Here is a 144,179-nt window from a genome sequence, read left to right as displayed (position 1 = left end):
TTGCACAAAAAAACATTATTACTACCTCAACTGAAATGAAGCCATTAATTGATCGATTTTAAAGAAACACATGTCTGTTATTGAACAACCCCCTGCCATGATTAGATAGAGAGAAAACACAACCATTTATTTGATAATTTCTTTAAACAATAAAAGCTAATTTACTAACATTTCTGAAAATGGATATATAGCGTTTTGGAATGAAACTCTTCTTATGTTTCCCCATCTGAGCTCAGAGTAGATGAGAGATGTAATGTTTGTCTCTGTTGTGTTGAAGCCCAATCAAGCAGGAGAGACCAGCCTCCCCTGTACCCAGCTGTGTGTCCATGAAGAGTGACCGGTCTATGGAACCTCCTATAGTGTTTAGAGAGGGAGACTTTTCTACTGAACAAAGGTAAGAAGAACTCATGGGTCATGGTCAGTGAGTTAAACAACACTGTCTCTAGTCATTTCTCCTCTCCCATTTTCCCATTTATTTTTGTTAATTTCATAATCCATAGGCTAATCCTTTTTTCCATTTTCATAGTCCTGAAACAATATTAAACTAAGACAACATTCCCTCCCTGTGTGTGTGTGTGTCTGTCAGTGAGTGTGTGTGTGTGTGTGTGTGTGTGTGTGTGTGTGTGTGTGTGTGTGTGTGTGTGTGTGTGTGTGTGTGTGTGTGTGTGTGTGTGTGTGTGTGCACTCCCTGGATGAGGAGATGTCATCTCTATCCTGATTGCCTAGTCACTTTTATCCCTACCTACATGTACATATTACCTCAACTACCTGGCACCCCTGCACGTTGACTCAGTACTGGTACTCCTTGTATATAGTCTAGTTATTACCTCAACTACCTGGTACCCCTGCACATTGACTCAGTACTGGTACTCCTTATAGCCTCATTATTATTATTTTATTATGTTACTATTTTCTTTGTTTATTTAGCTACTTTTTGTTTCTTTTTAACTAAATTGTTGGGAAAGGGCTCGTAAGTAAGCATTTCACGGTAAAGTGTACCACTGTTGTATTCGGCGCATGTGACATACAATTTCATGTAATTTTATTTGAAGGTCATGTGTAAAAACATGTCATCAGGTCGAGCAGTCGTCTCACGCCGAACGGTCGTCTCACGCCGAACTGCGCATGTGCAGGCCGTCAAATCAAAGGCACTACTTCCATATAAAGTTGTTTTTGACTAACATGAAAACGTGTCAGTTTGTCACTTTCACAAGGTTGAAGTAATAATGTGTTCAACTACTAAAGACAGAACATTTATAAAATGAACAAATCAATCAATCCAAATTAGATTTGTCACATGCTCCTAATACAACAGGTGTAGACCTTAATGTGAAATGCTTACTTACGAGCCCTTAACCAACAATGCTGAGTTAAAAAATGTTTTACTAACAACTAAGGAAGTCATTTTTACTTCTTTGACTTCTCAAACCCTAAACCCTGGCCTGGTCTGCTTCATATGCGTACCACATTTGTAAATTTTTTTACATCAGCAGATGTCACAAAGTGCTTATATAGAAACCCAGTCTAAAACCCCAAAGAACAAGCAATGCAGATGTAGAAGCACGGTGGCTAGGAAAAACTCCCTAGAAAGGCAGGAACCTAGGAACAAACCTAGAGAGGAACCAGGCTCTGAGGGGTGGCCAGTCCTCTTCTGGCTGTGCTGGGGGGAGATTATAAGAGTACATGGCCATTAAGGCCAAATTGTTCTTCAAGATTTTCAAATGTTCATGACCAGCAGCGTCAAATAATAATCACTGTGGTTATAGAGGGTGCAACACGTCAGCACCTCAGGAGTAAATGTCTTTTGGCTTTTCATAGCCGAGCATTCAGAGGTCGAGACAGCAGGTGTTGTAGAGAGAGATAAGGAGAGGGGGAGAGAGAGAGAGAGGGGCGAAACAGCAGGTTCGGGACAAGGTTTATTTTATTCTAATGCTTACATAATAAAAATGCACTAAATCACATATTCGGCACATCATTGGGCACATGTTAGGCTACACATCATGAAATATATTGAGACAAATTACAGACAGTAGCCTACAAGTAGCAAAATAGAACTCAATATATTGAACATTGAATATATTCCAATTTGATTGAAATAGGCCTATAGCCTACTGTTTATATTGTAATGCAGTCATCTCGGTTTTCATTTGAAGCATAATGTGTGTACTTCCCTTGTTTGAATCAATTGCAAAGACATTGGCAACTTTGTATTTGTATTCAACTTTATTCTGAATTTATCGGCATAACAAAGAGACGGATAAACCATGTGATTCTATGTTTAGTGGAGATCTTCTGTGTATAAAGTGACGGGGAGGGCAAAAAGTATCTAACGACGCACTTGGCTGTTCTACAAGTTGTCTGAGGCAGGAGTTAGAATATGAGCGTTTTCAAGTGCAACGTTAATAACGATGGTTTTCGGAAACAGCTCAGAGATTTAACAATGCTCCTACGAAGGTTCTAACGATGAACTTGGCCTTAAAATGCTTTTTTGGGAACCGGACCCTGAATGAAAAACATTTGCTAAATGTTAAATGACTAAAAGACAAAAAAATTAAATGTAAACGTTTTACATACAGATCTCATATTACTGTATTTATGATTATTTTTTAAATATATTTAAATATTTATGTCACAAGTGTATCATTTGTACAGTTCTTTATTAAAAATGTAGTTATTTGTTACATTTAACTTTGTAAAATCTATTAGTACTACTTATTTCTCTGAGAGTGAGGCAGATATATAGCATTTTGCACAAAAAAACATTATTACTACCTCAACTGAAATGAGGCCATTAATTGATCGATTTTAAAGAAACACATGTCTGTTATTGAACAACCCCCTGCCATGATTAGATAGAGAGAAAACACAACCATTTATTTGATAATTTCTTTAAACAATAAAAGCTAATTTACTAACATTTCTGAAAATGGATATATAGCGTTTTGGAATGAAACTCTTCTTATGTTTCCCCATCTGAGCTCAGAGTAGATGAGAGATGTAATGTTTGTCTCTGTTGTGTTGAAGCCCAATCAAGCAGGAGAGACCAGCCTCCCCTGTACCCAGCTGTGTGTCCATGAAGAGTGACCGGTCTATGGAACAACCTATAACGTTTAGAGAGGGAGACTTTTCTACTGAACAAAGGTAAGAAGAACTCATGGTCATGGTCAGTGAGTTAAACAACACTGTCTCTAGTCATTTCTCCTCTCCCATTTTCCCATTTATTTTTGTTAATTTCGTAATCCATAGGCTAATCCTTTTTTCCATTTTCATAGTCCTGAAACAATATTAAACTAACACAACATTCCCTCCCTGTGTGTGTGTGTGTCTGTCAGTGAGTGTGTGTGTGTGTGTGTGTCTGTCAGTGAGTGTGTGTGCACTCCCTGGATGAGGAGATGTCATCTCTATCCTGATTGCCTAGTCACTTTTACCCCTACCTACATGTACATATTACCTCAATTACCTCAAATACCTGGTACCCTGCACATTGAATCAGTACTCCTTATAGCCTCATTATTACCTCAACTACCTGGTACCCCTGCACATTGACTCAGTACTCGTACTCCTTATAGTCTCATTACTACCTCAACTTCCTGGTACCCTGCACATTGACTCAGTACTCCTTATAGTCTCATTAATACTTCAATTATTATTATTTATTTTTTTTCCCACCTTTATTTAACCAGGTAAGCCAGTTGAGAACAGGTTGTCATTTACAACTGCGACCTGGCCAAGATAAAGCAAAGCAGTGCAATAAAAACAACACAGAGTTACATATGGGGTAAAAAACATAAAGTCAAAAATACAACAGAAAATATATATACAGTGTGTGCAAATGTAGCAAGTTATGGAGGTAAGGCAATAAATAGGCTATAGTGCAAAATAATTACAATAGTATTAACACTGGAATGCTAGATGTGCAAGAGATTATGTGCAAATAGAGATACTGGGGGTGCAAAAAGAGCAAAATAAATAACAATATAGGGATGAGGTAGTTGGGTGGGCTAATTTCAGATGGGCTGTGTACAGGTGCAGTGATCGGTAAGGTGCTCTGACAACTGATGCTTAAAGTTATTGAGGGAGATAAGAGTCTCCAGCTTCAGAGATTTTTGCAATTCGTTCCAGTCATTGGCAGCAGAGAACTGGAAGGAACTGGAATTTAGTCTGCCAATAAGAATGCGGTGGTTGACAGAGTTGAAAGCCTTGGCCAGGTCGATGAAGACGGCTGCACAGTACTGTCTATTATCAATCGCGGTTATAATATCGTTTTAGGACCTTGAGCGTGGCTGAAGTGCACCCATGACCAGCTCGGAAACCGGATTGCATAGCGGAGAAGGTACGGTGGTATTCGAAATGGTCGGTGATCTGTTTGTTAACTTGGCTTTCAAATACTTTCGAAGGCAGGGCAGGATGGATATAGGTCTGTAGCAGTTTGGATCTAGAGTGTCACCCCCTTTGAAGAGGGGGGATGACCGCGGCAGCTTTCCAATCTCTGGGGATCTCAGACGTTATGAAAGAGAGGTTGAACAGACTAGTAATAGGGGTTGCGACAATTTCGCGGCTAGTTTTAGAAAGAAAGGGTCCAGATTGTCTAGCCCAGCTGATTTGTAGGGGTCCAGATTTTGCAGCGCTTTCAAAACATCAGCTGTCTGAATTTGTGTGAAGGAGAAGCGGGGGGATGGGCAAGTTGCAGCAGAGGGTGCAGAGTTGGTGGCCGGGGTAGTGGTAGCCAGATGGAAAGCATGGCCAGCTGTAGCAAAATGCTTGTTGAAATTCTCGATTATTGTAGATTTATCGGTGGTGATAGTGTTTCCTAGCCTCAGTGCAGTGGGCAGCTGGGAGGAAGTGCTCTTATTCTCCATGGACTTTACAGTGTCCCAAAACTTTTTGGAGTTAGTGCTACAGGATGCAAATTTCTGTTTGAAAAAGTTAGCCTTTGCTTTCCTGACTGCTTGTGTATATTGGTTCCTAACTTCCCTGAAAAGTTGCATATCACGGGGGCTATTTGATGCTAATGCTGTACGCCACAGGATGTTTTTGTGCTGGTCAAGGGCAGTCAAGTCTGAGGAGAACCAGGGGCTATATCGGTTCTTAGTTCTGTATTTTTTGAATGGGGCATGTTTATTTAAGATTGAGAGGAAATTACTTTTAAGGATCAACCGGGCATCCTCTACTGACGGAATGAGATCTATATCCATCCAGGATACCTGTGCCAGGTCAATTAGGAAGGCCTGCTCGCTAAAGTGTTTTAGGGAGCGTTTGACAGTGATGAGGGGGTGGTCGTTTGACCGCGGACCCGCTACGGACGCAGGCAATAAGGCAGTGATCGCTGAGATCCTGGTTGAAGACAGCTGAGGTGTATTTAGAGGGTATGTTAGTCAGGATGATATCTATGAGGGTACCCATGTTTACGGATTTAGGGTTGTACCTGGTAGGTTCGTTGATAATTTGCGTGAGGTTGAGGGCATCTAGCTTGGATTGTAGGATGGCTGGGGTATTAAGCATATCCCAATTTAGGTCACCAAGCAGTACAAACTCTGAGGATAAATGGGGGGCAATCAATTCACATATGGTGTCCAGGGCACAGCTGGGGGCTGAGGGGGTCTGTAGCAAGCGGCAACAGTGAGAGACTTATTTCTGGAAAGGTGGATTTTTAGAAGTAGAAGCTCAAACTGTTTGGGCACAGACCTGGATAGTATGATAGAGCTCTGCAGGCTATCTCTACAGTAGATTGCAACTCCACCCCCTTTGGCAGTTCTATCTAGACGGAAAATGTTATAGTTGGGGATGGAAATTTCAGAATTTTTGGTGGCCTTCCTGAGCCAGGATTCAGACACTGCTAGAACATCAGGGTTGGCAGAGTGTGCTAACGCAGTGAATAACTCAAACTTAGGAAGTAGACTTCTGATATTTATGTGCAAGAAACCAAGACTTTTGCGATTACAGAAGTCAGCAAATGATAGCGCCTGGGGAGTAGGAGTGATACTGAGGGCTGCAGGGCCTGGGTTAGCCTCTACATCACCAGAGGAACAGAGGAGGACTAGAATAAGGATACGGCTAAAGGCTTTAAGAACTGGTCTTCTAGTGTGTTGGGTACATAGAATAAAGGGGGCAGATTTCCGGGTGTTAGAGAAAAGATTCAGGGCATTATGTACAGACGAGGATATGGAAGGATATGAGTAAAGTGGAGGTAAACCTAAGCGTTGGGTAACAATGAAAGAGATAGCATCGCTGGAGGCATCAATTGAGTCGGTCTCCGCGTGTATAGGGGAAGGGACAAAGGAGCTACCTAAGGCAGGTTTAGCTAGGCTGGGGGGTCTACAGTGAAATAGTACAATTAGAAATAACCGAAACAACAATAAACTAACCATGTTTGGGCTGAGGCTAAACATAAACAGGATGTAGTACCGTAAAAGGAACAGTCCAGCAGACATCAGCTGTATAGCTCAGTTATCATAAGGTCCGGTGGTAAAGCACTAGTGAGTAAGAGGCCACGGCTAGCGTGTGCTAGCGGGCCGGGGCTAGCAGATGGAATCTTCGCGGTTAACGCCGTAACCACATCAGACGATTTCGTCGGCAGACCAGTCGTGTAGGATCGGCGGGGCTCCGTGTCAACACTAGGTGGTCCCGTCCGGTTGACAGAGAGGTAGATAGCCGGGAGAGGGGCCTAGCTCAGGATGATTAGCCAGACCACAGCGTCCGTTTTGTTGTAGCTAGCTGGTAGCGATGAATCCGGAGTTAAAGGTCCAGTGATTCAGTGATTCCAGTGAAAAACTGATATGTTCTGGGTCGATAACGCGCTGTGCAGACTGGCCGAATATCCGGTGATTAATGTCCAGTGATTAAAATTAATCCCGCAGAAAAAAAATCAAATGTTCTGGGTGAAATACCGCTAGCTGTGGCTAATAGCAAGTAGCTAGTTAGCTGGCTAGCTAGTTTCAACTGGAGATTCTAGATTCTAGATAAAGGTAAGTCAATAATAGAATCCGTTCCACATTGAGTGAGGCGGGTTGCAGGAAAGTATATTTTGTAGAAGGATGAAAAGTCTGATGGGGAAATATGTACGAAAAATACAGAAAAATAGGGTATTTACAGGCTATTTACAGACATGCGACAAAAACACAACTGCACTACTATGCTACCTGGTACCCCTGCACATTGACTCAGTACTGGTACTCCTTGTATATAGTCTAGTTATTACCTCAACTACCTGGTACACTGCACATTCACTCAGTACTGGTACTCCTTATATATAGTCTAGTTACTACCTTAACTACCTGGTACCCCTGCACATTGACTCAGTACTCCTTATAGCCTCATTACTACCTCAACTACCTGGTACCCCTGCACATTGACTCAGTACTCCTTATAGCCTCATTACTACCTTAACTTCCTGATACCCCTGCACATTGACTCAGTACTGGTACTCCTTATAGTCTCATTACTACCTCAACTTCCTGGTACCCCTGCACATTGACTCAGTACTCCTTATAGCCTCATTACTACCTCAACTACCTGGTACCCCTGCACATTGACTCAGTACTCCTTATAGCCTCATTACTACCTCAACTTCCTGGTACCCCTGCACATTGACTCAGTACTGGTACTCCTTATAGCCTCATTACTACCTCAACTTCCTGGTACCCCTGCACATTGACTCAGTACTGGTACTCCTTATAGCCTCATTACTACCTCAACTTCCTGGTACCCCTGCACATTGACTCAGTACTCCTTATAGCCTCATTACTACCTCAACTTCCTGGTACCCTGCACATTGAGTCAGTACTCCTTATAGTCTCATTACAACCTCAACTTCCTGGTATCCCTGCACATTGACTCAGTACTCCTTATAGCCTCATTACTACCTCAACTTCCCGATACCCCTGCACATTGACTCAGTACTGGTACTCTTTATAGCCTCATTACTACCTCAACTAACTGGTACCCCTGCACATTGACTCAATACTCCTTATAGTCTCATTACTAGCTCAACTTCCTGGTACCCCTGCACATTGACTCAGTACTCCTTATAGCCTCATTACTACCTCAACTTCCTGGTACCCCTGCACATTGACTCAGTACTGGTACTCCTTATAGCCTCATTACTACCTCAACTACCTGGTACCCCTGCACATTGACTCAGTACTCCTTATAGCCTCATTACTACCTCAACTTCCTGGTACCCTGCACATTGACTCAGTACTCCTTATAGTCTCATTACTACCTCAACTTCCTGGTATCCCTGCACATTGACTCAGTACTCCTTATAGCCTCATTACTACCTCAACTTCCTGGTACCCCTGCACATTGACTCAGTACTGGTACTCCTTATAGCCTCATTATTGTTATTTTATTATGTTACTATTTCCTTTTTTATTTAGCTAATTTTTGTGACTTTTTAACTCTGCATTGTTGGGAATGGGCTCGTAAGTTTGCTCACGGTAAAGTTTACCACTGTTGTATTCGCGCATGTGAGAAATACAATTTGATTTGATTTGAAGCTCATGCGCAGAAATACGTCATTGGGTCTAATGGTCGTCTTGTGCCGAACTGCACATGTGCAGGCCGTCAAATCAAAGTCACTCCTTCGATATAAAGTTGTTTTTGACTAACATGAAAATGTGTCAGTTTGTTAAACTACTTAAGACAGAACATTTTCCAAATTAACAACTAAGGAAGTCATTTTTACCTCTCATTGACTTCTCAAACCTCAAACCCTGGCCTGGTCTGCATATGTATTCTCAGAAGACATTTTTTACATCAGCAGTTGTCACAAAGTGCTTATATAGAAACCCAGTCTAAAACCACAAAGAGCAAGCAATGCAGATGTAGAAGCACGGTGGCTAGGAAAAACTCCCTAGAAAGGCAGGAACCTATGAAGAAACCTAGAGAGGAACCAGGCTCTGAGGGGAGGCAAGTCCTCTTCTGGCTGTGCTGGGGGGAGATTATAAGAGTACATGGCCATTAAGGCCAAATTGTTCTTCAAGATTTTCAAATGTTCATGACCAGCAGCGTCAAATAATAATCACTGTGGTTATAGAGGGTGCAACACGTCAGCACCTCAGGAGTAAATGTCATTTGGCTTTTCATAGCCGAGCATTCAGAGGTCGAGACAGCAGGTGTTGGAGAGAGATAAGAGAGGGGGAGAGAGAGAGAGAGGGGCGAAACAGCAGGTTCGGGACAAGGTCGCACGTCCTGTGAACAGGTCAGAGTTCCATATCCGCAGGCAGACCAGCAGAAACTGGATCAGGAGCATGACAAGGTATCACGTCCGGTGGAGCATGTGTCGATACTGATAGGATCAAAAGAAAGGGACCGCTGCTCTCGGATCAGTTTTGTCCATTCAAATCTTTCCATAACATTATAATTATTTCACAATACTGACCACGGATCAGCTTCTAGAAAGATATTACTACCTACGGCTGCAAAATTGAGGTAGTTTATTCTAATGCTTACACAATAAAAATGCACTAAATCACAGATTCGGCACATCATTGGGCACATGTTAGGCTACACATCATGAAATATATTGAGACAATTTACAAACAGTAGCCTACAAGTAGCAAAATAAAACTAAATATATTGATCATGGAATATATTTCAATATGATTGAAATAGGCCTGTAGCCTACTGTTTATATTTTAATGCAGTCATCTTGGTTTTCATTTGAACCAAATGTGTGTACTTCCCTTGTTTGAATCAATTGCAAAGACATTGGCAACTTTGTATTTGTACCAAACTTTGTTCTGAATTTATCGGTGGTCAAAAAGAGACGGATAAACCATGTGATCTACAAGTGGTCTGAGGCAGGTGTTAGAATATGAGCGTTTTCAAGTGCAACGTTAATAACGATGTTTTTGGGAAACAGCTCAGAGATTTAACAATGCTCCTACGAAGGTTCTAATGATGAACTTGGCCTTAAAATGCTTTTGGGAATCCGGACCCTGAATAAAAAACATCTGCTAAATGTTTAATGACTAAATGACTAAAAAATTTAATGTAAATGTTTTACATACAGATCTCATATTACTGTATTTATTATTATTTTTTAAATATATTTAAATATTGATGTCACAAGTGTATCATTTGTACAGTTCTTTATTAAAAATGTAGTTATTTGTTACATTTAACTGTGTAAAATCTATTAGTACTACTTATTTCTCTGAGAGTGAGGCAGATATATAGCATTTTACAAAATAAACACATTATTTGTCTCTGAAATGAAACCATCAAGTGATGGATTTTAAACAAATACATGTCTGTCATCGAACAACCCCATGCCATGATTAGATATTGAAAAAACACACCAATCTCTTGAATAATGTCTTTAAACAATAAAAGCTAATTTACCAACATTTCTGAAAATAGCGTTTTAGAATGAAACTCTTGTTTCCCCATCTGAGCTCAGAGTAGATGAGAGACGTAATGTTTGTCTCTGTTGTGTTGAAGTTCAATCAAGCAGGAGAGACCAGCCTCCCCTGTACCCAGCTGTGTGTCCATGAAGAGTGACCGGTCTATGGTTCTACCTATAGAGTTCAGAGAGGGAGACTTTTCTCGTGAACAAAGGTAAGAAGAACTCATGGGTCATGGTCAGTGAGTTAAACAACACTGTCTCTAGTAATTTCTCCTCTCCCATTTCACCATTTATTTTGGTTGTTTTCATAATCCATAGGCTAAACCTTTTTTCCATTTTCATAGCCCTGAAACAATATTAAACAAACACTACATTCCCTCCGTGTGTGTGTGTGTGTGTGTGTGTGTGTGTGTGTGTGTGTGTGTGTGTGTGTGTGTGTGTGTGTGTGTGTGTGTGTGTGTGTGTGTGTGTGTGGTGTGTGCACTCCCTGGATGAGGAAATGTAATCCATGTTTTGTCCACAGAAACCAACAGGAGAGATCAGAGTCAGAGATTCTCAGTGGTCAGTCTTCCCAGAGTCATCAAACAGACCTGGCCTCCATATTCAGTGTATGTGGTCCTGTTATGTACATTTGTTTTTGTTTACCTCAAGTAAAGTTGATCTGTCAATCATTCATTAATATGTTAATGAGAAAGCATTTAGTCTCTTGCTTAACTTATTTACTTATAAAACTTGATTTATTTCAGTTGCTTGAAGAGAATATTATGACATTTGTGAAGAACGAGCTGAAGATGTTCAAGAGGATTCTTTGTCCAGAACTCCCAGAAGGCTTCGAGAGTCAGAAGCAGGATAAGGAAGTGGTGCATGCTGAAGATGAGAAGCAGGAGAGCAGTGCCAGAGAGGGGCTCTGAAGATCACACTGCACGTCCTGAGGAAAATGAACCAGAAGGAGCTTGCTGACACACTGGAGAAAAGTAAGAGCTGTCTGCCTCATGTTGAATGCTGTTTTATATCAAACATTTAAAAGCTGTAGCTAAAGTACAGCTAAAGTAGCTGTGTAACTCGATGATATTGTAGCAGCCTTAACACAACACCTAGTGACCTCATCAAGTAGCAGAAGAATGTGTTGTGAGAGAGAGAGAGAGAGAGAGAGAGAGAGAGAGAGAGAGAGAGAATACCAATAATAATATAATCAGTCACACCAGTCTGTAATGCATTATGAAAACATTTACACATTTATACAGTCAGTTAAGCGAAAAAATTATTATAATTTAAAATGTCATAACAGTCCTAGAATACTGTAGGCTTTAAAACATACATAATATTAATATCCTCTGTGTTATTTCTAGATTCAGATGAGCTTGCTGTGATTTGCCAACGTGAACTCAAATCTAATCTAAAGAAGAAGTTTCAATGTGTATTTGAGGGGATCGCTAAACAAGGAAACCCAACACTTCTCAATAAGATCTACACAGAGCTCTACATCACAGAGGGTGGAACAGGAGAGGTCAATAATGAACATGAGCTGAGACAGATTGAGACAACAACCAGGAAACAAGCAAGACCAGAGACTGCAGTCAAATGTAACGACATCTTCAAACCCTTAACTGGACAAGACAAACTTATCAGAACTGTGCTGACAAAGGAGTCGCTGGCATTGGAAAAACAGTCTCTGTGCAGAAGTTCATTCTCGACTGGGCTGAAGGAAAAGCAAATCAGGATGTCCAATTTGTATTTTCATTCCCTTTTCGGGAGCTGAATTTGATGAACAAGGAAAAACACACTTTGATTGAACTTCTCAATCACTTCTCAAAGGAAACCACTGAATCAAGAATCTCCAACTACGACAAGTACAAAGTTCTGTTCATCTTTGATGGTCTGGATGAGTGCAGACTGCCCTAGACTTCCAGAAGAACAAGATCTGTTGTGAAGTCACAAAGTCAACCTCAGTGGATGTTCTGCTGACAAATCTCATCAAGGGAAATCTGCTTCCCTCTGCTCTCCTCTGGATAACCACCCGACCTGCAGCAGCCAATAAGATCCCTTCAGGGTGTGTTGACCAGGTGACAGAGGTACGAGGGTTCAATGACCCACAGAAGGAGGAGTACTTCAGGAAGAGATTCAGTGATGAGGACCTGGCCAACAGAATCATCTCACACATAAAGACATCAAGGAGCCTCTACATCATGTGCCACATTCCAGTCTTCTGTTGGATTTCTGCAATAGTCCTTGAACACATGCTGAAACATAAGAGAAAAGAGATGCCCAAGACTCTGACTGAGATGTACTCACACCTTGTGGAGTTTCATACCAAACAGAAGAATGAAAAGTATCTTGGGAAAGAAGAGACAGGTCCACACTGGAATAAAGAGAGCATTCTGTCACTGGGAAAACTGGCTTTTCAACAGCTTGTGAAGGGCAATCTGATTTTCTATGAAGAAGACCTGAAAGAGGCTGGCATTGATGTCGAAAGCATCAGTGTACTCAGGATTGTGCACACAGCTCTTTAAAGAGGAATGTGGGCTGTACCAGGACAAGGTGTACTGCTTCGTGCATCTGAGCATTCAGGAGTTTCTGGCTGCTGTATATGTGTTCCTCTCATTCATCAACAACAATGAGAATCTAATGGCCAAACCTCAATCAACGTCCAGCAACTTTTCTGTGAGGATCAGACACAAGCATAAAGTTACTTTCTACAAGAGTGCTGTGGATAAAGCCTTACAAAGTGAGACGGGAAACCTGGACCTTTTCCTCTGCTTCCTTCTGGGCCTCTCACTGGAGTCCAATCAGAAGCACTTACGAGGTCTACTGACAAAGACAAGAAGCAGCTCACAGAGCCATGAAGAAACAGTCAAGTACATCAAGGGGAAGATCAGGAGAATCCCTCTCCAGAGAGGTGCATCAATCTGTTCCACTGTCTGAATGAACTGAATGACCATTCTCTAGTGGAGGAGATCCAAAGCTACCTGAGATCAGGAAGTCTCTCAGAAGAAGAACTGTCACCTGCACAGTGGTCAGCTCTGGTCTTTGTATTGCTGACTTCAGAAAAGGAGCTGGATGTGTTTGACCTGAAGAAATACTCCAGATCAGAGGAAGGTCTTTTGAGGCTGCTGCCAGTGGTCAAAGCCTCCAGAGCTGCTCTGTGAGTACATTTATTTTTATTTTATTTCACCTTTATTTAACCAGGTAAACCAGTTGAGAACAATTTCTCATTTACAACTGCGAACCTGGCCAAGATAAAGCAAAGCAGTGCGATAAAAACAACAACACAGAGATACATATGGGGTAAAACAAAACAAAGTCAAAAATACAACAGAAATACATATATATACAGTGTGTGCAAATGTAGCAAGTTATGGAGGTAAGGCAATAAATAGGCTATAGTGCAAAATAATTACAATTAGTATTAACACTGGAATGATAGATGTGCAAGAGATGATGTGCAAATAGAGATACTGGGGTACAAATGAGCAAAATAAATAACAATATAGGGATGAGGTAGTTGAGGGCTAATTTCAGTACATAAAATGACTTTTAAGTACTAATCATCAGGAAGAAATATTCAGTTTAGAGAAATATATGTATTATTGAAAAACATATTGAATCAGTGCATTGATGTTCACATTAGTATAACAATATGACCATACAATTCCAGGAGACGGAGGATGAATCTATATGTTGTTTGAGAGAATAAACCAAATGCATCTGCCATTGTCCTTCTACACTACTGGTGTTATAGTAACAGTGTGTTTGTGAAATCATGATGATCTCTTTGCAGGCTGTCAGGCTGTGGAGTCACCGAGAAAGGCTGTGCTTCTCTGGTCTCAGCTCTGAAGTCAAACCCCTCACACCTGAGAGAGCTTGATCTGAGTAACAATGACCTGAAGGATTCAGGAGTGAAGCTGCTCTCTGCTGTCCTGGGCAATCCCCACTGTAAACTGGAGACTCTGAGGTCAGTATTCCTGTAGTTGGTCAACAAGTGATAACTGTTCACCAGATCCACATGTGTTTACCAGGCACACATAGTCCACACCATATGTGTTTGGACAGTGAAGCTTTCAGTTTTAAATTTGGTGCTCTGCTCCAGCAATTTGGATTTGAGATAACATGTTTCATATTAGGTGACAGTATATAATGTCACCTTTTATTTGAGGATATTTTCATACATATCTGTGTTACTGTTTAAAAATGAAATCACTTCATGTTCTATTTCTCCCATTTGTTTATGTCGTAATAATTTGGACATATTCACTTATATTGTATTAAAGTTGTCATAAGTTTAGTATTTGGTCCCATATTCCTTACCTGCAGTGATTACATCAAGCTTGTGATTCTACAAACTTGTTGAATACATTTGCAGTTTGTCTTAGTTGTGTTTTGGATGACGTTTTTCCCAATAGAAACTGAATGGTGAATAATGTCCTGTCATTTTGGAGTCACTTCACTTGTATTGTCAGTAAGAATAGAAGATGTTTCTGAACACTTCTACGTTCATGTGGATGCTACCATGATTATGAATAATCATGAATGAATTGTGAATGATGATGAATGAGAAAGTTACAGAGGAACAAGGATCATACCCCCTCTGTTATTGGTAATGGTGAGAGGTTAGCATGTTTTGTTGTGGCTTCTGTAACTTTCTCACTCATTATTATTCATGATTCATTCATGATTTTTCTTAATCATGTCATCATCAGGATTAATTTAGTAGTGTTTAGAAACATGTTATCTACTCACTTAGACAGAAAATTACTCCAGTCATCATCCACCATTCAGTTACTATCGGGCAAAACATAACCCAAAACACAACCAAAACAAACTGCAAATGCAACCAACGAGTTTGGGACCAAATACTAAACTTTGACTACTTTAATACACTGTAAGTGAATTGGTCAAAATACGCATGACTTCTTCAAATGGGGGGACTAGATACATAAAGTACTTTCATTTATAAATGGTGAAACAGATATGTATTAAAAATACCCTAAAATAAAAGGTGACATTATATACTGTCACCTCATGAAACATTTGATTTCAAATCCACAATGCTGGAGTATAGAGCCACATTTAAAATGTTATCTTCACTGTCAAAATAGATATGGTGTGGACTGTATACTCAATACAATCTAAATTTGATACCTCACTGTCTGTCTTTTGACTGATACTGCTTTTTAAACTGCTCTGGTCAGTCTACTCAAATATTTGTACTATACATGTTTCTCTTTACAAGCAATATTATGATAATTTCTAATAATGATACATTCATTTATGAATAGATATGGCAGGTTTCAGGACACTGATGTATCTTAATATGTAGAAAAAATATACTGCCACTATTTTCACCACCAAAGAACAGCAGTGTGGTTTTAATATGATTTGACTCTTTGCAGGCTGTCAGGCTGTCTAGTCACAGAGGAAGGCTGTGCTTCTCTGATCTCAGCTCTGAAGTCAAACCCCTCACACCTGAGAGAGCTGGACCTGAGCTACAATCACCCAGGAGACTCAGGAGTCCAACTGCTCTCTGCTGGACTGGAGGATCCACACTGCAGACTGGAGAAACTCAAGTATGTAGAGGGTTTATGTCAATGTTCATATCAGACATGTTGGAGTTATCAGGCTAGTTAAGACAAACATTCTGACCACCACTTGGACTAAGTTATATGCTGACCTTGTGTGTGTGTGTGTGTCCAGTGTGTGTCTGTGTGTGTCCACTGTGTGTGTGTGTGTCGTGTGTGTGTGTGTTTGTCCAGTGTGTGTGTGTGTGTCCAGTGTGTGTGTGTGTGTGCACGTGTATCAGTACACACACTGGACACACACACACACTGGACACACATACACACTGGACACACACACAAACACTGGACACACACACACACACACACACACACACACACACACACTGTAAACACACACATACACACAAAGGACACACACACACTGGACAAACACACACACTGGACACACACACACACTGGACACACACACACTCACACTGGACACACACACACACACACACACTAGACATACACACACACACTGGACACACACACACAATGGACACACACACATACACACTGGACACACATGCACACACACACACACTGGACACACACGCACACACACACACTGGACACACACACACACACTGGACACACACACAAACACATAAACACACAGGACACACACAAACACACAGACTTACTCACACTGGACACACACACACACACACACACACCGTAAACACACACACTGGACACATACACACAAAGGACACAAACACACAGACTTACTCACACTGGACACACAGACACACACACACACACACACACACACACTGGACACACAAACACAAACACTGGACACACACATACACTGGACACACACACAAACACGACACACACACACACACACACGTGTATAGACTGACTGTGTGTGTGTGTGTGTGTGTGTGTGTGTGTGTGTGTGTGTGTGTGTGTGTGTAGTTCAGGTGTATCCTCAATGACTGTCTGTTCTTCTGCTTACCGCTACAGTGTGGAACATGGTGGAGAGAACACAATGAAACCTGGACTTAGAAAATGTGAGTGTTGACTGCTGTGAAGAATATGACTAAGAATAAGTCTTAATTCAAGTGAAGTCAAAGTCAAAGACCACCATCATTACTTACTTGGTCATATTAAATATCAGCTGTAGTTCTACAGAAGCAGAAATCAGGGACACCAAAGTTTACTAAGAGTTGCTATGACTGTGTGTGTGTGTGTATGTGTGTGTGATCAGTGTAAGTGTGTGTGTGTGTGTGTTCAGGATGTGTGTGTGTGTGTGTGTAATTAATGGGAATAAGTGTGTTTTATATTACCATACAGTATAACATATGATCATTCAACAAGTCTCAAGTTACCTTAACTTCACCTTTTGATACCTAGAAACATCTACATTAAATGAATTAGTGAAAAGTGAGTTAACATTCTAATGTGAATGATGATGATTTCTAATATTGTGTCTGGTTTTATCCATCAGATGTCTGTGATCTCACACTGGACCCAAACACAGTAAACAGATTCCTCTCTCTGTCTGAGGAGAACAGAAAGGTGACATGTAGGAGAGAGGAGCAGCCGTATCCTGATCACCCAGAGAGATTTGAGGTCTGGCCTCAGGTGCTGTGTAGAGAGGGTCTGACTGGGCGCTGTTACTGGGAGGTAGAGTGGAGTGGGAGTTGGGCTGGTATAGGAGTGACATATAAAGGAATCAGCAGGAGAGGAGGGGGTAGTGACTGTATGATTGGATGTAATGACAAGTCCTGGAGTCTGTTCTGCTCTGACAACCGTTACTCTGCCTGTCACAATAATAAGTCCACTATCATAGACGTCCCCTCCTCCAGCTCCCACAGAGTAGGAGTGTATCTGGACTGGCCAGCCGGCACTCTGTCCTTCTACAGAGTCTCCTCTGACACACTGACCCACCTGAACACATTCCACTCCACATTCACTGAGCCCCTCTATCCAGGGTTTTGGGTTTATGATGTTGACTCCTCAGTGTCCCTGTAAATAATAACCATGGTAACACTGACACACACACACACACACTGGACACACACTGGACACACACACACGCTGGACACAAACACTGGATACACACACACACACTGGACACAAACAAACACACAAACACACACACACACTGGACAAACACAAACACTGGACACACTCACACTGGACATACATACACACACACTGGACACACACACACACTGTACACACACACACACACTGAACACTCACACTGACACACACACACACACACTGGACACACACACACACACTGGACACACACACACACTGGACACACACACACACTGGACACACACACCCACACACATTGGACAAACAAACACACACACACACACTGGACACACACACACTGGACACACTCACACTGGACACACACACACACTGGACACACACACACATACACACACACACACACACCAGACAAACACACATACACACACTGGACACACACATACACACACTAGACATACACACACACACACACACACACACACACACACACTGGACACACACACACACACTGACACACACACACACACACACACACACACACACACACACACACTGGACACACACACACACACACACACACTGGACACACACACACACACACTGAACACACATACACACACACACACTGGACACACACACACACTGGACACACACACACACTGGACACACACACACACACACTGGACACACACACACACACACACACACACACACACACACACACACACACACACACACACACACACACACACACACTGGACACACACACACACACACACACCAGACACACACACACACACATACACTGGACACACACACACACTGGACACACACACACACTGGACACACACAAACACACACAAACACACACACACACTGGACACACACACACACACACACACTCACACACACACACACACACTGGACACACACAAACACACACAAACACTGGACAAACACACACACTGGACACACTCACACTGGACATACACACACACACACACTGGACACATACACACTGTACACACCTACAAACACTGAACACACACACTGGACACACACACACACTGGACACACACACACTGTACAAATACACACACAAACACACACACACTGGACACACAAACACACACCGGACACGCACACACACACATACACTGGACACACACACACTGGACAAACACACACACTGGACACACTCACACTGGACATACACACACACACTGGACACACTCACACTGTACACACACACACACACTGGACACACACACATTGAACAGACACACACACACTGGACACACACACACTGGACACACACACACACTGGACACACTCACACACTGGACACACACACACACTGGACACACACACACACTGGACACACACACACACACACACTGGACACACACACACTGGACACACTCACACTGGACAAACTCACACTGGACACACACACACACACCGGACACACACACACATACACTGGACACACACAAACACACACACACATACACACACACACACTGGACACACACTGGACACACACACACACACTGGACATACCCACACACACACTGGACACACACACACACATACTGGACACACACACACTGAACACACACACACACTGGACACACACACTGGACACACACACACAAACACACTTGATACACACTCACACACACTGGACACACACATACACACTGGACACACACACACTGGACACATTTCCATGTGTTGGATTTTGATGAAAGGAAATCCCATATAGCCTACTGGACAGGACTTTGCTATGGCATCTTCTGTTTGGGTGTCTCAGGTCAGGTCTGAGCCATGATCAGAATGTGTCTCTGTGTCTATTTCCAGCCCTGCCATTTCTACCTGTCCTGATCTAGTGTTTCACCCCTGACCTCCTCACACCGTCTCACTGTCCATGTCTGATTTTAGCTCCCACCTCTACTTCACTGTGTTATAATGGACCTTATGCTTGTTATGTCACCTCTGGAACCAGTTATCAAACATACTGACCTTTCTGACCCTATCCCATGGCCCTACTTTCTAGAAATGAACATTTAAATTCCTCTATGAGTTTTTTGTGTCCATTTACTTATCTATGTATTTGTTGTGTATTGGGGTTGTGCCGCAGAGCATCATGGGGGTTTGTATGTGTTGAGATGATCACGTTCCAGATAAATGGTTGAACTGATTCCTGTCTCCTGTCTCATCATTATTGAATTGTTATACAGACGTGGTTATGAAACCCACGAGACATAACAAAAGATTGGCGATGAGTAAGTCTGAATCTACAGGAACTACTCTGTCTGGAAGAAGTGGGTTTTTACAACTGTTTAAAACTGTTATTTTCTGTGGTCCAGTCTAGGCTAATGTTAGCACAGTGTATTGCTAGCAGAGGCAAGTGCATAGTGTAGCTAGCTAAGAAAGAGAGTTAACCAGTGGTGTAAAGTACTTTAGTAAAAATACTTTAAAGTACAACTTAAGTAGTTTTTTTGGGGGTATCTGTATTTGACTTTACTATTTATATTTTTGACTACTTTTACTTTTACTTCACTACATTCCTAAAGAAAATAATGTACTTTTACTCCATACATTTTCCTGACACCCAAAAGTACTTGTTACATTTTGAATGCTTAGCAGGACAGAAAATGGTCCAATTCACACACTTATCAAGAGAACATCCCTACTGCCTCTGATCTGAGCAGACTCACTAAACACAAATGCTTTGTTTGTAAATTGTCTGAGTGTTGGAGTGTACCTCTGGCTGAACGTACATTTTAAAAAAAACAAGAAAATCGTCTGGTTTGCTTTATGTAAGGAATTTGAAATGATTTATATTTGTACTTTTACTTTTGATACTTAAGTATATTTTAGCAATTACATTTACTTTTGATACTTAAGTATATTTAAAACCAAATACTTTTAGACTTTTATTCAAGTAGTATTTTACTGAGTGACTTTCACTTTTAGTTGAGTCATTTTCTATTAAGGGATCTTTACTTTTACTCAAGTATGACAATTGGGTACTTTTTCCACCACTGAGTTAACATCGTCATGGACGGCAGAAAAGGACTGGAGACGGACATCGGATTGGGAAAACAACGTGATTAAAAAGGAGGAATATACAGTGATTAAAGGAAAGGACATTTATTCAACTGTGAAGACAAACCTTTTAATTAAATCTGCTAAATGAGCGAACTTAGGAGGAAACGTCAGTGAGTGAAGTGAATGAAGATCACGTGACTGAGGAAAATATTGCTTTGGTTGAGGACAATATTGAAGTGAGTGACAATCAGGAGCTTATTGGGAAACGAACAATTATTGGAATTGTTGGAAACATTGGACAGTTTGATAAAAGTTTTGAGCAGTGGAGCTCATATACGGAACGGTTTGAATATTTTGTTCTTGTAAATGACATGGATGAGGACAACATTGTGCCTCCATGTTTTAGTGTAATGGGGCCAAAGACATTTAATTTACTAGGCAGCCTGCTACAGCCAGACAGAACAGGTAATAAGACGTATGGGGATATTGTGGAGATACTTAAAGGACATTTTTCACCAGAACCACTAGTTACTAAGACTTTCCTAGCTCGTTTGTGAGAACCAGTTATAGCCTTAGTCCTAGTTTTGATTCACCTGCCTGTTTGCCTACCTGTGTATGACCATTGCCTGCCTGTGACCACGATTCCTGTCTTCTGTAAAGGCGTAATACACACCTGCCGCTCTGCGCGTGAATCTACACCTTTTTCTCCTGAGTATTCATTACAGTACCCTAATGTTAAGTGGCATAAATGTATAGTTATTAGGAGCAGACATCTTTAAAGATAATAAGAAAGAGGGAAAAGATAGAAACTAAATGAAATGATGAAAGTATAAAATAGTAACCATCTGGTGAGCTAATACCCTGACCCTACCACAAACCCACCAACCCCTCCCCATCTGAGGGAGTTAATAAACCATACCCTTAGACGCTAGTCTTAAGCTAGATGTACCTGCTATCAGCATCGCCCCAAAGAGGTTAATTCTAAATTATATGTATATGGCATTAGAAGTGCATTGACTGTTCCCTGTAACATAAATATATTGTTAGTCGAGTCACAAAATACAATTTGAATCAAAGCGACAAACATCGGCAACAATAATGACTGGACTATTTAGCCTCACTTGAGCATGTCTCAACAACAACAACAACAACAACAACAACAGAGGATGCGTTCATAGTCACCAACAGCGCCTATCCGCACACACAAACGTCAACCAATCTGCATTTTTATTTATTTTATTTTTATTTCACCTTTATTTAACCAGGTAAGCCAGTTGAGAACAAGTTCTCATTTACAACTGCGACCTGGCCAAGATAAAGCACCAAGGCGCCCTGAAACCTGCGCTGCGAAACACACGTTAGGTTTGGGGGAGGGGAAGCTGATCCTAGATCTGTATCTAGGGGAAACTTCACCCCAGCAAAGAGAGATGGGGGAAGAGGAGGAGAGAGAGCGTTGCTCTCAGGATTGACAGATCATCTACAACATCTACCAGTAGGAAATTGGTGGACGTTAGAGAAATACTCCAGTAACTGAAAGGTCACTGGTTTGAGTCCTGAGCCAGGCAACAAAACATGGGGATTTGATCTGAACTGGCAGATCTGTGACCAACCCTTCAGAAAGACAAATTCCTTTGTTCCTGTAACATGGACCAATAAAGTTGTACTGTGCTGTGCCGTTCTTTGTTGCACTATTTAACCAACGTTAGCTAAGCTTGTGATGAAATTGTGTGATGTTACTAATTGCTGCTTTTGAAATTCATTGTTGTTTTCTTACCAGGACACTGTCCCTCGACAGACACCAGGTTATATTGAAATTCTACTTGATTAGCACCTACTAGGCGTAAGGACGATGTTAGCCCCCAGGCTCACATGTCAACAAGAGCAGGGAAGGACAGGGGACAGCAGAGAAGGATAATACCAGATGGAGAAAGTGCCGTGTCAGTGACACACAAATTACCATCCAATAAAAACATCTGCTTTTCTCCATACCGTCATGACTGTAGCAGATATTTCAAAACGTTAAAAACGAGTCATTTAAATGACTCTTAATACACATTTCCATCAGAACCATCAGAACTCATAGCTATAAAGCAGTTGGATACAAAGCTTACCTCATGCTTCAGATCGATAGTGAAGTCAGTCTTGAGTGGGTCCTCTTTCCCTTTGTTTGAAGCTTACCTCATGCTTCAGATCGATAGTGAAGTCAGTCTTGAGTGGGTCCTCTTTCCCTTTGTTTGAAGCTTACCTCATGCTTCAGATCGATAGTGAGGTCAGTCTTGAGTGGGTCCTCTTTCCCTTTGTTTGAAGCTTACCTCATGCTTCAGATCGATAGTGAAGTCAGTCTTGAGGGGTCCTCTTTCCCTTTGTTTGAAGCTTACCTCATGCTTCAGATCGATAGTGAAGTCGGTCTTGAGTGGGTCCTCTTTCCCCCTTTGTTTGAAGCTTACCTCTATGCTTCAGATCGATAGTGAAGTCAGTCTTGAGTGGGTCCTCTTTCCTTTGTTTGAAGCTTACCTCATGCTTCAGATCGATAGTGAAGTCAGTCTTGAGTGGGTCCTCTTTCCCTTTGTTTGAAGCTTTACCTCATGCTTCAGATCGAAGTGAGGTCGGTCTTGAGTGGGTCCTCTTTCCCTTTGTTTGAAGCTTACCTCATGCTTCAGATCGATAGTGAAGTCAGTCTTGAGTGGGTCCTCTTTCCCTTTGTTTGAAGCTTACCTCATGCTTCAGATCGATAGTGAAGTCAGTCTTGAGTGGGTCCTCTTTCCCTTTGTTTGAAGCTACCTCATGCTTCAGATCGATAGTGAAGTCAGTCTTGAGTGGGTCCTCTTTCCCTTTGTTTGAAGCTTACCTCATGCTTCAGATCGATAGTGAAGTCGTCTTGAGTGGGTCCTCTTTCCCTTTGTTTGAAGCTTACCTCATGCTTCAGATCGATAGTGAAGTCAGTCTTGAGTGGGTCCTCTTTCCCTTTGTTTGAAGCTACCTCATGCTTCAGATCGATAGTTAAGTCAGTCTTGAGTGGGTCCTCTTTCCCTTTGTTTGAAGCTTACCTCATGCTTCAGATCGATAGTGAAGTCAGTCTTGAGTGGGTCCTCTTTCCCCATTGTTTGAGAGCCTGGAACATCAAATCACTGTCTATTGAATTCATAGTTGGAACTGAATATAATGAGTATTACTTTCCCCACCACTCAGGGAATGTTGATGATAGACTGAAAACAAACAGTGTAACAAAGGTTTTGTCCAGCAGAACACATTACTGCTGAGATGTGGTTGCTAGGCAGGTTTCTAAAGACCACTAGGGGAAAAACAAGGTCTCTGTTAGAAGGGATAGAATAGGCTTAAAGGACGACAGATGGAGACCAGGGTTAAAGGAGGATTGAAGAAGACTCGTTTTAACGGAAGGTAGATGGAGAGTAGTGTTAAAGGAGGGTAGAAGGAGACTAGTTTTAACGGAAGGTAGATGGAGAGTAGTGTTAAAGGAGGGTAGAAGGAGACTAGTTTTAACGGAAGGTAGATGGAGACCAGGGTTAAAGGAGGGTAGAAGGAGACTAGTTTTAACGGAAGGTAGATGGAGACCAGGGTTAACGGAGGGTTGATGGAGTCTAGTTTTAACGGAAGGTAGATGGAGACCAGGGTTAAAGGAGGGTAGAAGGAGACTAGTTTTAACGGAAGGTAGATGGAGAGTAGTGTTAAAGGAGGGTAGAAGGAGACTAGTTTTAACGGAAGGTAGATGGAGACCAGGGTTAAAGGAGGGTAGAAGGAGACTAGTTTTAACGGAAGGTAGATGGAGACCAGAGGTTAAAGGAGGGTAGAAGGAGACTAGTTTTAACGGAAGGTAGATGGAGAGTAGGGTTAAAGGAGGGTAGAAGGAGACTAGTTTTAACGGAAGGTAGATGGAGACCAGGGTTAAAGGAGGCTAGAAGGAGACTAGTTTTAACGGAAGGTAGATGGAGAGTAGGGTTAAAGGAGGGTTGAAGGAGACTAGTTTTAACGGAAGGTAGATGGAGACCAGGGTTAAAGGAGGGTAGAAGGAGACTAGTTTTAACGAAGGTAGATGGAGAGTAGGGTTAAAGGAGGGTTGAAGGAGACTAGTTTTAACGGAAGGTAGATGGAGACCAGGGTTGAAAGGAGGGTAGAAGGAGACTAGTTTTAACGGAAGGTAGATGGAGAGTAGGGTTAAAGGAGGGTAGAAGGAGACTAGTTTTAACGGAAGGTAGATGGAGACCAGGGTTACAGGAGGGTAGAAGGAGACTAGTTTTAACGGAAGGTAGATGGAGACCAGGGTTACAGGAGGTTTGAAGGAGACTAGATTTAACGGAAGATAGATGGAGACCAGGGGTTAAAGGAGGTAGAAGGAGACTAGTTTTAACTGGAAGGTAGATGGAGACCAGGGTTAAAGGAGGGTAGAAGGAGACTAGTTTTAACGGAAGGTAGATGGAGAGTAGGGTTAAAGGAGGGTAGAAGGAGACTAGTTTTAACGGAAGGTAGATGGAGAGTAGGTTAAAGGAGGGTTGAAGGAGACTAGTTTTAACGGAAGGTAGATGGAGAGTAGGGGTTAAAGGAGGGTAGAAGGAGACTAGTTTTAACGGAAGGTAGATGGAGACCAGGGATAAAGGAGGGTAGAAGGAGACTAGTTTTTAACGGAGTAGATGGAGAGTAGGGTTAAAGGAGGGTAGAAGGAGACTAGTTTTAACGGAAGGTAGATGGAGAATAGGGTTACAGGAGGGTAGAAGGAGACTAGTTTTAATGGAAGGTAGATGGAGACCAGGGTTAAAGGAGGGTTGATGGAGACTAGTTTTAACGGAAGATAGATGGAGAGTAGGGTTAAAGGAGGGTAGAAGGAGACTAGTTTTAACAGAAGGTAGATGGAGACCAGGGTTACAGGAGGGTTAAAGAAGGGTAGAAGGAGATTATTTTTAACGGAAGGTAGATGGAGACCAGGGTTAAAGGAGGGTTGATGGAGACTAGTTTTAACAGAAGGTAGATGGAAACCAGGGTTAAAGGAGGGTAGAAGGAGACTAGTTTTAACAGAAGGTAGATGGAGACCAGGGTTAAAGGAGGGTTGAAGGAGACTAGTTTTAACGGAAGGTAGATGGAGACCAGGGTTAAAGGAGGGTAGGAAGGAGACTAGTTTTAACGGAAGGTAAAATGGAGACCAGAGTTAAAGGAGGGTTGAAGGGAGCTCAGTTTAAACGGAAGGTAGATGGAGACCAGGGTTAAAGGAGGGTTGGAAGGAGACTAGTTTTAATGGAAGGTAGATGGAGAGTAGTTAAAGGAGGGTAGAAGGAGACTAGTTTTGAACGGAAGGTAGATGGAGACCAGGGTTAAAGGAGGGGTTGAAGGAGACTAGTTTTAACAGAAGGTAGATGGAGAGTAGGGTTACAGGAGGGTTGAAGGAGACTAGTTTTAACGGAAGGTAGATGGAGAGTAGGGGTTAAAGGAGGGTTGAAGGAGACTAGTTTTAACGGAAGGTAGATGGAGAGTAGGGGTTAAAGGAGGGTAGAAGGAGACTAGTTTTAACGGAAGGTAGATGGAGACCAGGGTTAAAGGAGGGTTGAAGGAGACTAGTTTTTATCGGAAGGTAGATGGAGAGTAGGGTTAAAGGAGGTTGAAGGAGACTCGTTTTACGGAAGGTAGATGGAGAGTAGGGTTAAAGGAGGGTCTGAAGGAGACTAGTTTTAACGGAAGGTAGATGGAGAGTAGGGTTAAAGGAGGGTAGAAGGAGACTAGTTTTAACGGAAGGTAGATGGAGACCAGGGTTAAAGGAGGGTTGAAGGAGACTAGTTTTATCGGAAGGTAGATGGAGAGTAGGGTTAAAGGAGGGTTGAAGGAGACTCGTTTTAACGGAAGGTAGATGGAGAGTAGGGTTAAAGGAGGGTAGAAGGAGACTAGTTTTAACGGAAGGTAGATGGAGACCAGGGTTAAAGGAGGGTTGAAGGAGGCTAGTTTTAACGGAAGGTAGATGGAGACCAGGGTTAAAGGAGGGTTGAAGGAGACTAGTTTTAACAGAAGGTAGATGGAGACCAGGGTTAAAGGAGGGTAGAAGGAGACTAGTTTTAACGGAAGGTAGATGGAGACCAGGGTACTGGAGGGTTGATGGAGTCTAGTTTTACGGAAGGTAGATGGAGACCAGGGTTAAAGGAGGGTTGATGGAGACTAGTTTTAACAGAAGGTAGATGGAGACCAGGGTTAAAGGAGGGTAGAAGGAGACTAGTTTTAACAGAAGGTAGATGGAGAGTAGGGTTAAAGGAGGGTAGAAGGAGACTAGTTTTAACGGAAGGTAGATGGAGACCAGGGTTAAAGGAGGGTAGAAGGAGACTAGTTTTAACAGAAGGTAGATGGAGAGTAGGGTTAAAGGAGGGTAGAAGAGACTAGTTTTAACGGAAGGTAGATGGAGACCAGGGTTACAGGAGGTTTGAAGGAGACTAGATTTAACGGAAGATAGATGGAGACCAGGGTTAAAGGAGGGTAGAAGGAGACTAGTTTTAACTGGAAGGTAGATGGAGAGTAGGGTTAAAGGAGGGTTGAAGGAGAGCTTTTAACGGAAGGTAGATGGAGAGTAGTGTTAAAGGAGGGTAGAAGGAGACTAGTTTTAACGGAAGGTAGATGGAGACCAGGGTTAAAGGAGGGTAGAAGGAGACTAGTTTTAACGGAAGGTAGATGGAGACCAGGGTTAAAGGAGGGTAGAAGGAGACTAGTTTTAACGGAAGGTAGATGGAGAGTAGGGTTAAAGGAGGGTAGAAGGAGACTAGTTTTAACGGAAGGTAGATGGAGACCAGGGTTAAAGGAGGGTAGAAGGAGACTAGTTTTAACGGAAGGTAGATGGAGAGTAGGGTTAAAGGAGGGTTGAAGGAGACCGTTTGCGGAAGGTAGATGGAGACCAGGGTTAAAGGAGGGTAGAAGGAGACCGTTTAACGGAAGGTAGATGGAGAGTAGGGGTTAAAGGAGGGTTGAAGGAGACTAGTTTTAACGGGAAGGTAGATGGAGACCAGGGTTAAAGGAGGGTAGAAGGAGACTAGTTTTAACGGAAGGTAGATGGAGAGTAGGGTTAAAGGAGGGTAGAAGGAGACTAGTTTTAACGAAGGTAGATGGAGACCAGGGTTACAGGAGGGTAGAAGGAGACTAGTTTTAACGGAAAGATGGAGACCAGGGTTACAGGAGGTTTGAAGGAGACTAGATTTAACGTGAAGATAGATGAGACCAGGGTTAAAGGAGGGTAGAAGGAGACTAGTTTTAACGGAAGGTAGATGGAGACCAGGGTTAAAGGAGGGTAGAAGGAGACTAGTTTTAACGGAAGGTAGATGGAGAGTAGGGTTAAAGGAGGGTAGAAGGAGACTAGTTTTCTAACGAAGGTAGATGGAGAGTAGGGTTAAAGGAGGGTTGAAGGAGACTAGTTTTAACGAGAAGGTAGATGGAGAGTAGATTAAAGGAGGGTAGAAGGAGACTAGTTTTAACGGAAGGTAGATGGAGAACAGGGATAAAGGAGGGTAGAAGGAGACTAGTTTTAACGAAAGTAGATGGAGAGTAGGGTTAAAGGAGGGTAGAAGGAGACTAGTTTTAACGGAAGGTAGATGGAGAATAGGGTTACAGGAGGGTAGAAGGGAGACTAGTTTTAATGGAAGGTAGATGGAGACCAGGGTTAAAGGAGGGTTGATGGAGACTAGTTTTAACGGAAGATAGATGGAGAGTAGGGTTAAAGGAGGGTAGAAGGAGACTAGTTTTAACAGAAGGTAGATGGAGACCAGGGTTGCAGGAGGGTTAAAAGAAGGGTAGAAGGAGATTATTTTAACGGAAGGTAGATGGAGACCAGGTGTTAAAGGAGGGTTGATGGAGACTAGTTTTAACAGAAGGTAGATGGAAACCAGGGTTAAAGGAGGGTAGAAGGAGACTAGTTTTGATAGAAGGTAGATGGAGACCAGGGTTAAAGGAGGTTGAAGGAGACTAGTTTTAACGGAAGGTAGATGGAGACCAGGGTTAAAGGAGGGTAGAAGGAGACTAGTTTTAACGGAAGGTAAATGGAGACCAGGGTTAAAGGAGGGTTGAAGGAGCCTAGTTTAAACGGAAGGTAGATGGAGACCAGGGTTAAAGGAGGGTTGAAGGAGACTAGTTTTAATGGAAGGTAGATGGAGAGTAGGGTTAAAGGAGGGTAGAAGGGAGACTAGTTTTAACGTGAAGGTAGATGGAGACCAGGTTAAAGGAGGGTTGAAGGAGACTAGTTTTAACAGAAGGTAGATGGAGAGTAGGTTATAGGAGGGTTGAAGGAGACTGTTTTAACGGAAGGTAGATGGAGAGTAGGGGTTAAAGGAGGGTTGAAGGAGACTAGTTTTAACGGAAGGTAGATGGAGAGTAGGGTTAAAGGAGGGTAGAAGGAGACTAGTTTTAACGGAAGGTAGATGGAGACCAGGGTTAAAGGAGGGTTGAAGGAGACTAGTTTTATCGGAAGGTAGATGGAGAGTAGGGTTAAAGGAGGGTTGAAGGAGACTCGTTTTAACGGAAGGTAGATGGAGAGTAGGGTTAAAGGAGGGTTGAAGGAGACTAGTTTTAACGGAAGGTAGATGGAGAGTAGGGTTAAAGGAGGGTAGAAGGAGACTAGTTTTAACTGGAAGGTAGATGGAGACCAGAGTTAAAGGAGTTTGAAGGAGACTAGTTTTATCGGAAGGTAGATGGAGAGTAGGGTTAAAGGAGGGTTGAAGGAGACTCGCTTTTAACGGAAGGTAGATGGAGAGTAGGGTTAAAGGAGGGTAGAAGGGAGACTAGTTTTAACGGAAGGTAGATGGAGACCAGGGTTAAAGGAGGGTTGAAGGAGGCTAGTTTGACGGAAGGTAGATGGAGACCAGGGTTAAAGGAGGGTTGAAGGAGACTAAGTTTTAACAGAAGGTAGATGGAGACCAGGGTTAAAGGAGGGTAGAAGGAGACTGTTTTAACGGAAGGTAGATGGAGACCAGGGTTCGGAGGGTTGATGGAGTCTAGTTTTAACGGAAGGTAGATGGAGACCAGGGTTAAAGGAGGGGTTGATGGAGACTAGTTTTAACAGAAGGTAGATGGAGACCAGGGTTAAAGGAGGGTAGAAGGAGACTAGTTTTAACAGAAGGTAGATGGGAGAGAGGGTTAAAGGAGGGTAGAAGGAGACTAGTTTTAACGGAAGGTAGATGGAGACCAGGGGTTAAAGGAGGGTAGAAGGAGACTAGTTTTAACAGAAGGTAGATGGAGAGTAGGGTTAAAGGAGGGTAGAAGGAGACTAGTTTTAACGGAAGGTAGATGGAGACCAGGGTTACAGGAGGTTTGAAGGAGACTAGATTTAACGGAAGATAGATGGAGACCAGGGTTAAAGGAGGGTAGAAGTGAGACTAGTTTTAACGGAAGGTAGATGGAGACCAGGTTAAAGGAGGGTAGAAGGAGACTAGTTTTAGCGGAAGGTAGATGAGAGTAGAAGTTAAAGGAGGGGTTGAAGGAGACTAGTTTTAACTGAAGGTAGATAGAGTAGGGTTAAAGAGAGGGTAGAAGGAGACTAGTTTTAACTGGAAGGTAGATGAGAGAGCAAGGTTAAAGAGGTTAGAAGGGAGACTAGTTTAACGGAAGGTAGATGGAGAATAGGGTTAAAGGAGGGTAGAAGGAGACTAGTTTTTAACGGAAGGTAGATGGAGATCAGGGATAAAGGAGGGTAGAAGGAGACTAGTTTTAATGGAAAGAGATGGAGAGAGGTTAAAGGAGGGTAGAAGGAGACTAGTTTTAACTCGGAAGGTAGATGGAGAATAGAGTTAAGGAGGGTAGAAGGAGACTAGTTTTAACGGAAGGTAGATGGAACCAGGGTTAAGGAGGAGGCTGATGAGACTAGTTTTAACGGAAGATAGATGGAGAGTAAGGTTAAAGGAGGGTAGAGAAGGAGACTAGTTTTAACAGAAGGTAGATGGAGACCGTAAAGTTACAGGAGGGGTAAAGAAGGGTAGAAGGAGATTATTTTAAAGGAAGGTAGATGGAGACCAGGGTTAAAGGGAGGGTTGATGGAGACTAGTTTTAACAGAAGGTAGATGGAGACCAGGGGTTAAAGGAGGGTAGAAGAGACTAGTTTTAACAGAAGGTAGATGGAGACCAGGGTTAAAGGAGGGTTGATGGAGACTAGTTTTAACAGAAGGTAGATGGAGACTAGGGTTAAAGGAGGGTAGAAGGGAGACTAGTTTTAACGGAAGATAGATGGAGACCAGGGTTAAAGGAGGGTAGTAAGGAGACTAGTTTTAACCGAAGGTAAATGGAGACCAGGGTTAAGAGGAGGGTTGAAGGAGACTAGTTTAAGTGGAAGGTAGATGGAGACCAGGGTTAAAAGGAGGGTTGAAGGGGACTAGTTTTAATGGAAGGTAGATGGAGAGTAAGGTTAAAGGAGGGTAGAAGGACTAGTTTTAACGAAGGTAGATGGAGACCAGGGTTAAAGGAGGTTGAAGGAGACTAGTTTTAACGGAAGGTAGATGGAGAGTAGGGTTCAGGAGGGTTGAAGGAGACTAGTTTTAACGGAAGGTAGATGGAGAGTAGAGTTAAAGGAGGGTTGAAGGAGACTAGTTTTACGTGAAGGTAGATGGAGAGTAGGGTTAAAGGAGGGTAGAGGGAGACTAGTTTTAACGGAAGGTAGATGGAGACCAGGGTTAAAGGAGGGTTGAAGGAGACTAGTTTTAACGGAAGGTAGATGGAGAGTAGGGTTAAATGAGGGTTGAAGGGGAGACTCGTTTTAACGGACGGTAGATGGAGAGTAGGGTTAAAGGAGGGTAGAAGGAGACTAGTTTTTAACGGAAGGTAGATGGAGACCAGGGTTAAAGGGAGGGTTGAAGGAGGCTAGTTTTTAACCGGAAGGTAGATGGAGACCAGGGTTAAAGGAGGGTTGAAGGAGACTAGTTTTAACGGAAGGTAGATGGAGACCAGGGTTAAAGGAGGGTTTCAAGGAGACAGTTTTTAACTGGAAAGTAGATGGAGAGTAGGTTAAAGGAGGGTAGAAGGAGACTAGTTTGAACGGAAGGTAGATGGAGAGTAGGGTTACAGGAGATTGAAGGAGACTAGTTTTAACGGAAGGTAGATGGAAGTAGGTTAAAGAGGTAGAAGGAGACTAGTTTTAAACTGAAGGGATGGAGACCAGGGTTAAAGGAGGGTTGAAGGAGACTAGTTTTAACGGAAGGCTAGATGGAGAGTAGGGTTAAAGGGGGAAGGAGACTAGTTTTAACGGAAGGTAGATGGAGAGTAGGTTAAAGAGGAAGTAGAAGGAGACTAGTTTTAACGGAAGGTAGATGGAGACCAGGGTTAAAGGAGGGTTGAAGGAGACTAGTTTTAACGGAAGGTAGATGGAGAGTAGGTTAAAGGAGGTTAGAAATGGACTGATTTAATGGAAGGTAGATGGAGAGTAGGGTTAAAGGAGGTAGAAGGAGACTAGTTTTAACGGAAGGTAGATGGAGACCAGGGTTAAAGGAGGGTTGAAGGAGGCTAGTTTTAACGGAAGGTAGATGGAGACCAGGGTTAAAGGAGGGTTGAAGGAGACTAGTTTTAACGGAAGGTAGATGGAGACCAGGGTTAAAGGAGGGTTGAAGGAGACTAGTTTTAACTGAAAGTAGATGGAGAGTAGGGTTAAAGGAGGGTAGAAGGAGACTAGTTTTAACGGAAGGTAGATGGAGAGTAGGGTTACAGGAGGATTAAAGGAGACTAGTTTTAACGGAAGGTAGATGGAGAGTAGGGTTAAAGGAGGGTAGAAGGAGACTAGTTTTAACAGAAGGTAGATGGAGAGTAGGGTTAAAGGAGGGTAGAAGGAGACTAGTTTTAACGGAAGGTAGTTTTAACTAGTTTTAACAGAAGGTAGATGGAGACCAGGGTTAAAGGAGGGTAGAAGGAGACTAGTTTTAACGGAAGGTAGATGGAGACCAGGGTTAACGGAGGGTTGATGGAGTCTAGTTTTAACGGAAGGTAGATGGAGACCAGGGTTAAAGGAGGGTTGATGGAGACTAGTTTTAACAGAAGGTAGATGGAGACCAGGGTTAAAGGAGGGTAGAAGGAGACTAGTTTTAACGGAAGGTAGATGGAGACCAGGGTTAAAGGAGGGTAGAAGGAGACTAGTTTTAACAGAAGGTAGATGGAGAGTAGGGGGTTAAAGGAGGGTAGAAGGAGACTAGTTTTAACGGAAGGTAGATGGAGACCAGGGTTACAGGAGGTTTGAAGGAGACTAGATTTAACGGAAGATAGATGGAGACCAGGGTTAAAGGAGGGTAGAAGGAGACTAGTTTTAACGGAAGGTAGATGGAGAGTAGGGTTAAAGGAGGGTTGAAGGAGACTAGTTTTAACGGAAGGTAGATGGAGAGTAGGGTTAAAGGAGGGTAGAAGGAGACTAGTTTTAACGGAAGGTAGATGGAGAGTAGGGGTTAAAGGAGGGTTGAAGGACTAGTTTTAACGGAAGGTAGATGGAGAGTAGGGTTAAAGGAGGGTAGAAGGAGACTAGTTTTAACGGAAGGTAGATGGAGACCAGGGATAAAGGAGGGTAGAAGGAGACTAGTTTTAACGGAAGGTAGATGGAGAGTAGGTTAAAGGAGGGTAGAAGGAGACTAGTTTTAACGGAAGGTAGATGGAGACCAGGGATAAAGGAGGGTAGAAGGAGACTAGTTTTAACGGAAAGTAGATGGAGAGTAGGGTTAAAGGAGGGTAGAAGGAGACTAGTTTTAACGGAAGGTAGATGGAGAATAGGGTTACAGGAGGGTAGAAGGAGACTAGTTTTAACGGAAGGTAGATGGAGACCAGGGTTAAAGGAGGGTTGATGGAGACTAGTTTTAACGGAAGATAGATGGAGAGTAGGGTTAAAGGAGGGTAGAAGGAGACTAGTTTTAACAGAAGGTAGATGGAGACCAGGGTTACAGGAGGGTTAAAGAAGGGTAGAAGGAGATTATTTTTAACGGAAGGTAGATGGAGACCAGGGTTAAAGGAGGGTTGATGGAGACTAGTTTTAACAGAAGGTAGATGGAGACCAGGGTTAAAGGAGGGTAGAAGGAGACTAGTTTTAACAGAAGGTAGATGGAGACCAGGGTTAAAGGAGGGTAGAAGGAGACTAGTTTTAACGGAAGGTAAATGGAGACCAGGGTTAAAGGAGGGTTGAAGGAGACTAGTTTAAACGGAAGGTAGATGGAGACCAGGGTTAAAGGAGGGTTGAAGGAGACTAGTTTTAATGGAAGGTAGATGGAGAGTAGGGTTAAAGGAGGGTAGAAGGAGACTAGTTTTAACGGAAGGTAGATGGAGACCAGGGTTAAAGGAGGGTTGAAGGAGACTAGTTTTAACGGAAGGTAGATGGAGAGTAGGGTTACAGGAGGGTTGAAGGAGACTAGTTTTAACGGAAGGTAGATGGAGAGTAGGGTTAAAGGAGGGTTGAAGGAGACTAGTTTTAACGGAAGGTAGATGGAGAGTAGGGTTAAAGGAGGGTAGAAGGAGACTAGTTTTAACGGAAGGTAGATGGAGACCAGGGTTAAAGGAGGGTTGAAGGAGACTAGTTTTAACGGAAGGTAGATGGAGAGTAGGGTTAAAGGAGGGTTGAAGGAGACTCGTTTTAACGGAAGGTAGATGGAGAGTAGGGTTAAAGGAGGGTAGAAGGAGACTAGTTTTAACGGAAGGTAGATGGAGACCAGGGTTAAAGGAGGGTTGAAGGAGGCTAGTTTTAACGGAAGGTAGATGGAGACCAGGGTTAAAGGAGGGTTGAAGGAGACTAGTTTTAACGGAAGGTAGATGGAGACCAGGGTTAAAGGAGGGTTGAAGGAGACTAGTTTTAACTGAAAGTAGATGGAGAGTAGGGTTAAAGGAGGGTAGAAGGAGACTAGTTTTAACGGAAGGTAGATGGAGAGTAGGGTTACAGGAGGATTGTCACGATCGTCTGAAGGAGGAGACCAATGCGCAGCGTTGCGAGTGAACATGATGACTTTATTAACTTAAAGCAACCACGAAGAAAACAACAAATGACGATCCGTGAAGTTCTATACTGAATACTACTAACAGCAACAAAGAAACAATAACCCACAACACAAAGTGAACTCACACAGTAGTAGAGTATGGCTCCCAATCAGAGATAACGAGCCGACAGCTGACACTCGATACCTCCGATTGGGAGTCATACGACTAATCAAGAACAATTAACCAAACATAGAAAATGCACAACCAGAAATCCCCAACATAGAAATGCACCCAAACAATGAAACTAAACAACCCTGGCTCAAATATCAAGGTCCGTGGAGCCAGAGTGTCACAAGGATGAAGGAGACTAGTTTTAACGGAAGGTAGATGGAGAGTAGGGTTAAAGGAGGGTAGAAGGAGACTAGTTTTAACAGAAGGTAGATGGAGAGTAGGGTTAAAGGAGGGTAGAAGGAGACTAGTTTTAACGGAAGGTAGTTTTAACTAGTTTTAACAGAAGGTAGATGGAGACCAGGGTTAAAGGAGGGTAGAAGGAGACTAGTTTTAACGGAAGGTAGATGGAGACCAGGGTTAACGGAGGGTTGATGGAGTCTAGTTTTAACGGAAGGTAGATGGAGACCAGGGTTAAAGGAGGGTTGATGGAGACTAGTTTTAACAGAAGGTAGATGGAGACCAGGGTTAAAGGAGGGTAGAAGGAGACTAGTTTTAACGGAAGGTAGATGGAGACCAGGGTTAAAGGAGGGTAGAAGGAGACTAGTTTTAACAGAAGGTAGATGGAGAGTAGGGTTAAAGGAGGGTAGAAGGAGACTAGTTTTAACGGAAGGTAGATGGAGACCAGGGTTACAGGAGGTTTGAAGGAGACTAGATTTAACGGAAGATAGATGGAGACCAGGGTTAAAGGAGGGTAGAAGGAGACTAGTTTTAACGGAAGGTAGATGGAGACCAGGGTTAAAGGAGGGTAGAAGGAGACTAGTTTTAACGGAAGGTAGATGGAGAGTAGGGTTAAAGGAGGGTTGAAGGAGACTAGTTTTAACGGAAGGTAGATGGAGAGTAGGGTTAAAGGAGGGTAGAAGGAGACTAGTTTTAACGGAAGGTAGATGGAGAGTAGGGTTAAAGGAGGGTTGAAGGAGACTAGTTTTAACGGAAGGTAGATGGAGAGTAGGGTTAAAGGAGGGTAGAAGGAGACTAGTTTTAACGGAAGGTAGATGGAGACCAGGGATAAAGGAGGGTAGAAGGAGACTAGTTTTAACGGAAAGTAGATGGAGAGTAGGGTTAAAGGAGGGTAGAAGGAGACTAGTTTTAACGGAAGGTAGATGGAGAATAGGGTTACAGGAGGGTAGAAGGAGACTAGTTTTAACGGAAGGTAGATGGAGACCAGGGTTAAAGGAGGGTTGATGGAGACTAGTTTTAACGGAAGATAGATGGAGAGTAGGGTTAAAGGAGGGTAGAAGGAGACTAGTTTTAACAGAAGGTAGATGGAGACCAGGGTTACAGGAGGGTTAAAGAAGGGTAGAAGGAGATTATTTTTAACGGAAGGTAGATGGAGAAGGCGTTAAAGGAGGGTTGATGGAGACTAGTTTTAACAGAAGGTAGATGGAGACCAGGGTTAAAGGAGGGTAGAAGGAGACTAGTTTTAACAGAAGGTAGATGGAGACCAGGGTTAAAGGAGGGTTGATGGAGACTAGTTTTAACAGAAGGTAGATGGAGACCAGGGTTAAAGGAGGGTAGAAGGAGACTAGTTTTAACGGAAGATAGATGGAGAGTAGGGTTAAAGGAGGGTAGAAGGAGACTAGTTTTAACGGAAGGTAGATGGAGACCAGGGTTAAAGGAGGGTTGAAGGAGACTAGTTTTAACGGAAGGTAGATGGAGAGTAGGGTTACAGGAGGGTTGAAGGAGACTAGTTTTAACGGAAGGTAGATGGAGAGTAGGGTTAAAGGAGGGTTGAAGGGGACTAGTTTTAACGGAAGGTAGATGGAGACCAGGGTTAAAGGAGGGTTGAAGGAGGCTAGTTTTAACGGAAGGTAGATGGAGACCAGGGTTAAAGGAGGGTTGAAGGAGACTAGTTTTAACGGAAGGTAGATGGAGACCAGGGTTAAAGGAGGGTTCAAGGAGACTAGTTTTAACTGAAAGTAGATGGAGAGTAGGGTTAAAGGAGGGTAGAAGGAGACTAGTTTTAACGGAAGGTAGATGGAGAGTAGGGTTAAAGGAGGGTAGAAGGAGACTAGTTTTAACGGAAGGTAGATGGAGACCAGGGTTAAAGGAGGGTTGAAGGAGACTAGTTTTAACGGAAGGTAGATGGAGAGTAGGGTTAAAGGAGGGTTGAAGGAGACTAGTTTTAACGGAAGGTAGATGGAGAGTAGGGTTAAAGGAGGGTAGAAGGAGACTAGTTTTAACGGAAGGTAGATGGAGAGTAGGGTTAAAGGAGGGTTGAAGGAGACTAGTTTTAACGGAAGGTAGATGGAGAGTAGGGTTAAAGGAGGGTAGAAGGAGACTAGTTTTAACGGAAGGTAGATGGAGACCAGGGATAAAGGAGGGTAGAAAGAGACTAGTTTTAACGGAAGGTAGATGGAGACCAGGGTTAAAGGAGGGTAGAAGGAGACTCGTTTTAACGGAAGGTAGATGGAGAGTAGGGTTAAATGAGGGTAGAAGGAGACTAGTTTTAACGGAAGGTAGATGGAGAATAGGGTTACAGGAGGGTAGAAGGAGACTAGTTTTAACGGAAGGTAGATGGAGACCAGGGTTAAACGAGGGTTGATGGAGACTAGTTTTAACGGAAGGTAGATGGAGAGTAGGGTTAAAGGAGGGTAGAAGGAGACTAGTTTTAACAGAAGGTAGATGGAGACCAGGGTTACAGGAGGGTAGAAGGAGGGTAGAATGAGACTAGTTTTAACGGAAGGTAGATGGAGAGTAGGGTTAAAGGAGGGTAGAAGGAGATTAGTTTTAACGGAAGGTAGATGGAGACCAGGGTTAAAGGAGGGTTGATGGAGACTAGTTTTAACAGAAGGTAGATGGAGACCAGGGTTAAAGGAGGGTAGAAGGAGACTAGTTTTAACAGAAGGTAGATGGAGACCAGGGTTAAAGGAGGGTTGATGGAGACTAGTTTTAACAGAAGGTAGATGGAGACCAGGGTTAAAGGAGGGTAGAAGGAGACTAGTTTTAACAGAAGGTAGATGGAGAGTAGGGTTAAAGGAGGGTAGAAGGAGACTAGTTTTAACAGAAGGTAGATGGAGACCAGGGTTAAAGGAGGGTTGATGGAGACTAGTTTTAACAGAAGGTAGATGGAGACCAGGGTTAAAGGAGGGTAGAAGGAGACTAGTTTTAACAGAAGGTAGATGGAGACCAGGGTTAAAGGAGGGTAGAAGGAGACTAGTTTTAACAGAAGGTAGATGGAGACCAGGGTTAAAGGAGGGTTGATGGAGACTAGTTTTAACGGAAGGTAGATGGAGACCAGGGTTAAAGGAGGGTTGATGGAGACTAGTTTTAACGGAAGGTAGATGGAGACCAGGGTTAAAGGAGGGTTGATGGAGACTAGTTTTAACAGAAGGTAGATGGAGACCAGGGTTAAAGGAGGGTTGATGGAGACTAGTTTTAACGGAAGGTAGATGGAGACCAGGGTTAACGGAGGGTTGATGGAGTCTAGTTTTAACGGAAGGTAGATGGAGACCAGGGTTAAAGGAGGGTTGATGGAGACTAGTTTTAACAGAAGGTAGATGGAGACCAGGGTTAAAGGAGGGTAGAAGGAGACTAGTTTTAACGGAAGGTAGATGGAGACCAGGGTTAAAGGAGGGTAGAAGGAGACTAGTTTTAACAGAAGGTAGATGGAGAGTAGGGTTAAAGGAGGGTAGAAGGAGACTAGTTTTAACGGAAGGTAGATGGAGACCAGGGTTACAGGAGGTTTGAAGGAGACTAGATTTAACGGAAGATAGATGGAGACCAGGGTTAAAGGAGGGTAGAAGGAGACTAGTTTTAACGGAAGGTAGATGGAGACCAGGGTTAAAGGAGGGTAGAAGGAGACTAGTTTTAACGGAAGGTAGATGGAGACCAGGGTTAAAGGAGGGTAGAAGAAGACTAGTTTTAACAGAAGGTAGATGGAGAGTAGAGTTAAAGGAGGGTTGAAGGAGACTAGTTTTAACGGAAGGTCGATGGAGACTAGGGTTAAAGGAGGGTAGAAGGAGACTAGTTTTAACGGAAGGTAGATGGAGACCAGGGTTAAAGGAGGGTTGAAGGAGACTATTTTTAACGGAAGGTAGATGGAGACCAGGGTTAAAGGAGGGTAGAAGGAGACTAGTTTTAACGGAAGGTAGATGGAGACCAGGGTTAAAGGAGAGTTGAAGGAGACTAGTTTTAACAGAAGGTAGATGGAGAGTAGGGTTAAAGAAGGGTAGAAGGAGACTAGTTATAACGGAAGGTAGATGGAGAGTAGGGTTAAAGGAGGGTTGAAGATGACTAGTTTTAACAGAAGGTAGATGGAGAGTAGGGTTAAAGGAGGGTAGAAGGAGACTAGTTTTAACGGAAGGTAGATGGAGAGTAGGGTTAAAGGAGGGTAGAAGGAGACTAGTTTTAACAGAAGGTAGATGGAGACCAGGGTTAAAGGAGGGTTGATGGAGACTAGTTTTAACGGAAGGTAGAGGGAGACCAGGGTTAAAGGAGGGTTGATGGAGACTAGTTTTAACGGAAGGTAGATGGAGACCAGGGTTAAAGGAGGGTTGATGGAGACTAGTTTTAACAGAAGGTAGATGGAGACCAGGGTTAAAGGAGGGTTGATGGAGACTAGTTTTAACAGAAGGTAGATGGAGACCAGGGTTAAAGGAGGGTTGATGGAGACTAGTTTTAACAGAAGGTAGATGGAGAGTAGGGTTAAAGGAGGGTAGAAGGAGACTAGTTTTAACGGAAGGTAGATGGAGACCAGGGTTAAAGGAGGGTTGATGGAGACTAGTTTTAATGGAAGGTAGATGGAGACCAGGGTTAAAGGAGGGTTGATGGAGTTAGTTTTAACGGAAGGTAGATGGAGACCAGGGTTAAAGGAGGGTTGATGGAGACTAGTTTTAACAGAAGGTAGATGGAGACCAGGGTTAAAGGAGGGTTGATGGAGACTAGTTTTAACAGAAGGTAGATGGAGACCAGGGTTAAAGGAGGGTTGATGGAGACTAGTTTTAACGGAAGGTAGATGGAGACCAGGGTTAAAGGAGGGTTGATGGAGACTAGTTTTAACAGAAGGTAGATGGAGACCAGGGTTAAAGGAGGGTAGAAGGAGACTAGTTTTAACAGAAGGTAGATGGAGACCAGGGTTAAAGGAGGGTAGAAGGAGACTAGTTTTAACAGAAGGTAGATGGAGACCAGGGTTACAGGAGGGTAGAAGGAGACTAGTTTTAACGGAAGGTAGATGGAGAGTAGGGTTAAAGGAGGGTAGAAGGAGACTAGTTTTAACGGAAGGTAGATGGAGAGTAGGGTTAAAGGAGGGTAGAAGGAGACTAGTTTTAACGGAAGGTAGATGGAGAGTAGGGTTAAAGGAGGGTTGATGGAGATTAGTTTTAACAGAAGGTAGATGGAGACCAGGGTTAAAGGAGGATAGAAGGAGACTAGTTTTAACGGAAGGTAGATGGAGACCAGGGTTACAGGAGGGTAGAAGGAGACTAGTTTTAACGGAAGGTAGATGGAGAGTAGGGTTAAAGGAGGGTAGAAGGAGACTAGTTTTAACGGAAGGTAGATGGAGAGTAGGGTTAAAGGAGGGTAGAAGGAGACTAGTTTTAACGGAAGGTAGATGGAGACCAGGGTTAAAGGAGGGTAGAAGGAGACTAGTTTTAACGGAAGGTAGATGGAGAGTAGGGTTACAGGAGGGTAGAAGGAGACTAGTTTTAACGGAAGGTAGATGGAGACCAGGGTTACAGGAGGGTAGAAGGAGACTAGTTTTAACGGAAGGTAGATGGAGAGTAGGGTTAAAGGAGGGTAGAAGGAGACTAGTTTTAACGGAAGGTAGATGGAGAGTAGGGTTAAAGGAGGGTAGAAGGAGACTAGTTTTAACAGAAGGTAGATGGAGAGTAGGGTTAAAGGAGGGTAGAAGGAGACTAGTTTTAACGGAAGGTAGATGGAGACCAGGGTTAAAGGAGGGTAGAAGGAGACTAGTTTTAACGGAAGGTAGATGGAGAGTAGGGTCAAAGGAGGGTAGAAGGAGACTAGTTTTAACAGAAGGTCGATGGAGGGTAGGGTTTTGAGGGCATGAACTGGTATGGTAAGATTACCTAGTGGGGACAGTAACTGAAAGGTTGCTGGTTCGAATACCTGAGCCGTCAAGGTAAAAATCTGTCTGTGCCCTTAAGCAAGGCACTTACACCTGATTTGCTCCAGGGGGCAACGTACTACTATGACCCTGTAAAACAACACATTTCACTGCATCTATCCGGTGTCTGTGACAATACATTTACAAATATTTTATTTATTTATTACAACAGTTAATTTAACAATGCTGGTTATAAATCTTGTTGACATTCATCAAAGGACACCTTGACTTGCATTACACTCTCACTCCAGAAAAATATTCTCATGAAATCATATGATCTATAGTTAGAGAAAAGGATTCCTGTGAACGCGGCCTGCTACAAGCAGGAAACAAGTTATGGATGTGTGATCTATCTTGGCATCTTTTTGGGGTAACCACATCGGAACATTCCAACATTCATCTTTAAGGACATGAATTGGCAGAACAGGTTTCAGCAAAGTATGGAGTCATTGTTTTCAGGAAGGTGTCTCCATGGCGATAGGAGGGACAGGAGGCAGACTAAGGGCAAGGGAAGCCACCTGAACTACTGCCCTACAAAGGCAAAGAGCAGTCTACGCAAACAGTGAATCTGAGAAAAATGGCTTTAAAGTTTGTTTTTTGTCCAATCATATCAACCATGACCACTGATCTGACCTATGACCCCTTACATTCTGATACTGCACTCTGCCTTTATATGACCTTAAACAGCTGTATGGGTCATGCAAAAGCAAAGTGCAGTATCTAAAAAATCTAAATGTGTTTATCCAGCTTTCTTGTTGTTTTTCTGTTTGATGGAAACAGTTTGAGTGTTGTAACTATATTCCAACTGTATTTAATGGTGTTATGTAGTCGTGTTTTCATGTTTTCAATGTTGTATTGGAGTAGGCCTAACCCTCACCAATATTTCTGTTGATGGAGAGAGACACCAGACAAGATGAGAGACATCAATAGACGACACAGAGAAAGTGATGGAGAGAGACAGAGGAGGGGAGAACACACAGTAGACTATCACTAAAAGCTGATAAAGGGATTCTAATTACTGCACTGTGAGAGAGAGAGAGAGAGAGAGAGAGAGAGAGAGAGAGAGAGAGAGAGAGAGAGAGAGAGAGAGAGAGAGAGAGTGTGTGTTTAGGTACTGGTGGATTCTTTAATCAGTTTGGCCCATAGGACAGGTCAGAGTCTAAGTTTGAAGTTCATCTCTCCAATAGAGTTCCAGACACTTTTTTTTTTTTTTTTTTCAACCTTGACAATAAACATTTTAATGAACCACAAACACTTGATGTTTAGGGATGGCACACACATAGGGAGACAGTTTGCGTTCCTTCTCACATATGCACCTAGGAAGATGCAGTGTTTCTCAACCTGTCATTTTACATAATGTTGCAAGACACATACCATCAAATTAATCCATAGAATTTTGTCCATATTTACAGAAGGCTGTCATTTCACAAATTGTTCCTATATTGAAAGGACTTAGGGAAAATAAAGTCAAACATTTCAATACAAAATAATAAAAACAATCACAGCATTACTCAGTCTTAATGTATTTTAACCATATTAACCAGTTTAATCAAATTGTTTTCATTTGGAACACTAAATCAGAACTACATTTGGAGTTCCAGACACTTGTAGAATGTATGCCAAGGCACATTGTAAGAGCTATAAAGAGACAGGGAGTGGGAGAGAGAACAGGTAGAACCTGATATGGAAATGAGCAGAACAAACTAAAGGAACTTTCCACCACCGAATGATCATTCCAGACTCTGCTTCTATTGAGAGACACATAAAAGGTAAGACGACGATTGTTATGTTTATTAATATAGTTGATGATATTGTTATGTGTATTAATATAGTTGAAGATATTGTTATGTGTATTCATATAGTTGATGATATTGTTATGTGTATTAATATAGTTGATGATATTGTTATGTGCATTCATATAGTTGATGATATTGTTATGTGTATTAATATAGTTGATGATATTGTTATGTGTATTAATATAGTTGATGATATTGTTATGTGTATTCATATAGTTGATGATATTGTTATGTGTATTAATATAGTTGATGATATTGTTATGTGTATTAATATAGTTGATTATATTGTTATATGTATTTATATAGTTGATGATATGTTTTGTAGACAGTGTTATAATAGGCCTACTCTCCTTAAAATGTTTTGGATATAAATTAGATGCGTGGGGTGAATTCATTCTGTTTCCATCTGTGTGCCCCAGGGTGATCACTCCTACACTATCTAGAATCTAAAAGGGTTCTTTGGCTGTCCCCATAGGAGAACCCTTTGTAGAACCCTTTTTGGTACTAGGTAGAACCCTTTTGGGTTCCATGAAGAATCCTTTCCACAGAGGGTTCTACATGGAAGCCAGAAGGGTTTTACCTGGAACCCAAAAGCGTTCTCCTATGGGGACAGCCAGAGGACCCTTTTGGAACTCTTTTTTCTAAGAGTGTACTGTATATAATATGCCATTTAGCAGACGCTTTTATCCAAAGCGACTTACAGTCATGCATGCATACATTATTATTTTTTTGTGTATGGGTGGTCCGGGGATCGAACCCACTACCTTAGCGTTACAAGCGCCGTGCTCTACCAGCTGAGCTACAGAGGACCACCATAGGTCTATAGACTTGTCTTCTTAAAACAGGCTTAAAACACAACAAGCAACAACATTTTCTCTTTCTAATCTACTGTTAACTCTTTTCACTCAGGAAGGTATGTTGTGTGAAAGAGAGACAAATAAATACTGTGGAAAGATTAACAACAACTTACACTTCCTCAAAACAGGTTGTGTGTGTTCATTAGTGCCCACCGTAGAAAAACGTTTGGCAACAGAAACCGTTTAGGTCACGTTGTACAGCGTTTGGAGTAAACTGTTTATGCAACATTTTAAAACTGTTGGCTGCGGCGTAAACTAATGAATACGACCCAGGTTGTAGCCTACAACTCGGCTGTTGATGTCTGCCTCATGCTGAAACCTGAACTTAGCCTGAGGGGTGTACTATGATGCTAGCTAGATATACTGGTTTTCTAAAGTTAGCTTCAGTTAGCTTCACATTCCAGCTCAGGCCTCATCCATAGGAATGTACAGAGTGCCAGTCATCAGGAAGGTGCTCTCTCAGCAGAACGGAAAATATATAATGACTTGACAGTTTAATCATACAAAATGGTGCTAACTGGACGTGGGCAAGTCAAATTCAATCAGTGGAGGTTGCTGAGGGGAGGACGGCTCATATTAATGATACCATTCCACCGATTCCGCTCCAGCCATTACCACAAGCCCGTCCTCCCCAATTAAGGTGCCACCAACCTCCTGTGAATTCAATACATCAATATTCATTCGTCATAGTTCTACATTTCACATTTCGTATGATATATGTAATTGTATCATAGTTCTACTATAGTGTAGCGATCTGTGCAACTTCCGGCGTGAGTTTACTGTGAACACTGAGGCTGTACCCACTTTAAGTTACAGTTTTAACAGAGACCAAGTAGGCTATTTGATCATAATGTAAAATAGGCCTCCAATAACATTTAACTTGGAAATAGCTGTTATATCATTCAGCCTACAGTAGCAGCCAATGTGTGGTGTTCAATGTAAGCCTACATTCCATGAGACATTCCAAAAAACATGCAGAGCTTGACATTAACCTGTTTATCTACTTGTCCTTCACACAAGGAGGAGGTGACTGAAAATGTTGTTGTGTTTGATTCAAGAAACCACTTTACTAAATAAAATGCATCATTATTCCCATGTACTATGATGCAATTCCCACCAAGTAACCCAATTGGCGCCAGTGGCACGATGCGTAGGTTGTTTGCCTTTTTACAAGTGCAACCTGGGTTCACTTCCCTGCCCCGCTGTTTGCTACATTGGTGTCAGAAGTAGTATGGTGTCTGTGAGGCCATCAGAATGCATGGCCCGGATGTGTGAGGGGTCTGAGTAGTCGAAGCACCGAGACTTGCTTTTATAGGGGGGCAGTGTGAGACAGGTTACAATTCCCATCGCAGCAATAGGGTTAACCTAGTTTTGGCCAGCGACCTGGGTTCACTGCCCTGCCCCGGGCTGTTTGCTACAATATTAATATCACAGGCTACCCGACGTCCGTTGAACAAAGAGACACAACAATATGAGTGAAAGGATTTTAGGATAATATCAGTAAGTGTTGATTTAAAAGTTGTCTTCTGGGTTCAGCCTTCTAGCTTCCTTTATCAATAGGGTGAAATATAACAAATGACATGGTCTCAAAGTTTGGAGATAACCATTCCCAGTTTAAATCGCCCATGATTTCCATTTCATTATTTCCCCAGAGCAGCAAGGGAATCTAGAGGCTCAACCTTTGCAGAATCAGAATCACCTTTATTCGCCAAGTACATTTGCACATACATATGTAGGATCTTCATTTGAGCCAGTTTGCTACAGCAGGAAAATATTCCTGCAGCAACAGTAAATGTGATTTATAATTAATGGACATTTTTGTATCGGTTGATACATTTTTAGTAAGGGAAACTCAAGTCTGCCATTTCTAAGTGGAAATTACAAACTTCAGAAGCCTTTTAAAACCTCAAATACACTACAAGTTTTACATTTACTGCGTTGAGGGAAAGTTATTCTGCAGTGGGGGTTGATCAAATTAAGATCCTACATCTGTACACATAATTCTACATGGTGATTTTTTACATTTTAGTCATTTAGCAGACGCTCTTATCCAGAGCGACTTACATACATTGCGAGTGCATACATTTTTATTTTTTATACTGGAATCGAACCCACAACCCTGGCGTTGCAAATGCCATGCTCTACCAACTGAGCTACATCCCTGCCAGCCATTCACATAATAATTCAAATGTCCTGTTGCTGCAGGAATATTTTCCTGCTGTAGCAAACTGGCTAAAATTAAGATCCTACATCTGTAGCAATACACCTCTCTTTGATGTACATGGCTATATCAGGATTGACTTTTGACCATTTGATATCTTTTATTTACTGTTGTTTAGGCTGGTTGAATGAGTCGCCTATAAAAGCTACTTCATCTGCAAGAGAACAGGCGGCTGCACCAGCGACTGTAAGAAGTTATGTGATTTCCTCATATGAACGTGAAAGTAAGTGTGTTGCCCACGCAGTTACACAATGGCTGTTGAAACTGTGGCACGTATTTCTCGGTAACATTAGAAGTCGGATGAATGTGTTGATATGTAGGAAAGACGGGCAGACTCTCGTAGGTCTAGGCTAAACTACAAACTATTATAAGGTCGACGTCAGACATTCAATAGTCAGAGTAGGTTTGAGCTATGATCACTTATCATGCTGACAAACCTGATGGTCTCCGTTTGAAATGGTGTGTAAAATACCATGCCTAGGCTACAAGCTCTGTCCTGCTACTGTTAGGTCTATAACGTTATGGGAACTGATCTGAACAGGTTTAGGCTGGTCATCTAGGATATGTAGGCTATAGCTGAGGTATAGACCTCCATCTGTATCAGGACTAGGCTCCTGCTACTGTTACTGTTATAACGTTATGGGAACTGGATCTGAACAGGTTTAGGCTGGTCATCTAGGCTATAGCTGAGGTCAGTGGTGATTTTAGCATGTCAATCTTGGTGGGGGCAAAACATAAATAAAGGGGGGATGCATGCCAGCAAAGCCACTCCACAACACAACACTAAACAATACATTCATTGCACTATAACGGTGACAAACGGTGGCCACAAACTGTTAGGGGCCTACATAAAGCAGAGTCCCAACAGCAGAGTCCCGACAGCAGAGTCCCGACAGCAGAGTCCCGACAGCAGAGTCCCGACAGCAGAGTCCCAACAGCAGAGTCCCAACAGCAGAGTCCCAACAGCAGAGTCCCATCAGCAGAGTCCCAACAGCAGAGTCCCAACAGCAGAGTCCCAACAGCAGAGTCCCGACAGCAGAGACCCACCAGCAGAGTTCCAACAGCAGAGTCCCGACAGCAGAGTCCCAACAGCAGAGTCCCAACAGCAGAGTCCCAACAGCAGAGTCCCAACAGCAGAGTCCCAACCGCAGAGTCCCAACAGCAGAGTCCCAACAGCAGAGTCCCAACAGCAGAGTCCCAACAGCAGAGTCCCATCAGCAGAGTCCCGACAGCAGAGTCCCAACAGCAGAGTCCCAACAGCAGAGTCCCAACAGCAGAGTCCCAACAGCTGTCCTATCATTTCTCTTCATTGTTTCTCTTCATATGACATGGATTAAAAAGGATTTGCCTGTAGATTGTCGACCTGATTCGTGATGATGACTGCTGGCTAAGATTTTGAAAGTATGATGTTGACATGATCAGTCCAATCAAAGCTACTGTAGATATAATGTGATTTGACGTCATTTATCTGTGGCCAATGACCTTCTTGGATGGGCACTTCTAATGTAACTTTATGGCAGCACCCAAGGGGCTTGAATTTTCTAGCTCTACCCTTAGACTTGGCAGTGACGTAGTGTCACCATGAGTGACAGAACACTGAGCCAATCACGGCGCAGCGCTCCGTATTTTCTTCTGGCTTGCCCCACCACCACAGAAAGCACTGAGCTAGGCTGAAACACCTGCATTTTGGAGCTGCCTTACTCAAGAAAACAAAAAAGAGACCATGTTTGTATGCGGCTATATTAACTCAATGATATATATATATATATATTTTTTGTTACATTGTTAGCAAAATGATATGTGACACGTATTAATGCCACAATAACATGCAAAACAGGAAAGGCCACCTGCCCTGAATGACGGGTCGCCACTGGCTGAGGTATAGACCTTGATCTGCTTTACACAAAAAATGACTGTTATACATTATAACCTAGCCTACTTTAAATAATAAAACATATCTTAATTGTTGCAAAAAGCCTTTCTGTATGGATCACTGATCCCCCCCAGATCAATCAAGCCTGTTTTAGCCCTTCTGTCTACATTCTCAGATACGTTTAGAAAAGAACAGATTCAAAAATAGTAAATGGCCGACTTTTAATGAATACAAATAAGTGTGTGACATGGCCATGGTGAAGAGATGTCACAACTACATATTCATGTGATTGCATTAAATCACCTGACTATTTCGATATGTCTGTTAGTAAATGTTTTGTAAGAGATAATTAATAAATGATAACAATTCACATTCAAGAATTACTGTGTTAACTACAACCAACATGTTGGATCTCTGTTTAGGGGTCAGTGGTCTAAAATGAGTCTCTCAGGGGAGAGGGAGGAGGGGGGCCCTGCCTCTAAAATGAGTCTCTCTGGGGAGAGAGAGGATGGGGTCCCTGCCTCTAAAATGAGTCTCTCTGGGGAACATGACACCAAAGCTAAGAGGTGAGATTACTATTTTGTTTGAGAATTATTAAGAGTTTATTTCCTAAATGCTATTTCCACAATTTTTCACATGTGTTTTTTAATCAGAAATGGTTGCTTATGGGTACCTTCAATATTACTGTTCTCAGATGTTTAATTAATAGGTTTTAGATTATTTTTATTGCAAAACGCTATATATCCATTGTTTAGCTGAAATTGAATGTTCGTATCCTGTATATTTGACTGTATTATCTGGTTGTCTCACCTAGCTATCTTAAGATGAATGCACTTACTGTAAATCGCTCTGGGTAAGAGAATCTGCTAAACAGGTGGGGCTCTGCCCTGAATGACAGGTCACCACTGCTCCAAAGCAATTACATGTTGCACAGGAACCACTGACTCGCTGCATGTTTCTATTATCAAGACACCTGCTGGTACCTCTTAACTGGTTAGTACAGCTCACGAGGTGTCCTAAATATCTGCCAACTAGGTGGGACACTTATGAATAAAGAGGCTTCATGCATAGCTTTAATTTATACCCATACGAGTAGGACTAAAATGGCTTTATTCTCAGCACTTATACGACACATTTTCTACTCTGAGACGCTTTTCGGATATGGGCCCAGATCTCAAAATATTGTAACGAGCCAGTATTAAATGAGTCTGTCTGGGGAGAGAGAGGACCAATTTTTCTACTCTGAGACGCTTTTTGGATACGTGCCCAGATCTCAAAATCTTGTTTTAAAAAACTTTTTTTTTTGTTTGACATAATAAAAAAAGAATATTACTAATGTACCCGACTTTAAAGACTGCTTTTAGTTTATTGTGTGGCAGTGCTCATGTCCGCGTTCTGAAACTGTCCGTGTCCACGTACGGTTTGGCGCCAAGCATATTGTCCAGTTAAGCGCAGAGTGGTCTGAGGTGATCTTGGGGAATAACGACAGAGTTCGTTACAGTGTTGAGACACCGAAGTTTATTGTTCAATTTGCTTTTTTTGCGTAATGGTCAGTGACAGTATGAGTGTAGCCAGATCCTTTTCACTCGCTATTCTTGTTTAATTGTGTGGTTCACCGGATTCGTCATCATCCTCGAGGGACAGACGAACGACCTGCTAGTTAGCCAAGCTAGTCGGTACAGCTAGCTAAGCTAGCTACTCTACCAGCAGCATCCTAGTTATCCTAGCTACCACTACATCATCACCGGCTGCCTGCATTTCTTGTGGACCGATGGAGCTCCCTGGTTGTTTCTTCCACCTGTTAAATACCGTGGAGGGCTTCTCCCTCTCTCTTGATGGATGCTGGCCTACGCTCCCTCTGTCCGGTTCTCCTCTCTTCACTAGATGGACAGTAACTTTACCATTTAACCCCTCTGTGTCCAAGGACTGAACTTTTGAATATTATTTTCTGATAAAATTAGTTAATTGCATCCGCCATTGAGCCAAGTTTCATAATATTACCTTCTGTCCCTGGTTATGAAGTAATCGCGAAAAAAACAGGCCTTATGTTTGGGCATTTTTCACCCCACCAGCTCATATTAGTTCTATTGAGCTCTGTGACACCGACTCGCCTTCAGAACGTTCTATTCCCAGCCTATTGTTCTGCGTCACAATGCCAGCTTCACTATTGTTATCAATGAAACCTGCCTGCGTTAACCCTGTAGGTTTACCTCAGGTAACTTATTATTAACAAGGTTATAGCTACTTGGTGAGCATGCACACTGTTCACCTGAGTACATGTTGTGGTCACCTATAGTGAGGTGAGACACAGTTTAAGAGTTGATGGCTGGCGGATAGCCATCAAACATTAAACATTTTCTGGTCATGGTTAAACATATTTGTTTTAAGAAAAAAGTGTACAATCTAAACAAAACGCATGTCCCTGTCCTCTTTTTCAAGATGTGGTCGATTTAAACAGCCAGAAGACATTTTTTAATTAAGAAATAACCATTTTATTTGAGGACTTGTTGTTTATAAGTGGCTGCTGGGTAATTTGATATGCATCGAACTCTTCCTTCATAGCATCAAATTGAGCGAATGCTTCGCAGGTTCACTGAGTTGCAAACCAAATGGGTATAATGGGGTGATTGTTGTCTAATCTGGTGGTCTAGCTAATGGATTTGTAGATCTGACGCAGTTGCTACCTCAGATTATGAGCCTAGCAAGTGTCATGAATGAGTTATGTAGTACCCACATACGGCCACAAGGAGGAGCAAGAGTGCCATAAACCCATACTGTTTTTGCCATATAAACCCTAAACCTAACAATCAATCAAATGTATTTATAAAGCTCTTTTTACACCAGCAGATGTCACAAAGTGCTATACAGAAACTCTTACCCTACTTATAACCTATTTTAGCCGTAACCCTAACCCCTAATTCTAGGGTAGGGTAGCCTAGAACACTTTTAGAAACTATTTTAGTAATAATATTATCTTAGTAAATACAATTATAGTATTAAATAGCGTTTTGATTATTTTGTTGTTATTTTCTTATATGTATAATTGCAAAACAGAACACTTGATAAATAAGACACATTTGTTTTATTTTTCAAATGTGGTTTGAATTGGGTGACCTAGTAACCTCTGTGTGAAAGTCCAGCAATTGGCGTGGGGCAGGTTTGAGACTGATCTAATACACTTTATTTCTCAGCTGCCTCACCAATGTCTGTATGTGAATTAATAACTTTTAATTGCTAAATATTTCCAATAGATGACAGCATAAGACCACAAAGCATCAGTTATAGGCTACAAGCAGCAATATGATTGACACAAAATAGCATGCATGATTTTCTAAAATGGTCACTCATTACTTTAGTTAGCTATATATCTCGTATTAGGCCTGTGATGCTTTTGGAAGAGCAATTAAATAGTGACTATAGCAGGTGTTGAACCCCGGGTAAATAATTACTAGTCAGATGCACTAACCTCAACCCTAGTATACATGCATTATGAAATATCTAATATTGCGATTAAACAACCTCGGAATAGAAAAGACAAGAGTGCGTCTTCCAGCCCGCCAATAAATACATCATGCAACCCTCCCGGTTAGCAAATGTACCTCAACATGCCCCTCACTTGTGCTAGAATAAAATAACCAATTATAGATGGCTACAGGCGTCAGTGCTACGGGTCGGTAGTCATTTAGGCAGGTTATCTTAGTGTCCTTGGGCACGGGGACTATGGTGGTCTGCTTGAAACATGTTGGTATTACAGAAACAGTCCTGTAGCTTAGCATCTGCGTCATCTGACCACTTTTTTATTGACCGAGTCACTGGTGCTTCCTGCTTTAGTTTTTGATTATAAGTAGGAATCAGGAGGATAAAGTTATGGTCAGATTTGCCAAATGGAGGGCGAGGGAGAGCTTTGTATGCGTCTCTGTGTGTAGAGTAAAGGTGGTCTAGAGTTTTTTTTCCCCCTCTGTTTGCACATTTAACATGCTGGTAGAAATTAGGTAGAACGGATTTAAGTATCCCTGCATTAAAGTCCCCGTCCACTAGGAGCGCTGCCTCTGGATGAGCGTTTTCCTGTCTGCTTATGGCCTTATACAGCTCGTTGAGTGCAATCTTAGTGCCAGCATTGGTTTGTGGTGGTAAATAGACAGCTATGAAAAATATAGATGAAAAGTATCTTGGTAAATAGTGTGGTCTACAGCTTATCATAAGATACTCTACCTCAGGCGAGCAAAACCTTGAGACTTCCTTAGTATTTGATTTTGTGAACCAGCTGTTCTTTACAAATATACACAGACCGCCACCCCTTGTCTTACCGGAGTCAGCCGTTCTATCCTGCCGATGTAGCGTATATCCCGTCAGCTGTATGTTGTCCATGTCGTCGTTCAGCCACGACGAAGAAAATACAGTTTTGAATGTCCCGTTGGTAGGATAACCATAATCTTAAGTCATCTAATATATTTTCAAATGATTGAACATTGGCTAATAGGATTGATGGAAGAGGCAGTTTACTCGTTCGCCGTCGGATCCTTACAAGGCACCCCGCCCTACGTCCACGATGTCTGTGTCTCTTTCTCCTGCGAATGACAGGGTTATGGGCCTTGTCAGGTGTCATGTAGGATATCCTTCGTGTCCGACTCGTTGAAGAAAAAATATTAGTCCAATACGAGGTGAGTAATCGCTGTCCTTATATCCAGAAGCTCTTTTTGGTTATAAGAGATGATGCCAAAAACATTATGTACAGAATAAATTTCAAATAACACGAAAAAACACACATAATAGTACAATTGGTTAGTGGCCTGTAAAACGGCAGCCATCTTCTCCGGCGCCATCCATACATTTAGTTAATTAACCATATATACAGTGGGGAGAACAAGTATTTGATACACTGCCGATTTTGCAGGTTTTCCTACTTACAAAGCATGTAGAGGTCTGTAATTTTTATCATAGGTACACTTCAACTGTGAGAGACAGAATCTAAAACCTAAATCCAGAAAATCACATTTTATGATTTTTAAGTAATTAATTTGCATTTTATTGCATGACATAAGTATTTGATCACCTACCAACCAGTAAGAATTACGTCTCTCACAGACCTGTTAGTTTTTCTTTAAAAATCCCTACTGTTCTCCACTCATTACCTGTATTAACTGCACCTGTTTGAACTTGTTACCTGTATAAAAGACAGCTATCCACACAATCAATCAAACAAACTCCAACCTCCCCACAATGGCCAAGACCAGAGAGCTGTGTAAGGCCATCAGGGATAAAATTGTAGAACTGCACAAGGCTGGGATGGGCTACAGGACAATAGGCAAGCAGCTTGGTGAGAAGGCAACAACTGTTGGTTTAATTATTAGAAAATGGAAGAAGTTGGGGGGCGGAGCTAGCATGTTGGAGTGAACGGCAACTTTTTTGCGAAATAATCGAACCTAACTTACTTTATTGCACTTGTTACAACAAACTTTGCTTTCTAATACAATATTGTAAATTTCTATGTGAAAATGCCTAGTAATAAGCAACCAAAGGACAATAAATCCACATCAGAGGCCTACTCCCCACCAAATAATGAGACAAACATGGCGGAAGGCACAGGTAACAACGTGACACTTACAGAACTTACCCGGGCTTTGGGAGAACTACGTGTTGCTATAGCGGAGGATCTTAAGGCTACTATTGCTGAACTGGACACTAAAATCGAGAGCACCATTCGAACGGTCGCTTCACAGGGCCAGAGTATTGTGGACCTTGAGAAAGCTTCTGAATTCAACGCTGGTAGGATCGACGAGTTAGAGAAGCTATGCACGTCATTGCAGGATAATGTGCAGAGGCTTTCTGTGAAAGTGGTCGACCTGGAGGGCAGATCCAGGCATCATAACCTTCGCGTTGTGGGTCTGGCAGAAGGGGTGGAGGCGGGCTCTCGCCCCACCGACTTCTTCGCCAAGCTACTGAAGGATGCAATGGGACTGGATGTTTTGGCGTCGGATCCCCTACTGGACCGTGCACATCGCGCCCTTGTCCCAGTGCCTGGACCGGGCCAGCGTCCTCGCCCAGTAATCATCTGTTGTCACAGTTTCAAGACCAAGGATCTTATCCTGCGTGAGGCTCGAATGAGGGGCAACCTGTTACATAAAGGGCACCCCTTTCGTGTCTATGAGGACTATGCGCCCGATGTGGCAAAGCACCGCGCTGGCTACAGAGATGTCATGACCAAACTCTACAAACTCCATCTTCGCCCAGCCTTGCTCTTCCCTGCAAGACTAAGAATTACCCGCCTTCCGTGGAGAAGATTTGGCTCTCCCGGTTTTGGACGCAGAGAAGTTTATCCGGGAATATACACCAATCCCCGTACAGGTTAGAGTGCCTTGTCATTGTGTGTTAAGGTCTGCTCATGGACTCGAATCCATACCATACCATAACGGGTGAAACCGTATTAAACGGTCTCAGCAAGGGCTACCAAACATGTAATACGATGATGAGCTGACCAATGGAGGGCGGTCAGAGCTCTCACTTAACGTTAATTTCACTTTCATTCCGACTGGGTTTAGAGCGATGCCTGTTTGGGAGGCCTTCCAGGTCGGATCATTGACACTTTCGGATGGATATACTTATATTCCCCCATTTTTGTTTTGTTTCGTTATTTATTTTTCAATTCTTACATTATTCCTGTGCGTACATATAATAATTATTATTTGTACTTTATTATTATTTTCTCTTAGCATTTTAGTATTATGTATGTGTATATTTTAAATGAATATAGATTATTATTCTGGGGTATGCATGTTTGTGTATGTAGTTGTGTGTGTATGGATGTAGGTGTGGATGCGTGTGTATGTATCTGTATATATTTAAGAATATTTATTTTATATGTATATATTTTTTGGGGTTTGCGCCCGATGTGGCAAAGCACCGCGCTGGCTACAGAGATGTCATGACCAAACTCTACAAACTCCATCTTCGCCCAGCCTTGCTCTTCCCTGCAAGACTAAGAATTACCCCGCCTTCCGTGGAGAAGATTTGGCTCTCCTCGGTTTTGGACGCAGAGAAGTTTATCTTACCAGCGTTGAATAAACTTCTCTGCGTCCAAAACCGAGGAGAGCCAAATCTTCTCCACGGAAGGCGGGGTAATTCTTAGTCTTGCAGGGAAGAGCAAGGCTGGGCGAAGATGGAGTTTGTAGAGTTTGGTCATGACATCTCTGTAGCCAGCGCGGTGCTTTGCCACATCGGGCGCAAACCCCAAAAAATATATACATATAAAATAAATATTCTTAAATATATACAGATACATACACACGCATCCACACCTACATCCATACACACACAACTACATACACAAACATGTGTATGTATGTGTGTGTGTATACGTGTGTATATGTGTGTGTGTGTGTGTGCGTATATATATACGTATGTGTGTGTGTATGTATGTAGGTATGCACATGTATGTATGTATGTGTGTGTGTGTGTGTGGATGTTTATATGTGTATGTGTGCACATATGTATATATAAATCACTTTTTTTTTATTATTATTTGAAAATAAAAAAATGTTTTTTTATTATTTAACATTTTTTTCCATTTTTGTATTTCCATTTTTGTATTTTTTTATTGGGGGGTACGTTCAATTTATCAAAATTCTTGTTCCCATCTCCTAATCCACAATATGTAACTGTACTGCTGTCTATGTCGGTTACTGATGGTTTAGACCGGCATTGCTTAGCAATAGAATCTTGTGATGATACATCTTGCCTATCTCAGGGATTGACCCAAGATGAACCTTAAGTGCGCAATATGTTTAAGTTGCAACTTATTCTGTTTAGGTTTATTAGATGCTAATTGAACACTTTAAGTGCGGGAGCCTCCTCAGTTCATATGTTAGTAGAAGTTCTAGGATAGTGAGAGGTGAGCGTATAGTTGGGATTTTATTTGTGTTTTACCTCTTGTTCGAGGTCGCGCCGTGCTTTTTTGGCATCGGCCAGACAATGTGTTTGTTATTTTTATTTTCATGTTTTTTTCTGTCCTATGTGTGTATGCCTGTTAAATGTGGGTTGATGGGGGGGCTAAAGGTTGGGGAAAGTAGGGGAACAGGGTGGAGAGTAAAGGTGCTTGCGGGGGGGAGGGGAGGGTTGGATACTGCTCGGGTGTAGGTGCTACATGTGCTGATCATGATGGTTTGGTGCGCTTTCTTACCTTTTTAGTGAGTTACATGTTATGCAGGCCACCATAGGAACTACAAATGAAAGGAGGGCGGGACTTACATTCACTTCCTGGAATGTCAAGGGTTTAAATGAACCAATTAAGAGAGGCAGGGTCCTAGCCCACTTGAAAGCACTTTCGTCTGATATTATATTTTTGCAAGAAACCCATCTGAAAAACAAATCTCATAACAGACTTAAATGTAAGTGGGTGGGGCAAGTGTATCACTCTAACTTCTCTGCCAAAACGAGAGGCACAGCGATTCTGGTACGGAAAGGAATTCCCTTTCTACATAAAACCACTATTGTGGATAAAGAGGGTTGTTATGTGATCGTAATAGGAGAGATCCATTCTACTTCTGTAACTCTTCTAAATATCTATGGGCCAAACATTGATAACCCCTCTTTTTTTCAAAAGAGTCCTTGCCCTGATTCCAGATATCTCCCATACTAATCTGGTCATTGGAGGGGACTTTAACTGTGTACTAGACCAATATTTGGATAGATCCTCTACCCGGCGAACCCCTACCTCCTATTCAAGCAAATTCTTGAATACCTACATAATGAATTCGAACTTATTTGATATATGGAGGATCTCTAATCCTATGGGTAGGGAATACTCCTTTTACTCTCATGTTCACAATGTATATACTCGAATTGACAACTTTTTGGTTGATGCTAAACTACTCCCCTATACCTGTAATGTGAGATATCATGATATTATAATCTCTGACCACAGTCCACTCACCTTCTCCCTGAGATTGGGTGACATCATACCAAACGAGAGGGTCTGGAGGTTGAACCCTCAGCTCCTCACAGAACCAACATTCTGTGAACATCTTAAAGACCAAATTACATTTTCCTTTGATACCAACGACAACACATAGACTTCCCCAGCATTATTGTGGGAAACGCTGAAGGCTTATTTGAGAGGCTGTATCATCTCCTTTCAGACTGCCAGGAGTAGGCAAAACAGGAAAAAATTGGTAGAACTGGAGGGACAAATTCACTTACTGGACAGGGAGAATGCTAGACATCCATCTATGGAGAAACATAAACAAATTATGTCTTTAAATTTTAAATACAATCAGATCCTCTCGGCTAAAATTGCTAAATCTTTTCTCTATGCCAAGCAAAAATATTTTGAGTTTGGTGACAAACCACACAAATTACTCGCCAGACAACTTCGAAAAAATGTGAGTGACCGAATGATTCACAAAGTTAAATCTGCATCTGGGGAATTACTCTCCTCCCCAAAAAGACATCACTGACAGATTCCGTCAGTTTTATGAGACTCTATATACATCTAAAGCGGATCCTAACCACTTAATTGTGCAAAACTTTAGGAGAACTGTAATCTTCCTGCCCTAAACCAGGAAGACTCTAACTTCCTGAATAAGGAAATATCTCTTGAAGAAATTAGAGAAACAATTAAATCTCTAAAGAGTGGCAAGACCCCGGGCCCAGATGGATACCCTGGTGAATTCTATAAAACATTCAGCAACATCGCCCTACCTGCACAAAATGTTGGTTTGGGCCAATGAGGATCGAGGTCTCCCATCGGCTTTGGATGAGGCGTTTATTACAGTTATACATAAGAAGGGTAAAGATCCGGAAGAGGTAGGGTCATACAGACCAATATCCCTCCTTAATACAGACCAAAAGATTTTAGCAAAAACTCTGACTAACAGGCTTAGCACTTTAATTGGCAAATTGGTCCATTCGGACCAGACCGGCTTTATCCCTAACAGAAACTCATTCTTCAATCTCAGGCGCCTCTTCAACATTATGTATTCTCAGAGGTTACCTAACGTGGACCTTGCCGTTATATCTCTTGGACGCGAAAAGGCCTTTGACCAAGTTGAGTGGCCCTATCTATTCAAGGTCCTACAGAAATGTAATATTGGAGATGGGTTCATAAATTGGATCCAGCTTTTATATAGGAACCCCTGTGCGAGAATACTCACTAACCAATCACTGTCGCCCCGATTTAACCTTCACAAAGGGACAAGGCAGGGTTGTGCGCTGTCGCCTATGCTCTTCGCCCTAATTATTGAACCTCTCGCTCAAGCGATCAGATCTCATTCAGCAATACACGGCTATAATACTAAAGATACTCTAAATAAGATTTCCCTATATGCAGATGATTTTCTCCTCTATGTAACAGAACCCCAAGCTAGTATTCCAGCTATTCATGAGGTGATTAATTTGTTTGGTACCTTCTCGGGATACAGAATAAAATGGTCTTCCTCCTACAACTGCTCTACCTATACCAGTATTCATACCTAAATCCTTTCATAAACAACTGGACTCTATTATCAATCCTTTCATATGGGATTATAAAACACACAGGATAGGTAAAAAACACCAGTGTAAATCCAAGATGGAAGGAGGATTGTCTCTCCCAAATGTTATATTTTACTATTGGGCCGCAACCTCCGCGCTGTTACGTTTTTGCTGGATGACGCACCCCCGCCATCCAGCTGGCTTAGCATGGAGAGGGAGGAGTGTCACCCCTTCTCTATTGGTGCTGTGATTTTGTCACCTGTCAATCTGGAGATGTCACTTTACCATAACAATCCTATTATACATAGCACAGTCCGAATCTGGAAGCAAATTAAAGTCCACTTTGAGCTTAGACCAATATCATTCATGCTCCCTGTTGCCAGGAATCCCTCCTTTGCCCCCTCTATCCTTGATAACACCTTTGAGCGATGGGGAGAGTTGGGGATAAGTACCATAGGGGATATATATAGGAGGGACCTTTGCTTCCTTTGAAGCGCTGAGGAAACTTATAACCTTCCCAGAAGTAACTTTTTCAGATACCTACAAATTAGAGACTATGTTAGAAAACACCTCCCAACATTTGAGAATGCTAAACCTTCCATGTTTGACGGATGCATAAAAATATGCCCCACCTCAGACAAGCTGATATCTCGTCTATATGACGCTTTTCAATCTGTTAGCGCACCCTCTACTGATGCCATTAAGGCAAAATGGGAGGAAGAACTAGCGACTGATATTTCGGTGGCAGACTGGGAGGATAGCTTGGAGTATATCCACACCTGCTCCATTAACTCCAGACATCGTCTCATACAATTTAAGGTATTACACAGATTACACTATTCCAAAACTAAACTGCATAGGATATTTCCTGATACATCCCCTATGTGTGATAAATGTCACGCTGAGCAGGGTACACTACTCCACTGCTTTGCCCTATGCTCTAGTCTGTATGGTTATTGGTGTGGAATTTTTGGGGTCCTCTCTGAAGTTCTGGAGACTTCAATAGACCCAGACCCGCTTCTGATAATCCTGGGAGTGTCCGATTCCCTAAATGGATTAACTAACTCCCAAAAACAACTCATCTCTTACAGTCTCATTTTGGCAAAAAAATTAATCTTGTTGTTTTGGAAAAGGAGGGAAGCGCCCTCTACCAAATTATGGCTCAGCGAATTGGCAAAAACTGTACACTTAGAAAGAATTAGATATATTCTGAACAATAAATTATCAAATCTGGCAGCCTTTCCTCTCTTACCTGGACCAGTCGGCGCTGTGAATTTGTACTTTTTAACGCACTCTCAATTGTCATATTGTAATCTACCTTTGGGCAGCGTGTGCTGGCCCCGACACTCGAGCAGTCGGGAGGGGAATAGGGTGGAATAAGGGGGGATAAAGGGGGGTATAAGTGGGGGGTTACATTTAACCTTTTTCTTTCTACCTGTCCCTGTTCTGTATGTCGTGTTTTGTAATATTTGTTTTGTGTCCAGAACTCTGGGTCTTGTTGTTCATGTCTGTTCTCTTATGTTTAGATAACAACTGTACACATGTCTTTCATACCTATACACTATTCTTGTGTGTGTTCAATAAAACATATTTGAACAGAAAATGGAAGAAGTTCAAGATGTGGTCAATCACCCTCGGTCTGGGGCTCCATGCAAGATCTCACCTCGTGGGGCATCAATGATCATGAGGAAGGTGAGGGATCAGCCCAGAACTACACGGCAGGACCTGGTCAAGAGAGCTGAGACCACAGTCTCAAAGAAAACCATTAGTAACACACTACGCCGTCATGGATTAAAATCCTGCAGCGCACGCAAGGTCCCCCTGCTCAAGCCAGCGCATGTCCAGGCCCGTCTGAAGTTTGCCAATGACCATCTGGATGATCCAGAGGAGGAATGGGAGAAGGTCATGTGGTCTGATGAGACAAAAAATTTAGCGTTTTGGTCTAAACTCCACTCGCCGTGTTTGGAGGAAGAAGAAGGATGAGTACAACCCCAAGAACACCATCCCAACCGTGAAGCATGGAGGTGGAAACATCATTCTTTGGGGATGCTTTTCTGCAAAGGGGACAGGGCGACTGCACCGTATTGAGGGGAGGATGGATGGGGCCATGTATCGCAAGATCTTGGCCAACAACCTCCTTCCCTCAGTAAGAGCATTGAAGATGGGTCGTGGCTGGGTCTTCCAGCATGACAACGACCCAAAACACACAGCCAGGGCAACTAAAGAGTGGCTCCGTAAGAAGCATCTCAAGGTCCTGGAGTGACCTAGCCAGTCTCCAGACCTGAACCCAGTAGAAAATCTTTGGAGGGAGCTGAAAGTCCGTATTGCCCAGCGACAGCCCCGAAAACTGAAGGATCTGGAGAAGGTCTGTATGGAGGAGTGGGCCAAAATCCCTGCTGAAGTGTGTGCAAACCTGGTCAAGACCTACAGGAAACGTATGATCGCTGTAATTGCAAACAAAGGATTCTGTACCAAATATTAAGTTCTGCTTTTCTGATGTATCAAATACTTATGTCATGCAATAAAATGCAAATTAATTACTTAAAAATCATACAATGTGATTTTCTGGATTTTTGTTTTAGATTCCGTCTCTCACAGTTGAAGTGTACCTATGATAAAAATGACAGACCTCTACATGCTTTGTAAGTAGGAAAACCAAATATCCAAGTATCAAATACTTGTTCTCCCCACTGTATATATATATATATATATATATATATATATATATATATATATATATATATATATATATATATATATATATATATATATATATATATATATATATGCCAAAGTAACACCACTGTAGACAAAGAAGAGCTCTCCAGTAGATGAACCAAAACAATCAAAGGCTATTTTCTCAAAAGTGAAGTTACAAGTTTTTCATCTTTCAAAGCAGAATTACTTTCCCACTGTTCCTCAACTGTAGTGTATGATATACCTTTTTCTATATATATATATAGCATTTTGCACAAAAACATGATTATTTGTCTCTCTGAAAAAAACCCATCAAGTGATAGATTTTTTAACAAAAACATGTATTTCATTGAACAACCCCCTGCCATGATTAGATAGTGAAAAAACACACCAATCTCTTTCATAATTACTTTAAACTATTAAAGCTAATTTACAAACATTTCTGAAAATGTATATATAGCGTTTTGGAATGAAACTCTTCTCATGTTTCCCCATCTGAGTTCAGAGTAGATGAGAGATGTAATGTTTGTCTCTGTTGTGTTGAAGCCCAATCAAGCAGGAGAGACCAGCCTCCCCTGTACCCAGCTGTGTGTCCATGAAGAGTGACAAGTCTATGGAACCTCCTATATACTTCAGAGAGGGAGACTTTTCTACTGAACAAAAGTAAGAAGAACTCATGGGTCATGGTCAGTGAGTTAAACAACACTGTATCTAGTCATTTCTCCTCTCCCATTTTCCCATTTATTTTTGTTGTTTTCAAAATCCATAGGCTAATCCTTTTTCCATTTTCATAGTCCTGAAACAATATTTAACAAACACAACATTCCCTCCCTGTGTGTGTGTGTGTGTGTGTGTGTGTGTGTGTGTGTGTGTGTGTGTGTGTGTGTGTGTGTGTGTGTGTGTGTGTGTGTGTGTGTGTGTGTGTGTGTGTGTGTGTGTGCACTCCCTGGATGAGGAGATGTAATCTCATGTTTTGTCCCCAGAAACCAACAGGAGAGATCAGAGTCAGAGATTCTCAGTGCTCAGTCTTCCCAGAGTCATCAAACAGACCTGGCCTCCATATTCAGTGTATGTGGTCATGTTATGTACATATGTTTTTGTTTACCTCAAGTAAAGTTGATCTGTCAATCATTCATTCATGTGTTAATGAGAAAGCATTTAGTCTTTTGCTTAACTTATTTACTTGATTTATTTCAGTTGCTTGAAGAGAATATTATGACATTTGTGAAGAACGAGCTGAAGATGTTCAAGAGGATTCTTAGTCCAGAACTCCCAGAAGGCGTTGAGAGTCAGAAGCAGGATAAGGAAGTGGTGGATGCTGAAGATGAGAAGCAGGAGAGCAGTGCCAGAGAGGGGGCTCTGAAAATCACACTGCACGTCCTGAGGAAAATGAACCAGAAGGAGCTTGCTGACACACTGGAGATATGTAAGAGCTGTCTGCCTCATGTTGAATGCTGTTTTATAACAAACATTTAAAAGCTGTAGCTAAAGTACAGCTAAAGTAGCTGTGTACCTCAATGATATTGTAGCAGCCTTAACATAACAACTAGTGACCTCATCAAGTAGCAGCAGGGATGTGTTGTGTTGATTAATTAAGAGAGAGAGAGAGAGAGAGAGAGAGAGAGAGAGAGAGAGAGAGAGAGAGAGAGAGAGAGAGAGAGAGAGAGAGAGAGAGAGAGAGAGAGAGAGAGAGAGAGAGATAATACCAATAATAATATAATCAGTCACACCAGTCTGTAATGCATTATGAAAACATTTACACATTTATACAGTCAGTTAAGCGAATAAATTATTATAATAAAAAAATGTTATAACAGTCCTAGAATACTGTAGGCATTAAAAAAGACGTAATATTAATATCCTCTGTGTTATTTCTTCATTCAGATGATCTTGCTGTGATTTGCCAACGTCAACTCAAATCTAATCTAAAGAAGATGTTTCAATGTGTATTTGAGGGGATCGCTAAACAAGGAAACCCAACACTTCTCAATAAGATCTACACAGAGCTCTACATCACTGAGGGTGGAACAGGAGAGGTCAATAATGAACATGAGCTGAGACAGATTGAGACAACAACCAGGAAACAAGCAACACCAGAGACTGCAATCAAATGTAACGACATCTTCAAACCCTTAACTGGACAAGACAAACTTATCAGAACTGTGCTGACAAAGGGAGTCGCTGGCATTGGAAAAACAGTCTCTGTGCAGAAGTTCATTCTGGACTGGGCTGAAGGAAAAGCAAATCAGGATGTCCAATTTGTATTTCCATTCCCTTTTCGGGAGCTGAATTTGATGAAAGAGGAAAAACACACTTTGATTGAACTTCTCAATCACTTCTCAAAGGAAACCAAAGAATCAAGAATCTCCAACTACGACAAGTACAAAGTTCTGTTCATCTTTGATGGTCTGGATGAGTGCCGACTGCCCCTAGACTTCCAGAAGAACAAGATCTGTTGTGACGTCACAGAGTCAACCTCAGTGGATGTTCTACTGACAAATCTCATCATGGGAAATCTGCTTCCCTCTGCTCTCCTCTGGATAACTACCCGACCTGCAGCAGCCAATCAGATCCCTTCAGGGTGTGTTGACCAGGTGACAGAGGTACGAGGGTTCAATGACCCACAGAAGGAGGAGTATTTCAGGAAGAGATTCAGTGATGAGGACCTGGCCAGCAGAATCATCTCACACATAAAGACATCAAGGAGCCTCCACATCATGTGCCACATTCCAGTCTTCTGTTGGATTTCTGCAATAGTCCTTGAACACATGCTGAAACATAAGAGAGAAGAGATGCCCAAGACTCTGACTGAGATGTACTCACACCTTGTGGAGTTTCATACCAAACAGAAGAATGAAAAGTATATTGGGGAAAAAGAGACAGGTCCACACTGGAATAAAGAGAGCATTCCGTCACTGGGAAAACTGGCTTTTCAACAGCTTGTGAAGGGCAATCTGATTTTCTATGAAGAAGACCTGAAAGAGGCTGGCATTGATGTCAATGAAGCCTCAGTGTACTCAGGATTGTGCACACAGATCTTTAAAGAGGAATGTGGGCTGTACCAGGACAAGGTGTACTGCTTCGTGCATCTGAGCATTCAGGAGTTTCTGGCTGCTGTATATGTGTTCATCTCATTCATCAACAACAATGAGAATCTAATGGATGAACCTCAATCAATGTCCAGCAACTTTTCTGTGAGGATCAGACACAAGCGTAAAGTTACCTTCTACAAGAGTGCTGTGGATAAAGCCTTAAAAAGTGAGACAGGAAACCTGGACCTGTTCCTCCGCTTCCTTCTGGGCCTCTCACTGGAGTCCAATCAGAAGCACTTACGAGGTCTACTGACAAAGACAAGTAGCAGCTCACAGAGCCATGAAGAAACAGTCAAGTACATCAAGGAGAAGATCAGGGAGAATCCCTCTCCAGAGAGGTGTATCAATCTGTTCCATTGTCTGAATGAACTGAATGACCATTCTCTAGTGGAGGAGATCCAAAGATACCTGAGATCAGGAAGTCTCTCAGAAGCCAAACTGTCACCTGCACAGTGGTCAGCTCTGGTCTTTGTGTTGCTGACTTCGGAAAAGGAGCTGGATGTGTTTGACCTGAAGAAATACTCCAGATCAGAGGAAGGTCTTCTGAGGCTGCTGCCAGTGGTCAAGGCCTCCAGAGCTGCTCTGTGAGTACATAAAATGACATTTAAGTACTAATCATCAGGAAGAAATATTAAGTTTAGAGAAAATTGTATTTATTTATTTTTATTTATTTATTTATTTATTTATTTTATTTTTTTTGGGGGGGGGGGGTAGAAGGATTACTTTATCCTATCCCAGGTATTCCTTAAAGAGGTGGGGTTTCAAATGTCTCCGGAAGGTGGTGAGTGACTCCGCTGTCCTGGCATCGTGAGGGAGCTTGATCCACCATTGGGGTGCCAGAGCAGCGAACAGTTTTGACTGGGCTGAGCGGGAACTATGCTTCTGCAGAGGAAGGGGTGCCAGCAGGCCAGAGGTGGATGAACGCAATGCCCTCGTTTGGGTGTAGGGACTGATCAGAGCCTGAAGGTACGGAGGTGCCATTCCCCTCACAGCTCCATAGACAAGCACCATGGTCTTGTAACAGATGCGAGCTTCAACTGGAAGCCAGTGGAGTGTGCGGAGGATCGGGTCACCTCCTTGATGTTAGCGGAGAACGACAGGGTGTTGTCCAGGGTCACGCCAAGGCTCTTCGCACTCTGGGAGGAGGACACAACGGAGTTGTCAACCGTGATGGCGATGGTCATGGAACAGGCAGTCCTTCCCCGGAGGAAGAGCAGCTCCGTCTTGCCAAGGTTCAGCTTGAGGTGGTGATCCGTCATCCATGCTGATATGTCTGCCAGACATGCAGAGATGCGATTCGCAACCTGGTTATCAGAAGGGGGAAAGGAGAAGATTAGTTGTGTATCGTCAGCGTAGCAATGATAGGAGAGGCCATGTGAGGATATGACAGAGCCAAGTGACTTGGTGTATAGCGAGAATAGGAGAGGGCCTAGAACTGAGACCTGGGGGACACCAGTGGTGAGAGCAAGTGGTGCGGAGACAGCTTCTCGCCACGCCACTTGGTAGGAGCGACCGGTCAGGTAGGACGCAATCCAAGAGTGAGCCGCGCCGGAGATGCCCAGCTCGGAGAGGGTGGAGAGGAGGATCTGATGGTTCACAGTATCAAAGGCAGCAGACAGGTCTAGAAGGACAAGAGCAGAGGAGAGATAGTTAGCTTTAGCAGTGCGGAGAGCCTCCGTGACACAGAGAAGAGCAGTCTCAGGTGAATGACCAGTCTTGAAACCTGACTGGTTTGGATCAAGAAGGTCATTCTGAGAGAGATAGCAAGAGAGATGGCTAAAGACGGCACGCTCAATAGTTTTGGAAAGAAAAGAAAGAAGGGATACTGGTCTGTAGTTGTTGACATCAGTGGGATCGAGTGTTGGTTTTTTGAGAAGGGGTGCAACTCTCGCTCTCTTGAAGCCTGCAGTCACAAGTCACAATATTTTATCTGGAGAGAGAGGGGAGAAAGAAGTCAAAGCATAGGGTAGGGCAGTGTGAGCAGGACCAGCAGTGTCATTTGACTTAACCCTCCCCTTGTCCTAGGGTCAAAATGACCCGCCACTGTGTTGAACCAACTTTATAAAAATTTTATATTTTTTGGATCATTTGTGAGATGGAGGCAGTGATACTTTCTTTAAAGTCTCACTGCCTCCTTCTCACAAATGATCCCAAAAATATAAAAATTAAATAAAGTTGGTTCAACACAGTGGCGGGTCATTTTGACCCTAGGACAACGGGAGGGTTAACAAACGAGGATCGGATGTCGTCAACCTTCTTTTCAAAGTGGTTGACGAACTCATCCACAGAGAGGGAGGAGGGGGGGATTCAGCAGGGAGGAGAATGTGGCAAAGAGCTTCCTAGGGTTAGAGGCAGATGCTTGGAATTTAGAGTGGTAGAAAGTGGCCTCAGCAGCAGAAACATATGAAGAAAATGTAGAGAGGAGGGAGTGAAAAGATGCCAGGTCGGCAGGGAGTTTAGTTTTCTTCCATTTCCGCTCAGCTGCCTGGAGCTCTGTTCTGTGAGCTCGCAATGAGTCATCAAGCCACGGAGCTGGAGGGGAGGACCGAGCCGGCCAGGAGGATAGGGGACATAGAGAGTCATAGGATGCAGAAAGGGAGGAGAGGAGGGTTGAGGAGGCAGAATCAGGAGATTGGAGGGAGAAGGATTGGGCAGAGGGAAGAGATGATAGGATGGAAGAGGAGAGAGTAGCGGGAGAGAGAGAGCGAAGGTTGCGGCGGCGCATTACCATCTCTGTAGTGGCAGAGTGAGTAGTGTTGGAGGAGAGCGAGAGAGAAAAGGATACAAAGTAGTGGTCGGAGACATGGAGGGGAGTTGCAGTGAGATTAGTAGAAGAACAGCATCTAGTAAAGATGAGGTCAAGCGTATTGCCTGCCTTGTGAGTAGGGGGGGACGGTGAGAGGGTGAGGTCAAAAGAGGAGAGGAGTGGAAAGAAGGAGGCAGAGAGAAATGAGTCAAATGTAGACGTAGGGAGGTTGAAATCCCCCAGAACTGTGAGGGTTGAGCCATCCTCAGGAAAGGAACTTATTGATGAACTCTCCAAGGGAACATGGAGGGCGATAGATGACAAGGATATTAAGCTTAAATGGGCTAGTGACTGTGACAGCATGGAATTCAAATGAGGAGATAGACAGATGGGTTAGGGGAAAAATTGCGAATGTCCACTTGGGAGAGATGAGGATTCCTGTGCCACCACCCCGCTGACCAGATGCTCTCGGGGTATGCGAGAACACATGGTCAGACGAGGAGAGAGCAGTAGGAGCAGTGGTAATCCATGTTTCCGTCAGCGCCAAGAAGTCGAGGGACTGGAGGGTAGCATAGGCTGGGATGAACTCTGCCTTGTTGGCAGCAGAACGGCAGTTCCAGAGGCTGCCTGAGACCTGGAACTCCAGGTGGGTGGTGCGTGCAGGGACCACCAGGTTAGAGAGGCAGCAGCCACGCGGTGTGAGGCGTTTGTGTAGCGTGTGTGGAGAGGAGAGAACAGGGATAGGCAGAGGCATCGTTGACAGGCTGCAGCAAATGGCTACAATAATGCAGAGGAGATAGGAATGAAATGAACTAAACATCTGGGAAAGGAGAGAGTGGGGCCTCACTCACCAAAACTCCCAAATATAACTCTCCCAACTTCCACCTCAGAAACTATAATTGTTTCACTGAAACACCCGAATATAACTCTCCCAACTTCCACTTTAGAAATTATAATTGTTGTAAACTACAGCGGTTCAATGTCTCTAGGAATAGACTCTAACTTACTTTATTCAGCTAGCTAACTTGGTACAGTATTCTTCCATGAAAACCGCCCTGGGCACCGTATCCTATGACGCCATAGCTAACTAGCATGCTAGCATCCAATAACACACGGTTTAGCACCAATACTTGGTTACAACAAACTACCAATAGTGTGTTAACACACTAAACAGATAATTCGTGTCCGTGTCTAGTTCCTTTCATAATGCAGCAATTATTAAACGTTGGCTAGCTAGCACAAAGTCAGTCATGCTAGCTACACAAGTGGAATACACATCTCGAATGTTCAGAAAGGGAAGCTTTATGTTGCAAAATTCTCATTGACTAAAATTATATTGTATTTAGCTGCTACAGTACTGCTAGCTGGTAGTGTTGGCTAGCTAGCAATGGCTGCGGTGTTGACTTTGTTTGAAAAACGGCGTCGCTGCGAACGAATGTAGCTGGCTAGCTAACCTCGATAGTTTCTCTATACTACACCTTTATCTTTGATACAAATACAACTATATAGCTAGCTAACATTACACTAATCAAATCGTTCCATTGTAATGTAATGTGTCATATTACCTGCGGAGCGAAGTACAGCATGACTACTCACTCCTTCAGGCGCCTGACTCCTTCTACACTACTGGTGTTAAATTAACATTGTGTTTGTGAAATCATGATGATCTCTCTGTCAGGCTGTCAGGCTGTGGAGTCACAGAGGAAGGCTGTGCTTCTCTGGTCTCAGCTCTGAGATCAAACCCCTCAGACCTGAGAGAGCTGGATCTGAGTAACAATGACCTGAAGGATTCAGGAGTGAAGCTGCTCTCTGCTGGACTGGGGAATCCCCACTGTAAACTGCAGACTCTGAGGTCAGTATTCCTGTAGTTGGTCAACAAGTGATAACTGTTCACCAGATCCACATGTGTTTACCAGGCACACATAGTCCGCACCATATGTGTTTGGACAGTGAAGTTTACAGTTTTACATTTGGTGCTATGCTCCAGCAATTTGGATTTGAGATATAATGTTTCATATTAGGCAACAGTACAGAATGTCACCTTTTATTTGATGTTAATGGTGAGAGGTTAGCATGTTTTGTTGTAGCCTCTGTAACTTTCTCATTCATTATTATTAATGATTCATTCATGATTTTTCTTAATCATGTCATCATCAGGATTAATTTAGTAGTGTTTAGAAACATGTTATCTACTCACTTAGACAGAAAATTACTCAACACCAAAGAATAGCAGTGTGGTTTAAAAATGATTATATTTTTCTCTCTACAAGCAATACTTTGATAATTTGTTATTTCTAATAATGATAAATCCATTCATGAATAGATATGGCAGGTTTCAGGACACTGATATATCTGAAAATGTTTAAATAATATACTGCCACATTTTTCACCACCAAAGAATAGCAGTGTGGTTTTAATATAATTGTACTCTTTACAGGCTGTCAGGCTGTGGAGTCACAGAGGAAGGCTGTGCTTCTCTGGTCTCAAACCCCTCACACCTGAGAGAGCTGGACCTGAGTAACAATGACCTGAAGGATTCAGGAGTGAAGCTGCTCTCTGCTGGACTGGGGAATCCCCACTGTAAACTGGAGACTCTGAGGTCAGTATTCCTGTATCACTCAATGAACACACACACACTGGACACACACTGGACACACAAACACACACACAGGACACCCACACTATACACACACACTGGACACACACACACTAGACACACACACAAACACACACACTGGACACACACTCATTGGACAACACACACACACTGGACACACACACAAACACACACTGGACACACACACATACACACACACACTGGAGACACACACACAGGACACACAACCTGGACACACACACATACACACACTGGACACACACACACACACACACTGGACACACACACACACACACAATGATTAATTTAGTAGTGTTTCTAAACATGTTATCTACTGTTAATAATTATACATTCATTCATTTATATACATTACCAGTCAAAAGTTTGGACACACATACTCATTCAAGGGTTTTTCTTTACTTTTACAAATTTTTACATTGTAGAATAATAGTGAAGACATCAAAACTATGAAATAACACATATGGAATCATGTAGTAACCAAATAATTGTTAAACAAATTAAAATATGTTTTATATTTGAGATTCTTCAAATAGTCACCATTTGCCTTGATGACAGCTTTGCACACTCTTGGCATTCTCTCAACCAGCTTCACCTGGAATGCTTTTCCAACAGTCTTGAAGGAGTTTCCACATATGCTGAGCACTTGTTTGCTGCTTTTCTTTCACTCTGCGTTCCAACTCATCCCAAACCATCTCAATTGGGTTGAGGTCGGGTGATTGTGGAGGCCAGGTCATTTGATGCAGCACTCCATCACTCTCCTTCTTGGTCAAATAGCCCTTACACAGCCAGTAGAGTAAACAGTTGAAGACGGAAGTTAACATACACTTAGGTTGGAGTCATTAAACTTGTTTTTCAACCACTCCACAAATTTCTTGTTAACAAACTCTAGTGTTGGCAAGTCGGTTAGGACATCTACTTTGTGCATGACACAAGTAATTTTTCCAACAATTGTTTACAGACAGATTATTTCACTAAAATTCACTTCATCACAATTCCAGTGGGTCAGAAGTTTACATACACTAAGTAGACTGTGCCTTTAAACAGCTTGGAAAATTCCAGAAAATGATGTCATGGCTTTAGAAGCTTCTGATAGGCTAATTGTCATCATTTGAGTCAATTGGAGGTGTACCTGTGGATGTATTTCAAGGCCTACCTTCAACCTCAGTGCCTCTTTGCTTGACATCATGGGAAAATCAAAAGAAATCAGCAAAGACCTCAGAAATAGAATTGTAGACCTCCACAAGTCTGGTTCATCCTTGGGAGCAATTTCCAAACGCCTGAAGGTACCACGTTCATCTGTACAACAACAATAGCAAGTATTAACAGCATGGGACCACGCTGTCGTCATACTGCTCAGGAAGGAGATGTGTTCTGTCTCCTAGAGATTAACGATTAGCTTTGGTGCGAAAAGTGCAAATCAATCCCAGAACAACAGCAAAGGACATTGTGAAGATGCTGGAGAAAACAGGTACAAAAGTATCTATTTTCACAGTAAAACAAGTCCTATATTTACATTTTAGCAGACGCTCTTATCCAGAGCGACTTACAGTTAGTGAGTGCATACATTTTTCATACTGGTCCCCCGGGTGGGAATCGAACCACAACCCTGGCGTTGCAAAGCGCCATGCTCTACCAACTGAGGTACAGGAGGCCTATATAAACATGTATAAATGTATCTATATCCACAGTAAAACGAGTCCTATATCGACATAACCTGGAAAGGCTGCTCAGTAAGGAAGAAGCCACTGCTCCAAAACCGCCTAAAAAAAGCCAGACTACGGTTTGCAACTGCACATTGGGACAAAGATCGTACTTTTTTGAGAAATGTCCTCTGGTCTGATGAAACAAAAATATAACTGTTTGGCCATAATGACCATCACTTATGTTTGGAGGAAAAAGGGGATGCTTGCGGTCGAAGAACACCATCCCAACCATGAAGCACGGGGTGGCAGCATCATGCTGTGGGGGGTGCTTTGCTGCAGGAGGGCCTGGTGCACTTCACAAAATAGATGGCATCATGAGGAAGGAAAATATTATGTGGATATATTGAAGCAACATCTCAAGACATTAGTCAGGAAGTTAAAGCTGTTTACAAATGGGTCTTCCAAATGGAAAATGACCCCAAGCGTACTTCCAAAGTTGTGGCAAATGGCTTAAGGACAACAAAGTCAAGGTATTGGAGTGGCCATCACAAAGCCCTGACCTCAATCCTATATAATATTTGTGGGCAGAACTGAAAAAGCTGCGGCGAGCAAGGAGGCCTACAAACCTGACTCAGTTTCACCAGCTCTGTCAGGAGGAATGGGCCAATATTCACCCAACTTATTGTGGGAAGTTTGTGGAAGGCTACCCGAAACGTTTGACCCAAGTTAAACAATTTAAAGGCAATGCTACCAAATACTAATTGAGTGTATGTAAACTTCTGTCCCACTGGAAATGTGATGAAAGAAATAAAAGCTTAAATAAATAATTCTCTCTACTATTATTCTGACATTTCACATTCTTAAAATAAAGTGGTGATTCTAACTGACCTAAGACAGGGAATCTTTACTATGATTAAATGTCAGGAATGATGAAAAACGGAGTTTGAATGTATTTGGTTAAGGTGTATGTAAACTTCCGACTTCAACTGTATATACATATATGAATAGATATTCCAGGTTTCAGGACTCTGATGTATCTGAAAATGTTGAACAAACATATTTTCACCACCAAAGAGTAGCAGTGTGATTTTAATAGGATTTTATTATTGCAGGCTGTCAGGCTGTCTAGTCACAGACGGAGGCTGTGCTTCTCTGGTCTCAGCTCTGAAGTCAAACCCCTCACATCTGAGAGCTGGACCTGAGCTACAATCACCCAGGAGACTCAGGAGTCAGACTGCTCTCTGCTGGACTGGAGGATCCACACTGTAAACTTGAGACTCTGAGGTCAGTATTCCTGTACTTGGTCAACAAGTGATAACTGTTCACCAGATCCACATGTGTTTACCAGGCACACATAGTCCACATCATATGTGTTTGGACAGTGAAGCTTACAGTTTTACATTTGGTGCTATGCTCCAGCATTTTGGATTTGAGATAGAATGTTTCATATTAGGTGACAGTATATAATGTCACCTTTTATTTTAGGTTAATGGTGAGAGGTTAGCTGTTTTGTTGTAGCCTCTGTAACTTTCTCATTCATTATTATTCATGATTCATTCATGATTATTCTTAATCAAGGCATCATCAGGATTAATTTAGTAGTGTTTAGAAACATGTTATCTACTCACTTAGACAGAAAATTACTCCAGTCATCATCCACCATTCAGTTACTATTGGGCAAAACATAACCCAAAACACAACCAAAACAAACTACGAATGCAACCAACGAGTTTGGAACAAAATACAAAACTTTGAACTACTTTAATACACTATAAGTGAATTGGTCAGAATACTTATGACTTCTTCAAATAGGGGGACTAGACGGGCAAAGTGCTTATATTTTTCTAAATGGTGAAACAGATATGTATGAAAATACCCTCAAATAAAAGGTGAAATTATATACTGTCACCTCATATGGAAACATTTGATCTCAAATCCAAAATGCTGGAGTATAGAGCCACATTTAAAATGTTAGCTTCACTGTCAAAATAGATATGGTGTGGAATGTATACTCAATACAATCTAAATCTGATACCTCACTGTCTGTCTTTTGACTGATACTGCTTTTTAAACTGCTCTGGTCAGTCTACTCAAATATTTGTACTTTTATATTTGTCTCTCTACAAGCAATACTTTGATAATTTGTAATTTCTAATAATGATACATTAATTTATGAATAGATATGGCAGGTTTCAGGACACTGATATATCTGAATATGTTGAAAAAATATACTGCCACTATTTTCACCACCAAAGAATAGCAGTGTTGTTTTAATATGATTTTTCTCTTTCCAGGCTGTCAGGCTGTCGAATTACAGTGGGAGATTGTGCTTCTCTGGAATCAGCTATGAAGTCAAACCCCTCACAACTGAGAGAGCTGGACCTGAGTAACAATGACCTGAAGGATTCAGGAGTGAAGCTGCTCTCTGCTGGACTGGGGAATCCCCACTGTAAACTGGAGACTCTGAGGTCAGTATTCCTGTAGTTGGTCAACAAGTGATAACTGTTTACCAGATCCACATGTGTTTACCAGGCACACATAGTCAAAACCATATGTGTTTGGACAGTGAAGCTTACAGTTTTACATTTGGTGCTATGCTCCAGCATTTTGGATTTGAGATAGAATGTTTCATATTAGGTGACAGTATATAATGTCACCTTTTATTTTAGGTTAATGGTGAGAGGTTAGCTGTTTTGTTGTAGCCTCTGTAACTTTCTCATTCATTATTATTCATGATTCATTCATGATTTTTCTTAATCATGGCATTATCAAGATTCATTCAGTAGTGTTATCTACCCACTTAGAAAGAAGATTAATCCAGTCATCATCCACCATTCAGTTACTATTGGACAAAAACATAACCCAAAACACAACCAAAACAAACTGCAAATGCAACCAATGAGTTTGGGACCAAATACTCAACTTTTGACTACTTTAATACACAATAGGTGAATTGGTCAGTATACTTATGACTTCTTGAAATAGGGGATGGATATATTTGTCGCTGCTGGTGCTCATTGTGTCAAACAAAGAGTCCGCTTAGGCTGCACTTTGATTAGAAGTTTTATTCATATCACAAGATGTCAGCATAAGTTTACAGACCAGTGGTCTGGAGAAACAGCGTCCCAAAGTAATCTGTCTGTTTCTAACACCCCCCTCCAGCATAAACTTATAACACAATGTAAAAATATGGGTTGCTCCTGCTGTCCAATCACCTGTCTCCCCTAGAGCGTCACCCTACAAATGCTACTTTTGAACTAAGACAAACATCCCCTTTGTTCCTCTAGAATAGTCATAATCTTAATATACTACATATTCCCCCCTTCTAGACGAACTAAAAGTCTCGAAAACAAAAAGAACAGGATTATGACAAGTAACAATTTATCTTATTAAGTATATTTAACATTAAACCAAAAACATTTTCCTCTAGAGTGTAAATACCTTTCTAAGAACTATGAACAAATGTTTATGAAGTGTGAATACATTACTATGAAATATGAACAAATCTTTATGGAGTGTGAGAGCGAAAAACTGTCTGGCAGCCATCTTTCCAGATATCCATCCATCAATCAAGACAGTAAAATTCTCTCACGGCCCCTCTGTCCCCAGGCAACCACCTAGGTACTCCCATGACTTACACATCTTTATAAATGCATTTGGAAACTATGATGCAATTAAATACACATGTAAGCCCTAACAAAATACTATCCAAAAAATGTCCACTCTAAGGCTGGTCAACCCATCGGACCCTACAGTGGACTTCCATCCCTGCCTATACTCCCTGTCCCTAAGCATTCATATAAATAAAGAAAACATCTAAGAACCCCACATGTATCCAATAACATCAAATATCATTCTACAAAAATTAATACCTAAGATTATGACACAAATTATGTATTACACATGCAAATATGTCTATATTTCATTGCAGACACTGGAATGTAGTCCACACACTTCATCTCCCCGTAGTCTCGACTTCCTAATGCATTGTTGATGATGGAATCGGAACTTTCCACCCCTTCCTTGTTCCATCTCCTCCAGTCATTCTCCTTTCATATTGTCCCTTCATATTGTCCTTGTTTGAGTATTTCAATCTCTACAATATCCCCAAATGCTTCTGGAAGAAAAGAAAAGACCAAACAGTATCTTTTGCAAAACAACACTTTCAAATTAAACATCAATATCAACTAAGAATATAAAAATTATATATAAATGATAGAATAATGAAATAGGATAATGTGATTCATTCATACACTTCCCCCTTTGATTCATAACATCATACTAAAATCACACTAATATTGAATTTTTTTGAAAAATGATCAAATATTCAAAAAGGATATTTATCATCAATACTCCATCCAGTCCCACTTGTCCTCTTCATCCAGATCAGGAACAGTCAACAACGGCATCTGAGTGTTGTCTCCAGGCATCACTACTCCAACCTATCTCAATATCATAGCTTTCTCAAAGGTCAGTAACAAATTACAAACATCACACACAAGTGCTACTCAAAAGCTATTAAATCGTAAACCATCACTGCTAATACTGGGGGCCTAACTGATCTTGCAACCAAGACTTCCGCTGACCATCCAGCTCCTTCAGATCTACTAAACGCATCCCTTATATTCTTCAATGCATCTATAACTATCTGGAATCAAAGTATAGGTAATATTATCAATATGATCTGCCAAAAATGTTACACCATACCATGGAAAAAGTCCCCCTCTCTCTCTTAGACTTATCCTCCAATGATAGGCTTCAAGACTATGAAATGTCGCCATGTCCCTTTTCACCCTACTCCAAACCTAGATTCAGATTTATCTGTGTCCGTGCTACCCCTCTTTTAATGGTAAAAGCCTCATATGGAAGCTTCAACGTTGACATGTAACAACATCCTGTCCATACATAGGGTAAGAATATATATGCTTTATCACCACAAACCCTCCAAATATCTCTAAAATTCCCAATAGTCACATTGCCAGGCAAAAGCTAATCTTTTAACCATCAAAGTCCTGCTCTTCTTACTAACTGGAACATAAAAAGTAACATTATATTTCTCATTACTACCCTTAAGGTCACGCTTACCCAAAGTTATCATATAATCATCACAATCTGATATTCCCATAAACATACCCTCCTTTACATCATATGTTTTATTAGAATAAAAACAACTTTTAGCCCTCAATGGTTTCACCTTCAATGCTTCAGGGTTCGCTGTTACCTGATTTTCCTTCCCATCAACAAATTCCCATAGGGTAATTCATTTAACCCAGAACACCCTAAACCTAGGCTTAAACAAATGTTTTGACAACGACATTATTTTATCTGTTCTGGAATTCTCAACAGACATGGACCCTCAAGATTCCTCACTGATCTTACAGAATGAGGTAGCTGCTGGGAACCAAAGATTCCTACCTGCCCATCCATCTTTAATTTTCACAACAGAAGAATCAAACCCATATGCATTTAGTTTATCTCTTCCCTAACGAGCGGTACTGATCAGATACCTCTCCTTGTCTGTCATTAAAATCAAAGACCTCATCCTGTACCTCCATGATAGTATCCTTCACTATTTCAGATGAATCTATATTCTTCTCTACCACTATCTGCTCTCCTATTTTAACCCTATCCTTACTATCATTGACAACACTCTCCATCCGTAACATTTCAGAAAGGTTGTTGTTTGTGTCTGTGTCATACTTCCTACATTTGCTATTGCCGGTATTACCATTAATCCTTTCCAAAGTTACCATTAAAGTAGTTGATTTAGTTGATGTATTAACACCCTTAACTACTTCTAGTGGGAAAGTTACCGATATCCTCTGTGTATTATTTACTGTTGGAGTGGCTACTGTAATATACTTCTCCTGAACTCCTTCGGTGACTGTGGAAGCTTCAACAGACTTCAACTCTTCCATTATAAGCGTCACTTTACAAATTACATAGCCTTTTAACCAATAATTCTTAACCGGAACAAATTTTAATGCTTGCACTAGATAAGTACACATATATTCTCCCTAATCTTCTCTTATCATTTACGCAAAATAAATGAACAATCACTCATAACCCTCTTCCACTTCATATCGTTGTACAAACTATACCTCCTTTGACTAGGTGCAACAGCTTCTACATTTGGTCCTGATAACAATACTTATTCTCCCTAATTATCTCTCCATGTGGGAGGAACGTCCCCATCCTAACCCTAATAAGTATTTTTCCCCCTAAAATTGGTGCTGGAGCTATTGGTTCCCTTATAATCAAATGCGATATATTTATGGCTTTAATAACTATCAATGTTGAAAGAGTTAAATTGCTTCTCACTGTTGTTTTAATATGCTGAAGTGTTAATGTCATTGTTGTCACTTCATCTATTTTTGTAACTCCTTACTTGTATTTCCCTCTATCACCACTAGTGTCACTTTTTTTAGCTCTCAGTCCTACCTCTAATCCCTGACTTTCAAACTTTTGATTATAAAAAAAACACACCCACAATTACCTTGATCTTCCTGCTGGGAACTGTAAGTATAGATACTCAATTACCCCTCAATCTTCTCTTATCATTCAGCAACGCATACTTTCTCAATGCATCTGCTCCTAACAGATCTAAACTCCTACCATATCTATCTTCCCACTAAACTCTAAAATGTCCTTCACCACTGTTCGCTCTCTGTTACTACTAACTTTGAAACTTAGTTTACTGTCTTAGAGTTCCTTCAATCTTAGTTTTCTTAACTTTTAATCTAATCTTTCTCCTAACCTTTAAAACCTTTTTCCACTGATTTATTCACAAAATCCTTTACCACCAAATTTTTAGAATATGTGATTGGGAAGTCCCCACCAGCTTCTGACTTCTTTACACACAGACTTGGCAAACGACTAACCACCTTTTAGCCTAGTCTGAAATCTCTTGGTGTAGGAATGTAACCCAGAATAACAGTCACCCCTTTTAACTTTATTTTTCAGACAGATTGTCTAATAGGCAGTCTAGTCTAGATTATCATCCTTCCTATGATATTATCTTCAAGCAAATATGATTCCCAAAAACCCTATTCTTTTTTAAAATCTTCTACCAGACAGCCGTCTAGTGTACATCTTATTGTACAGTTCAATTTACACCATGCATCTCTTTCCAACAATGCAATAGGTATATGTTCTAATATTAGTATGTCTATTTTAATTTCTCTTTGATTTTTATAGCAGAGCTCAATTGGTTCCTTAAGAGTAATTAACTGTTTTACTACCCTAATTAGTTAATTTTACATAGTGAGATGTTTAACCTCTTTAGGCTGAACACAGATAAAAGTTTTTCCACTATTCACCTCTCCTAGTCCTTTGTTTTTACTTCAATTGTTAGATATTTTCTCTTCTTCTCTAATCGGTGCTATCAGCTGACACCCCCCTTCGTATCTTCTAGGCACTCTAGAATCCTTTAAGGGTACACCTAGAGAACAGGTGATCTTCACTTGCTCCTTTATCTTCCTCAGAAATGTCCTCTGTTGTTTCCTCCTGGCGCATTACATTAACAGGTAAAGTAACCAATCTGTCCACAATTATAACACTCTTCTGAAAGTTGCTGGAAGTGTGGCTGAAATCTTCCTCCTCCTTCTAAGCCTTCTCGTTCTCTTCCTCTCCAATTCTGTGTCTGTCCAGAAACTGTCTGTGGATATGAAACCACTGGTACCCCATTGGTGGCTGGTACAATTGCGGTTGGCCTTGTTCAGTTGAAGCTGTAGCAGTGATTGTTGATTTGGTTCACTCTGATTCTTCATAACCAAAGCTTCTCTTCTCCTTCTCCACCAGTTGTAAGTTGTATTTGATTTAGTTTTCTGAGAGTTTCTTGGTCCTGTTCTTTCTTGTTGTTGACATATCAGGATTCTTCAACAGCTTATATTCTATGTTCTGTCCTCGAAATATCATCTTCCATCATCTTCTTACTAGTGGCCTCATGTATTCTTCTCCTCCAACTCTTGGGATCCTTTTCAGCAGTTTCTCCTTCTGTATTTTGTCTTCTTGAGTTGTTCATCCAGTTGTGTTACTTCTTCTAAACTATTCTCTTTATCCAGGCATGATACGCATCAGTCTATATCTCTATTTCTTCTTTGCTAATCATTGTTGAATAAAATCCTCTTGAACATAAAGCACCTTTAATCTCTAAGTCTTCATCTTCCCGAACCTCATTCTTCTCTTAGTTTCCAGACATCTCGGTTTTTTTCTTACTTCGGAGTTTTGGATTCATCTTCATTGTCGTTTCTGCTTGTCCTCTATCTATTATTCGTTCATCTTCATCTCTGATGCAATAATCACCCTCCTGGATGATCACTGGAAGCTGAGGATAAACATCCCTAAGCTCTACTTCCTTCATAAGGTGGGGGTCTTTTTGCTGAATCCGTATGTGAGAAAGGTGTACTAACTTCTGCCATTAGTTTTTCTGTCGCCTTCTCTTCCTTTAGCATTTTCTCTATACCTTTGTTTATCTTATCGCTGGAATCTTTTATCAGTTTTTGTTTGAGAATGAAGGGCAACTTTTGTTTCATTTGCCGGATAACCTAGCAATACTTTAGTTAAAGGATTACTATTTTGTACTATACCAGCAGGTGTAATTACCTTCATAGCCTTGCTGTCCTTTCTCCCCATTGTAACAACCCTTTTATATTACTTTTATTGTGAATTATTTTATTTAGACTATATAGCCTATGGCTTCCCCCTTTAATTATTAATATAAACCAAACAACCCCAAACAACAAATTATTAATACAAATCAATCAACAAAAATATGAATATTAAAAATTCAATTAAACATTTTAATCAAAAATATGTTTAAATTAAAATAAAAATCAATTAAAAAAATCAATTAAAATTATGAATTATTAAAACAAATGTTTTATTTCTATATCCTATCTTACCAATTTATCAATTAGTGGCTATCTTACCACAACCCATCCGGAAAGCAAAATGCAAGTAGTCAACTTCAGACTACAATACCCATAAACCCCCTTGCTTTATAAGCACCCAATTATTTTAATTTTACAGAATAATGTCAGTACTCGATTTCCAACACAACTGTAATCAAACCAAGTGATGCACAGAGACTCTAAAATGCAAATTTTATTCAAATGATCAGTCTGTTGCCAAGCCTCTGTGAAATTGTCATAACATCAAATATCCTGTAGGGGAAGATTTTGCAAACAGAACCAGCCTCAAAACCTTTTGACTCGATCCTCCCCTTGTCACGTGATGTCACGTCAGCACCTCTCTTTCTTTCTCCCTCTCTCTCCTCTCGTCTCGTCCTATCGTTCCTCTCATATGACAAAAGAACAGAGATACAGAAAAAAGATTTTAGTAGTTAATGCAATCACCGATTACTTCCAGCATTCAATATTTCTTCGTTCACATTCGCTCTAAGAATCAACTCAGGAATAAATATAGATAGCTCAATAACATTTTTATTTTATTTTAATCCGTCATTTTATTTTATTTAATTATTTTTATTTTTAATCCGTCAACATATCTCTCTCATTTATCAATTCAATATGTCTCAAGAAATAGTTTCATTTTCAAACAACAGCCGCTTTAACAACTAGAAGATTCCATTCGTGTTAAAATCTCTCCTCTTTGTTCCCTCATCTGTGTTTCTGTCTCCCCCTGCAGTGTAACAGAAGTATGACCCATTTACCCAAAATTCCCCTTGTCGTAGTTTTAGTAAACAACGTGTTGTAGTTTAGTACCGTAAAACAAACGTCTCATAATCTCGTGCCATAAACTCCCACGTTTTGTAGTGTAGTGTCGTAAAATTAAACGCATGCGCAATACATTCAACGATATGATTCCCAGACAATAGAACGTTAGCATTCCGCTACAGCCCCTCTATTTTACCCCTTATAATCAAACAATAACACTTAACAGAGCTCACAATCGCATAGAACCCTGAATTCTACACACACACGACATTATTTAAGAGGCTTTATTCCATCGCAATGGCCCTCTTAGGTCACACGCATTAGCATGTAGCACGCAACACAATTAGCATTTAGCATTAGCATTTAGCATTAGCCGTTATGTACAATGTGGCATGAAACACAACCAGCATTTAGCATTAGCATTAGCATTAGCATTTAGCCTTTATGTACAATGTGGAATGAAACACAACCAGCATTTAGCATTAGCATTTATCATGTGGCGTGCAACATGTAACAAGAAACCTGCACTGCCCTTTCCTTTGTCTTATTCTCTACCGTTTGTGATGCCGTGAGTTCAATGACCATCTACAGAGAGATTACCCCAAGCAGACATCCCGTTGGACAAAAGATGAGCAATAATCACAATCCAATAAATTCCATCAACCCGAGTTTTTAAAACACACCTAATACACATCTAACGCGCAAGAGGATTTTCGGCCCATCCTGGATGGCCCCCCCTAGGGTCTTACACGGTGCAGTGCCCTAATGTATACGTATATCTGCCTTTATTCACTACCAATCAATTGTTCTAGACTTCCTATTATTTGCGCCGTTTACCAATGCAACCAAATTTTAGAATAATTATTACAGACCCTTAGTCGACAGCAATAACACCACATCAGCACAAACCCAAGTAATTTACACTGTACACCCTTCAATGCCCTCTCATAAATCAGCGGAACAACTAATGCCCAAATTTTGTGAGAAATCTCACCTTATAGCCGGCTTGAGCGGTAGTCACCTCGAGATTCAGGAATGGGACAAAGAACGATGCATACAGATCCCGGACGAGCCCCCATTTGTAGTGTATCTTGTCGCTGCTGGTGCTCATTGCTGTCAAACAAAGAGTCCGCTTAGGCTGCACTTTGATTAGAAGTTTTATTCATATCACAAGATGTCAGCATAAGTTTACAGACCCAAGAGTGTCTGGAGAAACAGCGTCCCAAAATAATCTGTCTGTTTCTAACACCCCCTGCCTCCAGCATATACTTATAAACAATGTAAAAATATGGGTTGCTCCCTCTGCTGTCCAATCACCTGTCTCCCCTGGGGAGGCCACCTACAAATGGCTACTTTTGAACTAAGATAAACATCCCCTCTTTGTTCCTCTAGAATAGTCATAATCTTAATATACTACAGGGACTAGACACGTAAAGTGCTTTTATTTTTCTAAAAGGTGAAAGAGACTTGTATAAAAATATCCTCAAATAAAAGGTAACATTATATACTGTCACCTCATATGAAACATTTGATCTCAAATCCAACATGCTGGAGTACAGAGCCACATTTAAAATGTTAGCTTCACTGTCAAAATAGATATGGTGTGGACTGTATACTCAATACAATCTAAATCTGATACCTCACTGTCTGTCTTTTGACTGATATTGCTTTTTAAACTGCTCTGGTCAGTCTACTCAAATATTTGTACTTTATATTTTTCTCTCTACAAGCAATACTTTGATAATTTGTCATTTCTAATAATGAAACATCCATTTATGAATAGATATGGCAGGTTTCAGGACACTAGTATAACTGAAAATGTTGAAAAAATATACTGCCACTATTTTCACCACCAAAGAATAGCACTGTGGTTTTAACATTATTTTACTATTGCAGGCTGTCAGGCTGTCTAGTCACAGAGGAAGGTTGTGCTTCTCTGGTCTCAGCTCTGAAGTCAAACCCCTCACACCTGAGAGAGCTGGACCTGAGTAACAATGACCTGAAGGATTCAGGAGTGAAGCTGCTCTCTGATGGTCTGGGGTATCCCCACTGTAAACTGGAGACTCTGAGGTCAGTATTCCTGTAGTTGGTCAACAAGTGATAACTGTTCACCAGATCCACGCGTGTGTTTACCAGGCACACATAGTCCACACCATATGTGTTTGGACAGTGAAGCTTACAGTTTTACAGTGGTGTGAAAAAAGTGTTTGCCTCCTTTCTGATTTCTTATTTGTTTGCATGTTTGTCACACTTAAATGATTCAGATCATCAAACAAATTTAAATATTAGTCAAAGATAAAACAAGTAAACACAAAATGCAGTTTTGAAATGAAGGTTGATATTATTAAGGGAAAACAAAATCCAAACCCACATGGCCCTGTGTGAAAAAGTGATTGCCCCCTACAACCTAATAACTGGTTGGGCCACCCTTAGCAGCAACAACTGCAATCAAGCGTTTGCGATAACTTGCAATGAGTCTTTTACAGCGCTGTGGAGGAATTCTGGCCCACTCGTCTTTGCAGAATTGTTGTAATTCAGCCACCTTGGAGGGTTTTCGAGCATGAACTGCCTTTTTAAGGTCATGCCACAGCATCTCAATAGGATTCAGGTCAGGACTTTGACTAGGGCATTCCAAAGTCTTCATATTGTTTTTCTTCAGCAATTCAGAGGTGAACTTGCTGGTGTGTTTTGGATCATTGTCCTGCTGCAGAATCCAAGTTTGCTTCAGCTTGAGGTCACAAACAGATGGCTGGACATCTTCTCCTTTCAGGATTTTTTGGTAGACAGCAGAATTCATGGTTCCATTTATCACAGCAAGTCTTCCAGGTCCTGAAGCAGCAAACAGGCCCAGACCATCACACTACCACCACCATATTTTACTGTTGGTATGATGTTCTTTTTCTGAAATGCGGTGTTACTTTTACGCCAGATATAATGGGACACACACCTTCCAAAAAGTTCAACTTTTGTCTCGTCAGTCCACAGAGTATTTTCCCAAAGGTCTTGGGGATCATCAAGATGTTTTCTGGCAAAAACGAGACGAGCATTAATGGTTTTTTTGCTCATCAGTGGTTTTCCTCTTGGAACTCTGCCATCAGGCCATTTTTGCCCAGTCTCTTTCTTATGGTGGAGTCATGAACACTGACTTTAACTGAGTAAGTGAGGCCTGCAGCTCTTTGGATGTTGTTGTGGGGTCTTTTGTGACCTCTTGGATGAGTCGTTGCTACGCTCTTGGGGTCATTTTGGTCGGCCGGTCACTCCTGGGAAGGTTCACCACTGTTCCATGTTTTAGCCATTTGTGGATAATGGCTCTCACTGTGGTTCGCTGGAGTCCCAAAGCTTTAGAAATGGCTTTATAACCTATTTAAGTGATTCCTTGATTGAGAACAGGTATGGCAGTAATCAGGCCTGGGTGTGGCTAGAGGAATTGAACTCAGGTGTGATAAACCACAGTTGAGTTGTGTTATAACAGTGGGGGCAAACACTTTTTCACACAGGGCAATGTAGGTTTGGATTTTGTTTTCCCTTAATAATAACAACCTTCATTTCAAAACTGCATTTTGTGTTTACTTGTGTTATCTTTGACTAATATTTAAATTTGTTTGATGATCTGAAACATTTAAGTGTGACAAAACATGCAAACAAATAACAAATCAGGAAGGGGCAAACACTTTTTTCACACCACTGTATTTGTACTTTTATATTTGTTTATAATAGGGGGACTAGATACGTAAACTGCTTTTATTTTTCTAATGGTGAAAGATATATGTATGAAAATACCCTCAAATAAAAGGTGACATTATATACTGTCACCTCATTTGAAACATTTGATCTCAAATCCAAAATGCTGGAGTACAGAGCCACATTTAAAATGTTAGCTTCACTGTCAAAATAGATATAGTGTGGACTGGATACTCAATACAATCTAAATCTGATACCTCACTGTCTGTCTTTTGATTGATACTGCTTTTTTAAACAGCTCTGGTCAGTCTACTCAAATATTTGTACTATACATTTTTTCTCTCTACAAGCAATACTTTGATAATTTGTCATTTCTAATAATGATACATCCATTTATGAATAGATATGGCAGGTTTCAGGACACTGATATATCTGAATATGTTGAAAAAATATACTGCCACTATTTTCACCACCAAAGAATAGCAGTGTGGTTTCAATATGATTTGACTCTTTGCAGGCTGTCAGGCTGTCTAGTCACAGAGGAAGGCTGTGCTTCTCTGGTCTCAGCTCTGAAGTCAAACCCCTCACATCTGAGAGAGCTGGATCTGAGTAACAATGACCTGAAGGATTCAGGAGTGAAGCTGCTCTCTGCTGGACTGGGGAAACCCCACTGTAAACTGGAGACTCTGAGGTCAGTATTCCTGTAGATGGTCAACAAGTGATAACGGTTCACCAGATCCACATGTGTTTACCAGGCACACATAGTCCACACCATATGTGTTTGGACAGTGAAGCTTACAGTTTTAAATTTGGTGCTATGCTCCAGCATTTTGGATTTGAGATATAATGTTTCATATTAGGCAACAGAACAGAATATCACCTTTTATTTGAGGTTAATGGTGAGAGGTTAGCATGTTTTGTTGTAGCCTCTGTAACTTTCTCATTCATTATTATTCATGATTCATTCATTATTTTTATTAATCATGGCATCATTAGGATTAAGTTAGTAGTGTTTAGAAACATGTTATCTACTCACTTAGACAGAAAAATTACTCCAGTCATCATCCACCATTCAGTTACTATTGGGCAAAACATAACCCAAAACACAACCAAAAACAAACTGCAAATGCAACCAACGGGTTTGGGACCAAATGCTAAACTTTTGACTACTTTAATACACTATACGTGAATTGGTCAGAATACTTATGACTTCTTCAAATAGGAGGACTAGATAAATAAAGTGCTTTCATTTTTCTAAACGGTGAAACAGATATGTATGAAAATACCTTCAAATAAAAGGTGACATTTTATACTGTCATCTCATATGAAACATTTGATCTCAAATCCAACATGCTGGAGTATAGAGCCACATTTAAAATGTTAGCATCACTGTCAAAATATATATAGTGTGGACTGTATAGTCAATACAATCTAAATCTTATACCTCACTCTCTGTCTTTTGACTGATACTGCTTTTTAAACTGCTCTGGTCAGTCTACTCAAATATTTGTACTATACATGTTTCTCTCTACAAGCAATATTATGATAATTTCTAATAATGATACATTAATTTATGAATAGATATTGCAGGTTTCAGGACACTGATGTATTTTAATATGTAGAAAAAATATACTGCCACTATTTTCACCACCAAAGAATAGCAGTGTGGTTTTAATGTGATTTGACTCTTTGCAGGCTGTCAGGCTGTCTAGTCACAGAGGAAGGCTGTGCTTCTCTGGTCTCAGCTCTGAAGTCAAACCCCTCACACCTGAGAGAGCTGGACCTGAGCTACAATCACCCAGGAGACTCAGGAGTCAGACTGCTCTCTGCTGGACTGGAGGATCCACACTGCAGACTGGAGAAACTCAAGTATGTAGAGGGTTTATGTCAATGTTCATATCAGACATGTTGGAGTTATCAGGCTAGTTAAGACAAACATTCTGACCACCACTTGGACTAAGTTATATGCTGACTGTGTGTGTGTGTGTGTGTTCACACACTGAACACACACTGGACACACACACTGGACACACACTGAACACACACACACACTGGACACACACACACACACACTGGATACACACACACACTGGATACACACACACACTGGACACAAAAACACTGGACACAAAAACACTGGACACACACACACACAGGACACACACACACACTCACACACAGGACAAACACAAACTTGACACACACACAGGACACACACATACACACACACACACTGGACACACACACACACTGGACCCACACACTGGACACACACACTGGACACACACACACACTGGACACACACTCACTGGACACACACACACAAACACTGGACACACACTGGACACACACACACACTGGACACACACACACACACTGGACACACACACACACACACACACACACACACTGGACATACACACACACACACTGGACACACACGCACACACATTGGACACACACACACACACACACACACACACTGGACACACACACACACACTTGACACACACACACAAACTGGACACACACACACAAGTCACACACACTAGACACACACACACTGGACACACATACACACAGTGGACACACACACACACACACTACACACTCACACACACACACACACACACACACACCACAAACACTGGACCCACACACACACACACAAAAAGGAAACACACACACACACACTGGACACACATTCATATCAGACATGTTCAGTTAAGACAAACATTCTTACCCTTGGAGAAAGTTATATGCTGACCGTGTGTTTGTGTGTGTGTGTGTGTGTGTGTGTGTGTGTGTGTGTGTGTGTGTGTGTGTGTGTGTGTGTGTGTGTGTGTGTGTGTGTGTGTGTGTGTGTGTGTGTGTGTGAGTGTGTGACAGGCGTATCCTCAATGACTGTCTGTTCTTCTGCTTACCGCTACAGTGTGGAACATGGTGGAGAGAACACAATGAAACCTGGACATAGAAAATGTGAGTGTTGACTGCTGTGAAGAATATGACTAAGAATAAGTCTTAATTCAAGTGAAGTCAAAGTCAAAGACCACCATCATTACTTACTTGGTCATATTAAATATCAGCTGTAGTTCTACAGAAGCACAAATCAGGGACACCAAAGTTTACAAAGAGTTGCTTTGACAATGTGTGTGTCTGTGTCTGTGTGGCGTGTTCGTGTTACGTTAGAAATGTGTGTGTGTGTTCATGCATGCATACATGTGTGTGTTTGTGTGTGTGTGTGTGTGTGTGTGTGTAATTAATGGGAATAAGTGTGTTTTATATTACCATACAGTATAACATATGATCATTCAACAAGTCACAAAATACCTTAACTTCTCCTTTTGATACCTAGAAACACCTACATTAAATGAATTAGTGAAAAGTGAGTTAACATTCTAATGTGAATGATGATGATTTCTAATATTGTGTCTGGTTTCATCCATCAGATGTCTGTGATCTCACACTGGACCTAAACACAGTAAACAGATTCCTCTCTCTGTCTGAGGAGAACAGAAAGGTGACATGGAGGAGAGAGAAGCAGCCGTATCCTGATCACCCAGAGAGATTTGAGGGCTGTAGACAGGTGCTGTGTAGAGAGGGTCTGACTGGGCGCTGTTACTGGGAGGTAGAGTGGAGTGGGAGTTGGGCTGGTATAGGAGTGGCATATAAAGGAATCAGCAGGAGAGGAGGGGGTTATGACTGTGTGATTGGATGTAATGACAAGTCCTGGAGTCTGGTCTGCTCTGACAACAGTTACTCTGTCTGGCATAATAATAAGTCCACTACCATAGACGTCCCCTCCTCCAGCTCCCACAGAGTAGGAGTGTATCTGGACTGGCCAGCTTGCACTCTGTCCTTCTACAGAGTCTCCTCTGACACACTGACCCACCTGAACACATTCCACTCCACATTCACTGAGCCCCTCTATCCAGGGTTTAGGGTTCATGGTGACTCGTCAGTGTCCCTGTAAATAATAACCATGGTAACATTGACACTGACACACACACACACACACTGGACACACACACACACTGGACACACACACACAGGACACACACAAACACACACTGAACACACACACACTGAACACACACACACTGAACACACACTGGCCACACACACACTGGCCACACCGCACTGGACACACACACACTGGACACACACTGAATGGGTTCATGGTGACTCGTCAGTGTCCCTGTAAATAATAACCATGGTAACACTGACACACACACACACACACACACACACACACACACACACTGGACACACACTGGACACACACACACACACTAGACACATACACACACACACACACACACTGGCCACACCACACTGGACACACACATACTGGACACACACTCACACACACACACACACACACACACTGGACACACACACACACACAGGAAACACACACACACTGGACACATACACACACAGACACACACTGGACACACACGCACACACTGGACACACACACACACTGGACACACATAGACACACACTGGACACACACGCACACACACACACACATACTGGACACACAAACACACACACACTGGACACACACACACACTGGACACACAAACACACACACACTGGACACACACACACTCTGGACACACACACTCTGGACACACACATACGTCTTCCTATAATAGTGAGGACCTTGACACAGGACCTTCAAATGAGGACCATCATTTCTGATAGAATTGGGAACAAACAGACTCCTCATTCCAGCACTAAGTGTCCAACAAACACAGACATCACTTCAAAACCTGATAAACTCCAATGAACAAATAGACATGCAGGGCACCAGTCTAGTGAGGACCAGTGGTTGCTAGGCAGTTTCTGGATCCCAGGTTCCAGAACAGCTTCTATCCCAGTTCTATCTGCCTGTTAAATCAAGCAACCTAAACTGTTTCCATCATACTTTTAGAACATCACTGAACATTTTTTCCTTTTATGATCTTACCACTTTGCATGTTTTATTGATGTTCTTATGATATATTTTACTGTTTGTGTGTACGTACCACAGGAGGTTGGTGGGACCGTAGTTGGGGGAGGACAGGCTTGTAATGGCTGGAGCGGATTGAGTGGAATGGTATCAAATACATCAAATACATGGTTTCCATGGTTTCATGTGTTTGATGCCATTTAATTGTCTCCCGTTCCAGCCATTATTATGAGCCGTCCTCCCCTCAGCAGCCTCCACTGGTATGTTCTGTCCTATATGAGCTCCAACAAGGAATTACAATGTATGTCTTACTTTTAATACCTGCAAATGGCAAATAAACTACTTGAACTCCTTATGAGTGTCTGCAGCCGACTAGGCTGTTGCCGTCTGACAAGATGCCATCTGACATTACAGGAATATTCTGCAAATGTTGATGAATCCACCCAAAGCAACATGCAGTCTTTCCACAAGACTCCCATGAAGTTATAGTGTGACGTTATGAGTTTACGTTAAGGTAACATACTCAGAACATACTGCACTGTTTTGATACTGTTTTAGATGTTACATTTACATTTAAGTCATTTAGCAGACGCTCTTATCCAGAGCGACTTACAAATTGGTGCATTCAATTTCCGATAGCCAGTGGGACAACCACTTTATTTTTATGTGGGGGTGGGGGAGGGGGGTAGAAGGATTACTTTCATACTTTTCCAGGTATTCCTTAAAGAGGTAGGGTTTCAAGTGTCTCCGGAAGGTGGTCAGTGACTCCGCTGTCCTGGCGTTGTGGGGGAGCTTGTTCCACCCATTGGGGAGCCAGAGCAGCGAATAGCTTTGACTGGGCTGAGCGGGAATTGTGCTCCAGTAGAGGTAGGGGGGCTAGCAGGCCAGAGGTGGATGAACGTAGTGCCCTCGTTTGGGTGTAGGGTCTGATCAGAGCCTGAAGGTAAGGAGGTGCAGTTCCCCTCACAGCTCCGTAGGCAATCACCATGGTCTTGTAGTAGATGCGAGCTTCAACTGGAAGCCAGTGGAGTGTCGTAGGAGGAGCGGGGTGACATGAGAGAACTTGGGAAGGTTGAACACCAGACGGGCTGCAGCGTTCTGGATAAGTTGTAGATGTATCCTGTGTTTAAACATTGAAACTCTTACAATAACACTTAAAATACCAATGGGATCATTTTTTGTATGTCTTTTATGTTGGAAAACAAATTGTACATGGACATATGCTCCATAATTGTACTATTGTACATGGATATATTGTACTTTTCATAATAAAACATACTTTAAACAAGAAAAAAAAGCACGTTAATGGTCCTCTCCCAGTCACAAGTTGACTTTTGTCATGAATTTTGCCCTGGAGGCAGAACTGCACAATTTCCTCTAGATATGCCAGCTGCATAGTTAAAATTGGCTATATCGTAAACATTTGTGGAAAATAATTTTGTTATATGGTCTTAATTTAAGGTAAGGATTAGCAGTGAGGTTAAGGTTAGCATTAAAATCAGATATTATTACTTTATGCCTGTGCCAGCTAGTGACCACTTTGCAGAACTGCCTCCAGGGCAAGATTCATGACAATAAATGCCAACCTGCCTCCCAGTCATCCCCTCCCTATCTCTACAAGGCTGCAGAACATGCAAGCTAGTGATGCGGGGGTTGTCTCATAACCCACAGTCCCCAGGCGGGTGGGTGGCAGGCAGGTTCAATACAGAGAAAACAATAGACTACATAAGAAAATCCCTCAATGGATCATTATTGTTCAATTTACACTAAGTGGACAAAACATTAAGGACACCTGCTCTTTCCATGACAGACTGAGCAGGTGAATCCAGGTGAAAGCTATGATCCCTTATTGATGTCACTTGTGGATGAAGGGGAGGAAACAGGTTAAAGAAGGATGTTTAAGCCTGGAGACAATTGAGACATGGATTGTGTGTGTGTGCCATTCAGAGGGTGAATGGACAAGACAAAATATTGAAGTCCCTTTGAACGGGGTATGGTAGTAGGTGCCAGGCACACCGGTTTGTGTCAAGAACTGCAACGCTGCTGGGTTTTTCACGCTCATGGTACACCACACAAAGGACATCCAGCCAACTTGACAACTGTGGGAAGAATTGGCGTCAATATGGGCCAGCATCCCTGTGGAACGCTTTCAACACCTTGTAGAGTCGATGCCCCGACGAATTGAGGCTGTTCTGAGGACAAAAGGGGGGGTAACTCAATATTAGGAAGGTGTTGTTAATATTTAGTACACTCAGTGTATAACCTTTTAAATCACATCTCAAATCTACACTGTGCAGTTATGGGCCGTCTGTTATGGTGCTATCTTTATCAGTATCATAAAAGATGACAGTATTTCAACCACATCAAATATGCATCCATGCCAAACTGAAATCTTATCAGAAACATGTTGGGCCTCTGGGGAAGCAGTGGGGAGGGGGGTTTCTCTGGGGAAGCAGTGGGGAGAGGGGGTTTCTCTGGGGAAGCATGTGGGGAGGGGGGGGTTCTCTCGGGGAAGCAGTGGGGAGGGGGGGTTTCTCTGGGGAAGCAGTGGGGAGGGGGGGGGGTTCTCTGGGGAAGCAGTGAGAGGGGGTTTCTCTGGGGAAGCAGTGGGGAGGGGGGTTCTCTGGGGAAGCAGTGGGGAGGGGGGTTTCTCTGGGGAAGCAGGGGGGAGGGGGGGTTCTCTGGGGAAGCATTTGGAGGGGGGTTTCTCTAGGGAAGCAGTGGGGAGGGGGGGTTCTCTAGGGAAGCAGTGGGGAGGGGGGCTTTCTCTGGGGAAGCAGTGGGAGGGGAGGTTTCTCTTGGGGAAGCAGTGGGGAGAGGGGGGTTTCTCTGGGGAAGCAGTGGGGAGGGGGGTTTCTCTGGGGAAGCAGTGGGGAGGGGGGGGTTTCTGTGGGAAGCAGTGGGAGGGGGTATCTGGGGAAGCAGTGGGGAGGGGGGGTTCTCTAGGAAGCAGTGGGAGGGGGGTTTATCTGGGGAAGCAGTGGGGAGGGGGGTTTCTCTGGGGAAGCAGTGGGGAGGGGGGTTTCTCTGGGGAAGCAGTGGGAGGGGGGTTTCTCTGGGAAGTGAAGCAGTGGGGAGTCACCCTGTTGAACGTCTATGGCCCAAACATTGACCACCCACATTTCTTTCCTAATGTTTTTTGTCAGCTTCCTGCCTCCTGTTTGTCTCCGGGCCTCTAGAGGTCATCTGTGTTCCCCTCTGCCTTAGTTCTTCCTCGTGTGTCCTTATTAGCTTGATCCAGGTCACCTGTGCCTTGTTTCACCTAGAGTATTTTAGCTGTGTTTTTTCCCCTGTTCCTCTCTTGGTTATTGAGTCCTGTGCTATGTGTCTCCTGCTTTGTCCCACCGTGTCTTTCCAAGTAAGCTTTTCTAAGTTATCTTTAGTTTGTTTTTCTCCTCGTGGAGTTATTTTGTTTTGCCTCCTGTTTTGTTACTCTACCTATGTTAATATACCACTCTTTCTGAGAAGAACTTTTGTTGGACTATTTTTTGAAGTGTAAAGAACCTTTGTTACATTAAATCTACTTACCTGGAGTATTGCGGGTGTTTCATTTGGGTCCAACTATACCTCCTCTGTGGCTAAGGGGTAGAACCCCCAGCTCCCCACATCTGAGACCGGAGTTCTAGCCCAGCTTGTGACAGAAAAACCAAGTCAATCATGGACCCAGAAACACTCAGTTCCCAGGACCTGTTGGCGGTGATCACTCGACATGAGGCATCTTTCCAGCGCCATGAAGCCGTTCTCAGCCGACAAGAAGAGCTGATGGCTAGTCATTCTCAACTCCTGGCCGAAATGATGAGTTCCCTCCACCAGCTCTTTGAACGCCTCCCTGGTCCTCTCCTTCCTCCAGGTCACCCCCCAGTGACGACAGGCCTTCTCCAGTGGCGAGAGCCCCGACTACCACCTCCCAAGCCCTTTTCTGGGGATCCAAGCTCTGCCAGGGTTTCCTCACCCAATGCTCCCTCACCTTCGAGCCCAACCCTCAAGTTTTCCCACAGACCGTTCCAAGATTGCCTACATCATTACCTTCTTTCAGACAAGGCGCTTGCCTGGGCCTCTGCGGTGGCAGTCCCAGGAGGCCTGTTGGGACTCCTACGCTGCATTTGTAGAAGAGTTCAAGCGGGTGTTCGATCATCCTGTCAGTGGGCGGGAGGTTCAAGCGCCTACTGTCTCTCCGTCAGGGTCCCCAAGCACGGCAGATTTTGCCATTGAATTCCGGACCATAGCAGCAAGGAGCGGATGGAATGATGAAGCGCTGAGGGTCTGTTTTCAGGGAGGGTTATCTGAGCCCCCTTCAAGATGAGTTAGCCACCCGAGAACCAGCTGGAGATCTCGAGTCCCTCATAGCCTTGGCCATCCGCCTGGACAATCGTCTAAGAGAGCGGAGAACGGCTCGCCGCCAGGTGTCTCAGTCCCAGGTTCCTCTGAGCAGCTCTGTTTCTCCTGTTTGGACTCCGTCATTCAGAGCTTCCCGGCTCCTGAACTGCTCCAGGATTCCCGGAGAGCATGCAGTTAGGGCCGTTCCAGGCTTTCTCCCAACGAAAGGGATCGTCGCACCTCTTCAGTGGGAACTGAAAGAGGGGTACAGAGTCCCTTGTCCATGAGCCGATCCAGGCGGTGGTCCTGCCGTCGCCTGTACGTTCTCTCTCTGTTCGGGCCCGCTCTTGCAGTGGGGGTCATGAGTCAGCCCTTGACATGCCATCCAGGCAGTGCTCGCACACTGGAATTCCTCCGACGGCGGTTTTGGTGGCCGTCCATCAAGAAGGACGTGCAGGTCTATGTTGAGGCCTGCCCCTGTGTGCAACCAGGGAAAGTCTACACGCCAGCGACCCCAGGGACTGCTCCATCCCTTACCTGTTCCTCGAAGGCCATGGTCACACCTTTCTCTGGACTTTGTTACGGGACTTCCTCCATCCCAGGGCAACACCGTCATCCTAGTGGTGGTAGACCGGTTCTCAAGGCTGCCCGGTTTATTCCCCTGCCCAAGCTGCCCTCGAGCTAAGGAGACTGCTGAGCTCCTCGTGAACCATGTCTTCCGGATATTTGGTATTCCCCTGGACGTGGTCTCCACCGAGGGTCCCAATTCTCGTCCCCGGTTTTGGGGGGCCTTCTGCAGGCTTGTTGGGGCCACAGCCAGCCTATCGTCGGGTTCCATCCAGAGTCTAATGGCCAAACGGAACGGATTAATCAGGATCTGGAGACCATCCTGCGGTGTATGGCGGCCAGTAATCCCACGTCTTGGGCCACCTATATCATTTGGGCTGAATATGCCCACAACACCCTCCAGTCCTCAGCCACCGGATTGTCCCCTTCGAATGCCAGTTCGGTTACACCCTCCATTATTTCCAGAGGAAGAGGCGCAAGTTGGTGTTCCCCTCGCCCAGTTTGTCCAACGCTGTACGGCGGACCTGGAAGAAGGCCAGGCGTACCCTCCTTCGGACCTCCCAGAGATACCAAAGTCAGGCTAACCGCCGCCGGACGGCCCCTAGTTTCCGAGCTGGTCAGAGAGTTTGGTTGGCCACTAAGAACCTGCCCCCTCCGGGTCGAATCCAAGAAGCTTTCCCAGAAATACATCGGCCCTTTCCGCATAGCAAGAAAGGTTAACCCTGTTTCGTATCGTTTGGTTCTCCCTCGCTCCCTTAGAATTAACCCCACTTTCCATGTTTCACTACTTAAACCTGTCTTGTCTTCTCCCTTGCCCCCCACCAGACCCCCCGCACCTCCCAGGATCATGGCTGACGGCCAGCCAGCCTACACAGTCCGCCGGATACTGGACTCGGAGGGTCCAGAACTCTCTGCAGTATCTGGTGGACTGGGAGGGCACGGGCCGGAGGAGCGCTCCTGGGTTCCAGCCAAGGACATCCTGGACCCAGGTTTGATCCGAGAGTTTCGCACCCTGAGGCCAGGGTGTTCTGGAAGGAACGTCAGAGTCGTTCCTAGAGGAGGGGGTCCTGTCAGCTTCCTGCCTCCTGTTTGTCTCCCGGGCCTCTAGAGGTCATCTGTGTTCCCCCTCTGCCTTAGTTCTTCCTCGTGTGTCCTATTAGCTTGATCCAGGTCACCCTGTAGCCCTGTTTCACCTAGAGTATTTTAGCTGTGTTTTTTCCCCCTGTTCCTCTCTTGGTTATTGAGTCCTGGCTATGTGTCTCCTGCTTTGTCCCACCGTGTCTTTCCAAGTAAGCTTTTCTAAGTTATCTTTAGTTTGTTTTTTCTCCTCGGGGAGTTATTTTGTTTTGCCTCCTGTTTTGTTACTCTACCTATGTTAATATACCTCTTTCTGAGAAGAACTTTGTTGACTATTTTTGAAGTGCAAAGAACCTTTTTGTTACATTAAATCTACTTACCTGGAGTATTGCCTTGGGTGTTTCATTTGGGTCCAACTATACCTCCTCTGTGGCTAAGGGGTAGAACCCCCAGCTCCCCACATCTGAGACCGGAGTTCTAGCCCAGCTTGTGACAGTTTTTGATTTGCTCCCAGATCTTAGTACCACTGATCTAGTAATCGGAGGCGATTTTAATTGTTACCTTGAATCCGTATCTTGACAGACTGTCTACACGTACTCCACCAAATATCACCTCTGTCCAGGTTGTAAATAATCTAATCTAATCCAGGAATCTAGTGGACATCTGGAGACTGCAACATCCCACAGACAGACTACTCATTCATCTCTTAATAATCTAATCTAATCCAGGAATCTAGTGGACATCTGGAGACTGCAACATCCCACAGACAGACTACTCATTCATCTCTTAATAATCTAATCTAATCCAGGAATCTAGTGGACATCTGGAGACTGCAACATCCCACAGACAGACTACTCATTCATCTCTTAATAATCTAATCTAATCCAGGAATCTAGTGGACATCTGGAGACTGCAACATCCCACAGACAGACTACTCATTCATCTCTTAATAATCTAATCTAATCCAGGAATCTAGTGGACATCTGGAGACTGCAACATCCCACAGACAGACTACTCATTCATCTCTTAATAATCTAATCTAATCCAGGAATCTAGTGGACATCTGGAGACTGCAACATCTACTCATGTTCACAAGTCTTATTCTACAATCCACTACTTCCTAATAGATTCCAAATTGATACCCAATGTGCTCCATTCCAAATACCATGGCATCTTAATAAGTGACCACAGTCCAATTATGTTGTCCCTCAGTCTTTCTTTACCAAAACAGAATTACAGTTGGCGTTTTAACCCCTCCTTGCTCACAGACCAACCATTCATTGACTGCATGACAGCCAAGTTGAATGAGTTCCTCAAGACTAATGACACAGGAGTGGTATCTGATTCTACACTATAGGAACCTTTTCAAGTGGTTATGAGAGGTCATATTATTTCATATGAGTCTGCCATAAACAAAAGGGAATGACATGTGACTGGAGGACATAGAGAAAAAACTCCCAGCTTTGGAGGAGACATACACAACTTCACTCTCTCAGGTTGACTACAACAATATTTTGAAATTAAAATATGAATACAATTCTATTCTTGGTTCTCAGGTCAGTAAACTCCTACTAAAGTTGAGAAAAAAAAACAATTTGAACTAGGGGACAAACCGGAAAGGTTGCTGGCTAGACAACTAAAGGGTGCACAGATAAATATAGCAATCCATAAATTCCGGTCTAAGGCGGGCATCTTGCTGACAGATCCTAAAGAGATAAACAACTGCTTCAAAGAATTTGACTCAGAGTTCTATTCTTCCAGATCCGATGCATCTAGTTCTGATGTAGCAGCCTTCTTTGACTCCATCAGACTGACAAAACTTGATGATAGCGCCAAAAACAGAATTGAACTCAAATTTTACAACAGAGGAAATAATCCAGGCAATAAAAGCTTTCCCACCTGGAAAGGCTGCAGGCCCGGATGGTTTTGGCTGTGAATTTTACAAAACATTCAGTGATGCTCTCACTCCGCTCTTACTCAGGATGATCACTGATTCAACAGAAAATTATATTTTGCTGAAATCATTGTATGAAGCCAATATTTGACTTCTGTTAAAAAAAAGGCAGAGGTAACAAATCCTTCAAATTATAGACCAATAGCATTGCTTAATTTCGATTTTAAAAAATATCACCAAAGTGCTCGCTACTAGTTTGAACAAACATGTAAGAACCATTATTCACCCAGATCAGACAGGGTTTATCCCCGGCAGGTTCTCCTTCTCTAATGTGCGCAGGCTGCTTAACATTCTATATGCAAATCATGGGAAAGGCTCCAATAATATACCATTTAGCAGACGCTTTTATCCAAAGCGACTTACAGTCATGCGTGCATACATTTTTTGTGTATGGGTGGTCCCGGGGATCGAACCCACTACCTTGGCGTTACAAGCGCCGTGCTCTACCAGCTGAGCTACAGAGGACCACAAGGAGGCTATTATATATCGCTAGATGCTCAAAAAGCGTTTGACCAAATAGAATGGTCATACATGTTCCAAGCACTCACTAGATTTGGATTTGGACACTCATTTATCACCTGGGTCAAAACGCTCTACGCCTGCCCAACATCCTCTATTCTGACCAACAGAGACAAATCCAGTCCCTTTGAACTACCTAGATCTGTCCAGCAGGGTTGCCCACTCAGTCCTCTGCTCTTCGCTGTCCCCCTTGAACCCCTGGCGATACAAATAAGGGATCATCCTAATATCCAAGGTCTTAAAGTAGGAAACATAGAAAGCATCATTTCGTTATATGCAGACGATGTGCTTTTATACCTCTCAGACCCAGTAGCCTCTGTCCCTAACCTACTAGACTTAATCAATTCATTTGGCAAACTATCTGGAAATTCAATACATTGGGGAAAAAGTGACCTCATGTGTATCCCAGATAATTGTACAACAAGTGAGCTAGAGAGGATACCATTTAAAGTGGTGCATGATCACTTAACTTACCTGGGACTAAACATACCTGGGACTAAACATACCTAGAAACCCAAAGTTTATCTTCCAAGCTTAACTACAGTGATCTGGTTGCAAAGCTAAAACAAAACATAGAGAGCTGGGGAATATTGCCTCTTTCTATGATGGGGCGCATTAATGCCATAAAAATGGTTTCTCTTCCCAGGTTCCTTTTGTAACCAACTTCACAGATCCCCCCAGAAGAAAGGCACACGGACACCCGCACTTCAGGTTGACTCTGGTTTTATCTGCAGTAAAAGATATCAAACAGTGATGACAGGCATTGACAGGACGGTCACAGACTCACGTTCACTGGTTAGGTAGGACACAATATATATTTTAGATAGGAGCAACAGTAGTGAAACATACCCTCAATGTGAAGTAGATCAGTTGGACACTGTTGTCCCCCTGTGGCATTAACGTCCTGCCAACTGGGTTTCCCTGATCAGTTGGACACTGTTGTCCCCCTGTGGCATTAACGTCCTGCCAACTGGGTTTCCCTGATCAGTTGGACACTGTTGCCCCCCTGTGGCATTAACGTCCTGCCAACTGGGTTTCCCTGATCAGTTGGACACTGTTGCCCCCATGTGGCATTAACGTCCTGCCAACTGGGTTTCCCTGATCAGTTGGACACTGTTGTCCCCCTGTGGCATTAACGTCCTGCCAACTGGGTTTCCTGATCAGTTGGACACTGTTGTCCCCCCTATAACGCCCTGCCAACTGGGTTTCCCTGATCAGTTGGACACTGTTGTCCCCCCTGTGGCATTAACATCCTGCCAACTGGGTTTCCCTGATCAGTTGGACACCGTTGTCCCCCTGTGGCATTAACGCCTGCCAACTGGGTTTCCCTGATCAGTTGGACACTGTTGCCCCCTGTGGCATTAACGTCCTGCCATTGGGTTTCCCTGATCAGTTGGACACTGTTGTACCCTGTGGCATTAACGCCCTGCCAACTGGTTTTCCCTGATCAGTTGGACACTGTTGTCCCCCTGTGGCATTAACGTCCTGCCAACTGGATTTCCCTGATCAGTTGAAAACTGTTGCCCCCTGTGGCATTAACGTCCTGCCAACTGGGTTTCCCTGATCAGTTGGACACTGTTGTCCCCCTGTGGCATTAACGCCCTGCCAACTGGGTTTCCCTGATCAGTTGGACACTGTTGTCCCCCTGTGGCATTAACGTCCTGCCAACTGGGTTTCCTGATCAGTTGGACACTGTTGTCCCCCTGTGGCATTAACGTCCTGCCAACTGGGTTTCCCTGATCAGTTGGACACTGTTGTCCCCCTGTGGCATTAACGTCCTGCCAACTGGGTTTCCTGATCAGTTGGACACTGTTGTCCCCTGTGGCATTAACGTCCTGCCAACTGGGTTTCCTGATCAGTTGGACACTGTTGTCCCCCCTGTGGCATTAACGTCCTGCCAACTGGGTTTCCTGATCAGTTGGACACTGTTGTCCCCTGTGGCATTAACGTCCTGCCAACTGGGGTTTCCCTGATCAGTTGACACTGTTGCCCCCCTGTGGCATTAACGTCCTGCCAACTGGGTTTCCCTGATCAGTTGGACACTGTTGCCCCCCTGTGGCATTAACGTCCTGCCAACTGGGTTTCCCTGATCAGTTGGACACTGTTGTCCCCCTGTGGCATTAACGCCCTGCCTACTGGGTTTCCCCTGATCAGTTGGACACTGTTGTCCCCCTGGCATTAACGCTCCTGCCAACTGGGTTTCCTGATCAGTTGGACACTGTTGCCCCCTGTGGCATTAACGTCCTGCCAACTGGGTTTCAATGATCAGTTGGACACTGTTGCCCCCCTGTGGCATTAACGTCCTGCCAACTGGGTTTCCCTGATAAGTTGGACACTGTTGTCCCCCTGTGGCATTAACGTCCTGCCAACTGGGTTTCTCTGATCAGTTGGACACTGTTGCCCCTGTGGCATTAACGTCCTGCCAACTGGGTTTCCTGATCAGTTGGACACTGTTTGTCCCCCTGTGGCATTAACGTCCTGCCAACTGGGTTTCCTGATCAGTTGGACACTGTTGTCCCCCTGTGGCATTAACGTCCTGCCAACTGGGTTTCCCTGATCAGTTGGACACTGATGTCCCCCCTGTGGCATTAACGTCCTGCCAACTGGGTTTCCTGATCAGTTGGACACTGTTGTCCCCCTGTGGCATTAACGTCCTGCCAACTGGGTTTCCCTGATCAGTTGGACACCGTTGTCCCCCTGTGGCATTAACGTCCTGCCAACTGGGTTTCCCTGATCAGTTGGACACTGTTGTCCCCCTGTGGCATTAACGTCCTGCCAACTGGGTTTCTGATCAGTTGGACACTGTTGTCCCCCTGTGGCATTAACGTCCGCCAACTGGGTTTCCTGATCAGTTGGACACTGTTGTCCCCCTGTGGCATTAACGCCCTGCCAACTCGGGTTTCCCCTGATCAGTTGGACACCGTTGTCCCCCCTGTGGCATTAACGTCCTGCCAACTGGGTTTCTGACCAGTTGGACACTGTTGTCCCCCTGTGGCATTAACGTCCCCTGCCAACTGGGCTTCCTTGATCAGTTGGACACTGTTGTCCCCCTGTGGCATTAACGTCCCTGCCAACTGGGTTTCCCTGATCAGTTGGACACTGTTGTCCCCCTGTGGCATTAACGTCCTGCCAACTGGGTTTCCTGATCAGTTGGACACTGTTGTCCCCCTGTGGCATTAACGTCCTGCCAACTGGGGTTTCCCTGATCAGTTGGACACTGTTGTCCCCCGTGGCATTAACGCCCTGCCAACTGGGTTTCCTGATCAGTTGGACACTGTTGTCCCCCTGTGGCATTAACGTCCTGCCAACTGGGCTTCCCTGATCAGCTGGACACCGTTGTCCCCCTGTGGCATTAACGTCCTGCCAACTGGTTTCCCTGATCAGTTGGACACTGTTGTCCCCTGTGGCATTAATGTCGCCAACTGGGTTTCCTGATCAGTTGGACACTGTTGCCCCCTGTGGCATTAACGCCCTGCCAACCGGGTTTCCTGATCAGTTGGACACTGTTGTCCCCCTGTGGCATTAACGCCCTGCCAACTGGGTTTCCCTGATCAGTTGGACACTGTTGTCCCCCTGTGGCATTAACGTCCCGCCAACTGGGCTTCCCGCATCAGTTGACACTGTTGTCCCCCTGTGGCATTAACGCCCTGCCAACTGGGTTTCCCTGATCAGTTGGACACTGTTGTCCCCTGTGGCATTAACGTCCTGCCAACTGGGTTTCCCTGATCAGTTGGACACTGTTGTCCCCCTGTGGCATTAACGCCCTGCCAACTGGGTTTCCTGATCAGTTGGGACACTGCTGTCCCCCTGTGGCATTAACGTCCTGCCAACTGGGTTTCCTGATCAGTTGGACACCGCTGCCCCCTGTGGCATTAACGTCCTGCCAACTGGGTTTCCCTGATCAGTTGGACACTGTTGTCCCCCTGTGGCATTAACGCCCTGCCAACTGGGTTTCCCTGATCAGTTGGACACTGTTGTCCCCCTGTGGCATTAACGCCCTGCCAACTGGGTTTCCCTGATCAGTTGGACACTGTTGCCCCCCTGTGGCATTAACGTCCCTGCCAACTGGGTTTCCCTGATCAGTTGGACACTGTTGTCCCCCCTGTGGCATTAACGTCCTGCCAACTGGGTTTCCCTGATCAGTTGGACACCGTGCGCCCTGTGGCATTACAGTTTTTCTCAATTGCTAAAACACTAAAACCCATATTGCCTGAACAAAGTTCTCAGTTGCCTGGACTCATTTAGCTAATTATGCAGTCTGTTGTCAATACCTTAAACCATTTCACATGGTAAAACACAATATGCAGATCTCACTTAGACTTTTCAGCAAAACTCTAAACACGTTCTCATTCTCAAAACACTTTCTGCACTCTAATGCACATGTCATCCATACTGGTAAACACAAGAGGCAACAATCAAACACAAATAGAGAACACATGTCATTGATTGAACACAACCACTCAAAATGGATTTAACCTGTTTCAAATGATGCGACACAACCAATTTAAGGCAGTTCAGAGACAAACAGGTTGTTGAAGGTGGAAGGAGAAAGTCTGAGAATGGATAGAAGAAACAATGTGAGAGGACGAGGACGAGTGCGTATGCCAGGTGGGCGACGAGGAGGAAGGAAGAGAGGAGAAGAGGAAGAGGAAGACAAAGAGTGGAAATATCTGATGAAATTCGAGCAACAGTCATAGACCATGTTCTTGTCCATGGACTGACAATGAGGGAAGCAGGACTTAGAGTGCAACCTAATTTGAGCCGATTTTCTGTGTCCACCATAGTAAGGACATTCAGAGAAGAGAACAGGTACAGTGTACTACTGTAGTTTTGTAATTGTAAATTTACTGTACTACACTATATGCAGCTGGTTCAATAGACGTTTGTAAAGTGAATCACTGTATGTATTGTACTGCATGAATATGTTTTGTAACTGCACAACTACTTTTGTAGAATTGCAAGGCTGCCACATGCAGGTGGAAGGACAGCTATATTCACTCCGGGAGCAAGAGGCCGTTATAGTTGGCATGGTCCTTCAAGATAATGCAACGACCAGAGAAATCCAGGAACGAGTGATACAAGACAACACACACTTCCAGGGAATCGAACAGTGTGACCATTTCCACAATTGACCGTGTCCTCCATCGTAACAGGATGCGAATGAAACAAGTATACAGAGTACCTTTTGAGCGCAACTCACCAAGGGTGAAAGAACTGCGAGCTCAGTATGTGCAAGTAAGTGTACATTCAGAAACATTTACTGTAATCCAGATTGTCTACAGTACTAACACATACTATGTGAATGACATTACTCTTCAGTACATCCAATGTATGTGAATCAGAAGTGCATACAGCAGGCCTAGTTGTACTCTACAGTATAGCACTGTCTCTGGACCACTTACAAAATCCTACATACAGTATATTGTATTTCTACACAGACAATATTTGACTTGGAATCCTTGGACAGACCCCCATGAGTTCATCTTTGTCGATGAAGCAGGCTTCAATCAACAAAGAGGAGAAGGGAGAGGCCCGAAACATGATTGGACAGCGGGCCGTTCCTGAAGTCCCTGGTCAACGAGGTGGCGATGTCACAATCTGTGTTAATATCGACAACCATGGTGTTCTACATCACCATGTTACACTCGGACCGTATAACACCCGGCACCTTCTAAGATCTATTGCCAATCTAAGAGATATTTTATTTGAGCAGCAGGTTCAAGAGCAGCAGGGCCAAGAGCTAAATGAGAATCCCATTCCCACCTATGTGATAGTGTGGGACAATGTCAGTTTCCACCGAGCTGCTCAGGTAAGGGAATGGTTTAACATCAACGGGCAGTTTATGAACTTGTACCTCCCTCTACTGCCTTTCTTGAATCCAGATTGAGGAGTTTTTCTCTTGGAGATGGAAAGTGTATGATAGACAACCCCTACACAAGAGTAAATCTGCTGCAAGCCATGGATTTAGCCTGTGGTGATACAGGTGAGGAATCATGTCAGGGCTGGATACGGCACACAAGAGGCTTCTTCCCCCTGTTGCCTCAGGAGGGACAATATTGCTTGTGATGTGGACGAAGTGCTCTGGCCTGACCCAGCCCAAAGACAAGAAGAAGCACATTGATCACATGTTTACTCCTTTGATGTTTGTCCCTTTTAGTATTGTATACTGTAGTACAGTGCATTGTAGGCTGTATACTGTACAATGGACTAATTGTATGGCCCTGAACATTGGGCTTTCCATTTGTTAACAGTACTGACTGCTCAATAGATTTTGACTGGTTGCAGGTTCATATCAACAAAGAACAAGAATTACAGTATCACAGAGACAAAGGACCAGTTTGTGAGATGCAGGGTACAGTACTGTAAAAATAGGGGTACAAGGAGGAGGAAGAACAAAAAACTAAATTGCAAAGAGCAAAGCAGAGTAGTAATTTCTGATCAATTTTGAGCTATTTTGATAGAACATGTTTCCGTTCATCAAAAGACAATGACGGAAAAAATTGGCATTTGTTTTGAGATTAAAAAATGTACTTCTCCCTGAGAACTGTATGTTTTGAACAATGTGTTTTCAATTTTTCGGTGTATTGTTTACTGACTGCTTGAGAGTGTTTATCATTTTGATCACTTTGTTTATGATTTGAGAGCAGTGTTTGATTTTGAACACAGGTAAAAACTGGTTTTGAGGGCGAATGTTTCATTTTGCGAGAGGAGTCAGAGGTTTTGTAAATAGTGCTTGAAGATGAGGTTTTGCGTTTAATGTTTTCAGGAAATGGAGCAAGGTTTCAGAAATTGTGTTTTAGCAATTGAGAACAACTGTAATGCCAAACACCACAGACTACAATTAACCATAAAAATATGACCATTTACGTCACATTAAATTCATCTCTTTTTCATATATCACTTCTAAACTGACAAATAAACATCAAATATACCTTTTACAAATACATCAGCATGTTTAATACATTAGTTTCAAGCAATAGAGCATATGCTTTGAATACTGGTCTGTAGGGTAAATATGCAATTTTGGCCAAATTCTCATATCACTTTGCTCAATTTGTCACATCTAAGGCTTTTGTATGGCTGTTGAAATGTGCAGAACAGTAATCAGCTATGCCTGCCCCATATGTACGGCCCTCTTTGAGTTGTTGCTGGTGCTGCTTTACTTTCTTGACTGTGTCATGTGACCTGCTCCTCCCCTTGTCACACTCCATTGAAGCAGCATCAGCTCTCACAACTCCTCTCTGATTGCTTCCAGTGTCACCAAAGTGCTGCCAATACACAATTAGTCCATCCCATTTGATATAGCAGTGGCTCCCTCATTGAAGGGCTACTGCCATACTGGCAATGAGGCTTTCTCCAAGAAGACAGTTTTGGGGCGTCGCACCATATTAGAGTTCAGACGTTCATTTGCATTCTGGGTTCCTCCGTGGCTACATTCTTTGAGGACGTGATCATTTGACATCCTGTGATACTACAGGTACCATTTTCTGTGCATCCTCTCAATTAAAGAATGTATGGCCTCCATGTTTTTTGTGACTGGGTGGATCTTCACCATTTTCTAGGGGCTGGCTGGTACCAGCACCAAGAACACACCTATCCCGTAGTTGGAAGTGAATCCTCTCTCTGTGCCAAGAGCCATCAAAGGATCCATGAATGTCTATGATGGCATCCTCATCCCTCCTCCAGCAACTCTGCTATGTCTGGGTCTATATCTGCGTATTCTAATTAGCTTTCAGCACTCCCCATTGGCTGTTGCCCTCTCTGAATCCCTCTCTGCTACTAAAGTGGGGGAAAAGAGTACTTATTATGATGTCTGTCGACATTACAGTCATAACTGCAGGACTAAATATCAGCATGTTACCCTATGTACATATTAGCATATCAGCATGTTACACTATGTACATATTAGCATATCAGCATGTTACCCCTATGTACATATTTGCATATCAGCATGTTACCCTATGTACATATTAGCATATCAGCATGTTACCCTATGTACATATTAGCATATCAGCATGTTACCCTATGTATATATTAGCATATCAGCATGTTACCCTATGTACATATTAGCATATCAGCATGCATTTACTTTATGTAAAGCTAATTTCTCAGTAATCACAGTTGGCTACCTAAATATATTTATCCACGGCAAGTCACCGACAATAATGGGCTACTCTCCCTTTTATTGACCTGTCACTCTCCTGTCATGTCTCTGATATGAGCTGAGACTCAAGGAAGGGGAATCCCTAGGACTTTGTTTATTTTCTTTAGAGCTACATAACCAAGTCCAAGTTCGTGCTAGAAGAACCATCCTCACATTTATATAAAATGCCACATCTCCCACTGGAGCCCTCCTGCAGTCCTGGAGGAAGTGGAAACACTCCTCCTAAATGCATCACGATCACCTTCTCAGGGTGCACATTCTATCATGACAGAATTACAGAATCCCTGGTTGGTGGGGGTCTATGGTGATTTTCAGTCCCGTGTTTAGACACTTAGGCAAATCAAATCATGACAAGTTGGTTTCTTTGTGACATGTGGAATAAAAGCCACTGTGGCTGTCTGTCTGTCTGGTTGATCGCTGCTAGGCTGTCATCTTCATCTCAACTAATGTCGTCTCGACACGCTGCTGCCTTCCCTCCTTTTCCTCCTCTACCTGTACTGCCACTGCCTGGATCGGCTGATCAGGCTCATGTTTTCTTTCATTCACTGCTTTTCTCGCATTGGCTAACTGAGATCGCCTATTTTTATTTCACATACTGTAGGTATATTCTTCGAGATTTTTCATTTTGTCTCTCTTTACGTGGATTCGCGCCTCGCGGGAGATATTTTCAAACGAAGAAGCGCTGTGCGGCACGCGTGAGGCCTTTTAACCAATCAGGTTGCGGAAAGTGCCGTGAATGTCAGTAACCAATCGGATGTCAGTAAATGCCTCCTCTTTCAGCACAAAGGATATAGCCATGGACTGTAACGCATCTGCAGCTGTTGATATATATGATTCACAAGCTGTTAGATTCCTTCAACATTTAGAGTTTAATAGCTGTTGAAGTTCGAAACATGCACAAAAACATTTATGCAGTTGTAGTTAACGGACGTAAAATGATACAAATAAAGTATTTATATACATTATTGCCGATGTAATTGTACATTTTAAGAAAGTATGGAAGTTATAGTTCCAAAATATCCCCAAAATCGGAACATTGACAGATGGAAGCAAAATCACAATTTTTGCCTGTGGTGCTCTGGCCTTAATATTTTACAATTGGTTTCGATTTATAATGTCCGATTATCAAATGGGCAGAACAGGTCAGGGGAACAGCTCGACTAGTGAATATAGGCTGCTTTCCTGCCTGTTCGTTTTTAGTTTTTCAATCATATGCTGTGTATACTCCAAAAATCCACCACTGTTTGAGGAGCATGCAGCCTCTCGCTGCCCGACAGGTGATATTCCGCCCAAACTCTGTATGCCATGGGCTCTCCAACCCTGTTCCTGCAGCTACCCAGTGCTTCATTTGGGAAACCAGGTGGAATCTGTTTTGGATCATCAATAGTAACATGTTTTCACAAGGAAACATATTTCACTAAAAATGTTGACAGCCCTTCTCTGCGTGTGCTCGAAAATGAATGAAGGATAGAGGGGAGGAGATGGAAACGCATGGTGGTGAGATATTCTGTAGCTAAAAGTAATATGTCATCCTATTAATTATGAACATATTTTATTTTCTTCCTATTACTAGACTATATTAAAATCTAATTCTGTAAACCGGAAGGCTAACTCTGTAAGCTGCCCTGCACAATCAATGAACCAACAGCATGGCCTAGGCCTATACGTTCTCTCCCAGACTCATGGATAGGAAGTGTGGAGTGTAACATAAGGTAACCAGTCCATCCAGAATGTATAATAATACAGTCATCACTCAAAGGACATTACTAGAATGTGTTTAATTGTGGAGTCAAGGCTAGACCAATTATGTACCGAAGACATCTTAAATCCTTTTTCTGTTTTTAATGTTTTTCTGCCGTGTGTAATATGCAGTAGGCTATCTATTGTATAATGGTTCAATCATTATTTTATCATTCGTTTTTTTCGGGTTTGGGCTCATATATAGCCTATGTGTATACATAATATACCACATCCACAACAACCATGTTTTTCACTCAGTTTCAACCTGTTGAACTTTTCTCTAATGGATCAATCACAGTGATGTGAGTTTTAAAAGCACGATCTGTTTTGATAATAGGATTTGATGATGATTTTGGTTTGTTTTTTGTGTGTGAGAGAGAGAGAGAGAGAGAGAGAGAGAGAGAGAGAGAGAGAGAGAGAGAGAGAGAGAGAGAGAGAGAGAGAGAGAGAGAGAGAGAGAGAGAGAGAGAGAGAGAGAGTTGGTGTACTGTGGGATTCATTAATCATTTTGGCTCATTGGACAGGTCAGAGTCTATTGAAGTTGTTTGAGTGGTTTTTGACAATACACTGTAGATGTATGTGTTCTAGAGTAGAGAGTATTCCAGAGTAGAGTGTGTTCCAGAGTAGAGAGTATTCCAGAGTAGAGAGTGTTCCATGGTAGAGAGTGTTCCAGAGTAGAGAGTGTTCCAGAGTAGAGAGTGTTCCAGAGTAGAGAGTGTTCCAGGGTAGAGAGTGTTCCAGAATAGAGAGTGTTCCAGAGTAGAGAGTGTTCCATGGTAGAGAGTGTTCCAGAGTAGAGAGTGTTCCATGGTAGAGAGTGTTCCAGAGTAGAGAGTGTTCCAGGGTAGAGAGTGTTCCAGAGTAGAGAGTGTTCCAGAGTAGAGAGTGTTCCAGGGTAGAGAGTGTTCCATGGTAGAGAGTGTTCCAGAGTAGAGAGTGTTCCATGGTAGAGAGTGTTCCAGAGTAGAGAGTGTTCCAGGGTAGAGCGTGTTCCAGAATAGAGAGTGTTCCAGAGTAGAGAGTGTTCCAGGGTAGACAGTGTTCCAGAGTAGAGAGTGTTCCAGAGTAGAGAGTGTTCCAGAGTAGAGAGTTTTCCAGAGTAGAGAGTGTTCCAGAGTAGAGAGTGTTCCAGAGTAGAGAGTGTTCCAGAGTAGAGTGTGTTCCAGAGTAGAGAGTGTTCCAGAGTAGAGAGTGTTCCAGAGTAGAGAGTGTTCCAGAGTAGAGAGTGTTCCAGAGTAGAGAGTGTTTCAGGGTAGAGAGTGTTCCAGAGTAGAGAGTGTTCCAGAGTAGAGAGTGTTCCAGAGTAGAGAGTGTTCCAGAGTAGAGAGTGTTCCAGAATAGAGAGTATTCCAGAGTAGAGAGTGTTCCAGGGTAGACAGTGTTCCAGAGTAGAGAGTGTTCCAGAGTAGAGAGTGTTCCAGAGTAGAGAGTGTTTCTGAGTAGAGAGTGTTCAAGAGTAGAGAGTGTCTCCAGGGTAGAGAATGTTCCAGAATAGAGAGTGTCTCCAGAGTAGAGAGTGTTCCAGGGGTAGACAGTGTTCCAGAGTAGAGAGTGTTCCAGAGTAGAGAGTGTTCCAGAGTAGAGAGTGTTCCAGAATAGAGAGTGTTCCAGAGTAGAGAGTGTTCCAGGGTAGACAGTGTTCCAGAGTAGAGAGTGTTCCAGAGTAGAGAGTGTTCTAGAGTAGAGAGTGTTCCAGGGTAGAGAGTGTTCCATGGTAGAGAGTGTTCCAGAGTAGAGAGTGTTCCATGGTAGAGAGTGTTCCAGAGTAGAGAGTGTTCCAGGGTAGAGCGTGTTCCAGAATAGAGAGTGTTCCAGAGTAGAGAGTGTTCCAGGGTAGACAGTGTTCCAGAGTAGAGAGTGTTCCAGAGTAGAGAGTGTCTCCAGAGTAGAGAGGTTCCAGAGTAGAGAGTTTTCCAGAGTAGAGAGTGTTCCAGAGTAGAGAGTGTTCCAGAGTAGAGAGTGTTCCAGAGTAGAGTGTGTTTCCCAGAGTAGAGAGTGTTCCAGAGTAGAGAGTGTTCCAGAGTAGAGAGTGTTCCAGAGTAGAGAGTGTTTCCAGAGTAGAGAGTGTTCCAGAGTAGAGATGTTCCAGAGTAGAGAGTGTTCCAGGGTAGGTGTCTCCAGAGTAGAGAGTGTTCCAGAGTAGAGAGTGTTCCAGAGTAGAGTGTTCCAGAGTAGACTGTGTCTCCAGAGTAGAGAGTGTTCCAGAGTAGAGAGTGTTCCAGGGGTAGAGAAGTGTTCGAGGGTAGAGAGTGTTCCAGAGTAGAGAGTGTTCCAGGGTAGAGAGTGTTCCAGAGTAGAGAGTGTTCCAGAGTAGAGGGTGTTCCAGGGTAGAGAGTGTTCCAGAGTAGAGAGTGTTCCAGAGTAGAGAGTGTTCCAGAGTAGAGAGTGTTCCAGAGTAGAGAGTGTTCCAGAGTAGAGAGGTGTTCCAGGGTAGAGAGTGTTCCAGAGTAGAGAGTGTTCCAGAGTAGAGAGTGTTCCAGAGTAGAGAGTGTTCCAGAGTAGAGAGTGTTCCAGGGTAGAGAGTGTTCCAGAATAGAGAGTATTCCAGAGTAGAGAGTGTTCCAGGGTAGACAGTGTTCCAGAGTAGAGAGTGTTCCAGAGTAGAGAGTGTTCCAGAGTAGAGAGTGTTCCAGAGTAGAGAGTGTTCAAGAGTAGAGAGTGTTCCAGGGTAGAGAATGTTCCAGAATAGAGAGTGTTCCAGAGTAGAGAGTGTTCCAGGGTAGACAGTGTTCCAGAGTAGAGAGTGTTCCAGAGTAGAGAGTGTTCCAGAGTAGAGAGTGTTCCAGAATAGAGAGTGTTCCAGAGTAGAGAGTGTTCCAGGGTAGACAGTGTTCCAGAGTAGAGAGTGTTCCAGAGTAGAGAGTGTTCCAGAGTAGAGAGTGTTCTAGGGTAGAGTGTTCCAGAGTAGAGAGTGTTCCAGAGTAGAGAGTGTTCCAGAGTAGAGAGTGTTCCAGAGTAGAGAGTGTTTCAGGGTAGAGAGTGTTCCAGAATAGAGAGTATTCCAGAGTAGAGAGTGTTCCAGGGTAGACAGTGTTCCAGAGTAGAGAGTGTTCCAGAGTAGAGAGTGTTCCAGAGTAGAGAGTGTTCCAGGGTAGATAGTGTTCCGGAATAGAGAGTGTTCCAGAGTAGAGAGTGTTCCAGGGTAGACAGTGTTCCAGAGTAGAGAGTGTTCCAGAGTAGAGAGTGTTCCAGAGTAGAGAGTGTTCCAGAATAGAGAGTGTTCCAGAGTAGAGAGTGTTCCAGAGTAGAGACCCACAGAAGCAACTGTGATTGAGTACTGACAGTGTCTGCTGTGGCAGGTGGGAAGGTGCAAGTTACCTGAGAAATATCTCTCAATGTTCTAATCTCTCCATGTTCATCTCAAAGTGCACCAAATTCATGCATTTATCTGTTGAAATGCCCTGAACCCCCATACTGGCTTTGTCTTCAAATCCCTAGAAAAGCCCCTGGACAGGCCTCACTCAGTCACAGCTACAACCACCACCACCGACTACCACTACTGTTACCTCTGGGAGAGAGGAACTTCTACCCCTGGAGAGAGAGGAGTTGCCTACCCCTGGGGAGAGAGGAGTTGCTACCCCCTGGGGAGAGAGGAGATGCTACCCCTGGGGGAGAGAGGAGTTGCTACCCCTGGGGAGAGAGGAGGCTGCACCCCTGGGGAGAGAGGAGTTGCTACCCCTGGGGGAGAGAGGAGTTGCTACTCCTGGGGACAGAGGAGCTGCTACCCTGGGGAGAGAGGAGTTGCTACCCTGGGGAGAGAGAGGAGCTGCACCCTGGGGAGAGAGGAGCTGCTACCCCTGGGGAGAGAGGAGTTGCTACCTGGGGAGAGAGGAGCTGTTACCCCTGGGGAGAGAGGAGTTGCCACCCCGGGGAGAGAGGAGCTGCTACCCTGGGGAGAGAGGAGGAGCTGCTACCCCTGGGGAGAGAGGAGCTGCTACCCTGGGGAGAGAGGAGCTGCTACCCTGGGGAGAGAGGAGCTGATACCCTGGGGAGAGAGGAGCTGTAAACCAGGAGAGATGCGACCCTGCTCGGGAAGAGCTTAACGATTGGTGATTGTTGGGGCACGTTTGGCAGGAGCTTCAGTGACGAAAACTGCTGAACATGCTGATGTTTCACAAAATGCCATGGCCGTCTCAGTCACCAGGTCTCAACCAAATTAAAGACAACCATCAACAAAACACAAAATTATGGAATTTATTTTGGAATAATGATTAAACATCCCTCCAATAGAGTTTCAGACACTTGTAGAATGTATGCCAAGGCACATTGTAAGAGCTATAAGAGACAGGGAGTGGGAGAGACAACAGGTAGAACCTGATATGGAAATGAGCAGAACAAACTAAAGGAACTTTCCACCACCGAATGATCATTCCAGACTCTACTTCTATTGAGAGACACATAAAAGGTAAGACGACGATTGTTATGATATTAATATAGTTGATGATATTGTTATGTGTATTCATATAGTTGATGATATTGTTATGTGTATTATAATAGTTGATGATATTGTTATGTGTATTAATATAGTTGATGATATTGTTATGTGTAATAATATAGTTGATGATATTGTTATGTGTATTCATATAGTTGATGATATTGTTATGTGTAATAATATAGTTGATGATATTGTTATGTGTATTAATATAGTTGATGATATTGTTATGTGTATTAATATAGTTGATGATATTGTTATGTGTATTAATATAGTTGATGATATTGTTATGTGTATTAATATAGTTGATGATATTGTTATGTGTATTCATATAGTTGATGATATTGTTATGTGTATTAATATAGTTGATGATATTGTTATGTGTATCAATATAGTTGATGATATTGTTATGTGTATTAATATAGTTGATGATATTGTTATGTGTATTCATATAGTTGATGATATGTTTTGTGGACAGTGTTATAATAGGCCTACTCTCCTAAAATGTTTTGGATATAAATTAGATGCGTGGGGTGAATTTCGTTCTGTTTCCATCTGTGTGCCCCAGGGTGATCGCTCCTACACTATCTAGAATCTAAAAGGGTTCTTTGGCTGTCCCCATAGGAGAACCCTTTGTAGAACCATTTTGGTACTAGGTAGCACCCCTTTCCACAGAGGGTTCTACATGGAAGCCAGAAGGGTTTTACCTGGAACCCAAAAGCATTCTCCTGTGGGGACAGCCAGAGGACCCTTTTGGAACTCTTTTTCTAAGAGTGTACTGTATCATAGGTCTATAGACTTGTCTTCTCAAAACAGGCTTAAAACACAACAAGCAACAACATTTTCTCTTTCTAATCTACTGTTAACTCTTTTCACTCAGGAAGGTATGTTGTGTGAAAGAGAGACAAATAAATACTGTGGAAAGACTAACAACAACTTACAGTTCCTCAAAACAGGTTGTGTGTGTTCATTAGTGCCCACCATAGCAAAACGTTTGGCAACAGAAACCGTTTAGGTCACGTTGTACAGCATTTGGAGTAAACTGTTTATGCAACATTTTAAAACTGTTGGCTGCTGAGTAAACTAATGAATACGACCCAGGCTGTAGCCTACAACTCGGCTGTTGATGTCTGCCTCATGCTGAAACTTGAACTTAGCCTGAGGGGTGGACTATGATGCAAGCTAGATATACTGGTTAAAACCGATTTGTAGGTGATCAATCCTGCTACTGATAACCTATGTGAACTGATCTGAACAGGTTTAGGCTGGTCTTCTAGGATATGTAGGCTATAGCTGAGGTATAGACCTCCATCTGCATATCACTAACAAACCACTATTATATATTATAACCTAGCCTACTTTACATAATATAAATCTCCTACTTGTTGCAAAAAACCTTTCTGTACGGATCTGATCCCCCTCAGATCAACCATGTCCATTTTAGCCCTTCTGTCTACATTCTCAGATACGTTTAGAAAATAACAGATTGAAAGAAATAGTCTACTTTTAATAAATACACATTAGCCTGAGAGAGTGGAAGGGCTGAGAGGAATGTGGCCTTGTGTTGCTGCACTGTCTATAACTACCTTAACAAACAGTAACAGGAAGATGAGGTGAAAAATATCAGTCACGACTACATGTTGTTACAGGCTTTGATATTTCCATTTATATTTTGAGGTTGGACGTTAGCACGTTAGCCGCACCTCTTGGCGCCACCTCAATAGACAGTATGCTTATGCCTGTGCTGGCTTGTCATCTCTTTAGTCAGAAGGGTTCCATCTGTTATGTGATATTTAAGAGCAGCTGGCCCAGTGTTCTGGTTGGCCTTAGAGATGTTAGAAGACTGGCACCTCTTTGTAGCTCTGCTTCTTTAAGTTGATGAACAAAGTCTTTCTGTCTTGTATCTCCCAGGGTTTGGTCTGGTTTGGTTTGGTTTGGTCTGGTTTGGTCTGGTTTGGTCTGGTTTGGTCTGGTTTGGTTTGGTCTGGTTTGGTCTGGTTTGGTTTGGTCTGGTTTGGTTTGGTTTGGTGTGGTCTGGTCTGGTCTGGTCTGGTTTGTTTGGTCTGGTTTGGTCTGGTTTGGTTTGGTTTGGTTTGGTCTGGTTTGGTCTGGTTTGCTCTGGTCTGGTTTGCTCCACTTGTTTTTTTACTCCATATTGTAAGTTGGAGGGTTTTTATTTCAGATGTCCTCGTCTGGAGCCACTCCAATAGGCACTCATGGTGGGAGTCTTTTAGGTACCACTTTCTTGTTGCTAGTCAACATTCAGTGAACACTAGGGATTGGACGATTAAAACCGGAGGTCTGATGCGCCGTTGCAGTTTTCAAAGCACTACTGATTCGACACAACGTATCAATGCTTGTATCAAAGTAACAATACTACGTGATGATGACTGTCGAAGCTTCGGACATCACACTACCATCTGACAGGTGTCAGAAGAGCACTGACCTCTGCTGGAAGCTTTGTGTTTTTATCTATACTGAACAAAAATACACTGCTCAAAAAAAGAAAGGTAACACTTAAACAACACAATGTAACTCCAAGTCAATCACACTTCTGTGAAATCAAACTGTCCACTTAGGAAGCAACACTGATTGACAATACATTTCACATGCTGTTGTGCAATTGGAATAGACAACAGGTGGAAATTATAGGCAATTAGCAAGACACCCCCAATAAAGGACTGGTTTTGCAGGTGGCGATCACAGACCACTTCTCAGTTCCTATGCTTCCTGGCTGATGTTTTGGTCACTTTTGAATGCTGGCGGTGCTTTCACTCTAGTGGTAGCATGAGACGGAGTCTACAACCCACACAAGTGGCTCAGGTAGTGCAGCTCATCCAGGATGGCACATCAATGCGAGCTGTGGCAAGAAGGTTTGCTGTGTCTGTCAGCGTAGTGTCCAGAGCATGGAGGCGCTACCAGGAGACAGGCCAGTACATCAGGAGACGTGGAGGAGGCCGTAGGAGGGCAACAACCCAGCAGCAGGACTGCTTCCTCTGCCTTTGTGCAAGGAGGAGCAGGAGGAGCACTGCCAGAGCCCTGCAAAATGACCTCCAGCAGGAGGTGTCTCCTCAAACGGTCAGAAACAGACTCCATGAGGGTGGTATGAGGGCCCGACGTCCACAGGTGGGGGTTGTGCTTACAGCCCAACACCGTGCAGGACGTTTGGCATTTGCCAGAGAACACCAAGATTGGCCAATTCGCCACTGGCGCCCTGTGCTCTTCACATATGGAAGCAGGTTCACACTGAGCACATGTGACAGACGTGACAGAGTCTGGAGACGCTGTGGAGAACGTTCTGCTGCCTGCAACATCCTCCAGCATGACCGGTTTGACGGTAGGTCAGTCATGGTGTGGGGTGGCATTTCTTTGGGGGGCCTGACTGCCATTAGGTACCGATATGAGATCCTCAGACCCCTTGTGAGACCATATGCTAGTGCGGTTGGCCCTGGGTTCCTCCTAATGCAAGACAATGCTAGACCTCATGTGGCTGGAGTATGTCAGCAGTTCCTGCAAGAGGAAGGCATTGATGCTATGGACTGGCCCGCCCGTTCCCCAGACCTGAATCCAATTGAGCACATCTGGGACATCATGTCTCGCTCCATCCACCAACGCCACGTTGCACCAAAGACTGTCCAGGAGTTGGCGTGAGCATGCCCTCATCAGGAGCATGCCCAGGCGTTGTAGGGAGGTCATACTGGCACATGGAGGCCACACACACTACTGAGCCTCATTTTGACTTGTTTTAAGGACATTACATCAAAGTTGGATCAGCCTGTAGTGTGGTTTTCCACTTTAATTTGAAACCAAATCCAGACCTCCATGGGTTGATAAATTTGATTTCCATTGATATTTTTTGTGTGATTTTGTTGTCAGCACATTCAACTATGTAAAGAAAAAAGTATTTAATAAGATTATTTAATTATTTCAGATCTAGGATGTGTTTTTTTAGTGTTCCCTTTATTTTTTAGAGCAGTGTATAAACGCAACATGTAAAGTGTTGGTACCATGTTTCATGAGCTGAAATAAAATATCCCAGAAATGTTCCATATGCACAAAAAGCATATTTCTCTCCGATTTTGTGCACACATTTGTTAACATCCCTGTTAGTGAGCATTTCTCCGTTGCCAAGATAATCCATCCACCAGACAGGGGTGGAATATCAAGAAGCTGATTAAACAGCATGATCATTACACAGGTACACCTTGTGCTGGGGACAATAAAAGGCCACTCGAAAACTTGCAGTTTTGTCACAAAACACAATGCCACAGATGTCTCAGGTTTTGAGGGAGCGTGCCATTGGCATGCTGACAGCAGGAATGTCCACCAGAGCTGTTGCCAGATAATTACATTGGTGTCAGAAGTAGAATGGCGGCTGTGAGGTCATCAGAATGCACGGCCCGGACGTGTGAGTAGTCGACTTCCTGGTCGGAGGGGGCAGTGTGAGCCACATTCCAATTCCCACCATGTGGGTTAACCCTATTGGTGCGATGCGTAGGTTGTTTGCCTTTTACACGTGCAACCTGGGTTCGCTTCCCTGCTCTGCTGTTTGCTACATTGGTGTCAGAAGTAGTATGGTGTCTGTGAGGCCATCAGAATGCACGGCCCGGATGTGTGAGGGGTCTGAGTAGTGGAATCACAGGACTTGCTTTTATAGGGGGCAGTGTGAGCCAGGTTACAATTATGTTTAACCCTATTGCTGCGATGCTTAGGGTGTTTGCCTTTTTCGCCAGCGACCTGGGTTCACTGCCCTGCCCCACTGTTTGATACAATATTAATATCACAGACTACCCGACGTCCGTTGAACAAAGAGACACAACAATATGAGTGAAAGGATTTGAGGATAATATCAGTTAGTGTTTATTTAGAGTTGTCTTCTGGGTTCAGCCTTCTAGCTTCCTTTATCAATTGAGTGAAATATAACAAATGACATGGTCTCAAAGTTTGGAGATAACCAGTCCCAGTTTAAATCGCCCATGATTTCCATTTCATTATTTCTCCAGAGCAGCAAGGGAATCTAGAGACTCAACTTTTGCAGAATCAGAATCACCTTTATTCGCCAAGTACATTTGCACATACATATGTAGGATCTTAATTTTAGCCAGTTTGCTACAGCAGGAAAATATTCCTGCAGCAACAGGACATGTGAATTATTATGTGAATTATAATTAATGTACATTTTTGTAGCGGTTGATACATTTTTATTTACCTTTAGTCTCTATGGGCCAGATGACCAGTTGGTGAGGGTCACAGCATGGGGAAAGAAACTGTTCAGATGGGGGTCTATAGTTGCAACGTTATTGCCAATAACTCAAACTGCCTTGGTTTAGATAAAAACATAATCTCTGTACAGATGTAGGATCTTAATTTGATCACCCTGTTGCAGTAGAACTAAAACTTGTAGTGTATTTGAGTGTATTTAAGCTTTAAAAAAGGTTTCTGAAGATGATGAATTCCACTTTTCTATAAAAAAAATTGTTCATTAATTATAATCCACATAATAATTCAAATGTCCTGTTGCTGCAGGATTATTTTCCTGCTGTAGCAAACTGGCTAAAATTAAGATCCTACATCTGTAGCAATACACCTCTCTTTGATGTACATGGCTATATCAGGATTGACTTTTGACCATTTGACATCTTTTATTTACTGTTGTTTAGGCTGGTTGAATGAGTTGCCTATAAAAGCTACTTCATCTGCAAGAGAACAGGCGGCTGCACCAGCGACTGTAAGAAGTTATGTGATTTCCTCATATGAACGTGAAAGTAAGTGTGTAGCCTACGCAGTTACACAATGGCTGTTGAAACTGTGGCACATATTTCTCTGTAACATTAGAAGTCGGATGAATGTGTTGATATATAGGAAAGACGGGCAGACTCTCGTAGGTCTAGGCTAAACTACAAAATATTATAAGGTTAGGTCGATGTCAGACATTCAATAGTCAGTGTAGGTTTGAGCTATGATCACTTATCATGTTGACAAACCTGATGGTCTCCGTTTGAAATGGTGTGTAAAATACCATGCCTAGGCTACAAGCTCTGTCCTGCTACTGTTAGGTCTATAACGTTATGGGAACTGATCTGAACAGGTTTAGGCTGGTCATCTAGGATATGTAGGCTATAGCTGAGGTATAGACCTCCATCTGTATCAGGACTAGGCTCCTGCTACTGTTACTGTTATAACGTTATGGGAACTGATCTGAACAGGTTTAGGCTGGTCATCTAGGCTATAGCTGAGGTCAGTGGTGATTTTAGCATGTCAATCTTGGTGGGGCAAAACATAAATAAAGGGGGATGCATGCCAGCAAAGCCACTCCACAACACAACACTAAACAATACATTCATTGCACTATAACGGTGACAAACGGTGCCCACAAACTGTTAGGGCCTCACATAAAGCAGAGTCCCAACAGCAGAGTCCCAACAGCAGAGTCCCAACAGCAGAGTCCCAACAGCAGAGTCCCAACAGCAGAGTCCCAACAGCAGAGTCCCAACAGCAGAGTCCCGACAGCAGAGTCCCAACAGCAGAGTCCCAACAGCAGAGTCCCAACAGCAGAGTCCCAACAGCAGAGTCCCAACAGCAGAGTCCCAACAGCAGAGTCCAAACAGCAGAGTCCCAACAGCAGAGTCCCAACAGCAGAGTCCCAACAGCAGAGTCCCAACAGCAGAGTCCCGACAGCAGAGTCCCAACAGCAGAGTCCCGACAGCAGTCCTATCATTTCTCTTCATTATTTCTCTTCATTATTTATCTTCATATGACAAGGATTCAAAAGGATTTGCCTGTAGATTGTCGACTTGATTCATGATGATGACTGCTGGCTAAGATTTTGAAAGTATGATGTTGACCTGATCAGTTCAATCAAAGCTACTGTAGATATTTTTTTTTTTTTGTATTTTTTTTTTTTGGGCATTTAGCAGACGCTCTTATCCAGAGCGACTTACAGATATAATGTGATTTGACGTCATTTTATCTGTTGGCCAATGAACTTCTTGGATGGGCACTTCTAATGTAACTCTGTGGCAGCACCGAAGACGTAGTGTCCCCATGAGTGACAGAACACTGAGCCAATCACGGCGCAGCGCTCAGTATTTTCTTCTGGCTGCCCCACCACCACAGAAAGCACTGAGCTAGGCTGAAACACCTGCATTTTGGAGCTGACTTACTCAAGAAAACAAAAAAGAGACCATGTTTGTATGCTGCTTTATTAACTCAATGATATATATATTCTACAATGTAGAAAATAGTAAAAATAAAGACAAACCCTTGAATGAGTATGTGTTCTAAAACTTTTGACCGGTAGTGTATATATATTTTTTTACATTGTTAGCAAACTGATATGTGACATGTATTAATGCCACATTAACATGCAAAACAGGAAAGGCCACCTGCCCTGAATGACAGGTCGCCACTTGCTGAGGTATAGACCTTGATCTGCTTTACACAACAACAAAAAAACTGTTATACATTATAACCTAGCCTACTTTAAATAATATAAAATCTCTTAATTGTTGCAAAAAACCTTTCTGTATAGATCACTGATCCCCCCCAGATCAATCAAGCCTGTTTTAGCCCTTCTGTCTACATTCTCAGATAGTTTAGAAAAGAACAGATTCAAAAATAATAAATGGCCGACTTTTAATGAATACAAATAAGTGTGTGACATGGCCATGGTGAAGAGATGTCACAACTACATATTCATGTGATTGCATTAAATCACCTGACTGTTTCGATATGTCTGTTAGTAAATGTTTTGTAAGAGATAATTAATAAATGATAACAATTCACATTCAAGAATTACTGTGTTAACTACAACCAACATGTTGGATCTCTGTTTAGGGGTCAGTGGTCTAAAATGAGTCTCTCTGGGGAGAGAGAGGAGGGGGGCCCTGCCTCTAAAATGAGTCTCTCTGGGGAGAGAGAGGAGGGGGGTCCTGCCACTAAAATGAGTCTCTCTGGGGAGAGAGAGGAGGGGGGCCCTGCCTCTAAAATGAGTCTCTCTGGGGAACATGACACCAAAGCTAAGAGGTGAGATGACAATTTTGTTTAAGAATTATTAAGAGTTTATTTCCTAAATGCTATTTCCACAATTTTTCACATGTGTTTTTTAATCAGAAATGGTTGCTTATACCTTCAATATTACTGTTCTCAGATGTTTAATTAATAGATTTTAGATGTATATCATTATTATTATTATTATTATTGCAAAACGCTATATATCCTTTGTTTAGCTGAAATTGAATGTTCGTATCCTGTATATTTGACTGTATTATCTGGTTGTCTCACCTAGCTATCTTAAGATGAATGCACTTACTGTAAATCGCTCTGGGTAAGAGCATCTGCTAAACAGGTGGGGCTCTGCCCTGAATGACAGGTCACCACTGCTCCAAAGCAATTACATGTGGCACAGGAACCACTGACTCGCTGCATGTTTCTATTATCAAGACACCTGCTGGTACCTCTTAACTGGTTAGGACAGCTCATGAGGTGTCCTAAATATCTGCCAACTAGGTGGGACACTTATGAATAAAGAGGCTTCATGCATAGCTTTAATTTATACCCATAAGAGTAGGACTAAAATGGCTTTATTCTCAGCACTTATACGACACACATTTTCTACTCTGAGACGCTTTTTGGATACGTGCCCAGATCTCAAAATCTTGTTTTAAAAAACGATTTTTGTTTTGTTTTACATAATAAAAAAAGAATATTACTAATATACCCGACTGTAAAGACTGCTTTTAGTTTACTGTGTGGCTCTGCTCATGTCCGCGTTCTGAAACTGTCCGCGTCCCCGTACAGAACTGTCCGCGTCCACGTACGGTTTGGCGCCAAGCATATTGTCCAGTTACGCGCAGAGTGGATTGAGGTGATCTTGGGGAACAACGACGGAGTTCGTTACAGTGTTGAGACACCGAAGTTTATTGTTCAATTTGCTTTTTGGTCAGTGACAGTATGAGTGTAGCCAGATCCTTTTCACACGCTATCCTTGTTTCATTTTGTGGTTCACCGGATTCGTCATCATCCTCGAGACGAGGGACAGACGAACGACCTGGTAGTTAGCCAAGCTAGTCGGTACAGCTCGGTAAGCTAATTAGCTACTCTACCAGCAGCATCCTAGTTATCCTAGCTACCACTACATCATCACCGGCTGCCTGCATTTCTTGTGGACCGATGGAGCTCCCTGGTTGTTTCTTCCACCTGTTAAATACCGTGGAAGGCTTCTCCCTCTCTCGTTGACGGATGCTGGCCTACGCTCCCTCTGTCCGGTTCTCCTCTCTTCACTAGATGGACGGTAACTTTAGTGTTTAACCCCTCTGTGTCCAAGGACTGAACTTTTGAATATTAATTTCGGGGCGCATCAAGTGACATTTTTTACAACGTTTATTTCTGATAAAATTAGTTCATTGCATCCGCCATGGAGCCCAGTTCCATAATATTACCTTCTGTCCCTGGTTATGAAGTAATCGCGAAAAAACAGGCCTTATGTTTGGTCATTTTTCACCCCACCAGCTCCTATTAGTTCTATTGAGCTCCGTGACACCGACTCGCCTTCAGAACGTTCTATTCCCAGCCCATTGTTCTGCGTCACAATGCCAGTTTCACTATTGTTATCAATGAGACCTGCCTGCGTTAACCCAGTAGGTTTACCTCAGGTAACTTATTATTAACAAGGTTACGGCTACTTGGTGAGCGTTAACCCTGTAGGTTTACCTCAGGTAACTTATTATTAACAAGGTTACGGCTACTTGGTGAGCGTTAACCCTGTAGGTTTACCCTCAGGTAACTTATTATTAACAAGGTTACGGCTACTTGGTGAGCGTTAACCCTGTAGGTTTACCTCAGGTAACTTATTATTAACAAGGTTACGGCTACTTGGTGAGCGTTAACCCTGTAGGTTTACCTCAGGTAACTTATTATTAACAAGGTTACGGCTACTTGGTGAGCGTTAACCCTGTAGGTTTACCTCAGGTAACTTATTATTAACAAGGTTACGGCTACTTGATGAGCGTTAACCCTGTAGGTTTACCTCAGGTAACTTATTATTAACAAGGTTACGGCTACTTGATGAGCGCGCACACTGTTCACCTGAGTACACGTTGTTGTGAGCCACAGTCGAAGACGAGATGGCTGGCACATAGCCATCAAACATTAAACATTTTCTGGTCAGAAAAAAGTGTACGATCTAAACAAAACGCATGTAACTGTCCTCTTTTTCAAGATTATTATATTACTTCACAGTAATCTGTTAAATGCTTTTTCAGTCATTCCTCTTGCGTTATCAGTGTGGAAAGGGACAGTAAAAAGCGTGTGCAGGAGTTTTCCTGTGAGGGGGAGTGGTGGTGTATCCAGGGAGAAAACTAAACTGAGCTTCTGAAATGTCATTCATGGTCTTATGCTGCCATCTATTGGAATTATTTAGCAACTGCAGTAGTACTGAATAAAGTATATCCTTACTAAAGTAGTAATTTCTTAGAATTTCAAAATATGACATTTTCTATTTCATTGTACCACTTACAACCATAAAATAACAATTTATAGCATAACAAACAATGAAACTGACATAAACAACATACATTTAGTTAATTATAAAACTTTTTGTTTAAACTATTTATTTAGATGGATGACATTATCTGCCAAAGTAACACCACTGTAGATAAAGAAGAGCTCTCCAGTAGGTGTACCAAAACATTCAAAGGCCATTTTCTCAAAAGTGAGGTTACAAGTTTATCATCTTTCAAAGCAGAATTACTTTCCCATTGTTCCTCAACTGTAGTGTATGATATTCCTTTTTCTAGCTGAGTCTCTACTTTTATCCAATGTAAAAAAAACACAATTTCAAATTTTGCTACATAAGACCGAATCGAGCCGGTCGGCCACGTTTGACTGTGTAAAACCTAGCAGTACTACTTATTTCTCTGAGAGTGAGGAAGATATATATTATTACTGTGTAAAACCTAGCAGTACTACTTATTTCTCTGAGAGTGAGGAAAATATATATTATTACTGTGTAAAACCTAGCAGTACTACTTATTTCTCTGAGAGTGAGGAAGATATATATTATTACTGTGTAAAACCTAGCAGTACTACTTATTTCTCAGAGAGTGAGCCAGATATATATATTATTACTGTGTAAAACCTAGCAGTACTACTTATTTCTCTGAGAGTTGGCAGATATATATTATTACTGTGTAAAACCTAGCAGTACTACTTATTTCTCTGAGAGTGAGGCAGATATATATAGCATTTTGCAAAAAAACATGATTATTTGTCTCTCTGAAATGAAACCATAAAGTGATAGATTTTAAACAAATACATGTCTGTCATTGAACAACCCCATGCCATGATTAGATAGTGAAAAATCACACCAATCTCTTTCATAATGTATTCAAACAATAAAAGCTAATTTACCAACATTTCTGAAAATGGATATATAGCGTTTTGGAATGAAACTCTTCTTATGTTTCCCCATCTGAACTCAGAGCAGATGAGAGATGTAATGTTTGTCTCTGTTGTGTTGAAGTCCAATCAAGCAGGAGAGACCAGCCTCCCCTGTACCCAGCTGTGTGTCCATGAAGAGTGACCAGTCTATGCATCGTCCTATAATGTTTAGAGAGGGAGACTTTTCTAGTGAACAAAGGTACGAAGAACTCATGGGTCATGGTCAGTGAGTTAAACAACACTGTCTCTAGTCATTTCTCATCTCCCATTTTCCCATTTCTTTTTGTTGTTTTCATAATCCATAGGCTAATCTTTTTTTCTATTTTCATAGTCCTGAAACAATATCAAACCAACACTACATTCCCTCCCTGTGTGTGTGTGTGTGTGTGTGTGTGTGTGTGTGTGTGTGTGTGTGTGTGTGTGTGTGAGTGTGTGTGCACTCCCTGGATGAGGAAATGTAATCTCATTTGTTGTCCACAGAAACCAACAGGAGAGATCAGAGTCAGAGATTCTCAGTGGTCAGTCTTCCCAGAGTCATCAAACAGACCTGGCCTCCATATTCAGTGTATGTGGTCCTGTTATGTACATTTGTTTTTGTTTACCACAAGTAAAGTTGATCTGTCAATCATTCATTAATGTGTTAATGAGAAAGCATTTAGTCTCTTGCTTAACTGATTTGCTTGATTTATTCCAGTTGCTTGAAGAGAATATTATGACATTTGTGAAGAACGAGCTGAAGATGTTCAAGAGGATTCTTAGTCCAGAACTCCCAGAAGGCTTTGAGCATCAGAAGCAGGACAAGGAAGTGGTGGATGCTGAAGATGAGAAGCAGGAGAGCAGTGCCAGAGAGGGGGCTCTGAAGATCACACTGCACGTCCTGAGGAAAATGAACCAGAAGGAGCTTGCTGACACACTGGAGAAAAGTAAGAGCTGTCTGCCTCATGTTGAATGCTGTTTTAGAACATTTAAAAGCTGTAGCCAAAGTACAGCTAAAGTAGCTGTGTAACTCAATGATATTGTAGCAGCCTTAACACAAAACTTAGTGACCTCATCAAGTAGCTGTGATGGGTGAGTTGAATTCATTTAGACAGAGAATAGGAGAGACAGAGGAGAGACAACATTAATAATACCATCAATGAGAGAGAGAGAGAGAGAGAATACCAATAATTATATAATCAGTCACACCAGTGTGTAATGCATTATGAAAACATTTACAGATTTATACAGAAAGTTAAGAGAATAAATTATTATAATTTAAACTTTATAACACAGTTTTACAAAACTGTAGGCATTAAATCAGACGTAATATTAATATCCTCTGTGTTATTTCTAGATTCAGATGAGCGTGCTGTGATTCTTCAACGTGAACTCAAATCTAATCTAAAGAAGTTTCAATGTGTATTTGAGGGGATCGCTGAACAAGGAAACCCAACACTTCTCAATAAGATCTACACAGAGCTCTACATCACAGAGGGTGAAACAGGAGAGGTCAATAATGAACATGAGCTGAGACAGATTGAGACAACAACCAGGAAACAAGCAAGACCAGAGACTGCAATCAAATGTAACGACATCTTCAAACCCTTAACTGGACAAGACAAACTTATCAGAACTGTGCTGACAAAGGGAGTCGCTGGCATTGGAAAAACAGTCTCTGTGCAGAAGTTCATTCTGGACTGGGCTGAAGGAAAAGCAAATCAGGATGTCCAATTTGTATTTTCATTCCCTTTTCGGGAGCTGAATTTGATGAACAGGGAAAAACACACTTTGATTGAACTTCTCAGTCACTTCTCAAAGGAAAACACAGAATCAAAAATCTCCAACTACGACAAGTACAAAGTTCTGTGCATCTTTGATGGTCTGGATGAGTGCCGACTGCCCCTAGACTTCCAGAAGAACAAGATCTGTTGTGACGTCACAAAGTCAACCTCAGTGGATGTTCTGCTGACAAATCTCATCAAGGGAAATCTGCTTCCCCTCTGCTCTCCTCTGGATAACTACCCGACCTGCAGCAGCCAATAAGATCCCTTCAGGGTGTGTTGACCAGGTGACAGAGGTACGAGGGTTCAATGACCCACAGAAGGAGGAGTACTTCAGGAAGAGATTCAGTGATGAGGACCTGGCCAGCAGAATCATCTCACACATAAAGACATCAAGGAGCCTCCACATCATGTGCCACATTCCAGTCTTCTGTTGGATTTCTGCAATAGTCCTTGAACACATGCTGAAACACAAGAGAGAAGAGATGCCCACGACTCTGACTGAGATGTACTCACACCTTGTGGAGTTTCATACCAAACAGAAGAATGAAAAGTATCTTGGGAAAGAAGAGACAGGTCCACACTGGAATAAAGAGAGCATTCTGTCACTGGGAAAACTGGCTTTTCAACAGCTTGTGAAGGGCAATCTGATTTTCTATGAAGAAGACCTGAAAGATGCTGGCATTGATGTCAATGAAGCCTCAGTGTACTCAGGATTGTGCACACAGCTCTTTACAGAGGAATGTGGGCTGTACCAGGACAAGGTGTACTGCTTCGTGCATCTGAGCATTCAGGAGTTTCTGGCTGCTGTATATGTGTTCCTCTCATTCATCAACAACAATGAGAATCTAATGGGCAAACCTCAGTCAACCAGGAACTTTTTTGCACTGTTCAGAGACAAGCCTGAAGTTACTTTCTACAAGAGTGCTGTGGATAAAGCCTTACAAAGTGAGACAGGAAACCTGGACCTGTTCCTCCGCTTCCTTCTGGGCCTCTCACTGGAGTCCAATCAGAAGCACTTACGAGGTCTACTGACAACAACAAGAAGCAGCTCACAGAGCCATGAAGAAACAGTCAAGTACATCAAGGAGAAGATCAGGGAGAATCCCTCTCCAGAGAGGTGCATCAATCTGTTCCACTGTCTGAATGAACTGAATGACCATTCTCTAGTGGATGAGATCCAAAGATACCTGAGATCAGGACGTCTCTCAGAAGACAAACTGTCACCTTCACAGTGGTCAGCTCTGGTCTTTGTGTTGCTGACTTCAGAAAAGGAGCTGGATGTGTTTGACCTGAAGAAATACTCCAGATCAGAGGAAGGTCTTCTGAGGCTGCTGCCAGTGGTCAAAGCCTCCAGAGCTGCTCTGTGAGTACATAAAATGTCATTTAAGTACTAATCATCAGGAAGAAATATTCAGTTTAGAGAAATATATGTATTATTGAAAAACATATTGAATCAATGCATTGATGTTCACATTAGTATAACAATATGACCATACAATTCTAGGAGACAGAAGATGAATCTATATGTTGTTTAAGAGAATAAACAAAATGCATCTGCCATTGTCCTTCTACACTACTGGTGTTAAATTAACAGTGTGTTTGTGAAATCATGATGATCTCTCTGTCAGGCTGTCAGGCTGTGGAGTCACAGAGAAAGGCTGTGCTTCTCTGGTCTCAGCTCTGAAGTCAAACCCCTCACACCTGAGAGAGCTGGATCTGAGTAACAATGACCTGAAGGATTCAGGAGTGAAGCTGCTCTCTGCTGGACTGGGGAATCCCCACTGTAAACTGGAGACTCTGAGGTCAGTATTCCTGTAGTTGGTCAACAAGTGATAACTGTTCACCAGATCCACATGTGTTTACCAGGCACACATAGTCCACACCATATGTGTTTGGACAGTGAAGCTTACAGTTTTACATTTGGTTCTATGCTCCAGCATTTTGGATTTCAGATATAATGTTTCATATTAGGCAACAGTATATATTGTCACCGTTTATTTGAGGGTATTTTCATACATATATGTGTTACTGTTTAGAAATGAAAGCACTTTATGTGTCTAGTTCTCCCATTTGAAAAAGTCGTAATAATTTGGACATATTCACTTATATTGTATTAAAGTAGTCATAAGTTTAGTATTTGGTCCCATATTCCTTACCTGCAGTGATTACATCAAGCTTGTGATTCTACAAACTTGTTGAATGCATTTGCAGTTTGTCTTGGTTGTGTTTTGGATTATGTTTTCCCCAATAGAAACTGAATGGTGAATAATGTCCTGTAATTTTGGAGTCACTTCACTTGTATTGTCAGTAAGAATAGAAGATGTTTCTGAACACTTCTACATTCATGTGGATGCTACTATGATTATGAATAATCATGAATGAATGGTGAATGATGATGAATGAGAAAGTTACAGAGGCACAAGGATCATACCCCCTCTGTTATTGGTAATGGTGAGAGGCAGGGACGGCCTGTTCAATAGGGCGATATGGGCGACGCACTGCCAAACGGGAAAAGGAAGGGATTTTTTTTCTAATCAATTATATCACGGCAACAGTAGTTATCAGTGTTGTAATCTATACGTCTGATCTGCCACAGTGCCACACTGCCACTAAATGTCGAATCAGGCTAAAGTCGTGCTTCAAATGGCTTCACCCCCTTTTGGGGCGATTTCAGTCAGATTGAAAATCGCCCAGAACTTCTGTCATAGACTCCCATGTAAATCTATTTTTTTCAAATTCCCGAGCCTTCAATACAATCTCAATGGTGTCTGTGGGCTTGCACTTACGCGCTACGTCATACGTTACGTAACCATGAACGTAACTGAGAAAATAGTGGATTGTTTGAAAGAAGTTCCTTTTTGTCGGCGAACAAATGAAGATAAATTGGCAACGAAACAATTAGGACCTCCCAGACCAAATTTAATAATTCAACAGGTTTCTACTAAAGGCGGAAAGTCCTACACCCGAGGATTTTCCAAAAATTGGTACGAACGAAAAAAGACATTGCCACTCACTCAACTGGATGACGAGGGATACAGGCTAGCTGTCCGCCGCCACAACGATGAGGTTAGTGTTGATAATCACAAGTTTACTGGATGTGGATATGGTGTAATAAAGGCAGTTTATTCAGAGGTAAATATATCTGGAATCGCGTTCACGGACCCGTTCGTCAAACTCTTAGGGAGCTATAAATTAAGCCCCATTACTTACCATATCAGATAAGAGAAATTGCTGCAGCTACATATATTTTTACATCCTGGCCCTACATAGTTCACTATTTGCATCACTTACCAAAATATTACATGTGGTCATATATGCTTGGAAAGTGGAGATGCCATAGAACGTCAAAAAAGTAAACATTGCTGGAGACACATTGCCGTTTTGGAGAAGACATCGCGTTTGCTAGCGAAGAGATTTGTTGTGGCAAATGTACTTGGGCTGGGAATTACCAGGAACCTCACGATAAGATATATGCATCAGCATTGCGAGTCTCATGATTCTATACGTATTGCGATTCGATACTGTGATTTTATTGCGCACCATATGTCTGTTGCAGAGGGATCAGAAAGCCATGAGAACGAGTTTTGATCAGTCATGGAAATAAAAGTGCTGAAAACAAATTGGCTCCCAATGTGAAAAGATTGAGAACAAGCTATGAAGGAACAATAATGGTGTTTTGGTGCAGGTACAGCCAACTAGCGCTAAAATATTGCGATATTGTCAATACAGTATATCGTAAAGTATCACTATGTAACTCGATTTCTTTCACCCCAATCCCTCAAATTAACGGTAAATAACTGAATTGTTTGCCCCACATTTAGCTAAGATGATTAGCTAGCCAGCTAAAATGTTTTAGTTAGTTGCAGTCGCATCTACAATAGTTTACTGTCAATAACATGTCTCCAAAATGACGTGGGTGTCTCCAATTGTGTTGACATTTTACAATTGCAATGCGCATCCATGAGTATCCACTTTCTGTAGCTCAGCTGGTAGAGCATGGTGCTTGTAACGCCAAGGTAGTGGGTTCGATCCCGGGACCACCCATACACAAAAATGTATGCACGCATGACTGTAAGTCGCTTTGGATAAAAGCGTCTGCTAAATGGCATATTATTATTATTATTATTATTATTATTATTATTATCTGAAGAGAGCCCCGAAACATTGTGTGCAGACATTTTATGCAATAAATGAAGTAGGTTCAATCTAGTAGTTCTGATCTTCTGATTGGTCCTGATGAGTTGGGCGAGGTCCCCTGCAGGCTACTGTCACTGTTGCATTGGCTCTGAGTCGGGTTCTCTGTCTTCAAATGTTCAGCCTAAGAGAGGGGATTTTTGTGTGTGTGTGTGTGTGTGTGTGTGTGTTTAACAGTGATGATGTGTGTGTGTGTGTGTGTGTGTTTAACAGTGATGATGTGTGTGTTTGTGTGTTTGTGTGTGTGTGTGTCCTCAGAGCAAGAACTCGTGAGTTGGAAGAACTGAGAGGCCTATGGCGTGGGTGTTGTCCTTGGCCACCTGCTGACAAGGCTGACAAGATAGGACCCTTTTGTCCATTGTTATTGGATAGGAACAGAACTTATAACCAGCTCCTGACCTAAATAGATCTTAGCACAACATTTGACTCAACATATCATATTCCATATTCACTATAACAAATATATTTACTACGACATTAGCAAGAACCGCCACATCCTCAGCCGGCTAATCCAGTGTGTGAAGTTTTTGCGGAGTGTTTGAGTTAGCTTTGCGAGGCAAAGATGAAACTGAGGGCTCCACCAACCCTGGTAAGCCAACACTTTTGAGATCAGTCAATAAATGCTTCTGGTATTGACTTATATGCTGCCCCTGTCTTCATGTTGTTGCTGGACATATCTTTTTTTAAATGTGTGTAGGTCACCTAAATCATCAGAAAAATTGCCCCTCCTGAGAATTTTTTCAGGAGCCGCCACTGGTGAGAGGTTAGCATGTTTTGTTGTAGCCTCTGTAACTTTCTCACTCATTATTATTCATGATTCATTCATTATTTCTTTCTCAATCATGGCTTGATGTAGTCATTGCGTTCAAAGAATATGGGACCAAATACTAAAATTCTGACTACTTTAATACACTATAAGTGAATTGGTCAGAATACTTATGACTTCTTCAAATGGGGTACTAGATACATAAAGTGCTTTCATTTCTAAACGGTGAAACAGATATGTATTAAAATACCCTCAAATAAAAGGTGACATTGTATACTGTCACCTCATATGAAACATTTGATCTCAAATCCAAAATGCTGGATTATATAGCCAAATTTAAAATGTTATCTTCACTGTCAAAATAGAGATGGTGTGGACTGTATACTCAATACAATCTAAATCTGATACCTCACTGTCTGTCTTTTGACTGATACTGCTTTTTAAACTGGTCTGGTTAGTCTACTCAAATATTTGTACTTTTATATTTTTCTCTCTACAAGCAATACTTTGATAATTTGTAATTTCTAATAATTATACATTAATTTATGAATAGATATGGCAGGTTTCAGGACACTGATATATCTGAAAATGTTGAAAAAATATACTGCCACTATTTTCACCACCAAAGAATAGCAGTGTGATTTTAATATGATTTGATTCTTTGCAGGCTGTCAGGCTGTCTAGTCACAGAGGAAGGCTGTGCTTCTCTGGTCTCAGCTCTGAGTTCAAACCCCTCACACCTGAGAGAGCTGGATCTGAGTAACAATGACCTGAAGGATTCAGGAGTGAAGCTGCTCTCTGCTGTCCTGGGCAATCCCCACTGTAAACTGGAGACTCTGAGGTCAGTATTCCTGTAGTTGGTCAACAAGTGATAACTGTTCTCCAGATCCACATGTGTTTACCAGGCACACATAGTCCACACCATATGTGTTTGGACAGTGAAGCTTACAGTTTTACATTTGGTGCTATGCTCCAGCATTTTGGATTTGAGGTAGAATGTTTCATATAAGGTGACAGTATATAATGGCACCTTTTATTTGAGGTTTTTCATACACATCTGTTTTACTGTTTAGAAATGAAAGCACTTTATGTATCTATTTCTCCCATTTGAAAAAGTCGTAATAATTTGGACATATTCACTTATATTGTATTAAAGTAGCCATAAGTTTAGTATTTGGTCCCATATTCCTTACCCACAGTGATTACATCAAGCTTGTGATTCTACAAACTTGTTGAATGCATTTGCAGTTTGTTTTGGTTAACACACACTGGACACACACACACTGGACTCACTCACTGGACACACACTGGACACACATACTGGACACACACACACACACACACTTGACACACACTGGACACACACGCACACACATTTGACACACACACACACTGGACACTCACACAACCTGGACACACACACACTGGACACACACTGGACACACACTGGACACACACACACACGCTGGACACACACACTGGACACAGGCACACACTGGACACACAAACACACACACTAGAATTAGTTTAGTCAAACATTTAGTATTTGGTAACATATTCCTTCCCTGTGTTGATTACATCAGTTGTGTGATTCTACAAACTTGTTGAATACATTTGCAGTTTGTTTTAGTTGTGTTTTGGATGATGTTTTTCCCAATAGAAACTGAATGGTGAATAATGTCCTGTCATTTTGGAGTCACTTCACTTGTATTGTCAGTAAGAATAGAAGATGTTTCTGAACACTTCTACATTCATGTGGATGCTACCATGATTATGAATAATCATGAATGAATGGTGAATGATGATGAATGAGAAAGTTACAGAGGAACAAGGGTCATACCCCCTCTGTTATTGGTAATGGTGAGAGGTTAGCATGTTTTGTTGTAGCCTCTGTAGCTTTCTCACTCATTATAATTCATGATTAATTCATGATTGTTCTTCATGTCATCATCAGGATTCATTTAGTAGTGTTTAGAAACATGTTATCTACTCACTTAGACAGAAAATTACTCCAGTCATCATCCACCATTCAGTTACTATTGGACAAAACATAACCCAAAACACAACCAAAACAACCTGCAAATGCAACAAACGAGTTTGGGACCAAATACTAAACTTTGAACTACTTTAATACACTGTAAGTGAATTGGTCAGAATACTTATGACTTATTCAAATAGGGGGACTAGATACATAAAGTGCTTTCATTTCTAAACGGTGAAACAGATATATATTAAAATACCCTCAAATAAAAGGTGACATTATATACTGTCACCTCATATGAAACATTTGATCTCAAATCCAAAATGCTGGAGTACAGAGACACATTTAAAATGTTAGCTTCACTGTCAAAATAGATATGGTGTGGACTGTATACTCAATACAATCTAAATCTGATACCTCACTGTCTGTCTTTTGACTGATACTGCTTTTTAAACTGCTCTGGTCAGTCTACTCAAATATTTGTAATATACATTTTTCTATCTACAAGCAATACTTTGATAATTTGTCATTTCTAATAATGATACATTAATTTATGAATAGATATGTCAGGTTCCGGGATGCTGAAATATCTGAAAATGTTGAAAAAAATATACTGCCACTATTTTCACCACCAAAGAATAGCAGTGTGGTTTTAATATGATTTGACTCTTTGCAGGCTGTCAGGCTGTCTAGTCACAGAGGAAGGCTGTGCTTCTCTGGTCTCAGCTCTGAAGTCAAACCCCTCACACCTGAGAGAGCTGGATCTGAGTAACAATGACCTGAAGGATTCAGGAGTGAAGCTGCTCTCTGCTGTCCTGGGCAATCCCCACTGTAAACTGGAGACTCTGAGGTCAGTATTCCTGTAGTTGGTCAACAAGTGATAACTGTTCACCAGATCCACATGTGTTTACCAGGCACACATAGTCCACACCATATGTGTTTGGACAGTGAAGCTTACAGTTTTACATTTGGTGCTATGCTCCAGCATTTTGGATTTGAGGTAGAATGTTTCATATTAGGTGACAGAACAGAATGTCACCTTTTATTTGAGGATATTTTCATACATATCTGTGTTACTGTTTAGAAATGAAAGAACTTTATGTGTCTAGTTCTCCCATTTGAAAAAAGTCGTAATAATTTGGACATATTCACTTATATTGTAGTAAAGTAGTCATAAGTTTAGTATTTGGTCCCATATTCCTTACCTGCAGTGATTACATCAAGCTTGTGATTCTACAAACTTGTTGAATGCATTTGCAGTTTGTCTTGGTTGTGTTTTGGATGATGTTTTCCCCAATAGAAACTGAATGGTGGATAATGTCCTGTCATTTTGGAGTCACTTCACTTGTATTGTCAGTAAGAATAGAAGATGTTTCTGAACACTTATACATTCATGTGGATGCTACCATGATTATGAATAATCATGAATGAATCGTGAATGATGATGAATGAGAAAGTTACAGAGGATCAAGGATCATACCCCCTCTGTTATTGGTAATGGTGAGAGGTTAGCATGTTTTGTTGTAGCCTCTGTAACTTTCTCACTCATTATTATTCATGATTCATTCATGATTTTTCTTAATCATGGCATCATCAGGATTCATTTAGTAGTGTTTAGAAACATGTTAATTACTCACTTAGACAGAAAATTACTCCAGTCATCATCCACCATTCAGTTACTATCGGGCAAAACATAACCCAAAACACAACCAAAACAAACTGCGAATGCATCCAACGAGTTTGGGACCAAATACTAAACTTTTGACTACTTTAATACACTGTAAGTGAAATGGTCAGAATACGTTTGACTTCGTCAAATGGGGGGACTAGATACATAAAATGATTTATTTCTAAACGGTGAAACAGATATGTATTAAAATACCCTCAAATAAAAGGTGACATTATATACTGTCACCTCATATGAAACATTTTATCTCAAATCCAAAATGCTGGAGTACAGAGACACATTTAAAATGTTATCTTCACTGTCAAAATAGAGATGGTGTGGACTGTCTTTTGACTGATACTGCTTTTTAAACTGCTCTGGTCAGTCTACTCAAATATTTGTCATATGCATTTTTCTATCTACAAGCAATACTTTGATAATTTGTCATTTCTAATAATGATACATCCATTTATGAATATATATGGCAGGTTTCAGGACACTGATGTATCTGAACATTTTGAAAAAATATACTGCCACTATTTTCACCACCAAAGAATAGCAGTGTGGTTTTAATATGATTTGACTCTTTGCAGGCTGTCACACTGTCTAGTCACAGAGGAAGGCTGTGCTTCTCTGGTCTCAGCTCTGAAGTCAAACCCCTCACACCTGAGAGAGCTGGACCTGAGCTACAATCACCCAGGAGACTCAGGAGTCAGACTGCTCTCTGCTGGACTGGAGGATCCACACTGCAGACTGGAGAAACTCAAGTATGTAGAGGGTTTATGTCAATGTTCATATCAGACATGTTTGAGTTATCAGGCTAGTTAAGACAAACATTCTGACCACCACTTGGACTAAGTTATATAAAGACTGTGTGTGTGTGTGTCCACTGTGTGTGTGTGTGTGTCCAGTCTGTGTGTGTGTCCAGTGTGTGTGTGTGTCCAGTGTGTGCGTGTGTGTGTGTGTGTGTGTGTGTGTGTGTGTGTGTGTGGACACACACACACTGGCCACACACACACACACACACTTGACTGACAAACACACACACACACTGAACACACACACACTGGACCCACACAAGCACACTCTGGACACACACACACACACACACTGGACACACACTGGACACACAAACACACATATTGGACACACACACAGACACACACTCACACTGGACACACATACACACACTGGACACACACATTCACTTGACAAACACACACAAACTGAACAAACACACTGGACACACACACATACACACTGGGCACACACAAAGAGGACACACAGACACACACTGGACACACACACACACAAACACACTGGACACACACACATACCACACACACACTGGACACACACAAACACACACACTGGACACACACACACATGCACACACACAGACACACACACAGACAAACATTCTCAACACGGCTTGTACAAAGTTATATGCTGAATGTGTGTGTGTGTGTGTGTGTGTGTGTGTGTGTGTGTGTGTGTGTGTGTGTGTGTGTGTTTGTGTGTGTGTGTGTGTGTGTTGTGTGTGTGTGTGTGTGTGTGTGTGTGTGTGTGAGTGTGTGAGTGTGTGTGTGTGAGTTCACGTGTATCCCTCAATGACTGTCTGTTCTTCTGCTTACCGCTACAGTGTGGAACATGGTGGAGAGAACAGAATGAAACCTGGACTTACAAAATGTGAGTGTTGACTGCTGTGAAGAATATGACTAAGAATAAGTCTTAATTCAAGTGAAGTCAAAGTCAAAGACCACCATCATTACTTACTTGGTCATATTAAATATCAGCTGTAGTTCTACAGAAGCACAAATCAGGGACACCAAAGATTACCAAAGAGTTGCTTAGACAATGTGTGTGTCTGTGTGTGGCGCGTTCCTGTTACATTAGAAATGTGTGTGTGTGTGTGTGTTTTCATGCATACAGGTGTGGTTGTTTGTGTGTTCAGGATGTGTGTGTTTGTGTGTGTGTGTGTGTGTCTGTCCAGTGTGTGTGTGTGTGTGTGTATGTCAAGTGTGTGTGTTTGTGTGTCAGTATGTGTGTGTGTGTTCAGTGTGTGTGTGTGTGTGTGTGTGTGTGTGTGTTCAGGATGTGTTTGTGTGGTGGTGTGTGTGTGTGTGTGTGTGTGTGTGTGTGTGTGTGTATCCAGTGTGTGTGTGTGTGTGTGTTTGTGTTCAGGATGTGTGTGTGTGTGTATAATTAATGGGAATAAGTGTGTTTTATATTACCATACAGTATAACATATGATCATTCAACAAGTCTCAAGTTACCTTAACGTCTCCTTTTGATACCTAGAAACATCTACATTAAATGAATTAGTGAAAAGTGAGTTAACATTCTAATGTGAATGATGATGATTTCTAATATTGTGTCTGGTTTCATCCATCAGATGTCTGTGATCTCACACTGGACCCAAACACAGTAAACAGATTCCTCTCTCTGTCTGAGGAGAACAGAAAGGTGACATGTAGGAGAGAGAAGCAGCCGTATCCTGATCACCCAGAGAGATTTGATGTCTGGCCACAGGTGCTGTGTAGAGAGGGTCTGACTGGGCGCTGTTACTGGGAGGTAAAGTGGAGGGGGAGAGGGGCTGTTATAGGAGTGACATATAAAGGAATCAGCAGGAGAGGATGGGGTAGTGACTGTTGGCTTGGATACAATGACAAGTCCTGGAGTCTGCTCTGCTCTGACAACAGTTACTCTGCCAGGCACAATAATAAGTCCACTACCATAGACGTCCCCTCCTCCAGCTCCCCACAGAGTAGGGAGTGTATCTGGACTGGCCAGCCCGGCACTCTGTCCTTCTACAGAGTCTCCTCTGACACACTGACCCACCTGTACACATTCCACTCCACATTCACTGAGCCCCTCTATCCAGGGTTTAGGGTTCATTATGGTGACTCCTCAGTGTCCCTGTAAATAATAACCATGGTAACACTGATACACACACACACACACACACACACACTGGACAAACACACTGGACACACACAAAAACTGGACACACACACACACACTGGACACACACACACACTGGACACACACACACTGGACACACACACACACTAGACACACACACACACACTAGATTCACACACACACACACTGGACACACACAAACACTGGACACTCACACACACACACACACACACACACACTGGACACACACACACACATACTGAACGCACACACACACTGGACACACACACTGACACACACTGGACACACAAACACACTTGATACACACACACACTGTACACACACACACAAACACACACACACTGAACAAACACACTGGACACACACACATTGGACACACACACACACACTGGACACACACACACACGCACACTAGACACACACACACACACACTAGATTCACACACACACACTGGACACACACACACACACACACACACTGACACACTGGACACATACACACAAAGGACACACACACATACTGGACACACACACACACACACACAGGACACACACACTCACACATACTGGACACACACAAACACACACACACACACTGGACACACACACTGGACACACACACTGGACACACACACATACGCTGGACACACACACACTGGACACACACACACACACACTCACACTGGACCCACACACATACACACTGGACACACACACACACGACACACACACATACACACTGGACACACACGCACCTGACACACCCACACACACACAGGACACACACACTGGACACACACACACACACTGGACACACACACACACACTGGACACACACACACCTGACACACACACACACACACACACACACACTGGACACACACACACACACTGGACACACACACTCACACACACTGGACACACACACAAACACACACTGGACACACACACATACACACTTACACACACACTCACACACACTGGACACACACACACACACTGGACACACACACACTGGACGCACACACTCACACAAACTGGAAGCACACACTGGACACACACACATACGCTGGAGACACACACACTGGACACACACACACTCACACTGGACCCACACACATACACACTGGACACACACACACACGACACACACACACACATACACACTGGACACACCGGACACACCTGACACACACACACACAGGACACACACACTGGACACACACACACACACACACACACACACACACACACTGAACACACACACTGGACACACACACACACACTGGACACACACACACACACACTGGACATACACACACTGGACACATTTCCATGTGTAGGATTTTGATGAAAGGAAATCCCATATAGCCTCTTGGACAGGACTTTGCTATGGCATCTTCTCTTTGGGTGTCTCAGGTCAGGTCTGAGCCATGATCAGAATGTGTCTCTGTGTCTATTTCCAGCCCTGCCATTTCTACCTGTCCTGATCTAGTGTTTCACCCCTGACCTCCTCACACCATCTCACTGTCCATGTCTGCTTTTAGCTCCCACCTCTACTTCACTGTGTTATAATGGACCTTATGCTTGTTATGTCACCTCTGTAACCAGTTATCAAACATACTGACCTTTCTGACCTATCCCATGGCCCTACTTTCTAGAAATGAACATTTAAATTCCTCTATGAGTTTTGTTTTGTGTCCATTTACTTATGTATTTGTTGTATATTGGGGTTGTGCTGCAGAGCATCATGGGGGTTTGTATGTGTTGAGATGATCACGTTCCAGATAAATGGTTGAACTGATTCCTGTCTCCCGTCTCATCATTATTGAATTGTTGTACAGACACAGTGGTTATGAATCCAACGAGACATAACAAAAGATTGGTGATGAGTAAGTCTGAATCTACAGGAACTATTCTGTCTGGAAGAAGTGTGTTTTTACAACTGTTTAAAACTGTTATTTTCTGTGGTACAGTCTAGGCTAATGTTAGCACAGTGTATTGCTAGCAGAGGCAAGTGCATAGTCCAGCTAGCTAAGAAAGCTTTAGTCTCTATGGACCAGATGGCCAGTCGGTGAGGGCTACAGCATGGGGAAAGAAACTGTTCAGATGGGGGTCTATAACATCCAATCACATAGGTTTACAGCAGCTGAAAGTTGCAACGTTATTGCCAATAACTCAAACTGCCTTATTTAGATAAAAACATAATCTCTGTACAGATGTAGGATCTTAATTTGATCACCCTGTTGCAGGAGAACTAAAACTTGTAGTGTATTTGAGTGTATTTAAGCTTTAAAAAAGGTTTCTGAAGATGATGAATTCCACTTTTCTATTTAAAAAATTGTTCATTAATTATAATCCACATAATAATTCAAATGTCCTGTTGCTGCAGGATTATTTTCCTGTTGTAGCAAACTGGCTAAAATTAAGATCCTACATCTGTAGCAATACACCTCTCTTTGATGTACATGGCTATATCAGGATTGACTTTTGACCTTTGACATTTTTTATTTACTGTTGTTTAGGCTGGTTGAATGAGTTGCCTATAAAAGCTACTTCATCTGCAAGAGAACAGGCGGCTGCACCAGCGACTGTAAGAAGTTATGTGATTTCCTCATATGAACGTGAAAGTAAGTGTGTAGCCTACGCAGTTACACAATGGCTGTTGAAACTGTGGCACATATTTCTCGGTAACATTAGAAGTCGGATGAATGTGTTGATATGTAGGAAAGACGGGCAGACTCTCGTAGGTCTAGGCTAAACTACAAACTATTATAAGGTTAGGTCGACGTCAGACATTCAATAGTCAGAGTAGGTTTGAGCTATGATCACATATCATGTTGACAAACCTGATGGTCTCCGTTTGAAATGGTGTGTAAAATACCATGCCTAGGCTACAAGCTCTGTCCTGCTACTGTTAGGTCTATAACGTTATGGGAACTGATCTGAACAGGTTTAGGCTGGTCATCTAGGATATGTAGGCTATAGCTGAGGTATAGACCTCCATCTGTATCAGGACTAGGCTCCTGCTACTGTTACTGTTATAACGTTATGGGAACTGATCTGAACAGGTTTAGGCTGGTCATCTAGGCTATAGCTGAGGTCAGTGGTGATTTTAGCATGTCAATCTTGGTGGGGCAAAACATAAATAAAGGGGGGATGCATGCCAGCAAAGCCACTCCACAACACAACACTAAACAATACATTCATTGCACTATAACGGTGAGAAACGGTGGCCACAAACTGTTAGGGCCGACATAAAGCAGAGTCCCAACAGCAGAGTCCCGACAGCAGAGTCCCAACAGCAGAGTCCCAACAGCAGAGTCCCGACAGCAGAGTCCCGACAGCAGAGTCCCAACAGCAGAGACCCAACAGCAGAGTCCCAACAGCAGAGTCCCAACAGCAGAGTCCCAACAGCAGAGTCCCAACAGCTGTCCTATCATTTCTCTTCATTATTTCTCTTCATATGACAAGGATTAAAAAGGATTTGCCTGTAGATTGTCGACTTGATTCATGATGATGACTGCTGGCTAAGATTTTGAAAGTATGATGTTGACCTGATCAGTTCAATCAAAGATACTGTAGATATAATGTGATTTGACGTCATTTTATCTGTTGGCCAATGACCTTCTTGGATGGGCACTTCTAATGTAACTCTGTGGCAGCACCCAATGGGCTTGAATTTTCTAGCTCTACCCCTTAGACTTGGCGGTGACGTAGTGTCCCCATGAGTGACAGAACACTGAGCCAATCACGAAGCAATGCTCTGTATTGTCTTCTGGCTTGACCCACCACCACAGAAAGCACTGAGCTAGGCTGAAACACCTGCATTTTGGAGCTGCCTTACTCAAGAAAACAAAAGAGACCATGTTTTTTGCGGTTCATTAACTCAATTATATATATATTATTTTTACATTTTTGCAAACTGATATGTGACACGTATTAATGCCAAAATAACATGCAAAACAGGAAAGGCCACCTGCCCTGAATGACGGGTCACCACTGGCTGAGGTATAGACCTTGATCTGCTTTACACAAAAAATTACTGTTATACATAATAACCTAGCCTACTTTAAATAATATAAAATCTCTTAATTGTTGCAAAAAAACTTTCTGTATAGATCACTGATCCCCCCCAGATCAATCAAGCCTGTTTTAGCCCTTCTGTCTACATTCTCAGATACGTTTAGAAAATAACAGATTTAAAGATAATAATTGGCTGACTTTTAATGAATACAAATAAGTGTGAGACATGGCCTTGTGTTGCTGCACTGTCTATAACTACCTTAACAAACAGTGACTTATTATTATTATTGACAGTTAACATGGAGAAGAGATGTCACAACCAGATGTTCATTTGATTGCATTACATAGCCTGACTGTTTCAATATGTCTGTTAGTAAATGTTTTGTAAGAGATAATTAATAAATGATAACAATTCACATTCAAGAATTACTGTGTTAACTACAACCAACATGTTGGATCTCTGTTTAGGGGTCAGTGGTCTAAAATGAGTCTCTCTGGGGAACATGACACCGAAGCTAAGAGGTGAGATGACAATTTTGTTTAAGAATTATTAAGAGTTTATTTCCTAAATGCTATTTCCACAATAATCAGAAATGGTTGCTTATGGGTACCTTCAATATTACTGTTCTCAGATGTTTAATTAATAGATTTTAGATGTATTTAATTATTATTATTTTTATTGCAAAACGCTATATATCCATTGTTTAGCTGAAATTGAATGTTCGTATCCTGTATATTTGACTGTATTATCTGGTTGTCTCACCTAGCTATCTTAAGATGAATGCACTTACTGTAAATAGCTCTGGGTAAGAGCATCTGCTAAACAGGTGGGGCTCTGCCCTGAATGACAGGTCACCACTGCTCCAAAGCAATTACATGTTGCACAGGAACCACTGACTCGCTGCATGTTTCTATTATCAAGACACCTGCTGGTACCTCTTAACTGGTTAGGACAGCTCATGAGGTGTCCTAAATATCTGCCAACTAGGTGGGACACTTATGAATAAAGAGGCTTCATGCATAGCTTTAATTTATACCCATAAGAGTAGGACTAAAATGGCTTTATTGTCAGCACTTATACGACACATTTTCTACTCTGAGACGCTTTTTGGATATGAGCCCAGATCTCAAAACATTGTTTTAAAAAACGAATCATTTTGTTTTACATAATAAAAAATGAATATTACTAATGTAAGCCACTGTAAAGACTGGGTTTAGTTTATTTTGTTGCTCTGCTCATGTCCGCGTTCTGGAACTGTCCGCGTCCCCGTACAGAACTGTCCGCGTCCACGTACGGTTTGGCGCCAAGCATATTGTCCAGTTACGCGCAGAGTGGGCTGAGGTGATGTTGGGAAATAACGACGGAGTTCGTTACAGTGCTGAGACACCGAAGTTTATTGTTCAATTTGCTTTTTTGCGTAATGGTCAGTGACAGTATGAGTGTAGCCAGATCCTTTTCACTCGCTAGTCTTGTTTAATTGTGTGGTTCAACGGGTTCGTCATCATCCTCGAGGGACAGACGAACGACCTGCTAGCTAGCCAAGCTAGTCGGTACAGCTAGCTGCTAGCTACTCTTTACCAGCAGCATCCTAGTTATCCTAGCTACCACTACATCATCACCGGCTGCCTGCATTTCTTGTGGACCGATGGAGCTACCTGGTTGTTTCTTCCACCTGTTAAATACCGTGGAGGGCTTCTCCCTCTCTCGTTGACGGATGCTGGCTACCTACCATCCCTCTGTCCGGTTCTCCTCTCTTCACTAGATGGACGGTAACTTTAGTGTTTAACCCCTCTGTGTCCAAGGACCAAACTTTTTAATAATATTTTCGGGCGCGCCAAGGTTTTTATTGTTTGTAAAACTTTAGTGTAGAGCTCTCAATTTGCCGGATTTTAGGTATATAAAGTGCCTTCAGAAAGTATTCACACCCCTTGACTGACATTTTCCACATTTTGTTATGTTAAAGCCTGAATTTAAAATGCATAAAATTCAGATTTATTTGGTCACTGGCCTACACACAATACCCCATAATGTCAAAATGGAAATATGTTTTACGAAGTCTTTACAAATGTAATAAAAAATGAAAAGCTGAAATGTCTTGAATCAGTAAGTATTCAACCCCTTTGTTATGGCAAGCCTGAAAAGTTTCAGGAGTAGAAATGAGTTTAACAAGTCACATAATAATAATAAGCAGTAGGAGTGCGTGGGTCAAATCACTGGGGAAGACAAGCCAGAAAAATACATATTACAATCTACAGTTGAAGTCGGAAGTTTACATACACCTTAGCCAAATACATTTAAACTCAGTTTTTCACAATTCCTGACATTTAATCCTAGTAAGAATTCCCTGTTTTAGGTCAGTTAGGATCACCACTTTATTTTAAGAATGTGAAATGTCTTTCATCACATTCCCAGTGGGTCAAAAGTTTACATACACTCAATTAGTATTTGGTAGCGTTGCCTTTAAATTGTTTAACTTGGGTCAAACGTTTCGGGTAGCCTTCCACAAGCTTCCCACAATAAGTTGGGTGAATTTTGGCCCATTCCTCCTGACAGAGCTGGTGTAACTGAGTCAGGTTTATAGGCCTCCTTGCTCGCACACGCTTTTTCAGTTCTGCCCACAAATTTTCTATAGGATTGAGGTCAGGGCTTTATGATGGCCACTCCAATACCTTGACTTTGTTGTCCTTAAGCCATTTTGCCACAACTTTGGAAGTATGCTTGGGGTCATTGTCCATTTGGAAGACCCATTTGTGACCAAGCTTTAACTTCCTATTTTGTGAAGTGCACCAGTCCCGCCTGCAGCAAAGCACCCCAACAGCATAATGCTGCCACCCCTGTGCTTCACGGTTGGGATGGTGTTCTTTGGCTTGCAAGCAACACCCTTTTTCCTCCAAACATAACGATGGTCATTATGGCCAAACAGTTCAATTTTTGTTTCATCAGACCAGAGGATATTTCTCCAAAAAGTATGATTTTCGTCCCCATGTGCAGATGCAAACCGTAGTCTGGCTTTTTTATGGCGGTTTTGGAGCAGTGGCTTCTTCCTTGCTGAGCGGCCTTTCAGGTTATGTCGATATAGGACTAGTTTTACTGTGGATATAGATACTTT

General features: G+C 42.5%; 1 protein-coding gene and 1 pseudogene across 1 annotated transcript; both read left to right on the top strand.

The window, feature by feature from the left end:
• Positions 1–62,287: 62,287 nt before the first annotated feature.
• On the top strand, positions 62,288–88,531 carry LOC123483120 (NLR family CARD domain-containing protein 3-like; the record flags this gene model as incomplete). Its single annotated transcript, XM_045212609.1, has 5 exons — positions 62,288–62,507; positions 62,966–64,757; positions 73,495–73,668; positions 85,076–85,199; positions 88,019–88,531. Coding segments are annotated over 5 exons (2,823 nt in total), but the record flags the coding sequence as incomplete, so codon positions are not given.
• A 28,125-nt stretch (positions 88,532–116,656) lies between these two features.
• Positions 116,657–131,241, top strand: LOC123483119 (annotated as a pseudogene).
• Positions 131,242–144,179: the final 12,938 nt, after the last annotated feature.

The sequence above is a fragment of the Coregonus clupeaformis genome, unplaced genomic scaffold (genome assembly GCF_020615455.1).
Source record: "Coregonus clupeaformis isolate EN_2021a unplaced genomic scaffold, ASM2061545v1 scaf0031, whole genome shotgun sequence".
Taxonomy (NCBI): Eukaryota; Metazoa; Chordata; class Actinopteri; order Salmoniformes; family Salmonidae; genus Coregonus; species Coregonus clupeaformis.
Note: the sequence above shows the minus strand (reverse complement) of the source record. Positions and strands in the feature narration are given on the sequence as shown.